Source organism: Neospora caninum, chromosome XII, assembly GCF_000208865.1.
Source record: "Neospora caninum Liverpool complete genome, chromosome XII".
In the NCBI taxonomy this organism is placed as follows: domain Eukaryota; phylum Apicomplexa; class Conoidasida; order Eucoccidiorida; family Sarcocystidae; genus Neospora; species Neospora caninum.
In genome coordinates this window covers 2,068,866-2,190,761 of record NC_018398.1, presented here as the reverse complement: position 1 = coordinate 2,190,761, position 121,896 = coordinate 2,068,866, and the positions used below count along the sequence as shown (strand labels likewise).

The 121,896-nt window shown below is 56.0% G+C and overlaps 15 protein-coding genes and 1 non-coding gene across 16 annotated transcripts; 9 read left to right on the top strand and 7 right to left on the bottom strand.

Annotated features, from left to right (window-relative positions):
- Nucleotides 1-614: 614 nt before the first annotated feature.
- Nucleotides 615-15,242, bottom strand: NCLIV_062970 (putative helicase conserved C-terminal domain-containing protein; the record flags this gene model as incomplete). The annotated part of the gene is made up of 14 exons (XM_003885848.1): nt 615-808; nt 1,214-1,580; nt 2,003-2,158; nt 2,507-2,674; nt 3,094-5,532; nt 5,769-5,915; nt 6,344-6,553; nt 7,067-7,338; nt 8,097-8,212; nt 8,654-9,285; nt 9,647-10,441; nt 11,194-11,412; nt 11,928-12,151; nt 12,548-15,242. 14 exons carry the CDS (start codon nt 15,240-15,242, stop codon nt 615-617), a joined length of 8,634 nt encoding a protein of 2,877 aa, XP_003885897.1.
- Nucleotides 15,243-21,733: 6,491 nt separating this feature from the next.
- Nucleotides 21,734-25,850, top strand: NCLIV_062960 (putative MORN repeat protein; the record flags this gene model as incomplete). The annotated part of the gene is made up of 8 exons (XM_003885847.1): nt 21,734-21,799; nt 22,699-22,797; nt 23,205-23,310; nt 23,746-23,827; nt 24,337-24,466; nt 24,942-25,127; nt 25,505-25,589; nt 25,780-25,850. The coding sequence occupies 8 exons, from the start codon at nt 21,734-21,736 to the stop codon at nt 25,848-25,850; spliced, it is 825 nt and encodes a 274-aa protein (XP_003885896.1).
- A 1,721-nt stretch (nt 25,851-27,571) lies between these two features.
- On the top strand, nt 27,572-27,644 carry NCLIV_t140007. The gene has a single exon. It is a non-coding gene; the product is annotated as a tRNA-Lys (tRNA).
- Nucleotides 27,645-28,885: 1,241 nt separating this feature from the next.
- Nucleotides 28,886-29,359, bottom strand: NCLIV_062950 (50S ribosomal protein L21e, related; the record flags this gene model as incomplete). Its single annotated transcript, XM_003885846.1, has 1 exon — nt 28,886-29,359. The coding sequence occupies one exon, from the start codon at nt 29,357-29,359 to the stop codon at nt 28,886-28,888; it is 474 nt and encodes a 157-aa protein (XP_003885895.1).
- Nucleotides 29,360-31,581: 2,222 nt separating this feature from the next.
- On the bottom strand, nt 31,582-34,952 carry NCLIV_062940 (putative pyruvate dehydrogenase; the record flags this gene model as incomplete). Its single annotated transcript, XM_003885845.1, has 5 exons — nt 31,582-31,839; nt 32,115-32,262; nt 32,754-32,948; nt 33,457-33,572; nt 33,990-34,952. The coding sequence occupies 5 exons, from the start codon at nt 34,950-34,952 to the stop codon at nt 31,582-31,584; spliced, it is 1,680 nt and encodes a 559-aa protein (XP_003885894.1).
- A 2,136-nt stretch (nt 34,953-37,088) lies between these two features.
- On the top strand, nt 37,089-40,519 carry NCLIV_062930 (hypothetical protein; the record flags this gene model as incomplete). Its single annotated transcript, XM_003885844.1, has 3 exons — nt 37,089-38,172; nt 38,338-38,415; nt 39,432-40,519. The coding sequence occupies 3 exons, from the start codon at nt 37,089-37,091 to the stop codon at nt 40,517-40,519; spliced, it is 2,250 nt and encodes a 749-aa protein (XP_003885893.1).
- A 4,582-nt stretch (nt 40,520-45,101) lies between these two features.
- Nucleotides 45,102-45,605, top strand: NCLIV_062920 (conserved hypothetical protein; the record flags this gene model as incomplete). Its single annotated transcript, XM_003885843.1, has 1 exon — nt 45,102-45,605. The coding sequence occupies one exon, from the start codon at nt 45,102-45,104 to the stop codon at nt 45,603-45,605; it is 504 nt and encodes a 167-aa protein (XP_003885892.1).
- Nucleotides 45,606-49,776: 4,171 nt separating this feature from the next.
- On the top strand, nt 49,777-52,400 carry NCLIV_062910 (conserved hypothetical protein; the record flags this gene model as incomplete). Its single annotated transcript, XM_003885842.1, has 5 exons — nt 49,777-50,562; nt 50,790-50,934; nt 51,367-51,577; nt 51,875-51,950; nt 52,356-52,400. The coding sequence occupies 5 exons, from the start codon at nt 49,777-49,779 to the stop codon at nt 52,398-52,400; spliced, it is 1,263 nt and encodes a 420-aa protein (XP_003885891.1).
- Nucleotides 52,401-53,570: 1,170 nt separating this feature from the next.
- NCLIV_062900 (conserved hypothetical protein) lies at nt 53,571-55,285 on the bottom strand (the record flags this gene model as incomplete). Its single annotated transcript, XM_003885841.1, has 4 exons — nt 53,571-53,604; nt 54,116-54,205; nt 54,522-54,594; nt 55,261-55,285. 4 exons carry the CDS (start codon nt 55,283-55,285, stop codon nt 53,571-53,573), a joined length of 222 nt encoding a protein of 73 aa, XP_003885890.1.
- Nucleotides 55,286-56,766: 1,481 nt separating this feature from the next.
- On the top strand, nt 56,767-58,837 carry NCLIV_062890 (hypothetical protein; the record flags this gene model as incomplete). Its single annotated transcript, XM_003885840.1, has 3 exons — nt 56,767-56,869; nt 57,746-57,831; nt 58,562-58,837. The coding sequence occupies 3 exons, from the start codon at nt 56,767-56,769 to the stop codon at nt 58,835-58,837; spliced, it is 465 nt and encodes a 154-aa protein (XP_003885889.1).
- A 3,817-nt stretch (nt 58,838-62,654) lies between these two features.
- NCLIV_062880 (conserved hypothetical protein) lies at nt 62,655-70,123 on the bottom strand (the record flags this gene model as incomplete). The annotated part of the gene is made up of 12 exons (XM_003885839.1): nt 62,655-62,749; nt 63,151-63,246; nt 63,926-64,151; nt 64,604-64,680; nt 64,964-65,014; nt 65,214-65,259; nt 65,557-65,591; nt 65,928-66,246; nt 66,824-66,877; nt 67,368-67,451; nt 68,095-68,222; nt 68,917-70,123. The coding sequence occupies 12 exons, from the start codon at nt 70,121-70,123 to the stop codon at nt 62,655-62,657; spliced, it is 2,418 nt and encodes an 805-aa protein (XP_003885888.1).
- Nucleotides 70,124-72,954: 2,831 nt separating this feature from the next.
- NCLIV_062870 (conserved hypothetical protein) lies at nt 72,955-74,187 on the top strand (the record flags this gene model as incomplete). Its single annotated transcript, XM_003885838.1, has 1 exon — nt 72,955-74,187. One exon carries the CDS (start codon nt 72,955-72,957, stop codon nt 74,185-74,187), a length of 1,233 nt encoding a protein of 410 aa, XP_003885887.1.
- A 2,671-nt stretch (nt 74,188-76,858) lies between these two features.
- Nucleotides 76,859-80,470, top strand: NCLIV_062860 (hypothetical protein; the record flags this gene model as incomplete). Its single annotated transcript, XM_003885837.1, has 6 exons — nt 76,859-77,357; nt 77,706-77,960; nt 78,605-78,863; nt 79,420-79,436; nt 80,061-80,107; nt 80,360-80,470. The coding sequence occupies 6 exons, from the start codon at nt 76,859-76,861 to the stop codon at nt 80,468-80,470; spliced, it is 1,188 nt and encodes a 395-aa protein (XP_003885886.1).
- Nucleotides 80,471-82,395: 1,925 nt separating this feature from the next.
- NCLIV_062850 (conserved hypothetical protein) lies at nt 82,396-95,458 on the bottom strand (the record flags this gene model as incomplete). The annotated part of the gene is made up of 13 exons (XM_003885836.1): nt 82,396-84,096; nt 84,594-84,755; nt 85,400-85,535; nt 86,125-86,513; nt 87,085-87,121; nt 87,624-87,717; nt 88,426-88,989; nt 89,365-90,253; nt 90,450-91,002; nt 91,380-91,424; nt 91,842-92,722; nt 93,239-93,862; nt 94,274-95,458. The coding sequence occupies 13 exons, from the start codon at nt 95,456-95,458 to the stop codon at nt 82,396-82,398; spliced, it is 7,260 nt and encodes a 2,419-aa protein (XP_003885885.1).
- A 2,052-nt stretch (nt 95,459-97,510) lies between these two features.
- NCLIV_062840 (putative origin recognition complex subunit 2) lies at nt 97,511-104,269 on the top strand (the record flags this gene model as incomplete). The annotated part of the gene is made up of 11 exons (XM_003885835.1): nt 97,511-98,520; nt 99,029-99,202; nt 99,508-99,815; nt 99,964-100,061; nt 100,661-100,776; nt 101,561-101,702; nt 101,974-102,096; nt 102,356-102,468; nt 102,890-103,105; nt 103,534-103,704; nt 104,221-104,269. The coding sequence occupies 11 exons, from the start codon at nt 97,511-97,513 to the stop codon at nt 104,267-104,269; spliced, it is 2,520 nt and encodes an 839-aa protein (XP_003885884.1).
- A 4,878-nt stretch (nt 104,270-109,147) lies between these two features.
- On the bottom strand, nt 109,148-118,790 carry NCLIV_062830 (conserved hypothetical protein; the record flags this gene model as incomplete). Its single annotated transcript, XM_003885834.1, has 9 exons — nt 109,148-109,198; nt 109,543-109,874; nt 110,309-110,727; nt 111,225-111,564; nt 111,831-111,929; nt 112,618-112,987; nt 113,211-113,735; nt 114,274-114,316; nt 114,787-118,790. The coding sequence occupies 9 exons, from the start codon at nt 118,788-118,790 to the stop codon at nt 109,148-109,150; spliced, it is 6,183 nt and encodes a 2,060-aa protein (XP_003885883.1).
- Nucleotides 118,791-121,896: the final 3,106 nt, after the last annotated feature.

Here is a 121,896-nt window from a genome sequence, read left to right as displayed (position 1 = left end):
GGCGAAAGCGCTGCTACTCACAGAAGCTTCATTTCCCCACGGAGCATCTGAATCGCCGTTTATGCTGTGGCGACCGATCAGAAGCTGTGTTGTGTTGGACTTCACCGGAAGGCTGTCCTACCACATTTTGGAAACCCAATCTTTTGAGATAGTCGTATAAAGGGTTTTGACATCGCGATCAATAATCTTTCACGGCTGCTGATCATCAGAAACCAAATGCTTTCGGAGTCCGCACCTCCGAACTGTTGACCCGAGGCCATTACTTCCCAGTGGTCCCCGAAGGAGTGGTGTCATCTAGTCTTACGAGAGCATGCGCCTTTTCCCACACGCCGGCACGCGTGGCATGGCTAATTTCTATGAACGTACTAAGGACGCTGCGGTGGAGTTTGCTCCTTCAAACCTCGAGTCCCCCTCACTGTTTCCCTGCGCATGCAAATGAAACCGCTGGTACCCAGGACACTCTCGCTTGGAATCGTTGCATGATCATGTGTATACGACTTCCCGATAAACCTACGCGGCGCATTTAAACCTGTTAGTTGACAGTGTCTCTGGGCATTGCAGTGGGAACCCCTACTGTACGTTGTTCTCGCTGCCTTCACTTAGATCACTTCACTTTACTCAGAGAATGCTGGTCTCCGAATTGTGCGGAGCGTTCTGAGCAAGTACTCTGTCTGTTTTTGAAGGCCCTCGCCCAAGCCGACAGCCTCATCGTGCATTTCCCGCCAGTTCGGCTGAGAGCCCATCGGGCCACTACCCTTGCGGCAGGCGACGCGTTCTGTCCACGAAGGGGGAGAGGGCGACTGAGATCCTGGAGCCAGAGGCACACCAACAGCGAACGAAGAACAACGATAGAAAGTCGCGCACTTCCAAACCGATGTTAAGAGCCAATGCGGCATCTCATGTCTGCATACATCAATACACCTATCTATCCCTCTCTATATTATTTATATATATACATATATACATATTGCTAGATTTCGGTCAGATGCTGCCCGCAGTGAACTCTGTGTGCCGCTATTCTCACTCCACGCCGCTAGCCTGTGGGAAAGACCCCATTTCCGTCCCAACATGGGTGCGCGCCCCTGCGCAGCTGTGGACATCTCTCTATAGGCTCATCTCGATATTCACCTACCCTGGTGCACGAGAGAAGAGTAAGAGCGGGTAATACACGCCGTGTGGACAGAGAAACAATTCGAAACTCCCTGCTACTTACCATTCCTGCTCGTGTCGAAAAAAAGAGGTTCGTCCGCGGAGGCAGGCGCGTCGTCTTGACACGCTCCCTCTCCACGCCTGTCGGAAGTATCAGCGCCTCCTTGGGCACTGGCTTTCTGCCCTCGTTTCCGCAAGTGCGTGTGCGTGCCCTCGGGCCCACATGTCGGCGCGGCCTTGCCCGTCTTTCCACCGAGGCGCCTCCTCGAGCTCGACGTTCTCTCCCCATTGAGCGCAGTCACCGGCGGAGACACATCGCCCTCAGTGTCCCCTTGCGCTGCGAACCCTTGTCGCTCCCGCATCAGCAACTCCCGAGGATCTCGCGTGCCAAACACAAACGGCTGTTTGCTTGCAGAAACCCCACACGTTCCCTGTAGAGACAATAGGCAAGAACAACACGCAGTCAAAATGACACAATGCTTCAATCAGACTGAGTCTTTGCAGGGCCACCCCAATGCGCACCCTCAACCGCAATATATACATATATATATATATATATATATATAACTATAACCACGCATATGTATGTATATGCACATTTATTGTTAAATCCATATACGACAACCTGGCTGGGCAGGTACACGACTGAACCTTTGTGACTAAGGCGGGTTTGTTCTGTGAAAGCTGAATACCCTACAGAATCATGTGGGGCTGTCCCCTATTTGGGTTTATGCATATGTCTTTATAGTGCAGGCGTAGCGTCCAACGGTCAAGACACGCAGGGCCATGTGACTCGGTAGGGTTCTGGAGACGTGGGGGCACGCGTGCTCGGGAAAGGAAAGGCATGTTGTACCTTGGTGGTCATTCCGCCTTGGTCTCCCTCCGCAGACGCTGATGCCGTCCACACACCACGAAGCTGAAGAATCGTTTCTTCGACAGTATCCTTGAGAATGAAGATTTCCACATGAACGTCGCGCAATGCTCCCATACGATGCGCCCGAGATATCACCTACGAGCAGAAGTAAAGCAGCGGGTGGGCCTCACAAAACTTTCAATTTCTCGTTTTCGCGCGACCATTTGTCACTTCTCCGCTCTCGCAGCTAAATGAAACCTGGGTGTGTTTTCGCGCCAGCCGAAGGGCGGTCTCGTTCCTGCAGCTCATCCCGAAAGCGGAACGATGTGAATGCACGAACATGGGTTCACTCTGTCTGTGTGTGCTTGAGCATGCACATGAGCAAAGAAACGCATGCACATGAGCACGGTCTCGAATCACTCCGTACGCGATCACGGAAGGACAAGAGACCCGGAGTCGCAGTGAGAAGCGACAAGGACTGGACAAAAACAGCTTTTTGTTCACCTGTTGTTCCACATTCGGGTCGGTGGGAGGATCCGGCAGGAGCACGTGGGATGCGCAGCTGAGGTCAAGGCCGTGGGCACCCAGCTGTGTGGAGAGCAGCAGGACCATCGTCTCGGTGTCTTGCTGGAAGCTCTTCAGCGCATCTACTCGGTTTCTCTTGTCCTGCATCTGGAGGAAACACAGAGGCAAACGAGAGGGAAATGAAGTGGAGGCACTGACCCAAGAGAACGTTCTTTTTCGAGGGGAAACACAAAAGAGCGAGACGCAAATCCAAGCAGAAAAACGTCCTGCGTTTTACGCGGCGCACTGCTGAAGTGTCCTTCAGCGGTTCGTCCGGGTTCCCCTCCGTTGGGTTCGAATCCGAGGAGGGGCAAAGCACACAGGACGCCTCGAAAGCCGAGAGACCACAGCCAAGCTGAGAGTGCGGGGGAGAAGACCAGGGAGAAGGAGAGGACAAGGCAGCGGAGGCAGAAAGAAAGCATCGGTACGCAGGCGGCAGGCTGCTCTCGCACATGCGGCTTCTCCCCAAGACGAGCGAGGCGGAAAACACCAGGAATCGACGCAGAGGTAAGAGAAACCTGATTCACCTTCTCGTAAAAGTGGCAACATTTCACGCGGTGTTTCTCCAGGAAACAGCCTAGGAGGAAGAGGTTTTCCCATAGGGAAGACGCCACAATGATTTTTGGGCAGCGCTTGATCAACCGCTCTGTGCATGGAGTCGCCGCGAATGTGCCGTCTCTCTCCCGCTTCTTCAGGATGCTTTTGCGACCGACGGAAGCGCCAGGCCTCTCTCCCGCTTCACCTGGCTTCCCCAGGGCAGACCCAAACGAAACAGCACGAGAAGAGCCACACATTCTCTTCGCGGGGCCCGAAGAGAAGGGATCCTGCAGCGTCTCGCCACTTCCAGGCTGTATTGCCTCAGCTGCGGTAGGTTGCTCAGCCTCAACCTTTTCCCTCTGGAGTTTCTCTTCCCCTTCCCCCGGCATCGAACCCCCCGTCTCTTCCACTCCGTGCTCTTCTTTCCCGTCTCGCACACTCAGGTGAATGCCGGAAGGCGAGAGAGGAGGCAACGAAGCCGAGGAGGGACGCGAGCTCGAGGGAGACAGCGACGATGAGAAACAGACCGCTGTCCTCGGCGTCGAGAGCGGGAAGGCGCCGCTGGTGTCGCATCTGTCGTCGTCTGCGAACCGCGGTTTCTTGCCTAGATTTTTCTCCCGGCTCGCCTCTTCAAGAGACCAGAATCCCGGAAAGGCACACGACGAAGGGAAAGACGCATCGATTTGGGGTCTTTGGCGAGGCTCCAAGAGGCTCTCCGGGATGTTGTTCTGCGCGAACTCTCCGGAGTAGATGATGTGCAGGATGCGCCTCACCACGAGGACGTTCTTGCTGGAGCTAAAGAATATGGCGTCTTCTTCGTCAATCTCCGCGTCGTCAAACTCCTCGAGAATCTCGCGAGTTGACATGCCACCCGAAAGAAGCAGGCTGAGCAACGTAGCCTCTCGGCGAGCGGCCACAGTCGCTCCCCGCAGGGTGCATGCAGCGCGACAGTCACTCTCGCTCCGAGCCGACGAGACAGCCGACGCGAGGGCCGAACCACCAGTCCAGGGCGCCCGAGCCGACGGGCTGTTGGCCGCCCGCGACGGATCCGACAGGGCGATATGGCCAGGGGAGAAAGCAGAGGAATAGGGGAGAGACAGGTTAGCGGCCCGCAAGCTGACTTTCCTCGAAGACGTCAGGAGCGCCCGCGAGCCCGAAGGCGAAGACGCGAGCCGGCGACTCGTGAACGGCGACTGCACTTTCTTCAGTTCTCCCCCATCGTCCTTTGCCTCACTGAAATCGTACGCAAAGGCATCTTCGACGTCGATGTACCGAGGATAGATGCTGCCTTTTTCGGTGTCTCTCTCGCGTTTCCCAGGCGCATCACTTCCTCCCCCCTCGACGCTCCCTGCCAGGTCGTCCAATCCAAACCTCGCAGACGCTCCGAGCGTCGAGTCCGCGCGGTCATTGGCGATGCGTCTGGAATCCCGCAGAGGCGTTACTACCGACGAGAAGGTGCCTGCGCCCTGCGAGCCTGCGGACGGCCAAGACACAGGAGGCGCTGTTGGGGTCGAGGCAGAGGCGGACGAGGCCGGAAAAGGTCCCATGAGCGAGTCTCTCGCCTGTTCCGGCTGGGTGTCTCCACCTGCCTCCGGAGTCGGCTTGCCGCGAAGAGCCTCCCGCGCAGTGGCGAGGTGACTGCCTCTGGTGGCCGACGAGACAGGAAAGCCGTCTGTCCGGAGAAACGCAAACGCGTCGTCTCTCGAGTGTGCACGCTCGCCATCGGCGAACCATTGCCTGACGATGCGCATTGTCTCTGCTGACGCGCGAAACGACCTTTTCTCTTTCACTCTTTCCACCAGGTGCGGAGCAGACGTCACGGAGGCAGCCGGAAGCAAACTTCGAAGCGCTGTCTCTGCGCCTTCGCCGCCTGTTCCCCTCTGTGCGCGCGTCGATTCACCGATCGGCCGCTCCTCTTCCATCGCCCTCCGCGTGCCTTCCACGCCGCTCCGCGGTCTCTCGCCGGCTCTGTCTCCGACGCGGTCGAGCCCCAGCCCCGAGGCAGGGGAAGCAAGAGGCGCGGCGGCCCCGCGGGAAGACAATGGCGATCGGGACACCGCCCCAGAAGGCCGAAAGACGTCCACTTCCATCACCAGGGTTTCGCCGTCATCGCCCCCAGTTGGGTCGAGAGCCCCCGTTGGAGTGCACGCGGAAAACAGCCCCGCCGACCCGGCCGCTCGGCTAGCCGCGCTTTCGGCCACGTCTCGGCTGCCTTCCTGCCGACCTCGCCGAGCTGACTGCTGGTTCCGGAAAATGAGGGACCGCCTGTCTAACTCCGCATTTGCTCGTGCGCCGCGAGTGAACTTGAACGGCCAGTCGAAGGTCGTGTTGTGTTCCACTGGAGGCTGCAGGCGGTCGAAGAAGTCTGCATTGATCGGTGCATGCGGCCAACACAGCGGGCAGTGGCGCAGCGGCGGGCGCCGGCAAAGCTGTGGCAGAAACGCACCACAAACGCAGGCGCGAACGCGAATCCAGAGACGGGGATCGCGGCGCCTGGCAGAAAAGTGAGCAAAGGCGAGCACAAGAGAGAAAGGCTGGGGTGTCGACGCGCGCCGGCTTGGACAGCACATACGCAGCCCATAGGGGGGGACCGGAGGAACCAGGTGGACGCGGCACCGAGCTGTGCAGAGGGCCAAGAGCGAAACCTTTCGGTGGAAGCACTTACGTTTTCGGAGAAGATTTGCGGGAAGAGACACTCCGTGCACAGCAAGTGCAGAGCCGGACAAGGAACAAGAAGAGGAAAACGTATCGCCTGGCGACACATGTCGCACGTGGCGTACGTTCTTTCCACTTTGTTCAGACGGAGGTACACCTGTCATCGCACCACACAGACAAGCAAAGGTGTGAGGCTACAAACGTGCACATGTAAAGAGGCACACGCCCCCACGCCCGAGGCCTTGTGTATGTGTGTGTGTTTGACGCGCGTCATTGGGCGCAGTGAAAACGGTGCGGTGGATACGCCTCTCCGGGCCTCGGTGCGGCGCCGGGATAGCACTTGTTCTGGCGTTTTCTGTTCACAATTATTTCCATGTTCGCAATTGTACCTGCTCCGAGCGTACAGCCTGCCCCATCAGTAGCAGTTCAACTAGAAAAGAGTCCAGTGTCAGCCATACCAGGCGTACAAAGCGTGCATCCAGCGGGCGAGTCCGAACCGGAAGAGGAAGAGGGGAGCCGCGCACCCTAATGTGGCAGCATTTCGCGAAGCACCGACGCAAACATGAACAAAGGAACAGGCCATACCTCCACGACGTAGGCGATCCTCTCAAACTGGAAGTTGTATGGAAACTCGTTGTGGTAGATCGCATGTTTGTTCGCGAGCATTTCCACTGCCTCGCCCACCCACTTAGTGAGAACCTGGAGATGCGACTCGGACTGAATCGTGCAGCTGAAACGCAGGTTCCAGAGAGATGTCGACGCTTGCGCCCGCTGACTCGGATGAAGAAGCGAATCCTAGGCAGACAAGAACAGCAAAACGAGCCAGGGACAACGGATTCTCGAGAGATGTGCAGACACATTTGCCGGCACGCACATGCTGAGATGACTCCAACATGCAGGCGAACTGTTTACGTAAATCCCGTCGCCCACCAGGGTGACGCCCGGGTGAAGCGCGAAGCTCACAAAGCACCATCCCTCCACGCCTTCAGACCTGAGGGCGCGACAGAGACAACTCGACAAAAATCGCGATATTTGCACATGCGTCGGTCCACAAATCAATTTGCAGCTCCAAAGAAACGCTTAGTGGCAGCAGTGCACCTAGTTCCGTAGAGCGAAAGACGCCGATAGATATAGACATACATATAAACACAGACGAATAAATATACATATATATACATATATACAGAGAGAGAGTTAGCGCGGTCAGCACTTGTTTACGGGTTTCACGAGGCGAGACGAGCCAACGTGATGCACACAGCCTGGACCTGCATGCACGGCAACGGTCCCCTCTCAGTGAGTCTTCGCTACCTTGTTCTTCCTCGAGTAATAGGTGCAGAAAAGGTTTCTTTGCATCAGCTGGACGAGGTCGTTGTACGTCGTCCGCTCTTTCGCAGACGGTTCAATTCGATAGATGGTTGGGCCCCGCAGAGCGGGCAGACGCTGGCACTGCTCCTTGCTGTGTCGGACGAGGCACGTGTTGAGGAGCAGAGAGAGCTTGAACAGAGCGGCCGCTTCGCCGCGTTCGACGAGGGGTCGGCATATTGCTGCCTTCAGCGGAGTTGTTTTATTCGATGAAACGCCTGCAGTCACACGCAAAACCGCACACGCAAGCAACCAGCACAACCCAACACACAAGCATATACATATATATATATATATATAATTATACATATATATATACATATATATGTACATATATAGGTTATGAACACACACGTCGATAGGAATCCCTCCGAAACGTGAGCGACATGCACACAGCGGCCTCTCTAGTGAACGTTGAGAGATCTGCCGAGTCGTACGGAGACGGACGGCCGCAGAGACGAAGAAACGAGCACACCAAATAAATGTAAGGAGACAGCGTACAGCTCGGCACGACGGGACATCGCGATCCCCGGCGATCTGACAAACGGAGAGACGCATGGACGGATATGCCAAGAGGCGCAGAACCATGCGCCTGACGCGAATCGACTCCACAGGGCGTGAAGCGACGCAAGGTCAGCAAAGACAACCTCAGAAGATGAACTCCGTTGCGGTGTGCAAACATTTGCGGCAGCCAGCATTCAAACACACTCTTCCAGGCGGACGAAGCTCCGGAGGTGTTTCGGAACAGGAAGCGCCTAGACCCTTTGCATAGGTACGCCTGTATGGACCTATCTGTTTGAAAATGAAACGTTGAACCAGGCATGGTGGGGTGGCGTGTGGAGTCAGGCTCGAATGCGTCGTATGCCCCGAGCCCCAGCTTCGCATGCCAGCGGCTCTGTCCCTTTTTTCCTTTTGTGTACGGCGAAAGGACAGGGCCGAGGACACAAGCCCTCTGTCGACTGGGGCGTGGGCGTACCGCAGTGTCGATACGGCAGAGCAAACGGGTGACGCAAAAATTCGAGGAGAGCCGTCAAGCCTGTCAAGCTGTGGCGGAGCGACTGGCGACTCGTCGGCGTGCCTGTGAGCACCCATCTGGAGAAAACCGGACAACGCGAGAGAAAAGGGAGAGCGAAGAGCTACGTACAAGGTCACCCTGAGATGTCGAAAAAGAGATGACAAACGCACGACCCGCTACAGACAAAAGGACGCCACATATATATATATATATATACATTTCTATAGATATACAGATGTACATTTCTAAAACCATATTATATATATAAACATATACATATATATATAGCTATAAACATCTAGATAAGCATTTGAATGTGGTGTCTGTGTAGCTGATGTTTGTTTTGCTACAGGGTCACTCGTTTGCAAGAGGCGAGAGGTAGGGAGGCTGTGGAAACCTGGAAAGGTTTGGGCCTGGGTATTACGAGCACGTGTCGCAAGGCGTCAGGAGACGAAGGCCTTCATTCGCCGCGGGGAGCGCGCGCCCCGGGAAGTTGTCTGCCCCGGTCGAGCTCTCACCGTTTCTCGGCGACGATCATCCGGCACAGCTGGACGTACTGGGACGTGCACCTTGAGAGCGTATGGCCTTCGTCGACGACCAATCGCTGCCAGTGAATCGACAGCAGCGGGCTTTTGGATCTGCAGAAGCTCTCGCCGACTTGGCCTTTGTACAGTCCTGGCCCCGCGAGAGACGCGTAGGCTCCGCCGGAGTCTCCTTGCAAGAGACGCGCGAGGAACCCCCTAGCGTCTTCTTCGTCGCCTCCCGACACTGTGTCCGTCCCGGCGGGCCTTTCCTCTTGGCGAGGTCGTTTTCGACATCCCGAAAGAAACGCCGGACGCGCTGCAGAGTGCAGACTGTGCTCGTCCTGTCCCTTCCCGCCCCACATCGCTTGCTCCACTTCCTGCGGTGACACGCATCGCCTGGGGTGTCGGGGGGATGGGCGGCGACCCTCGTTGGATGCCCGCTGGTTAGAGCCGAGCGGAGCGAAAGGTGCCGGACCACGGCCTTGTTCCCAGACATAAGTCAAACAGCGCTGAAACTCAGCTGTCAGAAACTGATGCGAGCAAATCACGAGGTGACAGGACGCCAGCTCGGCGCGCGTCGGCAGGGGCATCGCGTGAGCTCGATCGCGACGTTCCAAGACAAGCACCTGAAGCAGCAGCACCATTTCGAGGAGACAGGGGGTAACGGCCTTGACGGAGCCCGGTTTCCTCCACGTCGGCATGAACGCGCAAACCCCCCAGTGTCGACTGCAGCGCCTGCGAGAGGCCCAAAGGAGACGCCAAGGCGACCAGCGGCGAGACACGAAGCGACGGCGGAGACAAACGCCCCCCCCCCCCCCCCCCGCGGAGGGCGAGAAAGCGAGGTACGCCTTGACCAAGGGAACTGCTACACCCACACAAGGAACACCTGGCAACCGCAGGCAACAGCGAGACAAAAGACGGCGATTCCGCAGATGTCCAGCGAAGCTGGCGGTTGAGGCGGGTGTCCATAGGCCTCGTGTTTCGTACCTTCAGTTTGTCCGCGTCGTTGCAGTGCGACCAGGAGAACCATTTCTTCACTTCCGAGCTCCAGTGGTTGACGAGGGGCGTAGGACAGACCAACAGCGTCCCGTGAGAAAGCAGAAAGTCGGGCGGCTTCTGGGACGGGAGATCTCGGGGCCTCGTGAACGGGAGAAGCGCGTACAGCTCGGTGTCTTGCTGGGCGAAGAAATCCTTCGGCCCCCCACCCGCTTCGTCGTCTGTGTCCTCGTCTGTGCCCTCGTCTGTGTCCTCGTTCTGTTCTTCTTCCTGGTCCTCTTCCTTCCGTCTCCTGCCGTCTTGCGAGGCCTTGCAGCGCCTTTGTTTCTCGTCGCCGTTCTTCTCCTCTCTCCCGTCCCTCTTCTCCTCTCGCCCGTCCCTATCTTCTGCAGACGTGCGGGACGGGAGAGGCGCAGACGCGCGGGACGGGAGAGGCGCAGACGCGTCCGTTGACGCTTTCGACAGCTCCGAGTCCTGGCTGTCAAGGCTGACGCCCTCTGGCCGTCCTGTCGCTCCTGTAAGGCTCGCGGAGTCCGGCCCGACGCTCCCCTTCCCGCTCAGCGAGGCACCTTTGCGGTCGGAGCCGCTCGAAGGCCCCGCGCCCCGTACCCTGTCGCTGCTTTCCGTTGGAGACAACGTCTCGCCGTCCTTCTCAACCGCGTTTCGGGAACCTAGAGTTGCATGCAGGCGCCTGGCGCGCTCGTCTATCGCGATCTGTTCACTGAGCTCCCGGTTCACGAGGAACGTGAGAAGCGCGTTTGGGTCTCCGTGCTTGCTGGACAAAGTCTAGACGGGGCGGAATTGCGGCCAGGGAGGCAGCAACGCCCAGGAGGCCGAGCAGACAGAGAGGAAGAATCGTGGCGAGAGAAAGACGGGGGTGAGCAGCAGCAGCAACAGCCGAGGGAGAAGATGGAGAATCAGGAGACGCGAGGACGACCGGGATATGCATGCACACAGGACAGAGAACGCGAGAGACATGTATATGTGCGGCAGTGATCCAGCGCCTCTGGTAGGAGCATGTGCGTTGGAAACACCTTCATGGACAAATGCACAACGCTTACGAATTCCGACTGGAAGGGGCCAGGGGTGTAGAGGCGGTGTTGAGTGACTGGTGACGGGGCAGTGTCGTCCGCGCCCCACAAAAAAACCTGCTACGTCTCCAAAGAAAGTGTTCTACTCAGAGCATCAAGGGACGTCTACGAACACGCACGGATACCGACGGTCACATATATAGTATATGCACGGCACTGAATGGAATAGGAGTCGCGTTCTACACACCTTAGAATATGTAATCTCAGCTTACCTACCGATATTTATGTATACAACTATTTGTATAGATGGGAGCATATATATATATATATATATATATATTTGTATAGATGGGAGTATGCGAATGCACTCAGGAATGTGTGCCCGGAGGCGTACGTCCTTATAGGAGGTATGTCGCCTTCTTTTGTACATGTACACCGCGAACCATAAACATGCGTTACCGCGATTTTCGTTGCCGCTTTCCCTTCGGTCTGTCTCTGAGACCTTACACTCGATAACTGGCGGTAGATCCTCTTCATCTTCTGCATCATCTTCTCCGACGCCTGCTGTGTGGAGTCTTGAAGATCTGCTTCGGAGATGAGTTGTCGAGAGGCCAGTTGCTCCGCGACATCCCGGATACATGCAGACTGCCGAAACGCCTCTGCGCCGGAATGGGCTGTATCCAGAGCTAACGCGTGAAGCTCGAGGGGAAGCGCAGCAGCAGTAGGCTGAGAAAACAAACACCACGTGGCTCGTTATTCTTCCTACACGCATAATCCGTCCTCTGCCTCGACACAGACACCGCAAGATTCTATACAGATATGTTTGTAGGCAGATCCAGATACACGCTGCCCCACTCGCTGGCATCCGCCCCTGGACTGTGTGGCAACAACCAAGGCAGATGAGGAAAACGGCAGGCACACGAAGCGTAGACACACGCAGTCCCTTTCCCTTCCAGGCCTAGTGCCTACGCAGTCCGAAGCGAAAAGAAACACGGACATCCCTCGAAGAACCAAAGACAAAAGGTGGCAAAACGAGACGCGTTGCGGACGTCTCTAGAAGCGTCAGCCGATGTGCATCTCCACCTGAAGGCGAACGATGCACGTGGAAAACGCACGCCAAAAACGTCGCATTGTTCTGCCAGTTTCTCGCCCTCATGTCAGCCGCTTTTGCGGCCAACTTCCCGCAGGCCTCCATGTTTAAAATTTGTGGGGTGTCTCACGCCCGCCCCTCTCAGGCGCACCATTGAATAGCCGATGAAGAACTTGGTACGCCCAAAGAGGCCGCCGCGCTGCGCCGCCTCGTCCGGAAAGCGAGGAGAATGAGGCGGCGTAAAGGACGGCGACGAAGTTCCCTCTTTTGGAAGGTCGAGCAAATTCAGGGAGACTGCGCCTGGAGACGCTGCAGCGTCACCCGCCTCGGGAAGAAGCGGGTTGAGCTGTGGGTACGAAAACGCACTTCGGACACCTGGGAAGCCGGCATTCAAGAAAGGCAAAACCGCATGCGCATCTGCACACACCTCTTCTCTTCTCGTGGCTGTCGCCTCCACAGCCAACAATGAAACAATCGCGAAAACGGACTATACGCAGAAATCTATATATTCATATTGATATACACATAGTTTTGTGTTGCCACACGCTGGCCCCTCTCAACGGACACCGGGTGAAAGCTGTGAAGCGTCGCGGGGTGAGCCTATCTTGACAATTCGTATGGCTTGGCTTTCGCTGTGTGTGCTGTCTTCCTCGATCCCCTCCGTGCATCTTCACCTCTTCCGGCCTCGCCTTTTTCTCTCCTCGTTCGGCGTGGTGCACTTTTTAGGTTCTCCTGAAAGCTAACGGCATCCCGGCTGAGTCTCCGTCTTACCCTGCTCTATGAAATACTGCTCGATTTCGTCTGCCGCGAACTTCCAAACATATCGAACACCTTCTCCATCCTCGAGCCACTGCCGCCGCGCTCCCCTCTGTCCTCGCCCTCCTTTCTGTGTTGGATGGCCCACTGCTTCTCCCTCTTTTTCGCCTTCCACAGCGTCGTCTTCTTCTGTGCCGTCTTTCGCTCTTTTGCCGGCCCTTGCGGACGGGTCGGACTCGCCGTTGGCCGCATGCAGTCGACCCAGATACCCAGCTAGCCAGGCCTTGACGAGGCGCGGGAACGCCGGTAAGCGTCCCATGCTCTTGACCACCACAGACAGCATCGCCAGCGTTTTCCCGAGGCCAGGATCGTCGCAGAATAAGCCGCCGCCGCCTCGGGTCCCTTGCGTCCACCCTCGGAGAGAAAGGGACTGATGGTCGCCCACTAGACAAGGCGACGAAACGGAAGGGAATACAGAAGCAAGAGAAGACGGCGGACAGCGGGCCGGAGAGGAAACTGTCTGAGTTGCTCTGTGCGTCGGTGTGCACATTCTGGGCTTTCGGCTGAAGCCGATTGCACAGAGGCGCGTGTCAGAGTTGAAATAGAGAGAAAAGGCGCCCACGTTTGTTTGGGGAATCTGAAAGCGCGGTTTCAGAACGTACATGCCTTCAGATTTGCGATCTGTTTCTCCACTTCCGCCCTCGCTGTCCCGGCGAGGAGACGCAGAGCAATGAAGTCTCGGTGACGAAGCGCGCCGCAAGGCTCCGCCCGACTGCGGAGCCGCGGAAGCAACAGCCGGCTGTGGCGACGAGGCGAAGGTCACAGGGGCCCGAGGAAAGTGAGGAGGCAGAGATGGAAAGACAATCGGATGCGGAGCGGCTAAGCACGCCAGAGACGCTGTCTCACTCACGAGGAGACGATACAGGTCGCCTGCCGGAACGCTCGTCATCTCTGTAGTCGGCTTTTCTTCTCTTGGAGGCTCGACGGATTCAACCGTCTCCGTGTGCTGTGTTTCGTCGGCGACCACATGTTCCTGTTCAGATTCTTCGTCCTTCTTGTCCACGGGCTTTGTCAGCTCATCGGCTCTTCCTGTGCTCAGACTGCGGTTCTGGAGATGCTCCTCCCCTGCCGCGTTCTCGCTCCGCGTTCCTCCACGTCCTCCGCTGGCCCGCGTTCTCGCTGCACTCGCTGACGCTGCCGCTCTTTCAGATTCGCCTGGTTCTTCCGCGCCTTCCACTCCTCCAGGACGGCCTCCTCTACAGCCTGGCAAACCGCTGCTGTCCTTCGCGGTCGCTGCATGCGCTCCCGGAGTCCCCTCGCCGCACCCGACCGGTCGCCGTGCGTCCGCCGCACCTGCGAGCCACTCCTGGTGCGGCAACTGAAGCTCCGTCCATTTGGCGAGGAATTTGAGGGCATCATCAGCAAACCTGCACTCACCCGAGAGTGCGTCTGGATCGACTCCGCCAGGCTCGTTGGGTGCGTCCTCGCCCGCGTCGAGCGCGCCTGCTGGGTCTACGTCTCCATGGATTCGGGGTTCGCTTCGGTCTCGCGCGCCGGTCAAGCACGCGGAAGACGGCGCAGCGAGGGAGACAGGCCCATGCGGTTGCTGCGGTTTTTGTCGATCTTCCACGGACGCGAACCAGAACGGAGGCGCCTGGGCGGCGGCCCGCCGCTCCCGGTGCCGCAGCCAGAGCAGGCCGTGGGTCTGGTGGGCGAACAGTCCCCCGAGAAAGACATGCTTTCTTCTATGTTCTCCAGAGTCCCTCGCCTCTGGGTCTCCGGCGTTCGCGAACGCGAAGTCGAGCAAAGGCGGCAGCGGAGACGCCGCCGAACGCGCGGGAGCCGGGCGCCGGTCGTGAGGATGCAGAAAGCAATCTCCCACCATGAGCTGAAGCCCAGGGACCACCGGCTCTGCCAGCAGAAAGTGACTCCAATTTGTTGTCCCAAACGAGGCGAGAGACGCGGGATCCAAAAAAGCCAGCAGCATGTGCAGCGCCTCGTGCGTAAGCCTGCAAATCTCACACTTACATAGAAACACAGAAGAAGAAGAAGAAGAAGAAGAAGAAGAAGAAGAAGAAGAAGAAGAAGCGAGTGCAGAACTCGGAGCAGACGGGAGCGCAGGGAGGGAAGAAGCAGTGCGTTGTGTGGTTTTCCGAGTTCGTTTTTCTCGGTGTCGCCGGCATCCTGAGTCCGCGAAAGGCGCGGCTGCGTTCTTAGCGAGGGCGGAAGCGAGAAACTGGAACAGCGAGTGAGGCGGCGGTTGGTCGACCTTCAGTTGCCAGGCGTTTTCAGAGACAAAGTCGTATGTGGACTGGAGCGACAGAGAGCCTGGAGGACTGTGGAAGTGGCCGGTGCACATCAGGCTGCCGCACCAGGCGAGGAGACGCGCCCGCTTCTCTCCGCCCACAGGTTGCTCGTGCGTACCCGCAAAGAGGCAACGAACAAACCCAGCATACACTTCCCATTCGTCTTCGCGGGTTGTTCGCAGAACGGTGCAGAGGGAAGGCCGCGGAGACGGTGACGGACGCGCAGGAAGAGAAGAAAGGGGAGACGAGGTAGATGGACAAGAGTAAGAAAAGACCGGTGTGAGAGGCAGGCGAAGGCGGCTCAAGGCGTGGAGAGGAAGAACGTGTTGAAGAAGGAAGATCTCGGCGCCCGAGACGAGGAATTCGTTCGGAGCGAGCTCGGACGCCACGTTCGTTCTCTTCATGAGAAATGGGCTGTGCGAAGCGACAGACACCAATGGCAGACGAAACAGAGACTAGATACCCGCGGGATTCGCGAAAGGACTTTTAAACCTTGAGACGCCATCCCGGCGCGTCCCGCTGAACAGTGGTATGTCCACGAGAACCCACGCACCACGACGAAACGGTGCAACCTCCTCGCCACGGCGAGATGACGCACACTGGCCCCGAGCCTCTCTTCTGCTCTTCGTTTGGCGAAAACCCAGTTAGGGATGATAGTTCACCGTCAGCAACACACGCGCGACCCTCCTCGTGTCCGCGCAACTAGTTCAAATCGTCTCCGTGCGACTTCCCGGGAAAGCGAACAGAACAAAGGAGGCGTCGCGCCTCGTCAACGCGACAGCACGCAAGTCGTATGTTTGCGAGTGCAGGCTAGATCTAACGTAAATGAATAACCGGTAAAGGACAAACCCACTTTTCAGCTGTGGCACACTGAAACGAACGCCCCTGCGTATGTCACAGGAAACTTCCCACAGATGCACAGTCTTCCATGTGAATATGTGTGTATGAGTGTGTGTACCTGGAATGTGAAATGAAGAGATTTATGCCAGGGAACACACAAAAGAGACAGTACACCCGCCGTCGCGCCCTCCCCGTGGTGTGGAGTCGCATCTTACACCCCACGCGTGGCTCTCACGCATATGCGCACGCAGAAGCATAGAGATAGAAATAAACAGAAATAGACAGAAATAGATAGATAGATAGATAGATAGATAGATAGATAGATAGATAGATAGATAGATAGATAGATAGATAGATAGAGTTGGAGGGAGACAGAGGGAGTTAGAGGGAGACAGGGAGAGACACCTAGACATGTCTGCAAGCGGCGTGATGACCTGAATTGCGTGAGTTTTGAGGGTTTCCTGTTTGTATAGGGAACACACCTGATATTCATCCAAACGGTGAAAACAACTTGAATCGTCTCCGTGGATTTCGCTGTCGTCTGCGAGGCTGTTTCTGTCAGCCGATCTCTGTTTTCTTCGGGCCTGACACAGTATTCTTCCCCGTCTCCCCACCACGCCTGTTCCAGTCTCGCTTCCCAAGCTGCGTTCGCTGCTCCACAGAGCAACAGGAGAACGTCGAAGCACGTCTGTTCCCCACTAGGTTCGTCTTCGTCACTTGTCTCTCTCACTGGAGAAGAAGCACGTGGAAAGGAACAAGGGGAAGGAGACGTAGAACGCCAGCGCCCAGAATGGGCGGCTTCGGCGTGAGCGCGCGTGGAGGGGATCTGTTCTGCCTCGCGTCTTCTCCGAGCCCCGAGCCACAGGGGACTTTCTGCACGGTTTCCAGACGAAGCCACATCAGCGAAGTCGATGTTCGCGGCTTTCAACTGGCTGCGCGACACCGAGAGCGGCAGACAGCCCAGCGGAATCCAGAGACTGGCAGGGAGACGCCACATGCGACGAGCGGAAGCGGCCGAGTGTTCATCCGGGTGTACAGACACCCGAGCGCGTCTGCGGAGACGCTCCGATCCGCGCAGCATCTTCAAGAGTCGAAAGGCTCAGACACGCGGAGACCCACAGGACCGAGACGTCGCAGAAAACAAAAAGAGGACACAAAAAGGAGGATTTACAGGCGTTTATACTTTTCGCCTTCGATAGGGTGGGGGAGGTCGCCTAGGCGCTTCGCCCCTCTACACATTTTCCCTTGAAGGCTTCGCAATCCGCAGGAGAACGCAAGGTGGTACGCGCGGCATGATTTAGGTTCCGTTTTGCCGCTGCACGTAATGGGAATGGCCGTAGATGTACACGCATGTAACGCATCAAAGAAGGAAGGTGAGGATGTCGCTGTTGCTGGGGAGGGAGGAAGAGGAAGAAAGAACTCGGGGAAGAGGAAAAGATCTTGGCCATGTGCGCTTGGGAAAACGCCGAGAGACTGTTTGCGGCGGGTGAAGGTAGCGGACGACACGACCTTGACGCTCCTTCACAAAAACAACTTTCGACGAAGTTCTGGAGACCTAAGGGAAGGGGTCAGTAGGGAATAGTTGCATTTCTTCGACTGCATTTGCGTCAGTTAGAAAACAAAAAAGGACTGCTGCCCAGGAGGTCTGGTGACATGGAGAGCGCGACGCTGTCTAGAAAGAGAAATCCTCCAGGGATGTGGACTGCGCCTTTCGCGGGGAATTTCGCAGCTCAAACGGCTTCCCGGTTGCCCGTACCGGAGGACAGTCAGAGGAAAAAAGCGAACGAACGCAGTGACGTGAGCGGCCAAACACCAGGAGTGGACACGTAGAGGAGCACATGATCGCGGTCGCCTCCAGCAGCCTGCGTGTACATCGCGAGAGAAAAACCCGCCAGTTTTGCGGCAGGAGGGAGCGGACACCTGGCGAGAGAGAGACCACTCGGCGTGTGAAAGAAAAGACGGAAAATGGATTTCTTCTGCCGGGCGAAAATGGGGGGAACAACCCACAAAACGGAAGGGAAGGGACGGAGAGACACACGAACCGCGACTCATTTGAGAGGCTCGGGTCGCGCCGCATGGCTGAGCGATGTCTCGTCCAGAAAAAAGGAGACAAGTTCGGCAGTTCACCGGCTTTCTTCATGAAAAGGAGAGAGAACGGCTTCTCCAAGAAAAACACACCGAAGGGAAGACAACGGAGTTTGCCGCGTAGAGCGACTTTCGCTGTTTGGAAGAATAGATTCGCCGGCGCACTGACCGCTTTGCTCATGGACCGGCGACAGCTGCAGAAGGCAACAGCTCGTACGTTTTGATGACTGCCGGTGAACAAGAAACTCGACTTCCAAAAGACAGAATTACGCAGAAGCATGCAGTGGAGGTAGGCGCTCAGAGAGGGAAACAGGTGGGGAAAAGCTATACACACACAAGTCGGAAAACTTGTACGCTTTTCCTCCCCGTGGATTTATCCGCTGCCGCCGCGAGTGCGCCGGCTCGAAGAGGGGCGATGCTTGAGAGACCTGTGACGCCCTCGGCGGGCAAAACAATTGAGAGGGTTTGCTCTCGAGTTCCCATGAAAATCGAAGGCCGGAGAGTGAAAGGGAGGCAGGGAAGCGAGAGAGTCGGAGGACAAACAAAGAAACGAAGACGAGGGGGAATTCCGTTTAGTGGAGATCTCGATCGGAAAAAAATTCAAGAGAAGTGTGTCTCTCCCCGCGGGCACGGGTCTCTCTCTGGCCTTGCAAAATGCAGCCGCACCCACTGCGACTAGTCAATATATGACGCCACACGCAAAGGCGTAAACAGGCCGATGGGTCATTCTGCTTCCAATAGATATGCGGGAATTGAGCGAAGACGGTCAGTCCAACGGTTTGCTTCTAACCGGGTCGGCACAGGATCGCTGGACGGTTGGCGCCTGTGCCTCAACCGTCTGCTTCTCTTCTTTGTGACAAGCATCCAAAATCCGGGATTTCATGCCCCGTAAAAGTTGGTGAGACGAAACCGACTTGAGTACGAACAGGAAACTGAGACGAGAAATCCCAGACCGTGATGTCAGCCATGGATACAAGCGCTGGCCTGCGGCAACACCTACCGGCTCCATTTTGGTGAACCAGGACGCTGTGCGCTGCGAGCCTGGGAACCCCTGGAAACGTTTACACTGACTGCTGCTGCTACACAACGGCAGTTGCCTGTACCGTTGTTTTTCTCAGCAGGGTAGCAGGTGGGTTCAATGCACTTGAAAGTGTTTGCGTGCTTTCCCTTGATGTGCTACGGAACTCGCTGGAGAAGGGGGAGCGGCGGTCAGTGTAGCAGTGTCATTTCAATCGCTCCGAGCTCATTTCTGAGCCGTGAGAGACAAGGGAACTGTCTGAGTTCATGATTCGCGCCGAGAAGAAGACAACCGCGAAACTGCACACTTAAACGAGACCGGTAGAGTCCTTCTGTCATGCAGCCGTAGCCTCCACGAGTCCAAACCGAGACCGACCTTCACCCGCGGACTCTGTGGACCGGATGCGCGCGCAGAAACCGTCTCTTGGAGTCCAAGGCCACAGAGCACAGCTGGAAAGTGCTTCGTGACGTTACAGGGAAGATGCTGCATGCAGGCCTTGTGCAAGCAGCTTGGCGGCTTCGGTGCGATGTCATGGGTAGATGACGATACACGTGAAACAGCTGTCCGTAGACAGAACATGCTCACTCTTAGCGTCAGTCGCATCCAGCACAACTGCTTGATAGACGCTCACACGCGTAGGTAGTGGTCTTTCCCCCATGGGGTCTCAGAGTCAGAAGGCTGGTCTGTCTCTCGTGCTGGAAGGCATTCGCAAAAACGGAACGTGAAACCGCAAACAGCACGGCCCTCCAACCAAGCACACTTGTTAAACGGCGGCCAAGACCGCACCGATCTCGTTTGTTTCCCTCCTGCAGATCATTTGTTTGTCCGCGGAGAAACTGACCTAGCAGCCTTGCACAGCGAAGAGCCAGCAGGCGGGCGTCAAAGAAGGATTGATCCGAAGAGTGCAGCTCTGCATTCCTAGCTTGAGTTTTCTATCGGCGCGAACGTTCCGTGCTGATCCACAGAAGCCCGCACATCCAGCAACGTAGCAACGCGCGCGTTTGTGTCTGTAAATTCTAGACCTACTTGCCCACGAACACGCCAGCACGATGTAACTACGTCGATGCATACATGTATATAACCTTTTGTGTGTAGACGTGCCTTTTCCGCGCATCCAAGTGCTTGTTGCGTCACTAGAGTACGTTCAACTGTGAGCCGAAGTACGCGGATCCGTAACCAAATACCTTGGCCTGCGATTGAGAACTCTTGCGTTCGCGCACTGTTATGCAGCGAGAAACACAAGTGCTCTGTGTTGCCTCAGACTTCTAGACCCCCCACCCCCCCTGGAAAAAGCAAAGACGTGTCGTGTGTCCACTCCAAGTATTAGCCACAGAGGTTGCGTCGTGTTTCAAATCTGCGAAACAGTGTTGCATGTGTTTTCAATTGACCTGCTTCTGACGCGTGCTGAGTGGCAGCTGGATCAGTCTGATCGGCATAGGTAGGCATGGAAGGCAAACGCGAAGGGAAAAAACGCTTAGTGTCACGCTTCTCATTTGTGTTTCTGGAGCATACTCCTCTATACCAGCGCTCTCAGCCCAAGAAAAGCCTTTGCGACTGGGCAGTACACTGGACACATCCCTCATTTCCCCGGTCCAAAAGAGACGGGCAACTTCTCTCTCGCCCGCCGCCTCGCCCCCGGTTTTCGCCTTTTCTCCTGTCAACTCTTCTCCTGTCCCCTCTCGTGTTAACTCACGAGCACCTACGTAAACGGATATATAAACGTGCGTGTATCTGGTATTCGTGTTGAGAGCCGAATGTAAAAAGCGGCGATGCGGCGGCCTTGTGTGCATCTTTCCACAGCCTCCGTTTCTGTTTTCCCTGAGTGCACCCACTGACATGGGCTTCTCCCGATTTTGACGGCCGGCGAGCACGCGTAACCTTGCTTTTACGTCAGGATGCGCGTTTAATTTCGGCCTTCAAGAACTGGACGGTTTTAGTCGAGGCGGCTCAGAACCTTCTTCGAGTTGTGTTTTCCGCGGATCGCGTTTTCGAAACGTTGAGGGTTTTTGCCTCAACCCCCGCTCTGCCCAGAGTTCCCGGCGGGGGCATGGAAACGCCGACCAAAAATCCGAAAAAAAACGCCGAATAGGATTTCCGTTCATCCGTACGCCTTCTTGCAGGCAGAGGAACGAAATTGCTTGCCGATTGACATCCCTTTCTTCCTCCAGTCTTCCACCGCAGTGCGGCTGCGTATGGCGTGTTTCGAGCATGTCACTCCGTCGCTTGTCTCCTCCTCCTTTGCACCGCCAATCGCTCCATGAGAAGATTCAAAATTAAGATTGCTTCTCGGTAGGTCCAGTCTGGAGGGTTCTTTCGCGGAAACCGACTCCTTCTGTACACGGCCCAGGATCCGGGAGTGAGACCGGCCTCGCGTGCCTCCGACGAGTCTCCGCGGACTTGGCTTCGCACCAGAAACAGCGCGGTCCAGATCTTCCTCTTCTCTGTCGAAGAACCTCCCCACTTTTCTCTGGTCGTCAGTGAAATTGTGAACCGCAGTTCTGGGGTCTTCATCCTCTTTCGCCCCTCACATGCATCGCTTGGAGCACCCGCCGCGCCTCACCCCTCGACCTGGGTCTCCGTGTCGGCGTCCAGTCCGCCTCGTCTCTTTCACTCTCTTTCTCTCTATTTTCCCCTTTGTCGCAGTCTTTCTTTGACTGGGACCCAGGACTTTGTCCTCTCTCTCTTCTTGTGTCTTCGTAAACCAGAGCCGGTCGACGCTCCGCCCTTCGCAGCAACTCTGCCTTTCCGGTCTCCTCAGGAGCACGAGCTGTCTCTGCAGCTTAACAGGGTGCCGACGACGTCGACTGACTGAGCGTCCGGGCGCCTTCTGTGCCGGTGTCTCGTGTCTTCCGTCTCGCCTTCTCCCCGTCTCTCCCTGACGATAAAACACGGAGGCAAGAACTTACGCTGACAGCTATCTTTCTCGGGTCGGCGACCTGGAACAGCAGCACGATGGGAAACTGCGCGTGCCCCAGGAGCCTTACAGGCGACACCAGCGACGAAGTCATCTTTGGTCAGGTGCGCGAGAGCTCCCGTTCACGTCAGTAGAGAAACCTGTGTTTCCATAGAGCGCTGTGTGTTTGTCCATGCTGAAAGACACGCATTCTCAGAGTATAGGCCGAACAGGCTCAGAGAAAGATGCTTCTACAGGTTGCCCTTTGTTCCAAGTCGAGAGAACGTCGAAGTCGGGCGCATGCAAGGACCGCAATGGTCCGTGTGTCTCCCGAGCAACTCCGGGGGCCTAGGCACTCCGACTCCCTCTTGTGTTCCGAGGGCAGAACGGCCTTTTCGTACTGGTCACGTGTTCCGGAAGAACTTTGCGATATCGATGAGAGAGCAGCACTCTTCCCATCCTGGACTCTCGCACCTCGGTCTGTTCCCGGCAAGGATCCCCATCACTCAGGAAGGCGGCATACACACATATATAGAAGGGTGTATCGTTTGTGAATAGGTGTAGCTTTTCACAAATATATGAATGTATATGTGGATAGTGGTGCATGGGGAACAGGGTGTCTTTGTCATTTCCGTGGAAGTGAGTCCGTGCACACAGACCTGCTCATCTGTGCGAGGAAAAGCATGCATGCAATTCCACGGATAAGGTTTTAATGACGCGTATATATGTAAGCATGAGGATCGGCTACGTCGGCGCATCCGCGTTTGGTGAAACTCTACACTGGTCATGCAAATAGGCACGTATGTGTACCTCTGCATACACATGCAGATCCATCTATGTAGGTTCATCCGTGAATGCATAAATAGAGATGTACGTACACCTGGCTTGCATTCCTGTGCGCGCGCGCACTCGCAGTTAACACGGAGGTTCTCCGCCCTTGGTAGTGGAAATAAGATATTGTCGCGCTTGGGCACATGGAGAAAAGACTTCCAGTCTCTGCGAGTGGTGTTCTCTTCCTCTGAAGGACGGCAAAGGTCAGGGCTTCGTGGGCAAGGATCTTGAAGCCCGCCAGAAACGCGAGGTGACTTTCGAGAACGGAGCTGTCTACAACGGAGAGTGGACGGTAGGTTGGCAGCCCCCGCTTCCAGTTTCTCGTCTCGCGTCCAAGCAGGGGAACGAGCTCGTGTCTTCTCTACTGGTGGCAGTGTAAACGCGCATGACGCCTATATCACCTGAAACCACCAGCGTCAAGAACAAAACACGTCAACACAACTTGTGCATATTTCAATGTATACGTGTATGTTTGAAGAGATGCATATGTGTGTAGAAGATGCTGTGTGTGTGTGGGGTTTCTGTGACTGGTGATACGTCACATGCTGTTGAGGCGAGCGGTGAGTTTCGACTCGGGTCCTTCAGAGGAGTGACGCCACCGTTGACTCGTGGAGGGGTGCCGACGAAGCGAGGTTTCTGGTCTTGTCAGATCTTGTCAGCTCTTGTCTTTGCTCCGCTCGGGCTGTTGTTGCTTCTCAGGGAGATGTTCGAGATGGATACGGTGTACAGATTTGGGACGACGGTGCCCGGTACGAGGGCCAGTGGGTGAATGACAAGGCCCAAGGAAAGGGGAAGTTTATCCACGGTACGTGCTTGCATCAAGCCTACGCGCAGATATATGTACGTTTGCATGCACCGAGACAAAAGCGGTGCACACACAGAGAAGATCGGCGCAGAGTTTCAGGTAGAGGTGTATTTATCTCCATCTGCTACTCTGGATATGCATGGGCAGCCGTTTTGGGATAAACACGGTCGTTGGGTGGATACAGGGCGCAGGCATACAAACATGTATTGCTCAATCTCAACGGGCGTGTGCTTCGTGATGTATGTGTATCGAGCGAGACATACAATTTGAAGTGCGTTGTATCGGTGGCGGTAACCGCCAGCGCCCGCGCGGACTTTGTCGGTCTCTGCCTCTGCGACTGTGGCATCTAACCGGACTCTACGACGTAGGGTCTACGTTCCCTTTCCAATTCCTGTCGCTCTCACTACGAGGGCTTCCCCGTGTATCTGTATGCAGTGGATGGCGACGTATACTTTGGTGACTGGTTCGAGGACAAGGCCCACGGCTACGGGGTGTACAACCACGCAGATGGTTCCAAGTAAGCTCGCTCTTCTGCTTTTACGAGAAAGGAAACTGAATCCCAAAAGTATCCTGGAACACGTGACCGTGCGCCATTCCACGTAAGAAAAAGTCTCTCCACTGCTCATCTGTGCTCGTCGCTCTGTTTCGGACAAGAGGGTTCGCAGGCACCTGCTGGCTCGCCTGTACAGACCATCGAAAACACAGCTCCGGATCTCTGGGGGGAAACGTGTGCAACGCGGTTCCTTCGTCTCGGTGTTTTCCCCGCTTTCGCTGTCACCTAGCGTCTTGTGGAGTGTCGGTACGTGACAGTTTTTGGCAGGGAAGACGTCGATTGCGACAGCCCACTGGCTTCCGAGACTCGCGTGCACCTCGTAGAACTGTGCAAAACGTTTTGAACAAAGACTTGAAGGGTGGACGAGGAGGTAGTGGAGGCGGCTCCGAAAGTAGCGAGTTGGGCGTGTTTTTTCGGCGTTTCACTCTGGATGCACCCGCGTCTCTCCATGTTTTTTGCCTGCGCTGTCCCAGGTACGAGGGTCAGTGGTACGAAGACAAGCAGCACGGCAAGGGAACCGAGCAGTGGCCCGATGGGGCCAAGTACGAGGGCCAGTACAGCAACGGAAAGAAGCATGGGAAGGGCACATTCTCCTGGGCAGACGTAAGTTTCTTTCCGGTCAGGCTGCCTCTGTGTAATTCAGACACATGTTCTGCATTACAACACGCACACACGTCAGGTGGTGCACGAACAGGAGGGGAAACGGACGACGAGGTCGTCTTCTCGGGGATAGGCCAGAGAGAACGTCGTTCAAACCCAGCCCCTCCTGGGCCTTCCTATTTTTAGTTCGCTTTCTCCTGACCACTCTGCCGGAGCTTTGCGGGATGCATTCTTCTCCAAAATCCGTGTTCTTGAGCCCGCGGGAGCCGACTTTTGATTCTTGGAAAAGTGCTCAGAGGAAAATGCGTTCTGAAGAACTGCGATAGACCCAGCCAGGTCGGGAGCGAGTGCCCGCGGTGGAATACAGGAATGCCACCAGGGAAAGTGCACCCGAAAGTAGCTGCGTTTTCCGTTTCTGCACATTGAGGCGTCTCTTCCGCACTCCCGCGACGCCTGAGCCGTCTGGCTTCTGTTTCAGGGCAGCGTGTACGAAGGCGACTTTGTGAACAACGACATCCATGGCTACGGAGTCTATCGCTGGGCCGACGGCCGGCGGTACGAGGGGGAATGGGAGAAGAACCGCATGCATGGCCAAGGAAAATTCCAGTGGGCTGACGGCCGCATCTACCAGGGCGACTACCGACACGATCAGAAAGACGGGAAGGTAGGCCTGCGTGTATTGAGCGTTGCTGCGATCAACATGAAGAGGTCACAGGTCTTTACGTTGCTCAGGTCCAGTTCCTTCACTGAGCGATAGGTGCCGGCCTCGGCGGAGTGTTTCGAACAGCCAAGGTGTCGAGGCACTTGAAAGGAAAGGCCGCACATGTACAAATGAGGGTTTTGCCGGGAAGGTCGCCATTGTGTTTGGGACACAAAAACGCGTATAGAGAGGAACATGTCCAAGCGGAGAGGGCGAGAAATCCGAGGTTGAAGAGAAAAATGCTGGAGCTTCCGTTTTCAATGTTGTGTGCGTCGCGGTCGAGTGCACCTTTCCGCAAGTTAAAACGAACCCCTTCTTCAATTCCAACTGTCCATCTTCAGGGCACGTTCTCTTGGCCAGACGGACGGAAATATATTGGCAGCTGGCGAAACGGGAAACAGCACGGTCGCGGGACTTACATCACCTGTAAGTCCTTTCGGGAATAGCTGCTCACCGTGTCGCACATGCACCGTATGATTTGCGTCAAATGCAGCGAACACTTCCACAAAAAACTGCATGCGATAGAGACGGACATGCGTGTATGCATGCACACATATTTGCAGATGGAATGAATGTGTTGCGTATCGGACTATGTGTATGTGTTCAATTTTTCCAGCAAAGAATGAACAACGGAATGGCGAATGGGAAGACGGTCGGCGTATCAAGTGGATCAAAGACGACGAGTAGCAGACGAACCGGCCCCTTCCCTTTCTCAGCGGTTTCCAGGAGAGAGGACGTGCCTGGGGTTGCGGATTGATGCTCCGCAAGTCTCGCACTGCAGTGACAGTGAAGGGTTCCTTGAAGCAGCCCCGCGAAAAACTGCATGCGTGGCTGCGGTGCGGGTCACGTGGCATAGTGAATCGGCTGTAGTGAAGCAAAGGGCTGTAACACAGTGAACCAGAACGTGCAACGGGGACGTTGAATGCAAAGATTTATGCATCTGCGTTTACCAGCGTTTATGTGTATATGCATGAACTGTGAAGGCAGAGTGTCTGCCGTTTTGGGTAGCGCTTCGCGGCTCTGGAGGCGCTGAAGATTGAACATCCGTGAGGGCGGCGCTGGTGCCAGGGAATGCTGGAATCTGTACAGCTATTGTGGTGGGAACGGCGCGTAAATTTTCCGTACAAAATGAGTCGGTTTTGTGGCGCCGGGAGAGAGGTGCATTCGCGTCGATTTGAAACATTTTAGCGGGGGAAACCGAGCTTTTTCAGACTGGCACTGCCATTTTGTGGCATGTTCACCGGCCTTCTGGTCGATATTAGTAGTTAGTAGTCTGTTTGGCTTTTTTCCGATTGAACCGCTGACCAGGATGACGCATGCGCTTCGCTCCGCTCCCATCTTTTTTCCGGTGTGCTTACTCGTCGACAACTCGTTTCCCACAAAACCAGTCACCCCTACCTTGTTCAGACGTATCCGTGCTGCGCAGTCAGAGGGGGCGATTGCAGTGATCTTCCGTTTCCCCCGTGTTCACTCGAACCGCATTACCTTTACTCCGCCTGAATCCCCCATCGCCCCTCCTGCATCGAAAAAGTTCCAGAGTGGCGGGACGCATGCGAACAGAAGGCCGTGGAAACAACAGAACTGCGCGTGAGTCTGCGGTTTTGTCAGGACTCTCACTTGTGAATTCGCTCCCCTCGTCCAAAAAGTCGACAGAGCAGATTCACGGAAGCAATGGAGTACCGATCACGAGCTGATCTGGCACTAGAAGAAAAGTTTCAAGTGTACGTACACTGTCAACAGTGGTGTAGACGAGCTCATGGCGCAGCAGGTTCCGCAGAAAGCTGACACACCGATACAAAAAACAGGTGTGTCGCAGCGACACGCCCACTTTAAAAGCCAAACGTGTTCCAGAAGAACCACCACAGACACACGCGGCGGCCTGTGTCAGGCAGCAGGCACATGGGTGAATTCGGACATGCGTACACACACACACACTTACGGCAACTACAGAGATGTCAGACGGACGTCGGTCGAGCAAATCGCTCAAGATGACGGCAGATTCACTGCATGTGTTTCCGCCTCCCAGGTGAGGGCGGGCGTGTAGGTGTCGCGTGACGGGTTTTGTCACGCGCAGTGATCTTTTCCCATTCCACTTCATTGCTGGTCAGGTTGTTCAAGTGAAAACTGATGCGTAGCCTGATCCGCAGAGGAACGCTGTTCGAGGCTGAAAACATGAACCGCGGAAAGCCACTGTTGGGAGATCGATTCGGCAGACGCGTTGGCCAGATTGCGGTAGGGGCAGTCCTTGAACATGCGCGCCGACAGACCGTTTTATTCGCTTGAGCTCCAAACCTAAACCATGGCAGGTTGATTATTGAATCAAAAAGACGAGATGCCATTAAATAGGGAACGTGAAGATGTAAAACAAAATGGTACGGACGACGTGGGGAGACGCCAGAGCTATACGTGCCGATGTAGCTCAGTCGGTAGAGCGCGAGGCTCTTAACCTCGTGGTCGCGGGTTCGAGCCCCGTCGTCGGCTGCTTTTTACTGTCACCTGGAATTGCTATGAACTGTGGCTAATGAAACTGCAAAACAAAGCCGATCTTTCTAAAGTTACCGATTAATGCCAACAATGTTGGTTTCTGTTCCAAGGGTGTAAGCTCATCTTAGGGACTGCTGTGGTATTCAGTCGGCGAGGACGAGCCATCAGCGCAACGTGCTGCAGTACGTGTACTGAGAGTTGACCGCTCCAGTGCGAAAAACTACGCGAAAGTCGTTCAAATGTGGCGCCTGCATTCTGGTACATTTTCGGAAGCCAGCCGCTGGAAGAGTTGGAGGGTTTTTGTTTAGATTCTAGCATGTCCGTTGTCTCCCACTTTGCGAGACACATGTTCTTCATAACTCAGCAACGTTGCTTCCTTTGTTTCGCAGCCCTAGCAAACGTGTACTTCCCAGGTACATCGGAAGAAGAAAACCAGGCAGACCAGCCGCCGGTTCACGTTCGCGCGTGAATGCAGCTTTGAGAATTCGTACGTGGAAGAGTGTCGGAACCTACGTGAAGGGCACTGGCGGAGACAACAGAGTATCTAGGAGCACGAACAGGAAGTATAACCGCTAAAAGGTTCGACGAGGATGTGATGCACGTCTTCAGGATCACTGCCATATATTCGGAGAATAGAGCAATTGTCAGTGAGTCCACAATTTGGGTAGTGACTGAGCTCGTTTTTGAATACGTACAAAATTCCAATTACAAGGAACCTAGCACGACGTGGAGTCGCGCCACGATGTCGGTCAGCAGGGTTCAACCGATCTAAGACTGAGACACCGTTAGGGTAAGCCGATCATCACCCCGCACAGACGCGGAGGGCATCAACTGGACTTTCTGTGAACAGTTTTGTAACAACGCGGCTCACCGCCAGGCTCCTGAGAATCGCAGCACCTCGAGTCCTCCACAATTAGACATTCATCGGCCAGTCCCATCCTGAGAGACGACTGCCAACACGACCTTGACTCTCCACGATTTCGCTGGCACGGAGTGACACCTGAAACCCTTCTCCCCGTCAAAGAAAAAGACCAGCAGTTCGCACCCTCCCTCCAGGCATATACACCAGCAGATCAAAACACGTAGAGAAACATGTTTGAGGTTCCTGATGTATTTCCACGGGGAGCAAAAAGGTACGCGGCGGCGCTTCTTCGTTCTCAAGTGGGGAGCGAATTGAAAACGGACATCGGTTGGAAACGTGGGAAAGACCACGAAGACCGAAATTCGACTTTTTCCGTTTAGTAGGACTCAACGAAGGGCGCAGGCTCGAGGACCTCCATAGGGCCGGAGACGAAGCAGCCAGGCTTGGGTCCCTCGACTTGTCGCTTTGTCTTAATGCTCTCTCCCTTCAAGTGAGCTTCGTGATGGGCGGCGTCGTTCTCCTTCACACGTCTAAGGAACTGTTCGTTGCATCTGGACTTTCTCACATGCTCCAGGCGAACATGGATACGCTTCTTGATGACTCGGTTGCCAACAACCTTGTTGACTTCCACACCGACTGCCCGCTGGGTGACGTTGAAGACAATTCCCGTTCGTCCGTGGTAGTAGGAATACGGCATACCCTTCTGAATCGAGGGATCGCACACGATATCGACGTAGTCGCCTTTCTTGTGAATGACCAGCAAACGAGACACGGCTGGCATTCCATGACGACGGAAAGCCTTGGAGAACTTTTGGCGCGTACGCGCGCGCTTTCCGAATGACGTCGGCATTGTGCAAAGAAAAGAAAGGAAGAAAGAAACACGCAAATGGGCACGCACTGCCGAACGCCGGAAATATCACGCGGTCGCAAAGTCCACGGATTCCACGATGAAAGTGGCGACGAGGCCCCCACTCCGCACGAAATGTCCTCGGTGACAAAAAAGGGAATTTCACAAAGCAGGCCCATGCATCGACGAGATTTCGCAAAAAGAGCCTCTGCCCCCACGCACCGTCATGCCTCCTCGTTCCTTACAGCTTGTGGGGCTGATCTTCGGTTATTAGCCGAGGCTCATTCCGGATGCAACGCATGCGGCCTTTCGCATGCAGATGCTAGTTGCAAGCTCGGAAGTTGGCCACTTGACGAGCAGGTTTGTCCTGGAAATTCCGTGTACTTCACGTTCGAGGCCGCTACGAACGGAGCCTGGCGAGGTGGCCGCGCAGACTGCGGAGGAAAACTTTTACCGAAAAATTGCTCTCTCGAGCGTAGGCGGTTTTTCGCCTCCTGCGAGGACACGCGATTGTGGAAAGAAGAGCTACCTTCATTACTGCTACTAGTGACGGGGCACTACATGCAAGTTTTGGATAATAGACAGCGCACTGCCTGGTACTGGATGTGTGTCCTTTCTTGCGACATCTGGCAGCGCTTCATTTTCTTCATCTGCCTGGCTCTTTTTTGGTGTCGCCTGAAACAAAGCTCAGCGCGTCTTGCTTTAAGCGTGCGTTCAGACGTTGATCAGACGATCCCAATTTTGTCTAGATCTCAAGTCTGCCTGAAGCCACACAGACACCGAGCTGGGCTCTCCCCTCGCGACCGGCGGACGCTAACGAGCGTAAAGCGTCTCCATCGCGACACTGATCGGGCAGCCGACATATTTAAACTGACTTTCTGTTACCACACAGTGCGATTGATAGAAGATGCACTAGAAAATGCTCCTCATCGAGGTTTTGTACAATTCGTATGGGCCAATGCTCCGAGCAGCGTGTAGCAAGGGTGTCAGCGGACCACATATACACATCTCAGCAGTCGTCGTTGTCCGGTGAAGTGAGGCCGTACAGGCGTATTCGGTGCCGCTCTTCTGAATCATCACTTCTCATAATACTTTATTTGGGCCATTGCCTACTTGTAGGATATCCGATGTCTTCTGTCACATTAAAACGAGTGTTTATATTAAATTGGTACTGCCGTTTATTATAGGCTGGATGATGGCGTTACGTATCTTCTTACACATGCCTCTCCCTGCTCGCCAGACCCATGCATCGGTGCATCGACCTCGCGGGAGGATGAACACGCCATTTTCACAGATCTCCGAGTCCATGTTTTTGCTGAGCTTGAGGTATAACATGCGCCTTCTTTCTAGTCTCTGTATGCTGGCGAAAGGTCAGGCGAAAGCGTGTATGGACAGAGCGTACCGATGTGTTTCCACGTGACGGGGAAATGCCGCGGGGGCAAAGTGGGTAGCTTCTTGAATCAGGACGAGATGGTGCAGCGCAGGACTCCTTACGAGTCAATGCACTGCATACTTAGGGCTGTACAATCAGGAATCCGGTGGGAACCACACACGACACTGTTCAACGTGTATTCTCAATCCGCAGCTTGGGGGGGCGGAAAACGGGGCAAAAGCCCTATTATCATGGCCGGGCTATCAGCTGCGGCACTCTCTCACGAAGCTAGGGTGTCCTCGCACGAAACTGGACAGAATCTGCGAGAGTTGCCAGGTCAGCGACTAGCCCGTGCCTGTCTTGCCTGTGCTCAAGGTGAGGCACGGACTGTGGAATGGAGAAACAATGCATGTATCCTGTCAAATCACGGGGGCTCAAGCAAGCGCAGTTTACTGGTTCAGATCATTGTTGGCTGCTCTCTTCTTACATGAGCGAAAGCAGCGACTCGACGAGGGCTTTGAAAGAGCCTCTCGTTCCGTTTCCTTAAAGTACCTTGGATTGCGCGGGACCCGTGGAGGCCGCCTGCAGATTTTACTGTTCCGGTAGGATTTCCCCACCACGCTTCACGTCGCAAAAGATATTCGAGTTCAAGTTCATCCCGTAATCGTCAGATTCAGCGTTTACTCCTGGGCATCCCATGTGTTCCACTGTGAGTACTTAAACTCCGTTGCTTTCAGATGCGTCACTTGGTTCCGCCCCCCACGCGGGTGTCCTTGAGAGGTGCCCATATCTGAAAAATATGTCGTCCCAAGAAGTGTAACTACCCTCTGGAGTACAAGGAAGAACGGGTTTCTCAATCAATCACAATCGGCGGGTTATCACTCTGTAGCACAGAAGGCTGGGGTGTTTTATCCCCGGCTTTCACACGTGCTTTTGCGTCGAGTTCCTGCTTGAGTGCTACAGCATACTCATGAAGCTGCTCTTTCGTTAACGGCTCAGGCTTCCCCGCGTCCGCATAGGGTGGAGCAAAGATAAATTGACCGCATTCTTGTACATCTGGATCTGGACTCGTTTCTGCAAACTTCACGGCGTCGTCCACCAGAGCCTTGACCTGAGAAAAACGACCGACGCACACGCATCCCGGAGGTACGGCGCAGGCGACGGAAAAAAAACCCCGCTCCGTTCGCGCCAGTTGACGCATGCATGCTGGACGGTAGAAGCCGTACCGACCATCTGCGAAGTCCCCCTCACACTGGGAAACCTCCCGCGTTTCCTCAGTTGAAACTTCCCAATATCGTGCCCCCGGGCTGTCTCACGGCGCCCGATCCTAAAGAAAGCCACACTGAACACCAGGCTCTGTCACACGCGCGCAGTCAGTCTTCTTACTTTGGTCCGCGTCGCTGCAATAGTCTCGTCGTTTGCGTAACCGAGGCGTTTGAGCTCCTCTTCGAACGACTTGATGGGATCCCGAACAACCCAGGCTTCCTTCTGCTTGACTGCCCTCATTTCATCTGGATCTGCCACGGAGTGTCCTCTGACCACAACAAAGCGCACAAAAAGGCGAAAAGAATATGGAGAAAGGAGTCGCTCTTAGGGAGAACTGCCTGCAGTGTCTAGTCCTCCACTGCGTTTGCAGCGATCGAGGTACGATGACGTGAGGACACAGTTGGCCGCAGAAGGGAACTTCTAGGTCTGGAGAAGCGTGCGTACGCTTGGTGGCCTTCGCCGTAGGTCTCCGAGGAAAGCGGCGAATATAGTGCGCAGCCATCAAACTGATAGGATCAAATTATCAAGCGCGGCCGATATGATGTCTCTATCCATGTGGGGGGTGTTCGTGCCTCCCGTCCTTCTCTCCCCGACTGTTACCACGTCGGCAATCTGGGCGTTGCACACTGTCTTCAGAGGTGCGTGGGTTCTTGGTGGTAGAGCGGCACACAGACTTGGGTTGCTGAATCTCAGACCTACACTCGGATGTGCGTCTTCATCTCTCTGTCTCTTCCCTGGCTCTGCGAAGACGTTCCTCACCTAAACCGGTATGTGAGAGCCTCAATGAGAGTCGGGCCTTCTCCGCGCCGCGCCCGATCAATTGCGCGGCGAGCTGCGCCACGCACAGCCAAGACATCCATGCCGTCCACCTCGACGCCCGCAACGCCGAAGGATTCTGCGCGCTGCCAAACCGCGGGAATGGCCGTGCTTCTCTGCGCCGCCATTCCAATAGCCCTAAGCGATCACAGTGAGTAGACCGGAAACAACGAAGACGCACAGGACGCGCAAGCATGAGATTTGGAAAGGAGGCGAGGCCGCCCAGCTGGCGCACACACCGCAACAAGGTACGCTGAACATCAACAGAGGGAAGTGCACACGGCTCTCGCCGACGCGCGTTCGATCGGTGAACGCCTCCAGAGGAATCCCTGGGTGTACGCGAAATAAAAAGGCTGGTGTATGTCCTGTTTTGCGCCCCATGTTTCGAGTTGCAGGAAAGCCGACAGTTCCGATATCTCTTCTCGACATCGAGACTTTGTCGTGGGACGGTCCCAGCCAACCTTTTTTGCCAAGAGTGCGTCCACGGTTCGTGTTCATCCGCGGAGGACAACCGAGAACCGAACTGTCTCCGGACCATTTCGGCCTCCATTTAGCCGGCTGCCTGTCTTTTGTCCAGCTTCGTTGTGGAGTTGGCGGGCCTTCCAGTCTTGTGTAGATTCACGCGGGCGCTGTGTGGCGAGCCTACCAGTTGTTATTCTCGACAACAAAGATGATGGGGAGTTTGGACAGAGCAGCGATATTCAGCGCCTCGTACAACTGGCCCATGTTCGTCGTGCCGTCTCCCAGGAAACACACAGCAACCTGCGGAGAGGGAGAGTCGAGGCAGCCCGGAAAGTGCGCAATATCGGATCGCGCCTAAAGAGAGCACGCGTCAGACTGGTCATTAGGACACAGAAGGTCACAAAAAAGCGGGTACACTCCCCTCCCCAGAGAGGAATGAAAAGGTTCGTCCTGGGTCTTTGAGATCCCGCTAGCACGAACGCAGGCGTCTGCAGAGAGGCCGACGAGGCCCCGCAGTTGCCCTTGTTTGGACATCCGCTCCGCTTTCCACGGTAAACCTCGGTAGGAGCGCAACCCTCGAGAGAACCACGGGAGAAACGCTAGAGCGAAAGACGAAGCAGGTGGCTAGCGGGCGCATAAGCGCGATGACCCAGAACTCCTGCCGAGTCCACGTGTTGAAGCTGAATGGATGTGTACGACGTGTGCTGTTTTTCGCACCTGGTCTGCCTTAGGGTCGCTCTTGTCGCCCATGGCGAATCTCCGATAGGCTGCGCTGAAGGCGTATCCAAGCGCGACTGGAATTTGCTCGCCAATGAAGGCGAAGCCGCCGATCATGTTGTGCTCTTTCGAGAACATATGCATGCTGCCGCCGCGTCCTTTGCTGCAGCCAGTAGCCTTTCCAAACAGTTCGGCCATGACCTCTCGGACAGGCACGCCCTTGCTCGTTGCATGCACGTGATCGCGGTACGTCGAGACGACGGCGTCGTCGGGGCGCAAAAGTTTAATCACTCCCGAGCTCACTGCTTCCTGGCCGGTGTACAGGTGCACGAACCCGGCAGTTTTGCCCATGTAGTAGAGCCGCGCGCATGCGTCCTCTACCATTCTCCCTGTCAGCATGTCTTCCAGAAGCATCTGCCCGACGTAGGGCGAAACCAGTTCCCGGTGCTGCTGCTGCGGAGAGAGACAGTCGCGCTCTGTCGGACTGAAACTCCCCGTTTCCCCCGCCCCTTTTCCTGCCGCCACAGCCGTGGAAGTTGCCACTCTGTCAGAGGCGAAGCGGGAAGCCCCGGTCGCGTCGCCCGAAGAGAACGCGGCAGAGAAATCCGACAGGTCGCCGGCTTGTGGAGCCTGCGGAAGATGCACGGCCGCGAGGCGGGCCGTGGAGGGAGCCGGTGTCGGAGACGCCGGCGCACTCGGTGAAGCACTTTGTTCGGGGCGAGACGAGGGGCTGGAGGCAGGGTGCGCCAAACTCGCAGGACTTCCGGACGCAACAAAGGCAGAAGAAAGGCGTTCCGAAGACTGAGAGGATATGGTCTGGGGTGTGAGCCGACGAGACGACCGGACGCGCGGGGCACGCGCGCCTCGCGGGGACGGAGGCAGAGAGTTTGCAGACGAAAAGGCCGTGGGAATGGAGGAGGGAGTTGAGAAAGGATTCAGTGCGGAGGCTGGACTGGGGTTCATAAAACGCGGAAAGGTAGACGCTGCAAGGGTCAGAAAGAGAAGGAAGAACCTGGGACGGCGCACGGACGGAAGCGAGGCAGTGGCTGAAGCAACATGGCAGGAAGCGCGGCGCTCACTCTCGAGGGAAAGATTTGCCTCCCTCGAGAAGGGGCGGGAGACGCCAGAAACCACCATTTTGTCGGCGGGGAAAAAGTTGGATTGCCGAGGTGGGATCACCGAGACGCCTGGGGAGTTGAGAGGCGCCAACGGAACAGAGGATACAGCACTCGAGAGACGAGGAAAAAGGCACACTGGGCCTCCGTTTCTGCGACAGCGCCTTCCCTTGGTCGAGGACACCAAAGATGCCAGGGACAACACGCGAGGAAGGTCAGCACTCCAAAACGTGCAGTGCGACGTGCGGATCACGTGTTGGACGCAGTCAGGAGAGGATCAGTTGTTAGGTTTCCCGTGACCATCGAGTGAAGGCACTTGCGTATGCGTGAAGCGATGGAGGACAGTGGATAGGTTCGGCTGGCTTCGGCAGAAGGGTGACCCGTCGGACACGCTCCGCGCGGGTCGTGGAATGCGAGAACGGGACGGTGAAGGAGCAAGACGGCAAATGTGCGCGCGAGACACTCGGCGGCAGAAGAACAGAGTCGCTTCTGTTAAGAATGCCTGGAGACGGGGAACGGCGCAGTCACATAGGCAGGTAATTTACACACACTGCGCCGAGGAGACGTGAAGGGAGACAGGACTCGGAAGACACCCGGAGAGACAGAGCGGGGTCTGCCACCCTTCTCAGGGGCCGAGAAATCGGATAAGAAGCCGGGGCGGTGTAACGGCCCCGGGAACAAGGCGACGAACGTCGGAGAGGACCGCCTATCGAGAATGGGCGATATGGAAGGAAGGCGCAGACAACTTCCACAAAAAGACAGTAAAACGCGCGTTTCGCGAGTACCGCAAGTGCGTAGGTGTGCGCATGCACACGGTTCTTAGAGTGGCAGGCTGACGGCCATGAAGACACTGAAAGAGACACGGACCCAGAAAGACGCCGAGTTGAGCACCTGAGCAGCCCCTTGTCGAGGGAGACGGATTTCCTGAACGCTTGGAAAGGCGAAGAAAGAAATTTACAGAGACAACACTGAAAAGCGTCGTGCTTGTGTAAAGAACTCCGCCATCACACTTGGAACGAGACAGACGAGACGCTGGGTTCCTCGCAACCTTGTCTCGATGAAAACTCTCGGGCAGGCAACGCGGCTCTTCCGGCTTTCTTCTTCGATTTGAACAGCTCTCGAGGAATCCTTTTCGGAAAACACCGCTAACGTCAAATGAAGGGTTTCTGTGTCATCTAGCCAGAACTTTCGTGTGCTTGGTTCCCCTTCTGTTTTGCGCACGAAGTTAAGCTCGTCTCTGCCCGTATAAAAAGAGGGCAGTCTCTGGCTGCTGACGATGTCGGAATATAAGCCGCCTGTAAAGTGCAACTCCCAGTCGTTGTTCCATAGTTTATGCTGCGTTTTTTATCTTCCCGCACAACGCTTTTTAAGGTATTATTTTGGTCGTAGAGGAGGTGGTACGTCTCGTTCTTCGAGAGAAGAATGACCTCGTCCCGTTGCATCACAAGAAAATCCGACCGTCGCCATCCTACGGTGAATTCTCTTCCGAGAAACAGACGAGCGAGGATGCTTTGTCGGGCGGGTGAATCCTTTTTTCGAGTGGCGAGGCCTCTCGATGCCGCTGCTGGATCCTCTGTGATAGGTTTTTTGCGTTCGTCCGGCTGTTCGTAGTTCCCCTTTACAGGCTTCCTTGTGTGTCCTGGAGGAACGCGTATGTGCCGTCGATGGCTTGCTCCCGTCCACGGGGTACGTGTGGACGGCTTTTTAAAAGAAGACTCGCTGTGTCCAGTCACAGTGAAGTTGTTCTACTTGCCGTCTTCCCGGTGGGATTTTTTGTCTTGGGAAAGGGGGCGGGGAATATGGGGTTTTGCTGAGCCAAGCTTTTTTTGGTGTCGTTACACTGCTGCGGAGGCCAGAGCAACCGCGGACCCTGTTTCCTTGGCTTGCCACTCCCGCAATCTTGTCAACAGAAGCGGTTCTCTTGCCGTCGCGCAGCGTCGTCGTGTTTTCCTTCCGAAAGCTAGGCTCACACAAACGACGTCCCATGGCGTCTGCTGCCTTTTCCTCGTCTCCGCGCTCCGTCCAGTGGCGGTTCAAAGGGAGCAGCACGCCGTACTCGCCGGTGTCTCTCCCTCTCCCCGTGTTTTGCGGCGAGATTCGCGCCTACCTGAAGGCACAGACGGGACTGGAAGCAACGCCGCAGTTGGATGCTCTTCTCTTCCTCGAGTCCGACCCGTCGACTCCGCTCTCCGACCTCCTCCCGTTACGGCAGCCGTGTTCACTTCTCCTCCAGCGCACGAGCGCTGCCGAGGCGAAGGCAGCCCTCGAGGTCGCCGACCGTGCCTTTCACCAGCAAAAAAGGGCGGATCCCGGGGCACGTGAGAGCGCGGCTTCTGCTGGAGCTTCGCGGAATGATGTCTCTGCGGAGCGGGGATCAAGACAAACGCCTCCTCTCGCTGAGAGATCCGCCGCCGGTGCCGGCCGAAGCGAGAGAGTGCCCGCAGCGTACGACCTAGGAGGGGATCCTCTCTCCACTTCTGGCGAGCTTTCGGCGCCAACAGGCAGACTGCCTTCCTCTGCCGCGGACCCTTCTGTCGAGCGGCGAAACGCGGATTCAGCAAACAACGATGAGGAAGATGAGGCCGCGCTCCTGCACGCCGTCATTGAACAGCATGCAGAACACCGCGGCCCGCAGGCGAGCTCCAGTCAGGCGACAAGCAGTGCATTCGGCTCTTCGGACGGGTCTCGCTTCTCCGCTGGGTTCTACTCAGGCGCGGCAGGGCTCGGGCGAGGACGGGGCTGGGGATTCGGCGCAGGCCGGGGTTTCCAGGCGCCTTCTCTGGGACACGGATCAGCTGCTGGTCCAGGCGCTCCGGCGCCTGGCTACGCTGTTGGACGAGGCAGTGTAGGTGCCGGCCTGCCAGGGGGCGGCGGCTACGTCCCCGTCGGCGAAGACTACATTTGCCACATGTGTGGCGAGCGCGGACACCACATCCGCAATTGCACGCGGTCAAACGACCCCCGTCACCAGAAGAAAATCCGTCCCGCGACGGGCATCCCGAGCAGCTTTCTTCGGGACATCAGCGTCGAGGAGATTCCACGCTATGCGGAGGTCTACATCAGAAAAGGTAAGAAGATGGAACGGCTTCTCCTAGCTGAACTCGCCGCGCGGTTTGGGAGAAACGGGGAGGACGTGCACACCCCCGTGCCCGAGAGCTCTCGAGCCTTAGCAGCGTTTCGCGCCTGCCCGTTTCGTGTGACAAGTTCCGTGTGTATGTCTCCGCTGCTCCCAGCCTCTCCGGCGCACGGCGGGCAGAGGGGGGGATCGCGGACGCTTCCAGACGCCAACCGCAGCAGCGCAGTCGACGGTGGTGCGTTTTGGAGTTCGCCTCCGGTGACGGCGGTGCGCGTCTGTTTCGTTCCAACAGGCGGGAAACAACCAAAGACTCGTCTGTCCTCGTTGGCCCGAGAGGGACGAACGGGACAGTTTGCTTCCGTGAACTGGGGCGGCAACTCACGGGCAATCCGGGCCGGAGAGCCATGACTCTCCGAAAGCGCCGGCTCGAAGAAGATGCGGAAAGGTCTTAGGAACGTGCACCCAAAAGCAAAAGTGCGGGTTCTCCGGACTCTTGTCTGCGGTCACTTTTGGATGTTTTCTTGGCGGTCGCCTCTGCGTCAGTTCACTGTTTGCATGGCCGTTCTCATTTTTGGCCAGTAGGAGGACGGAGCGCGGCGGTCGCCCTTTGCTCATGCCGTGTTTGTTACTGGGCCCTCGCTCACTCACCTGTCGCTCCGGTCACAGTCCATTTTACCTAGAGTAGATTTGCGGAAGGTGTTTTGGAATTGCCTGTTTACGGGTGGAGGCTGCCGGCGGGGGAGTGGAGGCTGCCGGCGGGGGAGTGGAGGGGCGGCTGCTTCGTATGTGTGACAAGCTGGCGTGGCAAGTGCCGTCTGCGTTGCACTTGGCGTGCGTGACCAGTGAAGAGGATGACAAGTGTAGGGTCGTCGCGAAACTGAAGCAGAGCCTCACGCGGGCCTTGGAGAATGATGCTCCGTCTTTTTCTTTCTCGATTTCAAAGGGCATCAGAGCGCGTCGGCGAGCCGAGAGGTGGCCTGTCTGTATGCATGCAACGTACTGCTTCAAAACTGTTGCAAAGAATCTAAACGTAGTCAGAGTGGCGATCTTGAGGCGGATATCAACGCGCCTGGTCGCTTCAAGAGCAGTGTATGTGCGTGGGTCTGAAGAAAACGCATTTTAGACGTAGGATCCTTGTTCCACGCGGATTTTGACCGCCGTGCACGGCGTAAATGTATCGCACGGTGACGGAAGTCGTGCATTGGGGCATTGGTGTCTGCTGTGACTGTGGGCGCTGACGCGTGTTTGCAGATGGATCTTTTGCAGTGATGAAGAACGCGAAGCAACTTTCCTCTCTGTCGTATTTCTCCTCGGACTTGGACACAAAGATTGAGCGTCACGTCGGCAGTAGTGACGTCGCGGCGCATCTGAAGTGTCCTCTCTGTGGGCTGCTCTTCTCCCAGCCTGTGGCGACTCCGTGCTGTGGAGAGACTTTTTGTCGGGGGTGTCTGCTGCGGGCCTTGCACCCAAGCCGCGGAACGGCTGGCCTTTTTGCAGGCAGCTCGGGTTTGCCTGGGGACAGCGGACTGCCGAAGAAATTAGGGGGCGGCTGTCCATCGTGCGGTCAGGCGATTGATCTGCGCGACGTTCTGTGCAACACAGCTCTTCAAAAGAGCGTAGATGCCATTGTGCGTTCAACGTCTTCTTTCAAGGAACCAGGAGACACAGAGTCAACCCGTCCCGCGTTCCCTGCTGCCGTGTCGACTGTGCCTGGTGTCTCCGGGCGGGGCGTCGCTGCGTCGAGTGGTGGGAGTGTACAACGAACAGCTGGCGTGAGTACGGGCGATGTGTCTAGCGGTGTCAGAAGTGGCGATGTTGCTGAGAAAGGGGAAAAGAAGGACCCGGCGACTTGTGAATTCCTCACGGACCGGGGGGATGGGCAGCGGCTCACTCCGTCTGCGCTGACAAAAACTGGTGCGAGCGTGGAAACAAAGGAGGAAAACAAGGAAAACGGCTCCAGTGACGTGAAAGGAGACGGATCAGGAGGGGCGTGTTGCCCCTCGGGGGAAGCATGCAGTGTTAAGACAGAGCTCGTAGAGAGAGAGGTTTGTCCTCGCGATGGTGTCGCTCTGAAGGATACTGTGGGGACGCAGGCGGCGTCTGGTGAGCCCGATCCGTTGAAAAATACTGCCCTGGGAGCGACTCTGCTACAGATTGCAGCCGCTTCCACGACACCGGCCGACGACTCCATGAACCGCGAGAACGTGCCTGGGGACCACGGCAACGGAACACAGGGTCAAGGCAGCGTGGGTTGTAGCGAGGTGACCACAGGGGGACCAGCTACAGAGGCACTGACGGGACTGCCGCCTGGCGTAGACTTGCAGGAACTGGAAGAGTGAGCACCACACACGGTAGAGATGCCGCCTGCAGTACTTTCCTGTAGAGACACTCCGCGGATGCTTGCTACTGAGCGAACACCGCAAACGGCACGTGAGAGAACTTTGTAAGTGGTGGCGATGGTGAACCTGTTCATGCCAGGGTAGCGATTACGGTTAGCCTGGTGACGCCGGCGGTACCAGCTGTCTGTGTGAAGGCGTCGGGAGAGCGCAGCGACGGGGCACTTGGTGGACATCGAGGACTGCCCCTGGTTTGGTGTGAAGCTACGCCGTCTGGGTACTGGTGAATAGGGAAGGCAGCCAGGAGTGTGAGACACGGAAAAACGCTTGTTGGGACGCTAGTAGAGTTTTCGTTGTTCTGTAAAAGTCTAGTGATCGCGTGAAAATAGGTGCTTGAGCTGTTAGTGAGGTAAAGCACCTACTGTAGAGAGCTTCATAGGCATGTTGTGTAGGCGTGCAGAGAATCGCGTATTTTCGCGCAGCCCATGTAAGGTCAAGGTGTTGTACGAGACAGTATTTTAATGTTTTCCCATGGCGTGTAATTGTGCGATACTATATAGAATTCAGCGGCGGTTATTTGTATTCCGCAAAAAAGTATAGACCGGCCGCAAAAGCAGGCGGTGTGGAGTCATGTGTGTCTTGTGAAAAAGGCTATAGTCCGGGACAAAAGAGCGAGAGAAGCCTGTTGATATATGTGCCGGGAACAAATGTGTGCAGTGTCGCGCAAAGGCAGGCAGTGGAGATTCCTTCTTATTTTGTAGGCGAATAGTCTCACGCTCGAGAAGCCTGTCATGGAGTTTTCATGGAATAAGACGTATTGTGATAAGAACAGGCAGTGAAGTCTTCTTCGTATCCCGAGTATCGTGTCGACATGTCGCTACCTGGTCTTGCCTTATGCACCGAATGTATCATCTTCGAATAGGGAGAGTTTCTCCCGTGAGAGCCTAGTGTCATAGGAAACACGCAATCGGATCTTGCTTGTGGCGTGAAAATGCACTGTGTCTTGTGAAGGGCGAATCTTGGAGCTTTTTCATACGTATTTTCCGAATGCGACAGCAGGTTGTCGCGTATCTCTATCTCAAGAATACAGTATACTATGCACCATGCAGTGGATTTCTTCTGTGTTTCTCGCGTCTCGCCGCTTGTAGAAGTGTCTTCTTGTGTCAGTTTACCGGTTTTGTGTCCCGTCGTGTTGAAAAGGATACATGCTGGTGGAAAGGTGCTGGAAGCTAGTTAATACTGGCGTTTCACCTGTCGGGTGCACGCTTGGAATCCACGAACTGTAGCCGAGGGCGAATTCCTTTCTCTCACACAGTCGCGTTGTCGTTCGGCACTGAAACCTGGGGCGGTGGTGTTTTTTGCTGCCGATGTAACGCAGATTTATTTTCTTTTTATGGGTGTTCTGCCAAGATGGTGTTGGCTCAGTTTTTGGAGTTCAATAATTTTCGTTGCCAATCTCGGGGGATGAATTGGTGGCTGACTGGCTACACGCTGGGCGCTGACAGTGAAGGCTGCCGTATCACAGTAACCGATTGCATGTCAGAGACAGTGTAATCCATTTTCGTCAACCAATTCATGAGGCAGCTTACCTATTCTGTGAGTATGTGTATGCTCAAATGACGTGGTTGGGTTCATGCGTAGAATAAAAATCTTGAGCGGTGATCAACCCACACAGTGCACCCTACTGAAGTGTCATCCTGAGATCCGCATCCATCGGCTTCCCATCTACTTTGGGAATCATGCTACGAGAATCGAAGAGCCGGTACAAGCTCACATATTTGAGCAAATGAATTCAGATGTGCACTGTGTGTGTGTCCTCTTGTTCTCGTTTCGCAGGCAACAGATATTTGCGGCTGCGTATATCGCCCAGTATCTGCATCGGAGACGGGAAGAGAGAAAACGGCGGCGGATGCTCAAAAACTCTTGTGACGGCCGCCCGGGGAAAAAGAAGAAAGCAAAACAAAGAGGATAGCACATAAAACTGCGTATCAACGTAGATACACAGATGGATTTCTGTAGACCCAACTCTGTCAACTCTTCCGTGCGGATTCGCTTCCTTCTTTCCCTGTTTGCCTTGGTTTCCTCCTGACGCTACCATGCCGTTATTCGTCTTGTGCTCGTTTTTCGCGTGCTTGACAGTCCTTTTCATATACTAGAGGGCCCTGACCATCGACGTGTTGCAGGGACTCACGTTGATGGCTTTGCAGGACTTGAAGAACTTCTATGGAAAAGAAATACTTTTCAACTTGCTAGAAATATCTCTTTGGAATGCTGCGGGCAGACTAGGGAGTTTTCTATTGCCATCGTTGCGGAAGGCGATTCCGGTCCCACAGCCCACGTCATCAAATCGACACCATGAAGCGCTGCTGGATATGCACGTGTAAAATAGGCTTTTGTGGTCTACACGGGGCACTTGCACCGCCTTGCACTCAAAGAACTTTAACAACACTCGCTTGCACAAATGCTCTTGTTTTAACAAGCAGATGCTTTGTGGCCACGGTTTTGTTGTATGAGAATACGTATTTCCTGTGCTCCGTTCAGGCGTTTATGGGAGCGAAGAACAGCAAAAACTAGCATATGTCATAGGCAAAGTAGAGTAATTGGCACGGGCATGTCGTATCTCCTTTGTGAACACCACATTGCTGATTGAAGGGCCGCACGAGTTGCACACAGACTGTTTGTTCCAGAATTCTTTGTCTCACTGGCACACATCTCCTCGTGAGTGAGGGGTTACTCTCTTCCACGACTACAATGCCACTATACAGCGGATTGGCCGACTGAGAAAGATACGACACTATCTTGATGAGGTCACACTGAAAGTCGACTAACTACAGTTTTCACAACACGTCGACCCGGCGATGGGGGTGGCTTCGCTGTAACTCCGGCCTAGTGCACTGTGGAGTCCATAAAAGAGGGAAGTATTCTTTGTTTGCTTTGCTGGATTCACAACCGGTGCCTTCATGGTAGGTTTTCACCGTCTCTAACGAGGTCTCCTATTGGACCTTACCAAATGCGAAAAAGAGAGTCAGTCAGCCCTACAGTGTGTCCCAGGTCAGCTCATATGAAAGATGTATCCTCACCAGACTTTAGTTCTTGACGACCCGGGAACTTCTGAAGACAAAGTCCTTGTTCCATGCGTTAAGTGTACCTTCGTAGAAGTCGAAGCCAATCCGGAAATTCTTCAGAAATCTGGGCCGCACAGTAATCTAACGAGACCGACCACAACACGAACAAATGCCTGTATCTAACGAACAATGTGTGGTTGAATAACAGCTTTCTGTGGTACTCTTCTCCACCCTTTCGGTCCGAAGCTAAAGCAAACTTAAGTCTCCATTTTTCAATAACAGCACGGCCACCTTCGTGCCGGCCTACATCGTCGTACATACCGGTTCCCAGATGATAACGTACGCACTTGTGTTCGGCATCATGCTGAATTTCCAGTTGCGTCCTTGGCGGATTCTGTGTGTGGTGAGCAGTTTTGGGGTCCTCCCCCAAAATGCATGTTTGAACGTTTCTATCTACCATTTAAAATCGTGTAAATAGCGCCTCGTCGATGGCACATTCCGCACGTGATCGGCTGTCTGTGAACACCGTCGAAACTTGGAATGCTGTGCTCAGCAGAGTGCCCACCTAAAACGCGATCACCCTGGCACGGCGAACGGCGGCGTGCCTCTCTGTCAAAAAGAGGTTTATGTGGCAAGAAGACTGTAGTGGTGTGGCTCGACGGGCCCTCCCGGTGAAATCTCTTGCCCTGGGGCCTGGAGACAGCGCTCCGCAGGAAAAGGTGACCTTGGAGACAAAAAGCTGTCCACCCTGAGAAACATCCAGAGCTTCCTTCTCCAAGGAAGGTCTGGATGTTTGGCACACGTTTTGGCGAGGCATGGCGGCACTGTGGAAATCGATTTTCCGTTTCTTTGGCGTTGATAATTTGCGTTGTGTCGCGGGCGTCGTGGCGTTGCATGCAGGGACTCGTCGACTTCACACGCTCGCGGCCTGCAGAAGAGACTCCCGGTTTGTTTTCTGTTTTTTACGAATCGATTTTCCCGGATTTATCGGTGGCCGCACATATGCGGAGGCGCGCTGCATAGCGGTGAGTGTACGGGTCCAGGTTACAGTCCAATGTGAATCGCAGCGTCACGCGGTATATACGGTCTAGCTTCGTGCAGAAGACTCCAGGCACACCTTTCGGAGTCCTGCGGCTCAAACGTGGGCTCGGTAAAGGATTCTCGTTGAGATCGCCAAAGCTTCTTTTCACGAAGCTCTGCAAGAGTCAATTGCTGATTTCGTACTTCGTGCGAAACTGCTCCGCTGCCGTCCAGGTGTGTCATCCGCGGATATATTTCTATGCCTGTGACGCGCGACGCGTTTTTCCCAGAAATCGTTTTCACTCCACACAGGGGGTTGTTTGACGCAGTCGAGCGAGAAGCTTTGTGTGCTCCTGGAATCCGTGTCCGAAAGCCAAAGCCGCCAGGCTCTGTCGCTCCCAACTCTCCTCGTCGAATTTGGAGCTGTCGCCCCGACGGCTTCTGCGGCGGCATTCGCTTCGATTCGCGGGTTTGTCTCTCTGCGCTCCGTAGCGCTCAGCATGAGTCCAGCTCGAGAAGCTGCCACGCCACCGGCGGAACCTGCTCAACCTCCTCCTGTCTCTCTGGGAATCCACGGGCACAGCGAGGGAGGCGCAGAGGCGCGAGAGGCCGTCCAACGCGCCGGCGGGCATCCCGGTCGTGTCACAGACTGTCACGAAGCGAGGCGCGAAACGTCTCGACGGAATACCCAGTCACCGGAGGGAAGCGCCCTCGAGGCACGCAGCACACTCCAAACAGAGACAATGGGCGGCCTGCAAAAGTTCTCTCCGGACACCGACGGCGTGATAGGGAAGTTGAGTTTGGCGACGCGGTGCGGACCGTTCTCTGTTTACCGTCTTCGGTGCACGTACATGCGCACGCTTGTCCTCCGATTCCTGTTTATTCTCATGAACAACGCAATGTGGATTTGGGTCGGTGACCAAAAAGAAGTTCTCGAAGACCTGGAGGCAGCCTTTCCCAGCAATCTCAAGGTGAGTGCTCCGGCGTCACGGAAGGGCCGTTAACTAGGAGAAAACGACGGAGCGATGCGATCATGGAGAGCGATCATAGAGAGGCGAAGTTCTGAAAAGTAGTACTTTTGTACTTTCGCTGTGCCCACCGACCTGCGTTGAAATCCCACAGATTCGGCAAAGCGCGACTGCCATCACCGTCTGAACGGCCGCGTTAGCCTTTTTTTGCTCACACCGCGTGCACTGGCATGTGGTTTCGTAGAGCTGTCGGCTGAACCACTGACGACTTCGAACTCGACACGATACTGCGAAGAAAAACCCGCGACTGGCGAATCCGCGTGGTCTTTGTGTTCGGTGGGAACAGTCCGCGTAGGGGCAAATCTGGTGTCCGGTGCTTCGAGTATTTTGTGTCACGCAGGGAGAATGCGGGAACACGGCGGTTAGTACATGTCTCTTCTCCTCGGACGTGGACGGGTCAAGCTGTAGCCTCGCGTCAAAACTGAGTAAGGAGAATCCTCACCGTCCCACGCAAGAGAGCCCCGACGGCCTCTCCGCAGCAGCCATGCCTCTTTTTGAGTGCATGCTTCGTTTCGCTTAAAGTCAGCCGTGTAGCTACGCAAGCGACGCATAGTTTTTCCTTAAGACTTGCAAGCGTTCACGCGGTACCTGGTAGAGTTCACGCGGTACCTGGTAGAGTTCACGCGGTACCTTTGCAGATTTCTCTCAAACTCTGTGCTAACCTCAGGTGCCTGTCTCCCTGTGTCAATCGACCTCTTGGAAAATCGTATTTTTTTTTCCGGTGTAGGCGCCGCCCTCGCAGCACACACCAGAGACCGAGGGCCTTGAGGAACCACACCGACGCTCCAGAGAAGACATGTATATACAAAGAGAGAACACGTTCGAGAGTCAGCATGCGTGGATTCCAAAACTCATGGGGCCTCTAGACCCTCTAGCATTTCCACCTGCACCTGCGGGGCTGTGTTTGTTGGCAATGGTCGGTCATGTTGACATTCCGGTACTCTGTTGTTCATTGACTCCACCGTTTTCGACATCTTGCTATGCACATAGTGAAGTTGGGCACTGCTTTGTGTTGTGTTTGCTCGCAGCGGCTCGATTTAAAAGGCCCGTTTTCCTTTCCATTAATGTCGCAAAGGCTGACGGCAAACTTGTCATGTTTATCCAGCACGTTTTACAGACACAAACGGAACTGCTGCTCGCTTCAGATTCAGAACACAAAGAGTCAGAGGCGTAGGACGCATGCGTGGCAGCATGGCACTGGCCTGCGTAACATCAGGGGTTTACAGAAAAAATCTCGGTGTCTTATTCATCAGTGAGTGTATGATGACTCGGTCAGGTTCCCGCATCTTCGTCAGGCAACCATTTTGCCGGGGACTACCTTCCGTTACCAGTTGCTGACTGCTGACGAGCGGAGGGTTCAGTGTTCGACGGCGAACCAGATCAACGGCGTGGAGTGTAGATCTGCTTTCCTCGTTTTCCTACAGATACCTGCACGTGAAGTCGACAGTGGGGGGATGTTACCGCACTGAGGGTGACGACGGTGCACACATTTTCCTTGTAGTAAAAACAAACTGATGGTAGTACCCGTCATGGCAACATACCCGGAAGGTGTGACTTAATCTTCCCAAGCACGTCTGACTGCGAATGAACCTCAGATGTTTTCTGGTGCCGCTGCAGCACGTATCCGTCGCATTGAATGAATTGCTCAGTTTGGCGCAAGGGGCTTTCCCCACTTTGGTCAACGGCTACGCCCAGAACGAGGAGCAGCTCCGACTGTTGCACTCGCACTCACAGGGAACTTTGCGGGGAAGTTAAGTGACGGAGATTGGGATTCATTGTGATGCCTAGCTTCGGATAAAGCATCAGCTAGAGAAAAGGCATTACATCATTGGGCTATGTTATTGGACTATGCTCAGAGAGCGCGGGACCGGTTTAACGGCGCCGCTGTTTCAGGTGTGTTGACAAGCAGCCTAGCTGACTCACGTGCCTCGTGTACTGGCATGCAGGGAACAGTTTCAGCCAGGACTCTCGATGGATTCGAAGAAACATAAACCATACGTAACCCAAGATACATGCCTTACGTGTCCTGCGGAGAATAAAAGCATTCCTTGCAGCTATCCTCACATCCATGCTGCCTCGATCTCTCTGTAAAATCGAAATATCCGATACCCTTTCCCCTGTTTGGTGTCAGCTGCTGGGATCTTTAGACACACGTGCAGGCGCAATTGCAGCACCACGTGGTAGAGCCGTTCTGAGTGGATTTCAGTATATACATGAGGCAGAAGAAGCAGGCTGTAAGGGGATGGGAGTCCACTTGCCGAAAGCCTCTCTCAACTGCTCTTCATCCCACGACGTCTCCTTTTGGCTAGTCATCAGTCTGTTTTTTACGGTCCCCCTCTGGCGGTTGTTCGTGATGAGCCTGTACTCAAAGGCCTGCTACGATTCAGAGAGAAGATACAGTACGCGCAATGGACGCGGATGTCACAAGCAACAGTACGTTGAGTCGAGGACGGCTCTCGAACGGGATCTTCCTAACAGCCCACAACGAACGGCCTCGCAATTGAACACGCTTTTTTCTGTCTGCGTACGAATCATCATTTGGACGTTGACGAGGCTGTCACTCTCCATGCAACTTCAGTAAACCGACACACTACAGCAATTTGCACACAGCGGACCGCGTTTATGTTGAGTGGAGCCGCGCCACACGAGCGTCTTTCCGCGTGCCTGGAACCAGTAGCCAAGAGCACCCTAAACGCTCTTTTTCCTGCTTTGGGGGCACTTTCGGTGTCGCGCTAGTAAATATGCGGCTCCACAGTAATAGAACTTGTTCGCATGCGTTGATGGAGCGCATCTTCTGCCGCGAACTCGACGTTACCGGCATACGGGGTACGTGCTGCTCTGGCCCATAGAACCATTGACGACCAGTGTGGTATAGAGCCAGGGGCTAATCTTGAGTCCGTCTGTGCTGAACGAAAGGCGACAGAACCTCGCCCCAATCCTTCCCGACTAGCAAGCGCTACTCTGTGCAGTCAAATCGGACTCGCCTTCTCTCTCCACTGGTATCGCGGAGAACCATCTGGAACACGGAGAAAGCCAGCGGGAACTTGCAGTCGCCAGCAACGGGCTGTTGCCACTCTCAGAGCCACTCCCGGGTTCGGCAAGCGAGGAGCAGACCACGTAGAGTGAATGAATTTTTCGAAAAGAACTCTTCCCACTTGTCTGTGCAGCAGGTTGGAGAAAAGTTTCTACTTTTTTCTACTTGCCTTTCCAACCTGCCAGGCTGCATTTGTCTCTACTAGCATCTTCCGTTTTGGCTGCGCAACACCGCTGTCCCAGCGTCGACCTTGCAAGCTAACGCTCGTCGAGCGGGTTGTGTCTTCACGATGAGAGGCTTCAATGGGCGGTACAGTGGTGTCTTATGCTAGGGATTTGCAGCGATATTTCTTGAGAGAAGCGGTCCTGCTGACAGCCCTACCCAGCATTTCTTTGCGAAGGAGATACTTCTCCAAGGAACCGTTTATGCGGAAGGATCCGGGACAGTTTGTTTCGCCGTCGTTCCAGGGGTAGGCTGGCGGTCTTGGCAGAACGCCCGTGACATACCACCTGGCGAGTCGCTTAAAACCGCGGAAAGGATCGCATCTGGGATTGGAAGTTTCTCCATCTTTCTTTTTCTGGAGAGTTGTTTCCTTCCAGCGCTTTTGCCAGGGCGACGGTCTGAGAGGGAGTACGTGCATGTTCCCTTTTTCAAGCGGGACTGGTGACAGAGTCTCTGTTGAGTTTCTTTTGCAACCAGCCCGTGAACGTACCTTAGAGCTGGATCCGCCAGGATTAAAAAAAACCTTCCCCCGGCGGCCGATATACTAGTCTCGGAGATCTAGTTCACGCACTTACTCGTTCGTCAGCTTTGTTAGCGCTCAGCGGTTGCTGAGAGCCTAAAACCCTACGTGGGCGGCCGTACTTGTGTTCCTGGCAAGTCCCGCGAGTCTCAGCCTGTCGGGCACACCACCAGGAAATACCTTCAGTCCCGGAGATCAAGGTGATTTTTAACAAGGCAAGTCTCCGAGGCTTCAGACTTTCAGCTGGTCGCCGATTCCCGTGGACTCGGGGGTGAATATTGCAGTATTGTGACAGCCCAGTTCTGCAATCGGACCGCTTCGTTTGGAGAGCTGCGCCGAAGGAAGTCCTGTTCGTTCTCAGGGTGTCCACCATGAATCACAGCTCCTCCTTTGCCTCTTCTGCCACTGCGCAGACTGCTCCCGCAGTTTCGCGGACCCCTACCCGACTCGCGGTGGGCGATATTCTTGGAAAACAGCCGGAAATCCGTCCAGGGCTCTCTGTTGCTGGCTTGGGGGAAAGTAAAGTTGCGTCCAGCTTTGCTCAGCAGCCTCTTGGACGGGCTGCGACAATGTCGAGACGGAAAGTTAATGATGCGGTAGGAACGTCTCTGCCGAAGGAGTCAGACCGGGAGACACCGTCTTCTCCGAGAGCGAAGGACGAACGACTTAGTGCTGGCGATAAGATGGGAGGCGTCTACGTCTCGAAAACAACTCTCTCCCTCGGGGAGGGGGGACTGAAACAAGCAGCAGGTCTACTGAAGTCGAAATCGGGGCTCGCGCCATCCGAGTCCGCGTCGGTGGGCGCGCCCGCTCATCAGTCGAGGAAAGACGACACGGGGACGAAGGCCTGGATAGAGAAACTGCGGAGTGAAACGGCAGTTCTATCCCGGCAACAACCGATTGAGCGACAGAAAACGGCACGCCTTGCAGAATCAGCGTCTACAAAGAAACTCGACACGGCCTGGTCGGAGCCGCCCCAGGAGGTTCTGGAGCCCGAACTGGATGTTGGTGATGGAGACGAGCTGGGCGATGAACCAGGGGACTATCGGGTTCCCGTAATGGACGGAAAATCTTTCAAACCAAGCGATCCCCGCGTGTGGAACGGCGAGTGGCTTCATCGAAGGATAGTTAACCCCGTCCATAGCCGCTCGAATCAGGTACGTCTCTCCACCGAGGGGTTCGCAGGGCTCGCTGTTCCGCGCTGACCGCTCAGTTGCCGTGTTTAGATACGGTGTATGCAGCAAGAGCATCTCGCGTCAGGCGCCATTCTTAAAAGCTAGGCACAGATGCCTCGTCGCTGGTTCGTTTTTCCACGCTCCGCAGCTGGAGCCGCCGCCTCACCGCTTCTGATCCTTGCATGTTTGTTGCTTTTGCGACGTTCCAGGAGCGATGCGCTTTCACACAATCCAATGATTGGCTCATCTTCGCGCTCCATCACCAATACGTTAGGCCTTTGCGGTCATCAGACTGGCTGCCAGGTGAAGCGTGCGTCAGCCAACGGGACTCTTTTCAGCTGCCGCCTGGATCAGGTAAGGCCGTTTCTTTCCATTTCTTGGACGCGAACGTTCACTGTGACAAGAGTCAACCCGGAAAAGAAAGTTAGGCTTCGGTGACTGACCACTCTGTCCTTTGCGTCCTCCCTTGTCTGAATACAATTATGAGCTCCGTCGTGGAAGGCCGTCTCACAGGTGTGCGAACATCTCCCCTGTCAGCCGTTCTGTTGCTGTCGTACCCCAACGATATACTGAACCGACTTAATACTGGTTTTAAAAGTGACACCATATGCGGAAGTTGGAAGGGTGCACCACCGGTGGGGAGGCGTATTTTAATACAAGCAAGCGTTTCCGAAAGAGGCAGGGGCCAACTGACGTCGTGAGGGAGTCCCCTTGCTTCTCGCGCAGCAATGCTACTCGCGATGGTTCCATTCAAAGCGGAAGAAACTGCGTTATCCCTTGCTGCAGCCAAATATTCGTCGAGCTCGCTGGGGATCCCTCAAACTGCATGGGAACCCTTTATCTTCCCCAACCCTCCTCGTCCATTTCTGCTCCGGAACAAGGCGTTCAACTCCTCGGCTAAGACTTGGATTCCGTCAAGAAAGGTGAAGGCAGGGCTGGTAGGAGGCGCCGAGGAAGCCTGCAACCTCACACAGAGCGAATGGCTGGATCTTGAAAGGTAAGCTTTGCTACGAGAGCCACGGTCCTGGCGGCTCGAGACTTTCACGGCGCTTTTACTGACATTGCCGCTTGTTTTTGCTCCAGAGAATTAAACTCGAACCAACTATATATATATATATATGCGCGTGGCTGTTTCCATTCCAGCGGCGCGGCATGAGGAATGTTGAGAACGGTTCTCTGGTGCACATCTGCTGAACTTTAGCCGTGCGCATCCCCAAGGAAACCTTCACGAAAGACCATGGTCTCTGTGTATATAGTCGCGGAATATGCCTTCTCTTCTGCTGTGCGCACACAGAATGCTCTGGTTCGATCCGGAGCCTCGTTTGGAAAAGCCCTATCGTCTGTATGCCGATTCGAAAACGTGTATCAAGGTAAGTTGCGTAGAAGCGTCGTGAAAAGGCCTCGGCTCATGTGTTTCCTTTCGAGGCATGAGCATGACCGAGCGGCCATTCCAATCATTCACAGCTACGCCACCCTTCAGCTAGCATCGCCAGCGTGGTACAAACAGTGTTTGGTTTCTGACGGCGTTGCAGAAAACGCATTTTGTGCAACAGCGACGGCACCCCACCAGATATCATTAGCAAGCGGTTACATGCAAGTGTGCCCGCGTGGAATCTACGTGCCCTACGCCACAACCAGTCAGGCATTCGTAGCAATGTTCACGTGCGGATGCTTAACGAATGCACATGCTGAGCCCCGTCGGGTGTCGCTACAGTGATGGTTGTCCATTCGAAGGCCCAACGGCAGCGTCATGACTGCACATTGTGTTTTTTCAGGGATCAGTATTGGACATTGGCCACATGATGCGGATCGGCTGGTGACGTCGGAAACTGTCCAAGAACAAAGTTTCTCCAATCGATTTTTTGCCATGTGTCCGTCTACCTGCGTTTTACCTGAGTGGATTGCTAGACCCTGTTTCGCATACGACAGGATGAGCTTCGGGCAGCGAAGGATTGCCTTAGTGTCCCCGAAAATCCCAAACCGTCAATCGTTTTCTCCTATGTCGTTAATAGCCGTTTCCACTTTTGCTACGCACTCATTTTGTCCCGGATGTTCCACCCCGCGTGATTTTTCCATGCAGCATGAAGACATTCGGGCGCGCTTTGTCGTTCTTCCTCGTTTTCTTGGGTTTTTCATCGGAACTCCTTTTCAAACTGCAAAACGTTCACCAGGAACTACGTGGCGCGGAAGTAGGGGCGTGTGGCCATTCGCCTGAATATTTAGTTTTAAGTACGTAACATACATACGGGTGTACAAAGTGCCAAAACACCGTTCATTGCTTAGACCTCTAACGAGGCTGTCAAAAATTCTTCGACACCACCAGCGATGGAGCTGTCGCCAACGAAGAGGCAGCTGAAGTCCAGGATGGCTAAGGGCAACTAGTTGCTGTCGAGCAATGTGCGTCAGAAGCACGCGATTCTCATCCGCGCGAAAAATGCTGCCCATGTCATTTCGCACACACTGGGTTTTCCTTCGCCTGGGGCCCTCGCCCTTCAGGCAAAATCTCCCACCACTCTCCCCTACGCATTTCGAAGAAAAGTTAACCAAAACCACAGCGCTTGAGCGAAGCGACACCGCCCTCCCCCTTCGCCAAAATAAGACCGGAGCAATCCGTGTTGGGGCGACTTCTCAACCCTCCGCGTCAGCATGGGAGATCTAGGTGTTGCAGCCTCGAGGCGAGACACATTTTGCCTTGCTCCACGTCCCGGTTTTTTCGCTACATCTCGAGTCAACAAAGAAAGCCACATCCAGAACGGCCTATCCGAACCAGCCTACCAGTTGTTCGGTATCCCCGAGCTGCATGCGGTACATCCTGACGGGCGACTTCAGTCACACACTGGAGGCGCTCGAGGTACACCTCAGCCGTGGAACTCGGCGTAGATGGAAGCTTCCATCTGGGTAATAGGGGAGAAAGACCGCGCAACTCGCGAGGCTCGTCAAGTCTCCGGACTCAACTCTCCCGTTTGCGACTCGGCTCCTCGCTCCGCACCTCAGTACTGCGGAGAAGTCTTCTCGAGCCAGTTGCTGCGCACACGTCAAGGAAAGAGCACACAGGCAACAGTCACGATGTGACTCAAAGCAGATACAGCCTCATTCCCTCACGCACCTGCCTCTAAAACAGCACACGTCTTGCGCTTCCAGAGGCGAATGCGCCAAACAGACGAGCGCCCCTAGGCGAGTCCGTCGAGCGCGCAAGAAGGGGAAGCGAGGAATCGCGCCGTTCTGGGGATCACATCCGGATGCAATGGACTGCCACGATCAGACACCTTCACGTCTCGGCAACATTTGCCGCACGCAAAGAAAGGTTCCGCCGGCCCTCTGGTTTCACGGAAAGCGTTAGCGAATCCACAGACTTCCCGTTTTCCTCGACTCAAAAGGTGGCTCGTAGAGCGAAGAAGGTCATCCTGTCCGCGCGCTCAAATGGCCAAAACAAAGCTGAACACACGCCGCTCTGTTCAGTCTGTTTCGAGAATTCCAAAGTACAAAACACACAGGGGCGACCGCCCCCAACGCAAGCAGCCGCCGGCACGCTTACCTGTAAAAGGGATCGTAGAGGAAGTCGCCTTCGTTGAAGAAAACACAGTCCGTGAAGATGACGACTCCGAAGATGATGGACAAGAACATCCTGGAACACAAACATCACACAGGCTCGACGCCCATGTATCTCTACATAGCGCTTCTTCTCACGTTGCTAGTGTTCCCCTGTTCGCGTTTCACCACGCCTCCACAAGGCGGATAGCGTCTCGAGTTGTGGCGTCTTGTTTTGTGAGCAAAACCTGTCGGCACCGGGGCTCCGCAGCACGACATCACGTGCCAACCTTTTGCCTTGGGACCACAACTCCGCCGAACGCGCACCCGTCACAAACCACGCCCTCACGCAATCATCGGCATGCAGCCACACACGCCAGATAACTGCACGGACGCGCGTCCTGAGAACTTACCACATGTACCGGTAGGCGTCCAGCGTGACGAAGGCGCCCAAGAAGACGAAAAGGAAAATAGCGACAAAGAGGCCTAATGCGCAGCAGAAACAGAAAAGAATCAGCAATGCGTGGTGCCTCCTTAGAGATGTGCAGTAGAGACGCATACGCAGCTATAACCTTTGATACGGATGTGGCATCCCAGAGCAGCGTCACTGTCTTTTCTCTGGAACAGCGTAGCAGAGCCCACACAGAAGAGCCTTCCTGGGTGGGTGCGCATGCCGAGTCGCAACGACACATGTAGCTGCAGGCGCGAAGTCGTCGGAGACTCCGCAGGCACAGCGGCTTTGGATAGAAAACCCGAGGCTGCACTCGCCGTTCCGTTTACGGTTTGATACCGACTCCACTCCAGCAAAACTGTCACATACATATCTGCTAGACTCACGCATATTCATACATAGATGAACGAATGTGTATGCGTCTCCACATGTGTAGAGGGACACGGAAATACAGCGACGTAGACCGGTCTGGGGCGCCATACGAACTACCGGGGACTATTGCTTTGTTTCCTCGGCTCTGTGACATGCGCTTGATTTCGGACGCGCTCGACAGATGCCACATGTCCGCTGTTATAAAAAGTATGTCTACGGCGTTTCCGCCGAATTTTGCGCGGCTGCGCTCGTGTGAACATCGAAAGCACCGAGGTCCAGGCTAACTTCGAGATCTCGCCGTTCTCCCTTGCCCACCAGCAGGAACTTACCCCGGCGAAGCGTCGTGTCGTGCATTTTTGCGACAAGTTAGACAGACGCAAAGGGACCGAGGGGAAAAGAGGTCGGAAGCAAGAAGCGAGGTGACTACGGCCAAAAAGAGGCAGCTGTGCGGCGCCGCGGCCCACCAGGAGAAAACGTAACTGTGTGCAGACACCCGGCTGGCAGCGGAGGAAACGGATTTTTCAAAACGAGTAAGAGTACACAACAGGCAGAGCACGCTAATGGACAGTGTTGTTCGCGCTCGACGAATGCGACTCAGAGGCGAGAGACTAGGCGAAGAATCAGCAGTGAAACGAGTCAGGAAACAGATATGAGTCGCGAGCTCGAGGAGAGATTTACAGGAAACGCGACATTTGTCAGGGTTCTCCGATTACTGTGACAACGGAACGGGAAAAACTGGAAAAGGGGACTACAAACAGCAGAGAAATCGCGGGGTTGTAGGCAGAACTGCAGGTCGTCGGCGGCTCGGAATAGCTTCAAGAGCCGATCGTGAAAAGGAAGTTTCTCTCAGCCCCGCCTGTGCGATATAGAGTCCGACTAACGCGGTTTCGAAATACTCATTTACAAACAAGAATATTATGAGATGTAGATGCCAGGATTTTGGGGGTTAGGCGGAAGAAGGGGAAAGGGACCGAGGCTGTATAGACACATACGCGTTCTCTACCGTGCATGGCAACGAGAGTGAAGGAAGGCGGCACACACAGATGTATCGTTTTAGACCAGGTAAAAACAACAAAAGGGACAAGGGTTTGAAATCTTGGGAGAAAAAGCGTGGTTTTTACGTGAAGGAGAAGGAATCCGAATAACGCAGCACGGCGTGAAATGAGGAACGCGACTTTTGAGAGGAACGGCAACACTAGACCACAATCTTTTGGCTCTTTTAGCTCTCAAGGCAGCGAAGAAAGACAAACAATGCGTCTCGCTATTACAACACAAAGATATCGGGGCGGAGTTGTGAAAAGCGCTAGTCCATGAGCGTTTGCGATAGTTTCGGAAAGCAGGGGAAAGGGGTCGAGTCCAAACAAACAGGAAGCCTCGTTTGTTCTACACACACGGAAAGTTTACACATTAATGCGCAACGACATGCATGTGGCATGTTTTTCGGTTTTTTTTTCGTTTCCTCTCCTATCGCCCGCCTCCATTCGCCTGTGAACGCCGGAGTGTATCTCTTTCGCTGGCTTGAACAGCAAGGCGCCGCGTGACCAGAGGGGGAGAAAAGGTCGCGCTTATATATGAGGAGCGTTTTTCACGCGGTGCCTAGAACTCTTGCGAGAGCTTTGCGGCGGGAAAGTGTGTTCGGCATCACAGAGGCGGCTAATATCGCGAAACGTGGCGAAACGTGGCGCGGCTGCTGTGCGAATTTCAGTAGGACCGTCCTCTCTCGTGGAGTTCTGGTGCCGGTGTATTTGTGGGGCAGCGCCTCGCCGTGCATGTTTTGCTGTGCTTTCTTTCTTTCTCACTTTTTTCTCCAAAAAGTCTGAAAAAGAAAGATAAAAATGCAAATCTTTGTCCTCTCTGTCGGCGGCGACACCCTCGCCCTCGAGGTCGCTCCGACCTCGACTATCCGTGATGTGAAGGAGCAACTCCAGGCGCGCCAAGGTACGGGACGGAAAGGTCGAGTCGGGGATTCCTGTCCGCTTTCTTTTCACCTTTCCTGCTCCTTCGTGGTCTCCCGTCTCTTCTCTGCCAACGAAACAGCGCCACTGCGGCTACGAGTGTGCACAAATCCATGCGTTTTCTCTCCCTTTTTTCCTCTCCTCTCCAAGACACACAACCGCGGCCTCGCGTAGGCGCCGCCGCCCCCACAAACCTCGTCGAACTGAGGATACCACGCGGCTTCCGGGGACCTTTCTGTCTCAACAAAGTGGTGTCGCGGAGCTCTGGAGAGAGTGAAACTCGCTTTTGTGGTTCTTCTGCAATAAGCGGCTTCTTTCCCGCCCGCGGGGACCGGCCAGAGCGTGTGGGCGTGGCAGAGTCGCGAGGCTGGGGGGATGGCATGCACTCAGCCCGGTTGGATGCTCGAGCACACGAGCGAGAGAGGACTGTTTAAAGATCCGCGTTTATTCGTATACAGAAGCGCAAATGTCAACCTTTACCTTGTCACGAATCTACGGAGTTTCTGCCTATACCTGTACAGTGTCTTCACCCGCGGGGGCGGGGAGAAGCGCCGATGCGTCACAGAGGCGCCACACTTTCTGTAGAGGCGAGGGAAACGAGAAATGAACATCTGCATGTTCTCTTGTTCTCGCCCGTGGGCGTGGCGTAGGCTTCGCGAGAGCGTCGGAAATTGAGTGTGCTGGCCTCGAGTAGAGGGGGACTACTGTGCGGCCGTAAACCCCTGCCGCACACGTCGGCTCCCCGACCGAACCAGCTGCAGAAATGAACGCATCCACGTAATGTGTGTAAGAGCATACCCCGTGGATGTTCTTTCTTGCATCGGGGTGCGTTGCGCGTGGCTCTCGTGTCTCTACACAGGCATCGAGGCGGATGACCAGCGACTGTGCTACGGTCTTCATGCTCTGGAGGACGACGAGACTCTTGGCGAGCTCGGTGTTGAGGAGGTGAGTCGGCGCAGACGGGGTGATGACTTTTTTAATCAAGGCAAACAGCCCCTGGCACTCTGAGCGATCGATTCTTTGGCCTTCATCGCGTGTGGATCGACATACCTATCTAGATACATATATGTGTGCCGTCAGATGTTTGTATGTTTGAACGTGGACATTGCTTAATTTCAGATGAGAGTATGAATTTGCGTACGCAGCGCTTTTCGTGTTTCCGCGTGCACCCAACAGGGTCGGTGGCTGGTGTATGGGGCGGATGAAAGAGAAAGGAGTGCTCTGTGATGACAGCAGATAGGGACATCCGACTGCTTGTGAGGAGCATATCATCTTTTTCGCTAAATTCAATTCTGATTCGCCTCCTTTCACCCTCATTCAACCTGGCACGTTTTGCTCGCCTTGCTTCGTTCGTTGCGAGTGCGGCCTAGCCGTCCGGGCCCGGTTGTCCACCGTTTTTTGCCGCAGTGTATGAAAAGAGTATCGTTTTTGTGGGCTAGCTATCTCGTGTGTGGCTGTGTCGAGTTTTCTGACTACTTTCTCGTTTGCGTGCGCGGAGGAGAAAAACGGCTTCTGAAATGGGTGGCGCGTGTTGTGTGCTGTCGCAGTTTTTTTCCGTGTTCCATTGTCGCTCGGTGCCCGGTGTGCGTGCGTTTGCGTCGCGTTTCAGGGGTTTTCTTGTTTTGTGTCTTTATTTTTCCGTTGTTTCGACTGTGTGACCGAATGGCGTCTGCAGGAGTCCACCCTGTATCAGTCGCTCGAACTGCTGGGTGCAGGCAAGAAGCGTAAGAAGAAGACGTACACAAAGCCGAAGAAGCAAAAGCACAAGAAGAAGAAGGTTAAGCTTGCGGTGTTGAAGTTCTACAAAGTTGACGGAAATGACAAGGTGACTCGTCTGCGCAAGGAGTGTCCGCGCGAGACTTGCGGCGCTGGCGTCTTCATGGCTGCGCACAAGAACCGTACCTACTGCGGTCGATGTGGGCTCACCTACATTCTCAATGCTGAGGAGTAAAGGGGGAGCGAACGGACGTGAGGGTTTTTAACGGCAAACGCAATGGAGAGAGGACATGTCGGAGTGCGCGGTGTCTGTTTATTTCCACCACAGGACAAGACGAGAAGGCAGGAGTAACAAGCCTTCTCCGAGTCTCGTCGTGCATGCAGTTGGGATTCGTGGTTCCTGAAGCGAAGCGGAGAACAAGCGTCTCTGTGCAGTGAACCCCTTGAATTCACGAGCGCGCAGAGGTGTAGGAGGAATAGATAGATACAGAAGGAAAGCTGAACGGGTAGCCTGCAAAAGAGAATGCTCGAAAGGTTTGCCTTCTGAGACCTCTCTGGAGGTTTGGCTGTCGTTAAAAACAAACCCTTTGAGGGTGTGAGGAAAAAGAGGTTGCCGGTGTTTGTTCCGTACGTCTTTCTCCCGTTTTCCTCGCTCCTCGCCTTCAAATTGGCTGACCATGGACTCGTGAAAAGGACTCGAAAAGCCTTCAGTCTCAATCGTTAGAAAAAACACGGGAACAATCGCCCGTCACACAGCTCGGTTGGACCGGTATTCGCCCACCGACAAAATAGAAAGAAGCGCTGCTGGATACACCACCAGACACTCGACCCCCCAAAACCCAAGACAACTACGCGGCAAAGTGCATCTTTTTTCTGTGTGGCGCACTTCTTTGGAAAATGGAATGTAGGGGCATCCGCCGAGGAAAGCGCACCGCTTTTGTCGTTTTCGGCAAGCAGAGATCGGCAAGTCTCTGATCAGCGCATGGCGTGCGCAGCCATGCTTCTTCTCGTGTGGCACACATGACGGCAGCGTGTAATCCCGTTGAACTGGTTAGATCCGTTTCACCGCTAAACATCAAACACAAGCGAGCACGCCTGGTGAGCTCGAGTTGTAGGCAGACATCTTATTGCCTCGAATGCTGCCTTCAAACAAGGGAGCATTTGGCATTCTAGGTTTCCGGCCTGAGGCGCTTGGTTCCCTTCTTTCGACTTCGAAACAGACTTGAAGAAAATTAGTGGTGAGTGAGGTGAGACACTGGCTAGAAGCAGGCACAAGCGACGCACTAGGTTGACACTGTAGGGCACCGCGGTCATTTTAGTTGCCTGAACTCTGATTTATCTTAGCCCTCGGCCACGGGTTCCTCAGAAATGACGATGTGAGAAAGAAATACGCACTGAAAAACGGTGATTCATCTGATTTTTATTCCGTACCCGCTTCCATGCGCGCGGTGGCGATTTCAGAGGAGCGTACGAAATATAGTACTGCAGTCTCTAGTACTGTCAAAGCATGGGACACGTAGAATCCCGCTCAATTTCAAACAGATCACTGCCGTGGTGGGGGCGCCTCCGTGCGAGAAACGGTTGCCGTCTAGCTCTTCGCTTTTCAGTCTCCACGCTGTTAGCGGGAAGGCAGATTGCGCCGCACCAGAGAAGGGCTTTTTGCTAACTCGAGGAAGGCAGCTGTGTCCTGCAGAAAAAAAGCGTAGTGATTTCTATTGCTGTGTATATAGGCCAGCTTCAAGGCATCCCGCCCCCCCCCCCCCCCATTTGCATCAAAATGAACCAAGCTTGTTACAACGTACTGCTGTGGTCTCAGCTCCAGAAAGAACACTTTCGTATCCAATCGTTAGTCGCGTCTGATGGGGAAAATCTTGCCTCAGCGATATTGGTCTTTGAGTGAGAAGACAAGTCCTCCGCCGAAAAATTGAAGGCTGCCTCGCATATGGGAGGACTGAGGAACCCGTGCACGCCGACAGGAACGTCCTCATCAATTCTCCCGCTATCACGCTCCTCCGTGTCCCTGACCGCACCCTCTCTTGCAAGCGAAGGGGAGAAACGAGCGTTTTCCACGTATGCTCCGCAACATTATTTTCGAGAAAGCTCTCCGCGGCACCGCCATTCCTGACGAAGCCCTCGTAAGACGGCTTTTCGTTGAGAGCGAACTCCGCAGTCTCTCGTGTTGGGGTAGAGTCTCCTCGATTCTGGTTGTCACCTACAGAGAATTGCATGCGGTATATCCTGTGCCACCGTATAATGGTTTCAACAGCAGTCGAGCAAACCACCCATAATCGTATCTCCTGGCGCACACCATAGAACCGCATTGTTGACACCCATACAAGAGCGGCTGAAGGTATTGAAGTTGATCAACAACATCAGTGAAACTTTGTCTTCAATGAAGAAGCCACCGTATCTCAATGATGCCATCGATACAACTCAACAATACACTTGAGCCTCTAAAAAGAGGCACGAGTAGTTTCTCCGCTGTGTTCATTATTCAGGATGACATTGAGTATTCAACACTCATGACACCCCAATCATACTGCTCTTAGGCGGCTTCAGTGAGACCGAAGCAACGACCCTAAAAAGCAGAAAATTGTGATTTCAAAGACACTGAAACAGACGTACCAAGGAAAATATCCCCACGGTGCCATTTGCGTTCAGAAATCTGATGATTCACTGAATTCTGCAATTCACATTGCGTTTCGCAGTTCGCTGCGTCTTTCATCGTTGCGCGAGCCAAGACATCCATTGCTGAAAATTTAGAAAAACATGGTAGTTTTTAGTAAGTAATCTGAAAGCGAATAGAGAGAAATACAGAAAGAGACCACTAGAACTGAGCTTACAATCCTGGAGCGGCTGCGAGAGACTCCTGCCTAAAAGGTAGCAACTCGAATAGGGAAGATCGCTCTCACATCGGACTCTCATCAACTTCTTCTTTTCGATGCAGCCGACAGAGTTGTGAGGAAAACGGCACAGTGAGCGTGAGCATTCGACAACACCACCGGTGATCACGATTGGTCGTTTCGTCGACGTATGTGCTGCCGCGTTTCTTTCGAGATTCAGTGACTTGGCGAGTTGCGTCTTCAACGTTTAAACGACCACGAACGGTGCGAATCTGTCTGCGACGCACGGGCCCACGCCTCTTCCGACTGGACTGCGTGTGACGTTTTCTGGATTGTCTGCCGATCTTGTGACATGGCCAAAGTGGCTGTTTGAGCCAATCTCGTGAGGGAATCGCCATCCCAGTAAGAGACGGGAGTTAACAGTGAAGGACCGCAATTTGGCACGTCGGCACAAGTGTAGAAATTAACAAGGACTAGGTGTTCACCGAGATGGAAATTCGAATGGCGAAGTTCCGAGACGGCTGCAGGCCAGTATTTCGTTTTTACACCGCAGGAAATGGTAAAACACAACCGAGCATACCAACGCATGCAATGCAAGCAAGGTAACCAAGAGTGGTGTTGCTCTTAAGAAAAACACCGCCCATAGAGAGGCTGCTTGGAGCCACCGCGTGTCAGCACGGGGCATCGCATTTACATGTACCTTTATATACATACTTACATACATACGGTCTCTCTCTCTCGAGAGATTCTTAAAAACATATTGATTACCTCTTCCCAGCAATTCAGACATGGTCGTTGACTATCGCTCCCTGTGACACACTTGCCACCCAGAGAGGACCACCGCCAGGGCTCCTTCCTGGCACTGAAAGCAAGTCGCAAGAGCTCCAGCGACGGCCTTTACTTTTTTGAAAACACGCATTCAAGCCCTGACCTGCTGTGCTCCCCAAAGCATTCGCGAAGACAGAAGGCTGGCGCAAAATCACGCCTCTTTCTCCGCTCACTGTATTCCACCACGGAGTCCCGAAAGCTACCGGACAGGTCAGCCAACTCTCTACAAATCCAAGGAAATATTTTAGTGAAAACCCAACACTTGAAATATTGTTATCTGACGCCATCTCTTTTGTCCACCAAGAACGGGGCTCTCGGTTCGCCAAAAATGGACAAAATGAAAAACGTCTCCACTTCTTCTAAGCAACGGAACACTCAGAGTCAGTATTTGAAGTTGGGCGGTAAGGCGAACGCATGCACCCGCTGGTCCGTTGCCATGCACCGAGGATCTTGCCAGGCCTTCACCTTGTCGGCAACTGAAAAACAACAAAACACAAAACACAGAACGAAATGCAGAACTGGCCACTGCTCTCAACTCAAACGTGTGGACACACAGACGACGAGTCTATGCACGCATCGCTTACATGTCATTTCCGATAAACAAACTCACGCCCACAAGGATATATATATATATATATATACACATAGGCGCCACGAAGAACTCGGAGCACCGCTCAACGGACTCTTACATTTTGACGTTGTTTCGGAGGCAGTCAGCGTTGCGTAAGGTTTATGAAACTCAGTTTCGATATGTACATGCATGATGTTGTTGCAGAGTTCCTGGTGCCGACTGAAGGCCGCAAAGCCGGCGGAAGCAAAGGCATCGCACTCCGCACCCGTGCTCTTACAAATTGCTGCTCCTTCTGGTTTGACTTACCCGTCACAAGCAATCTGCCAGCGAAGGCAATTCCTTCAATGTTACAGTAGATGATATTGCACTGTTCATCTCGAGGAAAATTCAGTACCTTGCCACCTGAAAAAGATACACAAAGTGGGGGCGAAGTCTTGCACCGGTTCGTGCCGTTCCTCTCAGAAACACGGGCACCGCCTGGCGACAAATGCCCCCGGATTTACAGCGTCCTGCTCTCGCTTTTAGGCTCCGTCCCACCACGATAAACCACTCTCGCCCCGCGTGTGAAGCGACACCGTTGTCTACGCACGTGTGCGAATAGGCATGCACAGACCTGCCTAAATGAACGAGAGAGAGCGGTGTTTCGCAGTATCAGCGGTACTCCACATTTCCGTACAGAAGCTCGGGCGCCCACGCTCCACGATCCGGATGAACTTTGGTTTCGGTCCCCCTTTGTAAGGCCGCCTTCTTTTTTCTCTCTTAGGCACGACTTTGAAAACTCGGCCCAGTCGCTCCCTTTCGAGCCATGCCCTCCCCGGTGTGTGTGTGTGTGTGTGCGACTCTGTAGGTGGGCTACACATTCACTGACGCGCGCGCTTTCGAGTCTGTCCCATGGACGCGAAGCACCGAAGATTGGCAGGACGTCCATACATATCTGGATATGGCGTGTTCAACGTCGCCGCATCCGTAAAGAGTCACGTAAACATGAAAAAACAAAAGCTATATGAATATCCACGGAAGGCGCGGTAACCGTGCAGTGCATGCATCGCTAGATTCGGCAAGAGGCGTCAGCAGGTCGTACCTGAGGCGACCTCAAGAGCCATCGGGTCTGTGAAGAGCATCGTAGGCGTGTCGATGTTTGCCTCCGAAGCTGCGCCTCCATCTGAATGTTCGGGCTTATCTTCTGGCATGTTGAATTTCCCGACCCAGACGACTGCGTCTTCTTGAGAGGTGATGGCCACATGATTGCCCCGAATTGCAATGGACGAGTAGTCAGTGAAGGCGATTTCTCGGGGAAGATGAAGAATCTGAGAGAAGCGATTTAAGAACAGCCAAGGAACGCACTGGCCCAATGCCACAGCAAGCTTCTCGGTCCCTCCTCTGTCGCCGAGCGGCCGCATGCGGCTCCCATCGCGAGTTGACCCACCAGACTGTGTGTGTGTTTTGATCCAATTATCCCTTCTTCTTGCCTACACATGCACACCTCCTAATACCAAGGTAGAAACGATCGCGAGACTCCGACAGACGAGAACATCACTGAAAACGCCTTCTTCGATCCCCGGAGTTGTACCTATTTCCGACTCGGTCACTAGGCCTGCACATGGTCGAAGCGGCAAACCCGAACACTTTAAAAGACGAGACATCCATGGCCACTATGACACAGAGAGAAGGCGGACCGGGAGAAAACACACAGACAGACCATCCGCCACCCGAAGGCAAAACAGGTGCGTGACAAAAAACGGGAACAAGAGAGACTTACTTTGACCGTTTTCCACAGGCAATGCTCTCCCGGCTCCGCGCCTTCGACCTTCTCCATCAGCACCAGCCGCCCATTGCCTGCTCAGGTCAAAACACCGCACGAACAAGGCTCAGGAGACAACGCACCGCGCATTAACCTGTCGGGCTTCCTCCCCGTTCGGGAAGATGCCTAAGAAGAGCCGGTGGCGTGTGTCTCGAAAACCAGAGGGGCGCGAGCAGCCACGTCTCTGGCGACTCCAAAGTGCGCACGCGTGCGTTCCCTACACTGCAACGCCCTGTGCAGCGCAGTTGGTCTCCCGAGACACAATCCACACGCAAATATACCGATACATCTGCATTTTCGTGTCCATTCTTAGCTCACCCCGCTTTCGGCCCTTGGCGCCTCCCTTGCAGTAGTTGCCTTCACACAAGCCTGAGAAAAGATAGCAGACGTGATTCGACGCACTGAAGGCTTATATGCTTTAAATGCCGAAATGCTCTCTTTGCGTGAGTCGAGAAAACTCCACTACCCCACAGCCGCGCGTAGGCGCAGGCGTGTTGACGAAAGTTTCCCGTTTTTTCACGGACGTTTGTGGAAAAACACACAGGCGCTAGCCAGGCCGATGCCTTACCGAGAAGGTAGAAGGTGCCGTTGGTATTGCGGAGGCTGACTACTCCCTGTCGAGAAGCACAGAGTCATGCACGCGCAAACACCCAAAACGTGTGCCCCGGTGGCCTTTTTCCGGCGGCTGCGCCGGACGACCGTACGGCGCGACGGAAAGCGAAGGAGACACTAGCCGCGCACGTCTTCCTCCCGGTCCGCCAGCCGTTTTGGGGAGATTTCCTCTGTCGAACTGTGGTCTGAGGACACGGTGGCGCGGAACCCAGAAACCGAGGCGAATCTCTGCATTGTGACACTGTAACAACCTACACCGCTCCACCTTCCGGTGATTCATGTGCGAACTCGCAACGTACCTCGAAGCCTTTGTTTTCCGACGAGAAGCTGAATTCTGAAGGCAGACTCGCAAAGCCAACTCAGAGAGAAGCTCGAAAGGGGCTGGGTGTACACTGGAGGCATTCGCCACGCATGCAACGGTGAGAACCGGTTCAGGCGGTTTATCGGTTGAGACCAGCAAGGCACCCACCTACGCGGGAAAGAGTCTGCGGGGCACACTGCCCCCGAAGGCCACTACAGACGGGAAAACTAGACAGGAGTCGCGCTCACTGTCCTTTGGCTGCTGGCTCCTCTCCCAAGAGCGGTCCTCCAAGCCAAGTGTCTTTTCCGCTTTCCTGCTCTGCGCCTGTCTCGCTGCCGGCTCGTCCGGTCCCAGTTCATCTCGTCTTACCCGTCCGACAGGCTTGAACGACAGTGTAGTTTTTCCCCTTGACCTCGATTTCCTCGATTACCGCATGGTAGTGTCCTGGTTTTGCGGCTGTCGCTTTCTCTTCCCTGGTGTCTGGCTGTTCGCCTTGCTCGTGTCCTGCGTCTTCCTTCTGCTTCTTTGCTTTCTTCGAGCCCTTGCGTTTGCCGCCTTTGCTGTCCTGAGCCGCCGCTTCGGGAGTTTCCTTCGCTGCCTCTGAGGGCGAGGCGTCGGCGCCCTTCGGTTTCCACGGCGCATGTGCGTCCACAACAATCGCTTCGCGAACAACAAAAAAGTGCTTCGTCTGAAAACACGTCAGGCAACAAAGTGAGAAACGGATACCGGCGCGCCGGAACAGATGCTGGGGCGCAACGTACCCCGGAAAAACGACGCACATCCACTGCAAAACGCACCATGTGTATCGCCGCAAGCCCTGAGAGAAAATACATCCAGTGTAGTGAATAAACGAGGCAGCTTATCTACAGAACGATACAGCGCTGGATGCCTGACGACCTTACAGGGGCAATGGGGACAGGCTGATCTATGGACCTGGGGGTGGTCCCAAGTATATGTTGTGAATCCACGAACGCACAGATGACCATAGCCACAACTTGGGACACAAACCGATAATTACCATCCCATGGGCAGGACATCCGTGATGACAACTGGGGATGGCCCAAACTGGAGCACACGCGCCTCCACGTATCCGTCCCTAATGACCCACGCACCCTAGTCCCTGCGCATGCTGGAATGCACAGAGTCAATATATGTACATATATATATATATATATATAAATTTACTGACAAGGTTGTAACTTTCTTCTCGGGGAAAAAGATGGCAGAGAGCAGTACGGTGGCCCCACGAGAATTTCGACTCTTACCACCTCGTCGTAGGTGATACCCTCCCACTGAGAATCGTCATCTCCTGTGCGCTTCTGCGGTAAAGGAAAAGCCCAAAAGTAGAAACCAAGGTATGAGCGTTTCTCCTCAGCCCTCACCAGATACAACAGACATCTTACTTATCGCCAAGTCTCTCATGACTTTCCAGATACACACACACACACGAAATGCCCTCCCTTTCACCCGCCATTTATGCCTTAATAGATGTACATATATATATATATGTACGCATATCTGTTCGTATAGTGTATATACACATGAATGTACTTGCATATTCTCCAGCGATCAATGGACACGATGGGGGGCGGCGGGAATTGGGGATTACAACTGGTTTGCTGCCGCCTTGCCACGGCACAAACAGATAGCGCCACCACCACGGCCAAGACTCGTTCAGATAGATTCACACGAGTGAGGTTAAATGGTGTTCTACAGCTGCGCATGCCTCGAAATGCAGATCACGTTTTGCCCAGGGCTCCGCGTAAAGCGAAGCGCAGCCACAGCCTTGGCCTCGAATCAGAGACTCACTGGACTGCCGATGAGGTAGTTCTCTTCATCGAAGGGGTGGAGCGTATATTTCGTGTGGCCAATCGCATACGAAGAATCGAAAACCTGCAGAAGGACGGGAAACGAAGAATCGCCTCGTCTGTAAGCTCTGCACGGTATATATGAGCTTGTGTCCCCGCTGCACGACGGGTATAACCAGCCTGGAAGTCCTTTCGCTGCGCACCGACTTTAAAAACGAATGTGAAATCCCTACACATACTAGCCGGGGTTTGCACCGAGCTCTACGTGCACGTATGGATTTCCGTAGAATACGCGAGTCAGACTGTGCCTCTGTACGGAGCACTTCCACTAGCCTGACCGTGACACGGCACGATGGGATCCCTCGCTTCCTAGCAGTGGCAATATGGTAGATGAGGAACGCCCTGTTGCATGACAAACGAGAGTTTTAAGAACACGTCGAAGAGCTCTCCATTTGGCATGCGCATGGATTTTCTCTCCCTTTCTTTCTCCGTTCCTTTCCTCTCTCCTGTCGACTCTTCAGTAAGGCCGCAAGGTGCGTTGTCTTTGTGGATCGTAGAAATACGCATATACCAGAAACACTGATAGACACATAAGCATATATATATATATATATGCACAATGCAGTCGCACGCCACGCTGCATGCATTCGCTTCTTTCTTGTGGGCCGTACACGCAAGAGATCTGAGCGTCTGCAAGAAGAGAAAAACGCCGTCCAGAAAGGGCTTACTGTGTACAAGCTGCCGTTTACGCCAACCACGTCACTCGCTTCGTATTTAGACATGCCGTGGGTGTTGGAGAAAAGCGAGAAGAAGGACTGTTCGTGAGCAAGGCGGAGCGTGTGAGAGATGTAGTCACCTGGAGAGAGGAGACACCACAGAGGGAGGCTGCGATTAAAGTGCGACAGGCGTTTGTCTTCGCAGAGGAAGACCTGAAAGACCGGAAGCACAGGATGGATACACATAGGCACGTGCTTGCGCCCGGCGAGATGTAGAGGTGCATATATATATATATATATATATACATATATATATATATATGCATGCATGGCGTAGAGTGCGCGTCTACGAATGTGCGTGATAATATGGATGCTTCCCAGTCAACGAATAACGAAACGGAGCGCCTGGAAAGGCATTTAGAGGAAAAACCAGTGCAGAGAGAGGTCGACGGGGGGAGTGCGGCAAATCTCAAAGACAGAGACACCCGGTTAATAACGGCACTCTCTATGTGCTCCTCCATGTCGATGGCAGCTGCGTATACCCATCGGCGCGGCGCGACTGGAACTAGCTCGTACGAAACCCACAAACGCTCGCAAAAGCTGCGAAACTTGGGCCGATCTGTTGGGTCTCGATCTTGGACATTTTTTTCACTGCTTAGGCTCTGCCTCCTCGTACACAGTCCCTCCACGTAAAAGCGTCTGCGCTTAACAGGCGTGTTGCAGTTGCCTCCCGTTCCTCGTCCGCTACACACGAAAGAGGCGTGCGCACTCCGTGTCTTGCAAAGCTAGAAAATGTCGGAGTCGCCCAAACCGAATGGGTGCCTCCGGACTTACTTCCCCGGCATGCGTCCTTTCCTCGCACACCGACACCGGGGTGCACGAGCCTCGTTGAAGCCCCCGCCAGCAGCAAATTCTCTTCTCCGTCTGTCTCGTCTCCGTCTGTTTCCTCTGCGCCTGGGAGGAAATTTGTGTCGGAGTCTGAGCCTCCGAACGGTTGTGCATCTCTCTGAGACAGGAGGTGGGGGACACTGGAAGTGTCCCAGATGGAGCGTTCCTCCACGCTGAGTCCAGGGTGAACCGTTCGGTGCGCTTTGCTCCGCTCTCCGCTGCGGTGTGCCGTGTGCATGCGGACGACGAACAGGAGGACACCCAGAGCCACGGCTGCCGCGAGTCCAATCCGGAGAAACACCGACGCGCTGGAAGCGTGGCAGCGTCTGGGCCCCGCCGAGGACCCCAGAACCCGGCTACAAGCGGAGACAGACCTTCGGACGCGGTCGAGCAAGAAGAGCAGGAGAGACGCCACCCGCGACCAGGCCGTCGCCGCGCCGCCCGACTGGCCAGCGTGCGCGGAGCAGTAGCAGCCCATGAAGGTCGACGACGAATCCTCGCCGCCAAGGAAGGAAGACGAAGTTCCAGGCCGCCCGCAGCAGAGGGGACACGAAGACGTGAGCGGCTCATGCACGCCGGGACGGACGCGATCTCGCTTGCCCGGCCCGCCGATGCTGAAGGGCGAGAACGGGAGTGACGGCGCAGTCACGTGGTAGGGCGACGAGGTCGGAGTCCACAAACCGTTCTTCGCTCCTGCACGCTCTGCACCGTTCTGGTCACCTGCCTGTTCGCCCGTCTGCAGGCCGAGGGCAGTCATCGAGACTTCCCCGGGAGACGGAAGAGACGGGGGCGCCGGATGGAGACCGAGAAGCGGCGGAGGGAAGACCGTGCCTTGATCAGACAGGATGGGAGGCCTGTACATGCTGTTGAGGTACGCGCTCGAGTAGGTGGAAGGCGGCTGTCGACCGGCTTCCACGGCGAAGGACGCAGGGCCGGCCAGGAGGGGCTCTGGGCCGTCGTCAGCGTTTCTCGACGGGAGAAACGGCTGGGGATTTCGCATCCAAAACATTTCCGAGGGATGCTGTGGAGACCCGCCATAGACAGCTACTTGTGAGGAAGAAGCCGGCGGAGCAGGGGAAGGCTGCTGGGGCCGGTGAGGCTGCGGGGCGTGCTCCCGAGTCAAGTCCCGGTAGTACGGAGCGGTCTCGGCCATTCTGAGGCGCCGTAAAAGATGGAAGAAACAAGGACGGAGCCGCCGTGCGACGCAGTCGGAGAGCGCAGAAGGACTGGAGAGGAGCGCCGTTTCGCGGGGGAGCTCGCAGGCATCAAAGCGCCAACATGAAAAGGCCGGTCGGAAAGCTGGAGAGCGTGGCAGACCGCAGACAGCTGTTGTACGGACTAGGGTACATGGAAGCAGAGGAAAAGAGGAAATATTCCCTCGACCAAGCTGCGGTGGGTTGTAGTTCTAGTGTGTAGGAAGCACGACGGAACGCAGCCTGGATGATCGCCCGGGCTGTCCCTCGAGCGCTCGTACGCCGCCGAGAACCAGAGACGAGCCTTTCTCGAGAACCCAGCGGGAGAAAAAAGGGGGGAGGGAGAAGCAAAGGGATCTCTATTTGACACGAACCCGACGGCTGGTCGGTCCAAGCCAACGCCCCGGCAGAGACGGTCTAAACCCTCGTGAGAAACCTCAAAGAGGAGGAAAGTGTACAGACCTTCCAGTCCCGAGAGCCCTCGCAATCACAGCTGCTGTCTCCGCTTCAGGGATATATAGCCTGCTGAGAAGACTAACGACGGGAAGGCACCAGGCGGGCGCGTTCGCAAAATGGGTGTCGAAACGGAGTCGCGTGCTTCCGCAAAAGCGGCATGCATCGACAGAAACTGTGGCGTAACACTTGCTGGAGTCCCTCTCTGTGGACTCACTGGGAGAGTGACGCTGGAAGAAAACACGGAAAGAAACGAGAAAACGCTCCGTTACAGCGATGGACAGTGATGCACAAGAACAGCCGCAGTACGAACCTGCCAGGCGACATCGACGGAGTGTGGGTGTGCGGAGTCATCCGCTCGAGACTGGTCCAGCACGTGCGCCTGGCTGCACGTGGCCCGAGGTACGAACTCCCTTAGAACAAGCCTTGCTTACAATGGTAACAGACCTTGCGTTTTCTTTCAAAATATTCTGTGTCTTCGACACTGGTTTGAGTGCTCCTAGTTCTAATTTTTCCTCAGGTGCCCATGAGCGGACGCTACCGGGCGACTGGCAGCCGCGGCCGCCTCAGAAACTGCGCGAAAGCGCACAGGTGACGAAAGTCGAGGGGAGCGGGGAAGTCCCTGTCTCTCCAACTCGCCAACAGCAAGCGCGACTTCCCGAAGATTGATGTTTTCTTTCTTCCTCACGAGGAATTTGCTTTCTTCCTGACTCCGTACTCGGATAGTGTGTCAACGCGTGACTGCTGAAGCGCAAATCCCTTTCCGCACGGTCCATCAAACGTGTTGACATGAACAGCAAAGCTAACGTTTCGTGTAGAATCCCGCGGCTAAACGTACCTAAAGGCCAGGCACGCAGTATCCCTCAATATCCCTCAGCTCTGGGTTGTCACCACACTTGGAAGCTAGTGTAACGCTGTTCGCCTTGATGTTAGCACTCTTGGCGGGCCAGTGAGCAACAGCGAAAAGGCAGCACCTTTTTGTCCTACACAGAAGTCCTGCGTCTCTGGAACACGCTGAGGATGTTGACGATAGCTCTTTGCCAGTATAGTGTTGGAATAGCGTGACATCCCTGATAGCTGGGAGATAGCGTGGCCAAATCCAGAGGGATGGGCGTGTGTGACAACCACAGGACGCACTCGCAACGCGGGGTCTCCCTCTGCAGAATCATGTACTGAGCGGCCAATCGTGACTGTTCCTTGAGCCACCGAAGCAGGCGAATGGAAAAACTGTCTCAACTGCCGCCAAGTCACTCTGGAACCGTGCGAGGAGATGCTCTGTGCGACAGTGAACCCCGCCGTCACCATTTGAATTCTTGTCTAGAGAAGATACTTTGTGACTACAGAGATTCATACACTTTTACCGGCTATTAGAGCCTTCCAGGAACGACTTCGGAGGGGCAGTGAGAAGAAACAGACTCTCAGCACGCGCCGAATGCGGGCGAAGGTTTTTAGCCAGGTACACGAACCCCCTCACGCTAGTCCAAGGAGTTGCAGCCGACGCTCGACTATCCCACGTTCAAGAGGTGGAAAGTTGGCCCTTTCCGATGCGGGTAGAATCATGCCACAGAGGGGCTTTCCGCAGGATCGTACGTTGCCGCGCCCACCTACGGCCTCCCAACTGACACCAGACACCCCAGTGGGACAAAATTGGGGCCCTGTGTAGGGTTCTCTGAACTCTTTCTAGAGACACCGAGACAAGAAGACAAATCTACACGGTATGGTGAGAATGCAGACGAGGGAAACAAATGGAATTGCGGGTCCAGAAGTTAATCGCCGAGTGATGGTTCTGGAGAGGACGGGCAAACCGCTACGACTTTTTTCGGCTTTCAAGAGCTATACAGACGATGAAAAGCGCGAACGACACCAACTGGCAGCCGCGGGTATCTACTTCGTGGATCTTCTGTCAACCACCCCATTGAACTGTGGATGTCAGTAACCGGGAAACGGTGGTTTTTACACCCCACCAACTTGGCTCCGGTCTAAATGAGATTTAGGGGTCCGCAAGGTCTTTGCTCGCTCCGCCCAGGCACTTTTCTAGATAAATGGCAAGCGTCCTGGCCGGAGCCGAATAAACACACTTCTGTTTCATCAGTTGATTGACACTGACACAGGAAACGGGAACTAACTTCGCTATCGTTTGTCAAGTTTCCGCAAAGCTGTTGTGTGTATGGGCGCGCGGTCGCCGTTCTTTTTATGTAAACGAAGTTCTATATTGTTATTTTCAATCTGTTGTCGCGCGGGTGCCAAAACGGTTTTGTCCTAGCGTTGCGACAGGATCCAACAGAGAAAACAGTGCTAGACAAACGCTGACAACTTCGTACAACTACATCTCTCCAGTATGAAGCTCCTCGCTACAATAGGCTTGCTTGCGGTCCTTGTACCTGGAGCGGTTTTCGCTGCATCTGAGGTTGCCGCTCTACAAAGGCAAAATGCTGCGGCCGAGGCAGAAGGAATTGACATCTCTTCTGAGGCGGAGGTTAGCGATGCTTTCTCAGAGGACGCCACGGACGAATCGCCCAGCGCAGCTGCGAAATACGTGCAGTCGAAGGGTGAGAAGAACCTGGAATCTTCGGCGTCAATGCGACAGGCTGGACGGTCCAGAAAAAGAGGGTATAACTACGTCGTAACGCCACCTTCTTATTATACGACGTCCAGGTCGTCGTACTCAAAAATGGACTCCTACTCGGTGCCATGGTCGACTCCCACGACGTACTCGAAATCTGACTACGAGCTGTCGCCTAATACATATTACTATCCATCGACGAAAACCCAGTACACATCGGACAGCTACACTGCTCCTTTATCTACCAAGAGCGACAGCATCTCTGGCTTCAGCTACAGAACCACATATCGTCCAGCGGTTGCCTACTACAACCGGCCGATCACCACGTACATCTCCAGGAGCACCGATTACGGACCGTACTCGAAGAGCGCCAGCGACTTCTCGACACGGGAGTACTACTACCGACCCCGGACTGCTGTTTATCGTCCAGTGTCCTATTATGCGCCAAGCAAGACAGAGACTACATACTCCAAGGATTCAGACTTCGATAGTTATTCTCTCGATTCCGAACTCACAAAGGGTTACTATAGCCGCACATCGTATCGTCCGACAACATGGACTACGTATGAATATAGACCTTCGAGTTATTCTCTCGCGGACTCAAAGGGATACGAACTAGAAGAATACGGTCCGTCGACATATTACACAAACACATATTACAGCCGGCCCGCCTACTACACACAGCGTGCGAAACCTGCGGTGTATCGAACCACGTACGGTCGTCCGACAACCACATACACATACCCTCTGGTCACGAGGACGACTCGGTTGCTTCGCAACCGCCAACCCGCGCTGAAGGAGGATCAGGGCGGGACAAAAGCCCCCACAGCAGCAGACACAGCGGCCGAGGAAGCAAGTCGTTCCCGAGAAGAAGAGGCGCGCGTTCAGGTCGAATCTCCCGATAAACCTGTTGCCAGTAAAACAAGCAGCGCTGACGAATCGAAAGATCCCGCTGTCCAGATGGCTACAGAGCCATCTCTCCCTGGGGTGGAAGAACTTGCCCAGTAGCTTGGCACGCAAACGGAGGTATCGAACCTCAGTGATGAGGCGAGCGATTCACTCGAGAAGGCTCACAATGTCCTTTGTCTTTTCTATAGGCGTCCTCAGTGTACGAGCCCTGAGCGGATGCATGCTCGGCCGTTTGTTCAACGTTGGCGACTTGGCGGAACCATGTCCCTTTGCCATCAGAAAAACAAAACTTCTTGGTTTTTATCCCCTTTTCTGTTGTAACTCATGCTTGCTATATATCAGCAAGCATGTTTCCCCTTCGCCGCGGACCGTTTTGACACAAGGACGTGGCATGCATGCCTGCAGCGCGGAGGCGCCGCCTCACACCAGTTCCTCCAGCCTCGATCGTAAGGTCTCTGGTAGTGCATTTTAGTAACTAGCCGACTTCTCAGCTTGGCTGCTGGTAAGGATTCGTAGCCGAAAACCAGAGTCACTTCACTGAAGTGTTAGACGGCACCACTGCGTGCAAGAACGATCCTCTCGGTACTGCTAGTGCTTCACTGCTCGGGGCCGCCAGGGCCGTACCTGTTGTTTTGCAGAGGAATGAAATAGGGGCCGTGAGCTGAAGTACATAAGGCACACGATCCGGGTACGCGCACGAAAAAAAATAGCCTCTTCTTTCTGTTATGGGTTGTACGGGAGTGCAACAGTACGCTTAATTCCCAACTGGGGGATGAGGGGAACCGATATGGTAGAGGGTGACTCCTTTGTAGGAGAGTCAACCAGCTTGCCAAGTCTGCGGGCAACAATCAACCTGACTACGCTATTTGTATTAGGCAGACTTCACGCAAGCACTAGCTTCGTGATAGGCAGCAGCCACAGACCGCGCAGCAATGCCTGGCAACATGTTACCCCTGGGTAATTACTTTTCAGCACCTTGAGACTGCCGTTGACGATCCACTGGTACGCCAGAGTTCATAGCGCCTTTCGACGATGCGCCCCACCTTGTTTGCTTTCGCCGTCGACACCCAACGACAGTGGTTTGCGAGGATCTCAATTCAGCACTTTTGTGTCTTGCAAATGTGTTCACTGCCTCGAAAAAATCACAGCTGTCAACCGAAGTCTGTGCCTTGAGGTGAGAAACCCGAACGGCAGATACTCTCTATGGACCTCGATTTTCCCGGGGACCCTCCATCTTCTGCCTTTCGTGATGAGGTTCCACGTAGAGGAGGAGACCGTTTGGCCTACGGAACTGGTGCGTCGCGTCTTCTGTGGCTGTGCTTTCTAGAGTGTGCAGAAGAACGCCGCCCGAACAACTGCGCATGCGCTGACCCGCACACTAGCTGTTTGCATGTAGCACAACATCCAGTACGCCAGCGCAAATCGATTCGGTTTTGGCAAAAAGCCAGATGTACGAGAGCGCATTATTGAACGATAAAGACTGGAAATCTACCCGTTTTTGATGGACCTCTTTTCTAGCTGAAAGATACGAAGTTAAGCTGACTCGTCGTTGTGCTGCCGTTTCAGGCGCCTCTCCTTAGTGTCTGCATAAAAACCCTATTTTAGCGATCCGTTTACATTTCCGCCGAGATTTTTCGGCGCTGTTTCGCCAGCCACGACCCTTCCCAAGCGTGCCATGAGCCCCCGCGATTCTCTGTCTCCTTCATCTCACACAGAATCCGGAGCCTGTTCACGTGGCTATTCGTCTTCCTCGCTTCTTTCCTCCACACTTTTCACTGCAGTTCAGATCCCTCTGCGTCTCGATCCTGTCCTTCCTTACCCTCAGTAGGCGTCTCTCAGCAAGCCCTGAAGAGCTGCTAGCACATCAGATGATCTTGCATCGAAGCCCACGAAAAAAACTGTGAGGCATTCCCGTAGCAGAGTTTTGTTTCGTCCCTTCCGTCTTGCAGGACATCGAGCTGGCCTGCGTCCTCGTCTGTGCCCTACATCGGTCTTGGCGACGCGCCTCCACGTGCGGTCGGTCAGCCTGCAGAAAAAAATTGGTCCGGCGCTTTCCGCTTACGCAAAACATCTTTACCGCTATAGAATGGCCCTCCGAGACGTCTAGAGCCATGAGACTGGTGTGCAGTTACGCGACAACAGGGGCCGTTTCCCGACCAGCGGATTTCCGTTCTGCTGCCACGTTTCTTCTTCCATAGGCATGAGGAAGTCGATTGGACTTTTTCTCGCGTCGCATCGGCCCCGTGTGGGCGAGCCGCTTTTCTCAGACAAAGACCGAGCCTTTTCCCGTCTGCTGAGCAGCTGCCTGTACACCGTAGCCAGAAGCCGTCAGGTCTTCGACTCGGGAGTTTCGGTCAGTCCGCTGCCTTTGCATTCGACGTTCTCCCAACATGCATGTCTCTCGGGCTTTTCAATCTCCCGCCCTTCCTTCCGATTTCTCTGCAGACAAGATGGACGCGCTGCCTCGCTTTTTTTCTCACCATCTCAGCAACACCGCGCGCCGCGGTGCGCGCTGTGCTCCCGTTCACCCCCGGGAGTGCAGCTTCACCATCGTTTGAAAGCGCGCGATTTCCCGTGTTTCTCTCTCGCCGCTTCTGCCCCAGGTCTGCATTTCGAAGCCACTTCGCAGGGGAAAGGCTGTTTTTCTGTAAATGGTGCCGGTGCACTGGCCCCAAGGGCCAGGCGTGAGCGTGTGGAGCATCGGGAGACACCGGCAATCCCGTACGACTCTCCTCCAACGCTGTCTCCTTCTACCGTGTCCACTTTTCAGATGTGCTCTCCTTATGCTCCTACTGCGTTCTCTCCGGGCACTCCGTCCTCTGGCCTTGCCTCGGCGTCTTCATTCTCTTCGGCCGCGTCTTGTCCCTCGGGTGGATCTCCTTCGCCTGCCTTGTGTTCCACGCTCCTGTTTCGGTCCTTTCCTCGTTTTTCCGGCCGTTTCTCGAGGAGCCGACTTGGTAGCGAGCAGAAGAAGCGAAAAACCGAGGAGCACGACGGCGCGACCGATTTTGACAGTGGCCCACTCTCAAGCGGATCTATCTTTACGGTCATTGTTGGCTCGCTGCTCCTCTTTGATATCCTGAGGAGTGATCTGTACGAACACCGGAAGCTTCTCGGGGCGTTTTTGCTGACTAACGCGGCTGTCTTCACAGGCTGGCGTGCCGCCACCGCCGCAGGGAGCGAACTTTGGCAGACTTTCTTCATGCGCAATTTCGTTCTCTGCCGTGAAACCCTCACCGGCGCGCGCCTGCACACTTTCCTCACTTCATGTAGGCTCCAGATGCGAGGAGAATGCAGACGAAAAGACAGTCAAGGGAACGAAGGAACTGAAAAAAAGCGGAGAGCGGGTGCAACTGGACAAGACACAAACAATCTTTTTCGTGACGGAAGAGAACGTCTGATTCCTCGCCGTTCAGCTGGACCTCCGACACGATGCGTCTGCTTCAAGGATGTGGTCCCCTCCCTAACCGCCAGTTTTTCTCTCCTTGTCTCACCTCGTTTGTCTCTGCCCACCCGTGCGATGCCACCGTGTGGCGACGAGTTGTGGCCAGCTTCGCGATCGGTGCGTTTCTCCTTCTGTCCATCTGAGCGTTTGTTTTCTCCCGTTTGTGTCCCAGGTTTAAGCCACAAGAACACAAGTCACTTGATTTTCAATCTGTTCGTGATCAACCAGCTCTTTCGCCTCCTTTCCGTCGACCTGTCGGACGGTGACTTCCTCTCTCTCTTTGGACTCGCCGCCCTATGTGGAGGCTTCGGCCACCTTCTCGTGTCGAGCCGGCCAGTTCTCGGCGCCTCTGCTTTCGCCTACGCCCTTCTTTGGACTGAGGCAACTCTCCACTCACGAGAGATGTTCCGAATTCTTCCGATTCCGTGTACGTCCACAAACAGACACGATGTCAGTAGAGGAGAGGCTCTTTGGTTCCTGCACACGTCCGCGAGTGCATGTACACACGCAGCGGACAACTGTATAGCTAAAGTGGTATTCATCGCTGTACACACTCCGCCTGAGAATGCATCCGAATAAACGGACACATGTATACGCATTGATAGAGACAAATGCTTGCCTCACTTGACAAACAAATATATATATATATATATATATATATATATATATATTTATCTGTACTTGTACGCACAGCTGACTCTGTATATATGGTAAATCCGCGTTTCTGTTTTTCGCTTGATTTCTGGCGTTTCGCCCGTCTCCCTTTGTGTCACTGTCGCAGCTCGTTTCCCACCGTCTGTGCTTGTTGGTGGCCTTTTCCTCGTCTGATACGATGGCTGCTGTGGCCCCTGGGGGTATGGGGAAAATGTGAAACATCGCTTCGCTCGTGTTCTGGCCACGCGTTGCTCTATGTGGTTTCCTGTTCCCTTCTTATGACTCCTGTTCCTGGTCCTCACTTAGGCATTTTTTCTTCTCTGGCAGTTTCTCGAGCTGCGTCCTCCCCCAGATCACCGGCTCCTGGAAAGCCGCTCCTTTTCGGACTCTTTGCGCCTTTCTCGTGTCTCTGTTCAGTTTTCCCAGTCACCGCACTGCAGCTTGTGCAAGTCGCGATGTGCATCGAGGCGGGGATGGCGTTCCTCGCCCGACGGGTGATGCTGGCGCGTTTCCCCTCTTCCCCGCTTCTTCGCTTCGCTCAAGGCATCTCGTGGTCGGGGCACCTTGGCGGCCTGGCTGCCGGCTGTCTGTACAGCTGGTATAAACGGCGAGTCGAAGGCGACCGGTCGTGGCAGGGGTTCTGGGGACTCTGTAGGACGTACGGAAAGTCGGACTGGTGAGTTGCTGTCTAGGAATCATCGCCTGACACACGGCAGCTACAGACGTCGTTCGCGTCTATCCCTTCCGCTCCTTTTTTGTTACCGTGCTCCAAACGACCCGCCTGTCATGTGCGCCTTTCCGCGCACTACGTTTGCTTGGCGAGAAAACGCAGATACACTTTCCGTAGTCCCGGATAAAAGCCGTCTCTACTCTGTATAGTTGATGCTGTACCTTTCGCTGTGTGTTACGCCTGTCGTGTTTCCGCCAATCGCTCGCTTCTGGCCAGAACGCGACTCGAGTCGCCGGAAGCAGCGTGCGGCTGCGTACACTCCCCAGAACTCCCAATACTATCTGACCTGTTATCACCGGCGGACCTTACGACCGTTATATAATTTAGAGATAGAAGGTAACGTGGAGCCTTATCCACACTGCTTCGACAAAAAGTAGATATAAACTTGTACATGGTTCCGAGAATATCTTACATAATGTACCTTTTTGGTTCTTTCCCTCGCGCCTCCCTCATGTTCTTCCCGCTCTGCGTGCGTTGCGTTTCTTGCGCCTTTGCCTTCCAGGCGTTTCACGTGGCAAGGTACGACACTGCTCACGACTGCCTCAGGGTGTCGCTTTGTGAGGCCGTGCGTCTGTCGCGGGCCGAGGCGCACGTCTGCCTGCTAAGAGCTCGAGTCCTCGGAATTGTTCCCGAAGCTTTTTGCCGGTTTGTATCAGCACCTGAAGCCCCGAAAAAGAGGACACTGCGTCTGTTCACCGGAGAGCTCGGGGCGCGCCGAGGAAGGGCCGGCAGCGCATGCGGCAGCGTTTCTGTCAAGGCTGAAAAAGTCGGTTTTTTCAGAGAGGCGCCGGGAGTTGATGGCGCCCCTCGCCTGTGCATGAGGCCGCGACTGTGGCTGTCGATGAGAGGATGCGCCGCCAGTTTTGCCTCGAGACCTAAGAGTCTCGGTTAACGGCCGTTTGGGAAAAACGGCGTGGCATGCATGGCGCGATGCCCCCGAGCGAAAACGGACTTGGCAAGATGCTGGAGAGACGAAGGCGGACAGAAGGATGATGGGTCAATGCAAACGCCTGCAGCGTGTTCTCGAAGTCTGCAGGTATCCGTGTTATTTATAGACCTAATTGTGGTTTCGCTGGATCCACTGACCTCCCTGCAGTCGAATGGGATGACTCGGGTGATTGTTGAAAAATGCTTGTCTTTCAGATCTGAAGACGTCCACAACGATCTTTCTCCTCGAGTGTAAAATCTTGGTAAGGCAGTCGCTTAAGCAGAAAGCAGGGACCCAGGCCATTTGAGAAGAGGCAAGAGAAGGAAACGGCCGTTCAGTGCCACGCTTTTGGGCGACCGGGTCTCGCCTCAGTCGACGGTGACACCGAAAATCGGGACCGGCATTTTCAGGTCGGCCGTTTTCCGGCTTCAGCGGGATTAAATGTGAAGCCGGCCGTGCTGGCTGTCGCACTTTCGGCTCAGTTGGGGCTCTGCGTTTCCTGTTTTGTGACCAGTTGGCGACGTCGGACATGGAACGCACCGTCATCATCCGACACCTCGACAAGTTGCGGCTGCAGAAGGAGCTACGGCGTCAGGCGATCGCGCGCGGCGGGATTTGCCCATGAGGCGCTCCCACGATGAGACGAATCTCGCGCAAGAGGCGAGACAAAGCAACTGCCTGTATTTCCCAGGCTTCGCAGAGAGATCCAGATACGCGCCCCACACGCTTGATATGCTCGAGGCCTCTTTCGCGCTCGCGGCCCTCGCCGAGGACACGACTTGCAGCCCCACAGCGCTTTCTCGCCCAAGGGAAAGAAGGGCGATGCCGAGGGTTTCGTACCGATATGCTCGTGTTACCGTGTATATGTATCGAGACTCTATGTCTAGACTGATCTGTACGCCACTGTATATCGATGTATATATATATATATATATATATATATATATATAATATGCGTGCATGTGCCATGCTGGAGTTCCCCGTGGACTGGAGGTTTTCAGAAAAGGTGAAGAAAGAAAGAGAGGAAAGGGAGAGGACGAGGAACATGAGAGCATGAAGCACCAAGGGAAGAAGGGAAAGACCCTGAACGACGAGACGCGCGATGAGGATGCGGACAAAAGGCCGGAGAGATGCACACGAACAGAGAAGTTGGGAGAGAAGAGAAATGAAAACAAGGAGAGAGTAGAGAGGGAATTGTGGGAGCGGTGAGAGAAGAGAAAATACGCGATGAAGAACAGCAGGTAGAGAGAGAAGAACGGAAACGAAGGAGGCACTGAGAACCGGAGGCCTGAGGATGCAAGGCAAACACGCAGTGCATAAGGCATCGTTTGACAGTCCCACGGGAATGCTTTTTCGTGGTCACCTTTGACGGTGGTCTCTCAGTCTCCCGCACAGACGCGAAGGAACGTACCAAATATATATATATATATATATATATATGCATATATATACCGATATATATATGGATATATATATATATATATATATATATATCACTCCTATTAGGTGACCTGACGGTTCTCTGAACTGCCCATGTGCTGGAGCGGAAACATTTCTTGGCGTTTCGCATTCCTCGCAGCGGCCGCGCTCTAAGGCTTTTAAGATGCACGATGATAGATGCGGCCGCAGGCCTTCTTTTTGGAAGTTATCGCCGTGGTTTTCCACGCGCGAGACATGCAGTCCTGAAGCCGACTGCCAGTAGTGGTGTGTTGCCTTTCCGGAGCTTTGGGGCGCCGTGCCTGACTTCACTGGCGGAGAAGTGCGGCGAATCGCGGCAAACCGCCGCGTCTGCTCCCGAGAATTAAGCACCATTTTGGAACGCAGAACTCGCCCGACGCGGCTTGGGCTGTCCAGGGTACATATCCACACAATCGACACGACCGAAACACCAATTGAGTGTCCCTGGTCGCCTGTGAGGCAACCAACTGCGTTGGACGCTGTCGACAGGCTTGGGCGCGTGGACCCGAAGGCGGTTGATAGTTCCGAACCGTGGAGCGCCGGCCTTCCTCGAAACCTGGACACGCGTCGGAGCACGGTTTCCCTCAGGCACCCGCATCCGCCGCACAGAGCGAGCGGGTCTGCCGTTGCTGGCAAAGTTCAGAGAGACGAGCGACATCTGGGCCGTTCGGTGGAGTCGAAGTTGGTTTCGGTCGCCCAGACCCCGGCCACGCCGGGCGCGCGCACGCCACAACTCTCACACTGTCACGGCCCCCCAAAGGGCGTCCGTTACCTGCCGTACACCTCCCTGCCGTAGTGACGGTTCCCTCCTAGAAACGGTTCCCCTGTGGGGACAATCACAGTCTCTCCTGTTTCGGTTGAAGCGACTGCCGAACCGTTTTCGCCGCGGGAGCCCTCCACCACGACGCGCCTTCACGACCCCGTTACACACCTTCCTCGCGTTGCTCGCGCCCCCCCCCCGGCGGAGTCACAGACGAAACGCAAACGGGAAAACATGACCAGACGCCGCCCCTCGTGCTACACACGCCCACGGCTGCACGCACTCGATGCGCTTCCAAGTGGCGCGGCGGCAGTCGCTCGCGGCCGCCGCGCTCACTCTTCCTCTTCAGCTTCTACGTCATCCTCTTCGTCATCCTCTTCATCCTCCTCTTCGTCATCCTCTTCATCGTCATCGTCTTGGGGGCTCTCGTGCCACGCGTCGTCGTCGTCGCTGGGCAGCCCGATCAAGAGCGGATCATTGCCGCCGTAGAACGCAACGCCGTCTTCTCGGCCGTCGCGTTGTCTGCCGATCAGTTCTGGGACCATTCGTTCGACGTCTCCAAAGAGGGCTTCGGAGCAGGCAAGCAGGCGCGTCTTGCCGCCTTGTTCGCGCTGGCTGCGCGACAGGAGCGCGTCGACGTGTTCGTCGCTTCGCGGCTTCTTCCGTTGCGTGGCCGGCGACGCGCTCCCCTCGGACACCCTTTTCCTCGAGCGGGAAACCCCGCAGGAGCCCGCCCGCGCTCTGTCGAGGCTGTGCGCCGCGCCTGCGTCGCCCAGCGCCGCCTTCGCGGGGGCGTCTCTGGAGCGTCTGCTCCCCGACAGCGACGCGCGCTGCCGCCGGCGAAGCGACGCCGGCGACGCGTCTGCATGTTTGCTCGGCGAGGCACGGCCCGACGAGACTTGCGACCGCGCACTTGTGCGCCGACGCCCGCACGCCTCGCCGAGTTCCGCCCGTCGCTGCGTCTCGTGCCTTCGCGCGCTGCGCGTGCTTCGCGGCGTGGTCACGGGAGACAGCGACGGCGACGCACCCCGTCTCTGCGAGGCACAAGCACTGCCTCCGCCGCGTTCGCGTCGGCTTCCGCCTCGGCTGAGTCGCCCGCTCCGCTCGCCCTCGTCTCCTCTCGACCTTCGGCCTTTGACGCGCGCGGCCGGGGCGCCAGAGAGATGCCAGGGGAGTTCCCCGTCGCTCGCGGTTTCCGGGAGTCTTTCTAGAGAGGTGTCTTCGGGCTTCGCGTCTTCTCTGCCTCGCCCTCTCCACGCGTCGCCTTCGTGTCCCGGGAACCCGCGCCGCGCGCGACCGTCTTCACTCAGCTGCGTCTTCGCCGGCTCGTCTGCCTCCGCCTTGCGCTCCGAATCGGGCCTTCGCCTGAGAGTCGCGCCCCTCGGCGAGAAGCAAAACGAAGACGAAGACGCCGAACTCCCTCCCAGGCCTCTTCCCCAGCCGTCGCGAAGGGGCGAGGCGCCCGCGCGTCTCCGACGTGCAGAAGCTACCGGGGACGCATCGGAGTTGCTGCACTCTGCGCGTCGGCGGTCGCTCGATCGACGCGCACCGCTCGCACGCTTTCCCCTGCTGCCGGCCTCGCCGCACGCCTCTCGGGGGCCGGACGCGTCTTCGCGTCGCCGCGCTGGCCTCTCCCTGGCGCGCGGCGTGTGCGAGGCGTCGCAGGCGCTCTGAGCACCAGTGCCTGCAGACTCGGCGTCACTCGCCCCCGATGTCGCGCGCTCGTGTTTGGAGTCTTCGTCGAAGCTTCCGCCGCAGTCGAGTTCGCAGACCCCACTGGGATCTCTGGACCTGTCGCGGGGCTGTCTCCTGTCTCTTCGCTCTTCTCCCCACACCGACGCCTCGCTCTCGCCGCCCCCCCCGATGCCCGCCAGAGACGACGCAAGGGACGAGTCTGCAGTCTCCGGTTCCTTGCTCGACTGTTCGAGGGCTCCTCCCGAGTCGCCGAGGCCAAACAGGAAAGGATGGCGGAGCAAGTCGCTGACGAGAGGCCGCCGGCGCGGGTCCGGAGTCAGGCACCACGCGAGAAAGCGCTGAAAGAAGAAATCACCAGAAAGACACCAGCGTAGTTTCCCAACGCAAGGGACTTCACCGAGAAGAAACTCAAACACAGAAACGTGCACGCTGTAGAGCGCAGCACTCGAGACCCACCAGGCATACCTTTACATACACTTGCAGATCCCCTTTTGAGTATGTATCTATATCTATATCTATCTATATCCACCTATATTTATATATATGTATATCGATGTATATCTATTCCTATATCTATACCTATATCTATACCTATATCTATGTTTTTTTCGATATGTCATTTGTCCCGCTTCCATATCTCTTCATGTATGTATATATATGTAGATAGATAGAGAGCAAATGATACGGAAACAAATCCATACAAATGGATTTTCACATATCCGTAAACAGTATATTTATATATTGATGCATACACGTGGTACACATGGAGTGGGAGCGCTGCCGTGGCCGTATATAGCGAGCGGTCGGACTGAGGAGCGAAAGCGAGACAGCTCACCCTCGCGCATTCGTCGCTGCATGCAGAAAGGTCGAATGGGCCCGTCCCGGAGGACGCACGCAAAGAAGAGACGCTCGATCGAGAGGCGCAGCAGGAAGAGACAGCCTGATCCTCCCCACACAAGATGCGATAGAGCAAGACGCCCAGCATCCACGTGTGCGCCTGAAGGAGAGCGGGAGAAGAAGACGCACAGGGCGAGATACAACCCTGCCTACCAGTCCACTCTGAGGTGATTTCGTTAAAAAATATAACCTTAGAATCTACGGAAGAAGGAAAGAATTGAACTCTCAAAATTGTATTTCAATTGTATTAGATTCTAAATCTAGTGCGTCTACCAATTGCTTGTAAAAACTTTAATACAGAAACCCTTAATATTTGTGGTTTAGTAAAAAATCACAAAATTGGTTTGTTTCTTCGTCCTCTTGCGTCTCTGCTTGAGCTTCGAAAGGATCCGCGGAAAATGGTTCTGATCCTTGTGGCACACGAGCAGTACGTTCCTCTCGCTGTTGACACGAGTGAAAACAGTAATTGATACGTCACGCCGAGAACATAACGAAGTGGAACGACCTTAATGGGCCGTAGGGTTCGGAGTCCTGCAGTTCCATATCCTACGAAACGAAGGCTATTCTCCATCGGCTGCGTTCTGGACTTACTATACATGGAAACTGTCTGCGGCTATTGTATACATGTATATACATATATATATATATATACATACATACATACGTACATACATACATACATACATACATACATACATACATATATGCATGCGTTTGGTGATAGGAATAGATTGGGGGACGTACTTTAGAGACATCGATGGGCCGTGTGGGGTAGAGAGGTAGAGAAGAGGGGAGTTGGCCCTTGCTGTCTACCGGCGTGCGCGCAGTCGAAGGCAGGAGCCGGAGTCGGTCGCAGGGGAAGCACTCTGGCGGCAGGCTTCTGAGGAACAAAACATCGAGAGAGACATGCATGCGCGAAGTGGCATCGGAACAGGCCGGCACACCGAGGAGGGGGAAAGACGTTTTTGCATGCAGTACGCCTGCATACTGAGCCGGAGCGACTCGTGCCCTGGGCAGAAGCGTGTATCGACCTGGGAAAAGAAAGCCGCCCCTCTCGGCCTCGCCAACGCGCCGCGCGCTACACGCGAGGACAGAGAAAGACTCTAACACCCTTCCGCTCTAACAATCCACCGAAGAGAGAGCGACGCCGCGCGCAAATCGGTGGGGCTCGGAAACAGGACTCCAGACCGGAACCAGAGGCTGTACAGGAGGCACAAGAGGCGACAGGCATTCAGAAAACGAGAAAGAGAGAAAGAAACGGGAAGGGAGAGATTCACATGGAGGGAGAGAGCGAGAGAGGGAGACGCACGAGGTGGAAGGGAACAGAACGCGTTTTGGAGAACAGAAGCCGAGGAGACCACTGGGAATTCGCACAGAAAGGCGGCCAGACCCGCGTAGAGACCCTAGAACAGAAGACGCCTGGTGCGGAGCTAAAACCCGTTGCAGTTTCTGTTTCGTCGATTCCGCACCTCTCGAGAGGCTCCACCCAGCCGAGGACTGACGCCACAGTGGGCTGCCGCATAGCGTCGAGGACGGAGACTCCGAAGTCACGCGAGAGGACGTATCCGAGTTCTTCGCGTTTCGCGTCTCCCAGACGATCGAAAATCTTCCATTCTGGACCTCGTGCCGTCGCCACGCTCGCGGCGGGCGCATGCGCTTCCTGCTTGACTTCCGGGTTCGTCGCGTGCGCGGTGCCCGCCTCAGGTTTCGCATTCTTCGACCGCGGCGGGGGGGACGAAGACGCGATTGAGTGGTGGCGGACCAAGAGCGAGAAAGGAATGCACGCAGCAGAGGCGGGCACTCCGATATACAGAACGAGGCGACGCTGGCGGAGATACACTCGGGAGGTCTTCACGGGCTGGACACGCGTGCACACAGCACAAGGGAGAGGAGAGCTGGAAAACAGTTCAGGCGAGAGGAAGGAAGTGAAAAAGAGAAGACAAGGGGAGGCGGTCCCCGCAGGCCGAAGCCGAGAAATGGCGACGAGACACACACAGAGACAAGCAACGTGCAGGAGTGCGGAGGGACGTAAGAGGCAGCGAGAAGGGAGATAGAAAGGAAAACTGTCAGAGACGAGAATGACAAAAGTAAGAAAAAGGAGAACACGAGGAGCACTGGCGAACCAAAGAGACAAGGCGCAGAATGAAGCAACAGGATGAGCAAAAGAGACAACGGAGCTTGCCATGACTCCCTCGCTTGTGCGTCCAAACAATACACCCCAAGATACATCGCCGAGACGGCGTGTGTCAACGGCCGGCATCTGCATTGTCCCGTTTTTTTATTCCTTTTCAATCAGCGTTCAACCCGACAGGCTTCTCGACACAACGGCCGTGTGGCCTTTGTCCAATTCGGCGTCCCCGCGGCTTCGCGCTGTTAGGCTGACGAGAAGCTTGAAAAAACCCCTTCTTGTGTAGTCGCCAGACGCGTACCAGAAGCACGGAGCGATCGGGGGCATTCTCAAGAAGCCTGGGAGAAGGAAGCGAAGAGACAAGACGAGCGCATGCGGAAACGAAACTGCGGTCGCAAGCGCATGCAGAAGGAGAACGCACGGAATCCTCCAGTCCCGGTGTCAAGGCAGAAAAACGGCGACGACATCCAGAAACGGGCCGAGAGAACACACACGCCTGTGCATCCTCGAGACACAAACCGCCTGAGCTACCGCCCGTTACACGTGCACGACCCGAAGAGATAGAAACATGTGGATAAAGCTTCATCCACGGAAACATGTGTATATGCACGCATATATATAGACATATATGTATTTGTGTCATTGCATGAACACGGCACCGTGTCCCACAAACACTGCGGCACATTTCCACGGCAGCGTTCGATTTCTTTCAGGCATTTCAGTCGTCGCGATCGGGCCTGCCAAGATGCGTTGTCCCACCCCACTCGTTTGTCTCTTGGCCGGGCTATGGAGAGAGCGAAAGACCGGAAGAAGCGTGAGAGACGGACGCGAGGTAAATACCTGATGAGGAGAAAGATAATTTGCCGAACGCGCTGCACATCCCGCTCTCCTTTGTAAACGCCATGCTTCTCCAGGTGCTCCGCCAGAGAGATATCTGATAGAAAACGGGCACAGTGAGGGGAGAGAAAAGCGGCTCGTGAGGGAGTGGCTAGAGCAAGGCCCTGTGTCGAAAAGAAAGGATGCAGAGGCGCTTCCCGTACCTCTCTTCTTTGCCCCGCTGAGGCGTCACACTTCCGCATGACCTGCGATTACTCGCAGACGCTCTCGCGCGCCCAAGCGGCAACTTATATAATTTTGGCCTCTGTCAATCTATCTATCTGTCTATCTATCTATTTCTATCTATCTATTTCTATCTATCTATTTCTATCTATCTATTTCTATCTATCTATTTCTGTCTATCTATTTTTATCTATCTATTTCTATCTATCTATCTCTATGCACGTCAACGTGTGTATACATGTCCGCGGGTACACAGGGAAAAAGAGAAATATGGATATGTCCGGCGTGGGAAATTCGAGCGTTCACACGTGAAGATACACGCACGCTCGAGGTCGGACGCCGGACTGCCGCCAGCGTCATCGAGGTTCCCTGTGAAGGAGCGCCTGCGTGAGTCACCCATCATCTCCACGCAGCACAGCCGTCGGTGTGGTCAAAACAACAAACTCCACCGAATTCACACTGGATGTTCGTGTATAACGTATTTATATGTAGACACGTGCTTGCCTTAGTCTTCCAGAGATGCATCTGTTGCGGGGAGACACACTGGTTCTGTCGCACGTCGATCACGCTTCGCTCGTCTTACCTTCTAGGTGAGGAGCGATCTCAACGAAAGAGTCACCCGCCAGGTATGCATCTTTGGCGGCGACGAGGCTTCCGTGTCTTCGCACGGCTGGCGGGTCGTCTTCGCCTTCTCTTTCGTCGTCTTTTCCCAGAGCTTGCTGTCTTTGTCGGCTCTCGTCGTCACCTGCCAAGCGCCGCGCCGTCGCGAGAGCGCGTCCCAGAACCTCGGAGACAAGGTGTCTCTCCTTCTCCCCGAGAGAACCTTTGCAGCGCGGTCCCGTCGCCGGGCTGTCTGCTCTGTCCCCTTTTCCTCTGCCCTCTCCCGCTTCGCCCTCCAGCGCGGCAGGGACAGCAGCACACGAGTAAGGACAGACAGAGGGTGAGGACGAGAGGGAGGAAGAGCGAGGGAAAAGACAGGCGTTCTGCGTGTGGACGGTGTGCAGCATCGCGTGGAGGTCCGGATGGGACCGGAGCCGAGAGGCTCGCATGACCAAGAGAGAGGCGGAGGCGTCGTGGAAAAGCAGCCAGAGAACGGCGGACTGGGTTAGGTTTACGCATCGCCAGACTTGGCAGCCTCTCGGGATTTCTGCAGACCAAAACAACGGCGTTCCGCATTAAAGACTCGGAGGAAGCCTCTGGCGGACGACAGTCTCAACTTGAAAGCAAACGGGGATCTCAAGCAAAGCAAAGCCGGCATGCTTAAGAGAGAGAAAGGCCCATCTCGCCGCACTGTCCAGACTCTCACGCGCATTGCGCTGTCTCGTTTCTCCTTCTCCTCGTCCCTCCTCGTCTCTTCCTGGTTGGCCACCGCTTCCTTCCGCTCTTCCTTCGTCGCTCTCTGCGTTCCTTCGCTCTCCTCTCTCCTCTCCTTCCCCCTCTCCCCTCCCGCTTTCTTCTCTCCGTTTCCTCTAAGGGGCATCCCTTGTCTCCGCGCTCCTCTCGCTTTCGCGCCCTGACTCACCTTCTGGAGCAGGCGGGAAGAGGCCGAACTCCGCGATCGCCTGCAGGCGGTCGCGCTGTCTCTGGGCGGCGCCGTGCATGTCGACGAAGCGTCTCTCGAGAGCGTCGACGGCTCGCTGGTAATAAAACGCCTTTCCGATGTTTGTGCTTCCGACCCGACACCCGCCATGACGCAGCGCTGCAGACCGTTCCAGGCTCTGGCCGCTTCCCCCGCTCGCGACGGCCTCGCGGTTGCCAGGCTCTAGCACAAGGACACCCTCTCTGTCCGCTCCCAGTTCTCTCGACAAAGACGGAAAGGACGAAACAAGATCCCGAAGAAGGCCTTCCCGATCTGCAAAGTACTCGGCGGCTACCAAGCCCCGTTGCCTGAGAATGCGCGTGCCGCACCGCGAAGCTCGCCCGTCACTTGCTGCCGGCGGGTCGTTCTCGCCGCCTGTTTCCTTGGCCTCGAGGCAACCGGCGGAGTCGACGAAGAGAGGACACGTAGAGACAGACCGCGCGCGCGACGCCGACAGAGGCAAGGACGCATTGGCGCGAGGAAACGCATTCGCTCCGTTCTCCTTCAAAGCCTCCGAAGGAAAGGAAGAGAAGGAAGAAGGAAGCGAAGAAGAAACAGACAAAGACCCGCGAGTTTTGCCGGGCGTCACGTTGTGTTCTAGACCCGCGACGCCAGAGAGAGCCGCGACTGGCGGTGAGGCAGAGACAAGAGACGAGGAAGACAGAAGAGAGATCAGCGACGAGAAAGGGAGCGGGGGAGGTTCCGAAGGCTGCCAGGAGACGAGGTTCAGGAGCCGGCCGTGAGAAAGAGCGCTCTGGGAAATCGTGAAAAACATGCCAGCGCGAATGGTGCGCAGCTGGCGAGGCAGCAAAGTTGCAAAGTTCCGTCGCATCTGCAAACAGAATCAGAAATACGCAGAGCACCCCTCGCCGTGCACGCGAGAAGACTCCAAGGCAGACACCCCGCGCCGTCTACGTGTCCCCTGCGAGATTCTACGTTTTTCCTCGCCTGCTGGACTGCCTCTCGACCGTTTTTCCGCCTGGTGGACTGCCTCTCGCCCGTTTTTCCGCCTGCTGGACAAGACTGACCGTGGAGCAGAGTTTGTTGTAGATGGCGAACTGTCTCTGGAGGTGTCTCTGCTTCTTCAGTGCGCGCTTGCGTTTCTCGTCAAAGTCGACGTAGCCGTCGAGGACGGTGCCCAAGTCTGCGACGTTCGCTTCGGACCAGTTGTACAGCTGCTGCCAAACACCCGCAGTTGAAACCGACGACGCAAAGACGGCAGAGGACGGAAAGGACGGGGCGGAAGAAGCGACTGGGGAGGCGCAGCACGAGGCTGAGAGAGAAGGCGAGGAAAAAGACAGAGAAGCCGAAGCCGAAGAGCGTCTTCGCGAGGACGAGCGCCTGCCTCGCGGCAGCTGCGGCGAAGGACGAGACGCCGCGACAGACGACAGGGACGAAGAGAGGGAAGTTGCGGTCGGGGACGGAAGAGAAAGCCGCGGGTGCCTCCAGCGTGACTGCTGGCCGCGAGGCGGACTGCCAAGCTTCGCTTCGATGGAGGCAGAGGCGCCCGCCTGCTCCGCCCGTGGCGACCCTGCAGTCGCCATGGGGCCTGGCGCGTCGAGGCCGTCACCGGACAAAATCCTGCGCATAGATCGCAGCAGAGGTCCAGGCAGCAGTCGCCGAAAGCGAACTTGGACGGACGCCGGAACGTGGGAGAGCACGCGACGGAAAAGGCAGAAGCACAAGGAGACCGCGGATGGAGACAACGGCCCGAGGCGGGGACACGGCGAAGCGGGCGATGAATATCGGCGACACAGATGCAGGAGAGGAAGAACGACATATGCGAGAGCAGGCAGACAGTCCAGCGAGACGGCCGAGCGCGACGCGTGTTTCAGAGAGCCAGGGAACCCCGCGCGCCCTCGACGTCGAGCGGCAGGGAAACGCGAAACCCAAGAAGTCGCCTTCGACCAAAGAGGCAGCTGCGCCTGTTCACGCGGCCACGCCTTCCTGTCGCTTACCGAAGATACTCCCGGACGTTCATCCCTAGTGGGCGCTGGCACCAGCTGGAGAGACAGGAGACAAAACCGAGACACGCGAAGAAGTCAACGCTGGAACTGGAGTCTCAACTGCGCGAGGCGAGAGCGCTGCAAACGAACCGGAAAGCGCGGAAAGCAGATCGCGGAACGCAGCCGAAAAACGCAAGAGCGTGGGACGGAGAGCCCCGACTGGGCGGGCGGTGGGTGTCGAGACAGCTACCGGAGCCCCGCGACATTCACGAAGCGCAGGCACCAAACAGAGAAGAGCGCGCGGGGAGAGACAGACGCTCAGGTCCTCTCATGCGCAATCAACGGTAGGGAAGAGCTCGCCTAACGAGGGGTGAAACCGAACCAGGAAGGAGGAGGGCAAATCAAGGAGGCGCGTCGGCGGAACGTTTAGACCCCGAAACAAAGAGAGAGAAGCACCAGGAGTCGCAGCCTTACACGACAAACTCTTCAAGCGGCATGTCTGGGGGCTTCACAGGAAGCACGGCGCGCCAGAAAGAGGATCTTTCTTCCTCGTTGGGGCGAGAGGAAAACACCGAATCCAAAGACGAAGCAAGGAGCGGCGAGAAGGCACTCTGTCCGTGCACCTTTCGTGAAGCGCTCGGATGTGCCTTGCCCTTCTCCCAGTACTCGCCCTCCAGCAGACGCGCGGAGTCTGTCTCCCTTGCCTTCTCGCCTCCTCCTCGTTTGTCTCTTTGACGGCCTCGCTGCGCCAGCGTCGACGCCGAGCCTCCTTCTCTCCCTTCGTCAGGGAAGAGGGTGCGATGGCAGAGAGTGGCAGCTGCCGCCCACTGCGAGATCGCCTGTTCCAGACTACACAGGAAAACCAAGAGTTGCCTCTCCTTGGCCTCTTCGTCTTCCTTCTCCGCCTCAAGCGCCGCCTCGCCTCCTGCCGCCTCGGCGATCTCGTGGAGAAGCAGATGTCTCTCGCCCTCGCGTGCCGGACCTGGAGACGGCGCCGCCTCGCCCGCCGCCGAAGAGGGAAGAGCCCCGTGCCGCACCTTCTCCGGAATGTCTTCTTTCGGAAACGAGGGAACAGACGAAGAAGGGGCAGACGCCGAAGCGAGAGCAGAAGAAGTGCGGGAAGAAGACAAGGACAGACGTTCTGGTTCTTTCTCAGGAAACGGTCCGGAGACGGGACGAGAGGACGAAGTCGCAGCCGAGAGCGAGGCCGATGCGTCGTCTGCGTCGGCAGCAACCGGGGTCGCTGCTGCGGCCGGCGACGAGGCGAGGCCTTTGGGGCTCTCGGGGGAGGTTGTGTGCAGCGCAGGGAGGAAACGCAGGCACACAGGAGCTTCGCCTCGACGAACAGCGTCGTGCTAAGAAGAAACAGGCACAGCGGGGGAACGGCAGATGAGGCAGGGAAGCGGAAAACGGTCGCCGCAGGGGAAAAAGCATCAATCGTTTCTACTGTTCTCTTCGCATAATGATGAATACCGGTGCTAAAGCAAATTGAAATCAAATCGGAAGGTAATGGGGCCAGACGAAGCAGGATCGGGAAGGGCAAAGGGGGCAACAGGCCGCCACCCGGGAGTGTCAGACGCCGGTGTTCCTCAGAAGGAAAGGGAGCGAAAGCAACTCAGAATGGAACCATGACGCTACACAGAGGAACGTGCTTCGCGCGACGAACCTCAGGCACAGCGGACGAGCCGCGGACTGCATCAAGCGCGCTCCAAAACCGGCGAACGCAGCGCTCAAACGAAACCCGTCCCCGTGGACAGGGCTGCCTGTCCGTCTCTCTCTGGTGTGTCTCCGTTCTGCGACTTTCTGGGGTTTCGAGGGAAGTGGACGGAAAGAGCACCCGCCTTTGGCAGGACCCGAGCCCTCGGACTTACACTCTTGAATGCGCCTCTCGGAATGGTCACCCGCCGAGGTCGTCCGGGCGCCGCTTCGGCTCGGCTGTCTGCGCTCGCAGCTTTCGTCTGGGCGCGGCTTTCTCGGCCTTCGATATCTCCCCAACCTCCAGCGTCCTTTGCGCCTCGCAGCCCCGCTGCAGCGGCCGTCTCGGGTGTCTCTGTCTTGGCGTGGAGAAGTCCGGCGTCGCCCGAGCGCCACGGCGCCTGCACCGGCGCGGTCGCGCCTCCAGGTTCCGCGGCAGAGACCGGAGCCTGGCCAGGGGCTCGGGCGTCCGCGGGTTTTTCCAGCGAAGACACCAGCGACGCTGGGAGAGGCGTGAGGCGCCGAACGGTTGAGGAGACGGGGAGCGGCAGCTTCTTCTTCGTCAGTTCCTCAGCCAATGCAGGCATCGGCGCGCCCCACACGGGGCTGGGTGCGATGAAGAAGGTCTGCCTCGCGCGTCCCAACGGAGACAAGGCCGAGGCGCCGGAGCCGCCCGACTGCGAAGGCTCCACCCATTGTTTGAGCCAGCGGCGTTTGCCCTCGTCCGCAAAGAGGCGCTCGTGCTGTTCTTCTGCGAGACGCACCAGACTCGCCTCCTCTTCCGGCGAGAGTTGGAAGACCTGCGCAAAGGGAATGCAATCGAAATCCCAGGAGACGCACAGGCCAGGAACAGGGGAAATGAAGATGGAAACGCACAGACACCGCCCGAGTGACCAGACCAATGCGGCAACTCGGGAACCACGCGCTCAACCTACGACGAGGGCGGAAAGAGCAAAAAAGGAGCCTGAGACAAAAGATCTGAAAAACATCCAAACTGAGCAGCTCTGCACTCGACAAATACCCCACTACACTACCTCTCTTGAGGCCTCAGAGTGCCACCACATCTCCGCAACGCGACTGCACCCAACAGCAAACAGCCGATTTCTTGCTCAGGGTTCGCCTCTTCTCTGGGGATCGAGAATTTGCCTCTTCTCAAGTTCCTTCCTCAGCTCTTTCCCGTCCGGGCAACCGCCGCGCCTCTCCTTTCTCACCTTGTTGGTTTTGTCAAAGGTCCGGAGCCGGGAAAAGCCAACACGCCGGCCGGAAGCTCCGGCGCCGCTCTCGTCTCGGTCCTTCCGGCCCCCGTCCCTTCCTTCGTTCCGGAGGAGGGCCATCCCGCCGTCCATTTCTTCGCCTAGCTCTTGCACCAGGAGCCCGTCCGCCTCCTCGCCTGCGCGCCGCTGCTCGGCGGCGCCGAGGGCTTCTCCGAGCTCGCGGAACGCGCCTGTCTCTGGAGGCGTGGTGCCCGCGCCCGCACCAGCCGGTTGGGCTCCCTGGGGCAATAGGGGGCGCAGGAGACGCGGTCGGAGGTAGATTGGGGCGCGGGAGCCCACGGACCTCGCGAGGGTCGAGGGCCGCTGCGACGCAGTCTCCTGCAAACTCTGCCCCGAGTCGAGGGGCGGGAAGTTTCCCCGCTCTTCATTCTGGAAAGCGCCGAAGAACGCCGCCGGCTCAAACCCCACACTGGAGACACCTCCGTCGACGGGGAGCTGCAGACTGGGCGCCTTCAGCGGCGCGTCGACCGTCGGGTGGGCCGAGCTCCGGAGGTCGTGGCGCTTTCTCGGGAGCAGCGACGAAGAGAAGGAAGAGGAAAACGGAGGCGACGTCGGACTGGCGCAGCGCGACGGAGACGAGACGGGCGTCTCCAGGCGCCCCACACAGGTCCCTTCTCGGAAGCCTCTCTCAGGCTCCCCGAAGGCCTCGTGAGGCGCCGGAGGGCGCTGGACTGTGGAGCCGGGGCGCGGTTCTGGAGAGGCCCGAGCGAGAGCGGCTCCAGCGGAAGACGCCGAGGACGCGAGAGGAGACGCGGCCAAAGACTCAGCTTCCCGCTGCGTTCCTTGCGGAGCGGCTGAGGGAGGGGAACAGGCACGTGAAGACGGACGTGGAGACAGTTTTCCTTTCCGTTCTGCAGGTTTCCGCTTCTTCGACGCGCCAGTACTCAGAAGAGCTGTTTGAGCGTTTGCCGTCTCCCCTGAGGTCGCGCTGCAACTTGCGGTTGGCCCCGCCTCTCCCTGGCGCTCTCCGGGAGTTGTCTTTCCCTTGCCTTTCTCCAGCTTTCGGGAGGAGCGGGTCGGGGAGGCAGCGCCCACAGAAGACGCGGCCCGAGGAGAAGGCGTCCTTCCAGACTCGGGCCGTCTTCTTCCCCTCGCAGCCCGCCGGTCTCGCGCGTCTCCCATGTGTCCCAAGGGGGGCTTTATGAAACAGAGACAGGAACCGAAAGTGCCCAGAGGCCAGTCTCCTCGGCCCCCCTCTGACACGTCCCGCCGCTCGCCGTGAGCTGCAGCGACTCCGCTCGCGGAATCTTCTCCCTTCCTACTCGCTGTGCTCTTCGCTGGAAGCCCTCGTGGAGAGCAGAGGGGCGACAACTGCAAGCGCCTTCATGCGCGCATGCGTCATTAGCCGTTCCCGAGCTTCCGCTGCGCAGGCTGCAGCAGCGCTGCTGCGCGGTCCCTGTGCCTCGTCGCACCCCGCGAGCGGCGACGAGGCACAGGCGAGCGGCGGGGAAAGAGACGCGTTACAGAAGAGGACAGGAGCAAGGGAAGGGGCTGGGGGGGAGCACACAGTCGGGCGGCGGAACGTCTGTGTGAAGAAAAGAGCAGAGGGAGGGCGAAGAGTGGCGATAGACGCGGGGAACACAAGACACGGAAAGAGAGCAAGGAATCACGGAGACGGCGGTGAAGACAGAGGTTTTGGGCGTGGCGCGTAGGAAGAGAAAGGGAAGAAAGAGGCGCAGAGGAGAGGAAGACAGAGAAAAAGTGCACACCGGAGCTGCGAGAGGAGCTCCGACGTCAGAACGGGGCGGGGAAAAGGGAGAATTCGGTCGGCGAGGAGAACGGCGATTGAGAGACAGACCACGACACGGAAAGACACACTGCTGCACGTTCCAACTCTCACTTTTCGCTCGTTTCCTTCTCCTCTTTGACGTCTCGGCCTGCGTGACCCAGCGGCGTTTCCTCTCCCAGATGCACTCGCTAGCGACCGTTGCGAGCGTCCTCCGGTTTTAGTCGGCGGCCCGCGGTCACCAGCTTGACCGCTGTGGCCGTGAGAGGAATTTCCTCTCTTTCACAAAGAACCGCGAATCGTGCAAACGAAGAAAGACAAAGTTGGCAATGCGCGGCTCTACACATCGATCCTTCTAAGTCTTCTCCCAGACGACCTTCCCGCGGGCTTCCCGCCGTATTTTGCGACTCCTCGTTCTCCCCTCTCCCTGTCCGCGTCTCGTCTCCGGGGCGATCCCCCTTCGTGACAGGTCCGAGCTTTCCGTCGGTTTGTAGAGCGGAAAAAGGCGAATCAGTTTGACACTCAGGGGCCTCTTTGCTAGCGATCTCCTTGCCGAAAGGCACGCATGCCCGGCCCTGCTGGGCTCTGCGAAAAGTGCGCAGGCCGCTGCGCATGCCAAAGGTGTCCTGGGAGAAAAGGGACACAAGACCGTGGTGTACGTACACACCACTGGCATTGCTCGCTGGTGGGTTGGGGGGAGGTATGCTTGGCGAACTTTTCCAGCGCAAAATTGCAAGAAACGGGAGGCCGCGTGCGACCTCGCGGCAGCTCTTCCTTTTCAGCTGGTTCTTCTCTTTCTTCTCACGAAAAGCAAGGGAAAGCGAACGGCAGACGGGGGAGAGAGGCGGCGACAGCGCGCTCCTGCGACTGCCACACACACCGCTCGCGATCTGCTCGCATTCTCAAGCCTCTCTGTTCAGGAGAGCGTTTCGCCTTCCGCACCAGCTGTCTCCAAGCGCTCGGAAGAGAGCGAGGACATTCTGTCCATTCCGAAAGTTCGCTCTGCGTCGTCTGCCATCTGAATTAAAGCTCTCCGCTCTCTCCGCTACCGTCTCCAGCCGCATTCGTTGACATCGCTCGCTCCCGGTGTCTCTCTAAACGCTTTGTACGTCTGCACAGCGGACGTTTCTATAGACGCACACACACGGACGTATAAAAACATATTATATATATGCTTTGATTGTGGTGTATATCTTCAACTGTGCATTTCGTCGTGTTCCCTGTACTGGGCTCTCCCCTGGTTCTCTGTCGAGGTTACTGGAGAATAAACCCTCGTACGTGTGAAGAAAGGACCGCTCTTTCCTCTGTGCGTTCGAAAGCAAGTTGGGAGTTCTTTCTTACCATCCCAAGCCGATCAGGATCTCTCCCTTCGTTCTCTCCTTCTCGTTATTGCTCTTGTCCCTCTGCCCTGTTGTCCATCTTGTGGATCACACACATTCCCCGGGAAAATGGCTGCGTTGCCAGGCGTCGGCCTCCGTGAGCGGCCTGGCGCTTCGGCAGGCCGCGCCTCGAGTGTGGGCGGTCAGTCCGTCAGTTCGTTTCCTCCACCTGTTTCGTACCCGTCTGGACGGCGGCGCTCGAGTGCCGTGACGGGAGTTGTGGGTCGGCGGCCCTCGCAGCCTGCGCTTTCCTCGTCCTTCGCACCTTCTCTCCTTTCTTCTGCCTCCTGGGAGTCGCTGCTGGAGAGGCGCCAGCAGGAAGAGCAGCAGGCGGCGCACGACCGAGAACTGATCATCGCACAGGACGCGGTCAAGGCAGAAGTGGACAGGAACGTGCAAGAACTGAGAGAGGCGGGGGACCAGGGAGAAGACGGCTTGAGTGAGGAGGAAGAAGAATGGCTCTGCTCGCAGTTCAGTGGATTCGAACGCGTCCTTCTCCGGCAAACTGTGCGCTCTTACCCCACCGCCCTTCCTGCTTCTTCGCTCCGGTCTTCTCAGAGTTCCTCCCCGAGGCAGCGGAGAGGCGACGGAGAGTCCCATGAAGAAGGGAAGGCTGCGACATCAAGGCAGACGGACGCGAACACGAGGATCGGTCTTCGTGCGCGTGCGTCGACTCCTGCGGCTTCGTCTCTCTCGACTGCGGCCGCGTCTCAGGTCCCAGGGCCGACAGCCGAGTCCCGCGGGTCTCCGGCGCCTGGCGCCGTGTGGAGTCTCCTTCTTCCCTTCTCGCACTGGCTGGGTGTCTCTTGGGCGGCCGCGCCGTCGCCTGCGACCGCGGCAGGAAGCCCCAGCTCGCGTCTCGTCCCGCAACTGCCCCGCAAAAAGGCAGGCGCGCGTGTCTCTCCGTCTCTCGCGCCGTCTCTCTCCGTTCCGTTCTCCTTCTCCTTCACCGCCGCCGCGCGGCTCTTCGACAGGCGCCGGCGCGTCCGGCAACGCGAGAAGGCCTTTCTCCTCGAGCAAGAGAAACGCGACGAAGAAATGCGAGTGAAAATGTTTGAGCGCGCGAGGAAACGAAAACGGTGCGCCAGAAAAAGAAAGACGAAAAGCACAGCGAAGGACAGCAAACAAAACGAACCACTCGGACCCAGAGAACGAACAGATGTAGAGAACAGATCTCAGGCGACGTACCCAAAAATACCTCTATGTCTTGCATATGTATGTATGTATGTATATATATATATATATATGCATGTGGGTGCCGGCCTAAACTCCGCCTCCTGTTCTTTGGTGCAACACACTCATTCTTCTCTCCCTTGACTTAACTAACAGAAAGTTGTCTCGAGTGTCTCACGCGTGTCTTTCTTGAGGCGCGCCACGGGCCGTGCTCTCTCTCTCTCTATATATATATATATATATATGTAGACACTCGTGTAGCTGTACACGTACGGCTCTATGTGAAGAGGTACGAAATCCTCTATGTACCACGACATTCTCATTGCCCGCACCGACCTCGCAGTACAGGTATACATGTGACGCCTCTGGAAGAGGAAAAAAACCAAAGTGGGAAGAGTGTGCTTCCGGTCTCAGGTCTACTTCGGCGAAGAACGCTAGCCGCGCCCGCAGGCGAGGCTGCGACGCCGTCGCTCTTTCCGGAGAGGAAGATTGCAGCTACAGCGAGGAGGACGAAGAACTGGGCGACGGCGAGAAGACTGGAGGACACGAAAGAGACGAAGGCAAGACCTACAGCGCCCTCGCAGACTCGTGAGCTCTCCTGAGGCCAAGGTGCCCTACGTTTCTGCCCCTCCGCAGAAATATCCATTTCTACCAATACGTATATATGTATATATACATGCTTATTGGTATCTGGAGGAACGTCTATATGTATGTATGTATGTATGTATGTATATATATATATATATGCATGTGTATATGCTTCCATATATGTGTATATGGGTCCGTGCATGTGAGACTATTTAACTGTCAGTAGCTGGGCACATGCCTGGGTAATTTTTCGATCGCTGTACGTGTTTGACGACGCGCTGTGTCCCTTTTCGCGACGTGGTCAGGTCGGATGCCGGCCGGGCTCTGCACCCGGACCCGGCGACAGCGCAGAAGGCGGATTGCACGCGTTTGATGGTTTTCGACTTTCTGTCGTGCCCGACGGTCTCGCCGCTGTCGGACGAGAAGCTGCCGCGCGCGCTGCTGCGTTTTCTGCGTCGCCGAGACCAGACGAACGGAAAGGAAGTACGGCCGGAGATAGAAGAAACCTGCGGTCGAAGCAGTGGAAGTCCCTCTGAGGGCACTCGGGGCAGGCGGCTTGGAGGTGGAGAGAAGAAGATCGAAGACCTCACAGAGGAGCTGGAAGATGAAACAGGTGAGGCCTTCGCTTCTGTGCCTGTTTTTTCCTTCTGCTCTGATTGCCGTGTGTTTCTCGGCCAACGCTTCGTCCTTCGCGGCATCGTCTATCCCTCGCCTATCACTTTCGCGTTACCCTGTTTCTTTCTACGCTACTCGCTTCGTAGCTGCTGCAGTCCCCCTCTTGGCGCGACGAGTCCACCAGCGGGTGTCGGAGTTGCCGCACTCGAACGCGAAGGCGAAACACAATTTGCTTCACTATCTGGTGAGGAGCGACCGAACGCGAAGCCGACAGCGGGAGGGGGGCCATGGAAGAACGAAATGCCGACACAGGAGGCAAGAGCCACGATTTCGGAAGAGGAAGCGTATGTGGGTCATACGCGAAGGACGTGCCTGTCTTCTCGCCCTCTCGACGGATGCTCGGATGCGGCATACCATCTAGAAATAATGACGCCATTGCCTCAACGTCTCTCTCGTTGTCTGTTGTAGGCCTTCCGTGGCGGTGACCACGTCCTACGTTGCACGCAGTTCCAGCGTATACCGATACAAGTGGTGCTGCGCCACGATCCATACATCGCTATGTATGTGCGTGCATGCGTCTACGCGTATGTAATCCCCCTTTTTCCTCGCTATGGTTTCGGCCTAACTCCCTGTTCTGCGGTCTTCGCATCCCTACGGTGGCGTCTTCCCTATCTCTGCCGGCCTGGCATTTCCTCCGTCCTTTTTTTGTCACAAGCGTTCACATCGAAGTGTACATGGGTTTGCATGTGCGTGCGCGTTACTCCACCTTTCCAGAGAGCCGTGCGCAGCTGTAGACAGCAACTTGTTTTCTCGTATAAGCCGATGCGTGCTTGTGCTCTTCAGTTGGCGGCCCACAGTCTGGAGTGGAAGGCGGCGCTTTTGTCGGGGTACTCGATTCTCGTTGAGGGCTTCGGCAGCAAAAAGCTTCTCCTCGACCTCTTTGCGCACCAAGCCCTCAGGTGCGTCGAAACGTTCGCGGGGCAGATCCAGAGGACGCGTCAGTCCGGGCAGAAAAAGTCTGTTTCCTCAAAAGAACCAAGACCTGGGACGCAAACCGCAGAAATCCAGAGGACGGAACACGGGGGCAACGGGGCGGCAATTTGCCTTTCTTGTGTCCAGCAGCAAGAAAGAGGTGGAATGACAGGAAAGCAGACCGGCAAATCAGGAGAGCGCGAGAACGCGACGATCGTTAAGATGAGAAGGGGGTCAACACACACACACACACCGATATCTGTTCTGCCCGTTTTTTCCAGATAGAGGTTTCGAGTTGCATCTGGCCGCCTCTATGTCTTTCCTGTCTCGTATCGCCGCCGCTCTTTCTCTCTCTCTCCTCTCGCTGTCTCTCCTCTTGCTGTCTGTGCTCCTACGCCTCCTCGCGTTTCCCCACCCAGTCCACCTTCGCCCGCGTGTTCCACACTCGTCGCGATTCTCGCTCTGCTCGCCATCCTGTGGCCTCTGTGTCCCGGCTGGCGTCTTCCCACGTCCTCACAACGCTCGTTCCCCCTGCTTACGCTTCCACTCCGGCTTGTCCTGACGCGCTTTCCCTTCTCTGTTTCTCCGGTCGAGCATGCGTCTTGGTGGTGCCCGGCCGCTGTGTATCTGCTGCCTCATCCCTGTGCGGATCTGGCCTTTTCGCCTTTCACTGGGCCTTCTCAGAGACGGCGTCTGCTGCATCGTCGAGGGGTACCGACGAGAGGTGCGTTTGCAACACTGTCTCTCGGATCTCCTTTCCTTCCTCTCTAGAGCGTCCTCGAAGACGCTAGCCTCCCCCCAAACGCGCCAGCAAGCCCAGCCGCTTACGCCCGCCTCCGGTGCCGGAAAGGGAGACGGAGAGGGTCAAGGCAAAGCAGTCAGTCCCGCACTGTCTTTAGAGAAGCTCGTGAAGGTGAGACACAATTTTCAGCCCTGGTCGCAACCCACCCTTGAATGCGTTTCCTCATACTATATATACATCTGCGCATTTGGGTTGTACGTATTTATATGTGTATATATATGTATATGTATGGATAGTTCTACGCGGATATTCCGGTGTTGATCGTCGACAGAGCGTGTGCACATTTATTCGCTGTAGCTCCACAAGCTTTGTGTGTGGATACGCGCCGGCCGCCCCGCTTCATGCGTTGCTAGGCGCTTCCCTGTTTCGGATTCCCTCGCAGGAAGTGCGCCGCGCCGCAAAGCAGCTGACGGTTCCCCTCTACTTTGTGGTGCACAACGTGGATGCCCCGGCCCTTCGAGGCGAGGCTCGTCGGGCCTTCGCGTCCCTGGCTGCCTGCAGCAACGTAAGCAGAGACCCAATCGCGTTTCGGGGAGAGTCGGAAGCTGCCCGAGACGTTCCCCGCGTTTCTTTCTTGAAAGGTTAGACGTGCCCTCTTCGTCCCGAAAAGAAAAGACAGAGCAGCCCCTCAACCCGTCCCTTCTTGGCTCCCTCCCGTCCGTGGGCTGCCTCTTCAACTGTCGCCCGGTCCGTCTCGGCTGTCTCGCACTCCCCCGCCTCTGACCCGCGTTTCCGTGTCCTCGCTTCTTCCTTCGTCGTTTCAGATCTACTTGATTTGCAGTGCAGACCACCACATGCACGGCCTGCTGTTTGACGGCGCGGAGTTGAGGAGTCTCAGCTGCATGTACTACCGCTGCCACACCTACGTGGACTACAGGTCTGGCTTCCACCCGCGCGAGGGCCTGGGCGACTCTCGAATGCCCTAGCCAGAGCCTGTGCTCGCATCGGTGCCTCTCCACAGCTGCCACGCTGAGCAGCTGCTCTCTCTGTTCTTACACGACACAGTCGCCCTCTCGGCTAGGCCGTTCGCTCCCCCTTCCTGCGCTGCCTCCACTCCCGCAGCGCGTTGCGGCTCACACGGCCGCGCTCGTGCTTCGGCACTGTCGGCCATCGGCCTCCAGTGTCTCCGAGTTCGGCCCTGAGTGTCTCCCACCTCCTCGTGAGTGTCTCCGAGCTACGTGGGAGTGTCTCCGAGCTACGTGGGAGTGTCGCCGAGCAGCCTGAGGAGGCGCTCGCATGCATTTCCGGTCTTCCGCACACGCCGGACGCTGCCTGTGTCCGATGCGTTTCGTCACCAGGGAAGAAGTTCTCGGCTACTGGGGCTCCACGTGTCTCTTCATGCCGCTCTGGCTGCGCAGCTGCGCGGGCTCCGGCGGATTGGCCTCGAACGAGGGGGGCGCGGGCGGCGTGTGGGGAAGCGGCGTGAACTTTGCCGCGGTCGTGGCAGCTCTCACCACCAACCACAAACGCCTGCTGAAGTGCGTCGCGGAACGCCAGTTGGAGCAGCTCAAGCGGTAAGTCTGAGACGTTCAGAGACGAGAGCATGAGAGGCGGCAGGACTTGGTGGACCCAACAAGAGAGGGGAAGGGCGCGATAGACGCAGCGAGGGCCCGGAGGCTGTTCAGAGACAGGTAGAGAGACGCGAGGGCAAGCGACAGAGTGGATACGCAGACCTCCAGCCGGACACTGAAAGACACACGTGCCACAAGAGGGGACTCCTAGACCAGGCCTGAAGACTCGCGGACGGGCTCCGGACCGGCTCTGCGACGCTGAAGGGAAATCGTCAAAACGCTCGTTGGGATGTCGCGCGTGGATGCTTGAGTGCCCGTGCTTGTTTATCCGGTGTGAACGCGTGGCCGGTCCTTGCGAGGTGTACCCGGCCTCGCCCGTGCGTGCCACAGCGCTCCCCTGTCTTCTCTGGCGGCGCGCCTTTCCCCCGCAGCGGCGAAGGACGCGCAGTGTCGCTCGAGGCCCTCAGCGATCCTCTTTTTGCGATGGCGGGGAATCTCGACAGGACGAAGATTCTGCAGCTGCTCGTCGAGCTCACCAGCCACGGCGCCGCCGTCAAGACGGCAGTCGGCGGGCAAGAGGCCCTCTCCATTCGCGCCACGCCGTAAGCTATAGTGGGAAGCGTCGGGAGCGAAGGAAGAGACGCAGGCAGGGAAGGCGGGGAAGCGGAAAAGAGGCCTGAGACCACGGGCAAAGGGAGCAAACCTCGGAGGTGCTGAAAAGGAAGACAGAGAGGGCCGGTGTATGCGGGGCCGAGAGGAGACAGACCGCCGCAGCGTGGGAGGCGCCAGAAGCGACGGGGAGGCCCATGACGTGGACCGCCTTCTGTTTAACCTTGGCCGCATATTATTCCCTGGAAGAAAGAGGGACGGCGCGCAGGAGACACACATGCGAAGGCCGCTCTGTGCACAGACTGTGTGATCCCGTCGATCGGACGCTTCGCCCGAAGAGACGGACGACATCTACGGAAGCCATGTAACGAGACGCGAGAGTTGAGACTTCGTGGTCATTGAAACAGAACCAAAACTTGCAAATTCCGCCTCGTTTGGCTTTCCTGCTCTTTGTGTCTGACCGGTCCACCGTTGGCTCTGTTTCGTGCGCATGCATGTATGCTTGGCAGGGCGCAACTCGAGCAACTCCTCGCCATTCTCGAGCAGTACGGCATCTGAAGGAACCAAAGAGCCACAGTAGATCATATATATATATATATATATATATATGTATATATATATATATATATATAGAGAGAGAGAGAGAGAGACAGAGAGAGGAAGAGACGTATACGTGTGTTTATTCACTTGCGTGCTAGTCTATACATGTGGTTTTCCTCCCTTCCCTAGGATTCAGTGGCTTACGTCTATGCATCAAACAGTCTTCTTTCTTCACTCTAGGTAATGCTATCCTCCACCCGGAGCCTGCGCTCTCCTTTTTCTCCTCTTGTACAAAGACAAGTCTCTTCGTCTTGTCTAGGAACGTCTTTGCATCCTCGCTGTGGAGGCGTCTCAATCCTGATTCATAATCCACTAACATCCCCGTTTGTTTCTCTTTGTATTTCTGCATTATCTCTGCATATATTTGTATAAAGATGTATACATATCTATACATAGAAACGGATACATGTGGATAGCTTTGTACTTGTATATACATGGTTCACTGTACCGCTGAGAGCTGCGGCGTTTGGCTGTTGAGTGAATTTGTGCGTGAGTGGAATGCCTTGAGAGTGATCTCTCGATCGGTCGTTTTAGTTTTTGATACCTCACTATCTGCCGCTAACATTCTCTCAGAAATCAATTCGTGTTTTCCGGTAAACCCACACGACTCTTCCGTAGCATCGCACTCTGTTTCGAAAAACGCACTGGCAGCTTCCAATCTACGGTCGTATGTGACCACATGCAAATGGATGCATATCACCATTTACATATATGTATATATATATATATATATGTGAATAGTTTCACCACTCCTTTCGTAGCTTGAAGAGAGAGCTATAGGCCGATGGTGCTGCAAGTGCCTGTCGCTGTTTGCCGCCTTCGCAATAAGAGACGTTATAAACCGCGACATAGTGCCAAAAAACGGTAAGGGGTCACAGCAAGAAATGCGATTCCAGATGAAAATCTGGAGCCTTTAACACGTCCTTTCGTTTCGCTGTAGACCAGAGGGCGTGGAGTGCGCCAGGGAACCCCGCTTGCTTTAATTGCGCTATATATATATATATATATATATATATCCAGATAAATAAAGATACACACGCGTGCTTGCTGTTCCACACGAGAAAGGATTTTGGCCCTCAGCTGTGCTCAGTTGGCAGTACCCCGCCTGCAAGATACACCAGTCAGGCATAAGATATTTGCGTAAAGATTTGTGTATCCATACGTATACCTATAGGTATAGATATAGATATATATGTTGGGTGTTACATGTGCCAATAGGTAGTCGTTGAAATGTGGGTAGTGACGGGAAGGGTAAGGGATACGCGTGTCTTTGGGAGGCACTCAACTTTGCTCGGTTTGAGCATCTCCGCGATCTCTTATTCTCCAGTTCTCTCCAGTGTTGTCCACGGTTTGCAAAAACTTGGAACTGGGATGGCAGAAATCACCGGAAACGCGCGCGCGCGCCTAATGCCTCTTTCGCGGTCGCACACGTCAGCACAAGTCGACTCCCCGCCCGCGGAGTGCTTCACAACGAGGGAAGACAACCTGTGTTTTTTCTCGGCGCGTTACTAGACAGGCGCGAACTCGCGAAAACCTCCACCGCCCGTGTTTTTCGGCATGCATTTGCCCGGTTTTGAACGTGCCTCCTTTTTTTCGTCTACAACTGTGTGTTGTCTCAGTTTCTGTCTCTCCCTGAAAGTATGTCTATATATCTTTTTCTCTCCGCTTGCCAGTCGGTCTCCACATGTGTGCATAGCCGCACACACATTCATTTTTGTTAACTCCCTCTCCGAGAAGGAAAGCTGCCCTCTCTTTCCCAGCTCTTTGGTCCGGAGGCGCCATTCCAAGGTTTTTAACAGCAGACTTGATTTGGCGCGTGACCAGTCTGCGACTTTTTCACTTCTTCGTGCCTCCCCCCCCCCCCAACCCCCCCTGGCTGCCGACGGCTCGGCGCAAAGAACCTTCAAATCTGTCGCTGCAGAGAACTCGGAAGAAACTGAGAGTGATCCGAGCCGCCGGCTGCCAAGCAGCGAACAAACGAGACCAGCGGACGAAACCACGGGAACCACCGAAAAAAGAGGCACCAATGTTTCCCACATCGTTCAACTTCTCTCTCCTCCCTTGCTGTCTTCGTCTCTCTCCGTCTCCATCACTCCCTCCTCATCGCTGTGTCTCACTGGTGGGCATGCGTTTTGTCGCCGTTTTCTCTCTTCTACGCTGCCGTTTCTTCTAGGCCACTTCCTTTCTTTCCCCGGATGCGAGACACTGCGGCCGATGCATTTGCTTCGTTCGCAGAGCCCGTAACAAAACAGCCTCGTGCACGAGTTATCCCTGGCCGGCACACACAGAACAGAAGAAACTTCTCCCCCCCCCCTTCCCCCCCCCGCGCTACAAGGAGCTGGAATATATATATATATATATATATATATATATATCGGGAGGAGGCGAGAGGGACGTGGTGCTGCAAACATGAGACAACGTTTTCCGATGAGAAAGCACTGAACACGAACAAATCGTTCCCCCGTATGTACCAAACGAATGCGCCTGATGAGGCTGGCGCACGAACAAGGTGCTATAGGAGCCGAGCAACGGCGCAGCTCTCCTTTTCACCGCTTTCTTCCCGCTGTAGTTTTCACACTTTGTCGTCGGTCTTCACGCGAGCAGCCCCCTCAAGCAAGACGAAAAGGGAAGAGAGGATGCCCCACATGCACTTTCCTCTCTTCGTCATTCTTGTAGGCAGAGCCCCAGAAAGACCTTCCACAGCGGCCTTTTTGCGAGGCGGGTGCGTCTGTTTGCTTCTTCCATCTCGTCGGAGGACGCTTGTCTTTCCTGCCTTTCAAACACTTTTCCCCGCTCACGGCGTCCTCTCTGCATTGCCAAAGGCTGGACCTTTTGTCCCCATATAGACACATCTACATAAACACATACACATGTAAACATAAAAACACATAACTGGGTGTGCATGTGTATTGTCCCGGTATATATGCAGTGCTACGGATATTTGGTAGCACGTGCGTGAGTTCCAGTCTATGCATATCCATAAAGAGATTTGTATTTCACACACAGCAACCGGCTGCGACAGCCACGCAGAAGCGCTGCGTCCCCTGGAAGATTCCAACTCCTCAGGCTTTGTTTTCCGAGCATGCAGCGGCAAACAACGCCCCAGCGACCGGTCTTCTTTCAGTCTGGAACCCTCTGAGATTCCAAATAAACAGTCCCGCAACAGAGATACTATACATCTAGATATATTCTCTATGTGTGGGTATCGAAGCACATCTACGAGTATCTGGATGTATAGATGCATCTACACGAATGTCTACATGGAAGCGAATGTACAGGTCTACGGAGAGACATGTTCACGGGTGACGCATGAGCAACCCACTGGGCATGGCCCTTGCGCGACTCCCACGAGAAACGCTGGACGATCAGATGGAGACTCCACAGGGGTAGGGACTGTGGCGCGGGAAGTGGCGTGGCGCTCCACGCGACCTCGGCACTGCATCCTTGGCATCTGGATCTGCACACGTGGTTACACGGACTTTGCACCACTGTTTTCCTTTTTCGGTTGAGAAGAAAAATACCAGGATTTGCATGCCCCAGAGCCCCGGCGCGTGTGCCGTCCGCGTCTCCCTCCGAGCTCTGCTCACTGCCTCACCTACCCCTTCTCCCCGCCTTGCCACGGCTCTCTTGCCTCTGGGCATCGCGGGACCCGGCCCTTCTCGCCTTTCCTTCGCTCTTCGCGCCTTTAACCCATGCAACAAAAAGGGAGGAGAGGGTGAGAAAGGCGCCGCGCACGCGAGGAAGGCGCGAGGACAGAAGCGGGCCGATACCTCGCTGACTTCCTGCAGACAGGGCGGGGCTTCTGAGTGACGCTGCGGCGCCCCACAGCCAGAAGGCGAACCACCACGTGCCACAGAACCAGTCAACAACGAAGCGAAAGAGATACATATACGTAAACAGATGAACCTATGCATGCAATCCCCTGCATGCACGAGTCACCATCGACGAATAGATCGGAGTGTAAGCATCGAGATCGTTGCGGTACACAGGACAACGAGACGCGAGCAGTGAACGGAATCGCACTCGTCTAGCGGCGAAGCACTGCGGCAACGGAAGCGAAACGGTTGCCGTTCTTTATCAGGTCGTGTTTCCCCGGAGCCGCGGTTTCGCGGCGCTGCGATCGAAAGCGAACTTTTCAAAAAATTCAGAAAAAGGCCTGAGGCACTCTCCGACAAGACGGAATAAAACGCGTGCCCCTACCAGGAGACGGCACACCTCTTCACCCCTTTCTTTGTTCCCTTTCCCAGACTCCGGCATTCTCGGCCCGGTTTCCCGTCCCCGTCACACTTCGCGATCCTTGCGAGTCACCAGCTCCTCTCTTGCTCTACCCCATGTTCTTCCTCTTGACCTTGCTTTTTCCGCGATGCTCTCTCGCACGATGCGGAAACGAAGAGAGAAACCTCCGTTTCTTTTGCACCTTTCGCGTTCCCCCAGAGACCGCATGCGTTCCACCAGTGGACCGAAATCTAGGATAAAAGAAGAACGCCTATATGCGCGGCTTTTGCTCATCCTCAACATCTAGTCTAAGGAAACAGACACAAAGATGTCCATATGCACACTGGATACGCTAGCCAGGTCTATCGCCTTCCTCCACTGTTTCCGCTCAGCTTCCCCATACAACTTCGGAAGCGTGCAGACCTGGGCCCGTCTTCTTCCATCCTCCAAATGGACGAACGTGTGCCTCTGCATCGAACCGCGCTCACTCCCCTCCCCCCTGTAGTCGCTCCACTCTCGTGCATATACACATTGACAAACATCACGGGACTCTCCTCTCCTTCACATATCCACATATATAGAGAGAGAGCAGAGGAACGCATTGAAGAACCTCCGGAGTCCTTAGGCACCTGGTTCTTTCTGCATGCTATTCTGAATGACGGCCCGCAGCGCCTGTACGCACACAAGAAAAAGCCCCAAACCCCTGCACGCCACCCTGGGAAGAAATGCCGTCACGGAGAGCGGGCCTCTCCGATCTTGCTTCGTCCTCCGGAACCCTTCTCGTGAACCCCAGAATCGATCGGATTCACTCTCATGCGTCTCTCTACACCTCCAGGAGCATATATATATATATATATATATATATATATATATGTATTTATTTGTGTGAGCCGTTATGGACATGAAGAGACACCGACACAACCGCGTTTGATGAGATAGACCTCCCGGATGTAGACAGGATTTGAGGATTTGACGAACAAGGGTAACGCGAAGAAACGTTTTTCGAGTTTCCTTACCGTGATGAGAGCCGCCTGGGGCGTTGTGTCCGCTTGCGGGGTGCGCGCGCGCACGGCACTGTCGCTTCCTTCTCGTTCTTCGCGTTTCCTCCCGCCGCCTGACAGCTCCTTTGTGGCTGTCGTCGCAAGAAGCGCCAGAGCTGCAGCGATTTGAGGCGAGGACATTGCTTCTGACTGCCGGCAGAAGGGCGAGAACGGACCCACCTCGTCTCGTGTTTCCCTGATTCGCTCCGACTCGCTCAGTCTCCCGCGCTCTCTCGCTTCGTCTCTCGGCCCGTCTCTCTCCATACCGCGAGACGCCGCCGGCTCTGGAGGTTCTCGCTTGATGGCAGCTACAAAGAGGGATTGAAGAGAAGGAAAGGAGAGGAAGCGGAGGCAGGAAGCTGAGGAATCCGGTCGATGACGAAGATATGAGAACGCAAAAAGCCGTCGAGTCCACATGCACAAGCGCGAAATAGGACGGCGGCCAGGATCCAAAGTTGACGTGGAACACGCAGAGTGAGGAGCACAGGGAAAAGGGTAAACTGCGCAACACAGACAACGCTGTAGCAGGATTCGCAAGCGACGGGAGGGGGGGGGGGAGACGAAGACCGAGAGGAAACAAAAGTGAGTGCAGGACGCGAACAAAGACACACGTGTCACAGATTTCTCTCTGGTTTTCTCTAACTACCTGTTTCGCCTGCCTGGTCTCTCTCAGTGCGACCGCCTTGAGGTCTGACTCTATCTCTCCGCCTTTTCTGTGTCCCTCTCCATCTGTCTTTCTCACCTTCGAACGCGGCCGGCCTCGCAGCCGCAGGGTCTACCCATCGGGCGAGCGCTGCGGCGGCTTCCTCTCTGGCTGTCAATGCGAGAGCGCCGCGGGAAGCAGAGTGAGGCGAGGAGGCAAGAGCCTCATGAGGGAAAACGGGCGTCTGACCCGGAGGGAAGGCCCGCGACCCCGCCGAAGCTCCGCCCTCCATCAGGGGCTTCAATGCCGAGCTGAACGACTGCCTCTGGGCGATACCGGCAGAGGACGAAGGTGAGAAAAACGCCCCCGGGTGCGAACCTGCAGGCGGCGGTCGATGCCCCACATGAGGCGAGTACGCAGACGCAAGTCCAGGAAGCGAACCAGAAGCTGCTCTCGTGAAAAGAGGAGCTGACGTCGCTTGGGCCGTTGCCGCATGCGCCGGGGTGGGAGCATTCGGTCTATAGCCGGAGCAAAGCAATCACACGACAGTCAGACGCCTGGTGGCCACAGAAGGAAAAGAGCGGGCTAACCGGAGGCGTCAGCGGCTTCCCCGAAAAAGGACGCATGCTTTGAGAAGCCGTTACGCTTCGCTTAAATGCGGTTTGAAATGCGCGTTGAGGATCAACAAAAGGACCGGGTGAAAGAGCGAGCGGTAAGGACGAGAAAAAGAGGGCGCACAGGGGAGGCGAGGGAAAGAGTCAAAGTTACCAGAAGACTCCGTTCTTCTCAGAAGCTGAGAAAAGACCCCCCCGCGGGAAGGGGGGAACAGGCGACACCGCCGAAGCCGTTATACACCCAGGAAGAAACAGTCAGCCTCGAAGAAAGTGCGCCTCTCACGAGGCAATCACGCAACAACCTTCCTTCTTTTGCTGCTTTGTGTTCTCTTCTCACTCCCCATCGGCCCTTAATCGGTTTTTCTCCTTTTCGGTTCCTCACGACGCATCTTGCCTCTCACCTTGGACCAGCGTAAGCGGCCACGCCGGCGACTCGCCCCCACTGCGCAAGCTGTCCAGGCTTTTCTTTGCCGGACAGCTCTGCCGGGGTCGCCTCTCTCGGGGCCGATGCATGCAGCCTCTGCGTCTGTTGCGCCTCGACTGCGGCCAAGAGACTTCTGAACGACAGAGCGGCTGCCGCTGGAAACGCCGGAGGCGCAACCCGCTGTGGAGCCGGCGCGACAGCTCGAGAGCCCGAAGGCATCGGAGCTTCCAGGGAAGGCGCCGAAGGGAGGGAAGGCGCCTTCACGCCGAGAAGAGCCATCAGTTTCCGGCCCGCGGCGCGCCCGGCAGCTTCATCCACTGTCGGAGGCGTAAACCACACGCAAACACCATTCCAATAGGGAGCCGTCATCTTCCCCTTTTCTGTCTGCGAAGGTTTAAAGCCTACCTTGGTAAAGACACGTACATTTATATATATAAATATATGGATGTTTGTGTTGTGGTTGGGGGAGGCTCTGCGTCTCCACTGCTTCGTTACTCTGTTTTCCCCACGGGAGCTGTACGAGGTTCTACTTGAGCAAAGCCATCGCCGCACGGCCAAGGCATATCTGCCAGGAAAAACGTACAGGGCGCTTTCTGGGGCGGGAGCTGCAGCCTGTCAGCTGAGGCTCCGAACGGCGCGGCGTGCGGGGCGAGAACCTCGTGAGCCTCGGACGCAGGGTAGCCTGAAGAAGCGACAGGAAACGGCGGCATACCGCTGTCCTTCAAAAACGAGGACGCCAGGCGCCCGCGCCGCTTTGTGTGCACATGACCGATTCCTGCCTCCGATCCCTAAAAAAGGATTGGCTGCGTTTCCCCTCACTGCCAACTTCAGTCAGACGTTCTCATTCGAGCTATCCATGCGAACCATGCGCCGGCGGGGCACTTTCAGCTGACTGGTGGATGCGAAGAAGACGAAACCGGAATGCATGTGGAGACCCCAAGACGGCGCGCGTGCCGTCGCATGTAAGCGACGATGCGGACGGAGGAAGACACGCATACATGCACACACCGACAGCTCCGCGTATGGAGACACCTACGCATGCAAGAAAAAAATCGACAGTTCGTCCCGGATCGAGCCAGAGTTCGCCAGGGGAAGCTTTTTGTATCAGCACACAGTCGACACTGGAGAACGCAGTGAGGAACCAGCAGGCAGACACATCTGCGGCAACTCCCGTCCTCCTGTCGCCCCTTGGCCCGGAGAGGACGGCAGGACTGAAAAGAAGACGCATGCACAGACGGGTTGCCAAAAAAAGACAAACTCGGCCGCAGGGATCGGGACAGTCAGGCTCCATGCAATTCAGCCACTGTAGCCGCGACAGGTCGAATGCCGCTCGCCCGAACCGGGCGCATGCAGGTGTTGCCTCGCCCTACTTTTCGGGCTTGTGCGGGGTGGCGCCGCAGGCGTGGGGATGTCGGCGGGGGCTGAGACGCCTGGCCACGCACCCGCGCTCGTGTCCAGTCTCTGGTGATGCTCAGAGGCTCCGCATCCCGTCGAGGCGTGGCTGAACGAGCCCCGGAAGGAGTCCGAGGAAGGGACGGTGCGGGCGAGGCTCTTCCCCCTAAGGTCGTGCGCGCCTGGCGCGGGAAACGCGGGCCTCGCGACCGAGCCGACTTCCTCGCGGGCCTTCTCGCCCTGGGGAGACAGATTGGCACGAGGGGCCGTCGCGCGAGGCGACGCGGACGCACGGAACCCAGAGGCGAGAAAGCTGTGACCAGACGGCTGCGGGGTCAGAACTACCGCCTGGAAAAGAAACGCAAGCAGAAAGTGAGAACAAAACAGTTATAGCACCCCACGCACCACGCATCTATACTTCATCGTCCCAACATACCTACATGTATGTTTCCGGAGGGGCAAGTTCATCCTGCCAGGTATGTGTGTATAAATGCATATATATATATATATATAATCATTCGCGCCACAGGACCACACTTGGGCATTTTCAGGATGTGTGGCGCGAGCTTACATTCGGGTCATCACATTCAAAGACGGAGAACTCTTCTTCGACGTCTTGCTGCAGTGCAATGCCGCCGAGACCGACTGCGATGCTCGATCGTTCGTGTCTTGCGTTTGTTCCCTTTTCTCCCTCAGGTTTTGCCGCTTCCTTCGCCTCCGCCTGGTCCTTCCCGTCTGCCGCCCGGTCTGTCTTCTTTATCCGGCTTGTCGCGATCGCCTCTGTGACCCCCTTCGGCGCTTTCTCTCTTCCGCCCCTCCCGAGAGACTCCCGCCTTCGCTCTTCCTCTCTGCGCGACTTCTCCACGAACTGCTTCAGCGACATGCGGCCGCCCTCGATCTCGCGCTCCGCCTGGCGGATGTCTCCCAAAGTGAAGAAGAACGGGCCTCCCCCCCCTGCAGCCTCGCCACTCTCCGCCTTGCCCGGCGGCAGATCCCACACGTCTCCTCTTTCTCTCCGTCCCCCTCGCGGATGCGCCGCGGCGTACTGGAGCCCCGGAAGTAGCGCAGGCCGCGACACACTCAGAGGCGGAGCAGTCTGCGAGGAGGCACGCAGCGAAGGCAGAAAGAGCGAGGCTGAAGCTTGTACCCGGGCATGCACCGACGCGTGTCGCGGCGAGAATCGCGCGTTCCTGAGAACAGGCGCCGCCGACGCCGCACCGACATCCCCAAGGTTCTTCTCTTGGCATGCGAACAACAAACGCAAACGGCTCGAAAACAAAACGCAAAAGCGCAAGTCGGGTGCCGCGCTTCTTGGTCCGCTTCATACCACAGGCAGAGAGCACACCAGCCAGCACAGCAGTCAGGGAGACGGAAACCCGAATTCCCCAGCGAGGCGCGCGTCTCTCGCGTTCCTGCGAGCTAAATCGACCGCAGGTGGACGAAGCGACGGCAAGGCCAGCCAACGAAAAGGGCGAAAGAGCCGGTTACTGGACAAGTCTCATCTTGGTTTTCTCGTCGTGGTTCCCTCGCGGCTTGTTTCCGAGGTTTCTGTGGCACGGACAAGGTCGAATGATGAAACCCAGAAAAGGCAGGGACGGTGAAGAAGATCCTCGCGGTGTCGCGCGTGCGCTTACCTCGCGGCATCCGACGTTCGGGCCCGCTGCCGCACTGCCGGACCTGCGCCGCCAGATTCGCCAGACAAAACGAAACAGCGAGCATGTGAAAACAGAGTCGCCGAAAGGCAGGCTCTGTGAGAGACACCGCCACAGACAGACAGCCGGGGCCGCCTGTATGTATACACCCATACTGTGTATCTGCGTAAAAAAATCCCAGCAGAGATGGCGTCGTTCACCCGGACATAAACATGGAGACACATGGGTGCAAAGATCGAGCAGTCAGCTCTGGAACTGTGAAGAGTCAAGTGGAGGCGGAAGCGACGGGAAACGCCCCAAGGGCCCTCCGATATGTCCTATCCGTCCTCGCGTTCCCGGCGCGCGCTTCACTCTTCACTGTCCCAGGCGAGGGGTGCGGACGTGATTCTCCAGAACTACAGCGGCGGAGGGATACTCTCAGACAAGCGTATTTTCAAAGGTCTGTCTGCGGTTCCGCTCTAGAGGCCACGCGACTCGCACAAAGCGCCAACTCACCGTCGCGAGTCCCCCTCGGCTGTCGCTTCACCCTGCACACGGCGATCGCAGCCGCCGTTCTCTGTGCGGCTCCTGGAGTTCGAACCATGATTTCCGGCCTGACCTCCTGTCTGCTCGTCGCAGCGTGTAAGGGGCTTCGCTTCGCCCTTCGTCGCCGCGCATTTCGCCGTTCCTCTCCGGGACATCCCGCTTCCCAACACGTTCAAAGAGTCAGGTTTCCCCAGTTCGGACGCGACGGACACCTGTTTGCTTGCCTGGGCAGCAGACGCGAGAGACGAGGCCTTCTTTTTCCCTTCCTTTTTTCCGTCCTTCCCGCCGCTAGTGCTGCCTCGTCTCTCTTCATTCGCACTCTGGCGGGCCGCCGTTCCCTCATTTGCTCCGGCCTTTGCAGAGTTCTTCTTCTTCTCACCGGGAGTCGCCTCCTTTCCCGCGGCACGCGAAGGCCCCGCGACAGAGACGTCTTCAAGCCTCAGCTCTTCGCCGCTGCCGTCGGATGAACCGGCGGGGAGCGTCGAAGAAGCGCGGGTTCGTCCTTTCTTCTCTCGCTGCTCCTTCCCCTTCTTGCAGGGCCCTTCGTCTCCAGCTCTCCCGTCTTTCTGTCTCTCCTCCGCCGCGCCGCCCCTCGCCCCCCCCTGCGAGCGCCGCTCGCGTTCTCCCCTTCGAGACTTTGCTTCGTCTTCTTCCTTCAAAGGCCCACCCGTCCTTCCCGCGGCAGCCTTCCAGCAGCCTTCTCCTGTCGCTTCGTCCTCTCCCTGAATTCCCAATGTCCCCGACTGCTGACCCGTTGCCTGCGCTTCCTCTCTCCGCGTACTCAACTGCCACGCGTCAGAGAGAAGAGGCCGTGCCTCTTCTCTCTGACGCGTCCACCCCTCTCGGCCTCCAGTGCTATGCATGCGGTCCTTCGCGTCCCGCCCCCTGCGCTCCCCCCCGTCGCCGGCGCTGACCCCGCGGTACTCGGCCGCGCACCTTCCGGCACGCACACCCAGACTTCCTCGCCGACTCCCTCTGCCGTCTCCAAACTCTTTTCGCGCACTCGCCTCCGCCACGCCGCTTCTGGTCGAGTCTCCAGGACTCAGGAGCGGCGCGTTTATTTGTGTGCCCAAAGTTTGCTTCTTCTGCGAGACGAGGGGAAGCAACGACGGGACCAGCGACAAGCCGGGAGGCGCGAGAGACGCTGCGCGCCCGAGAGCCTGCTCCTGGGGCGGAGGAGACGCAAAGCTCTTGCTCCTCCTCCTGGTCTTTCCGGGTCGCGGGCCTCTCCCCGGGACGGCTCCGAGGAGGCTGGCGCTCCTCGCCCCTGGGGCTCCGCCTGCGCAGCCCGCAGGTGCGTCTCCGGTCCCGTGCGGCTCAGCTAGCGACGCCCCGACCGCGCCAGCTGCTCCCCGACTGCTCGCCCCGCTCCCGCACTTCCTTCCGGAGAGAAGCCCCGGCGACGAAGACAGCAAGGCCTCCCCGCGCTGACTGTCGCCTCCCGCGGCGATGCTCGAGTGCGCCGCCGAGACGTTCTCAGCACTCTGCGAACTGCTTCGCGAGGACGCCAGGCGCTCTGTCTGGCGCGGCCTCGCCCCGGAAAGCAGGCTCTCCTCCTGAAGGCCGTCGTGAGGCGCCACCTCTCCACTCGCCCGCGGACTCGCGCGCCGGCTTCTGCATGTGCTGCTCCTTCTCTGCGCCTGCGCTCCCCTCCCAACGCCTCTCTCCTCGCGAGACAGAGACGCCCTCGCGTCGCAGCTCGCCCGGCTGCGGTCTTCCACTGCCGCACTGGCCTTCGCGCCTTCACTGCGGCCGAACTTCCCACCCTTGTCCACGCCCAGTCCCCCGTGGAGCGGTTCGTGCGCATTGGCGGAGAGAGGCAGAAGGTAGGCGGGAGAGCGCGCGGAAGGCCCAGAGGCATGAGGCCGAGGGCTGTATGTCTGGTGGCCGCGGTTGCTTCCGTCTCCACGGAAGGCGTTCACGTTCGTCCTTCTGGAGTCGTGAGAGGCGCCGCCTGCGCCCGGCAGTCCGTGCCACTGCGGCGCCGCGCCGCTCGCCCCAGGCGCGATTCCTCCGCCGAACGTGTCTCGGCCTTCGAACGCCCTCGAGCCGCCCCCCTGCCGGTAGCTGCTCGGGTGTAGATGGTGGGATTGCCCGGAGAATGCGCCCCGGCAAGCGCCGCGAGGAACAGTCAGAAAATGCAAGGCAGAGCTGTCGACACCGGCGTCGAACCCAGTCGAAGATGGTGCCCAGCATGCGGGGCCGTCTGCAGGCGCTGCCATCGACGGCGCTTCGAGGTTTTGACCGCCATCCACGGGGTCAGAAGATGAAGGACTGCCTTGTTCGGCGGCAGGCGACGCGACCAGTTCCTTGAGGGGATAAGAGCCACCCCCAGGCGAAGAACGCGAGACTCCGGAAAGGCAACCGGTTTGCTGAGGAAAAGATTGTGTGCTTCTCCGCTGGCGACACAAGCGTGTGGACTCGCCTCGAAAACCGAGGAGAGCTAAGACAGAATACACTCGCCCATCTGCAGCAAGCAGTCCTTGTTCCGGTGACGTAGCGTTTGTCTCGTTTTCGCCTCGAACCCCCTCCTTGAACGGCATGTTGGACTCCTCTTTCTCAGCGCCTTCGCCTTCCGCCCCGTGCTCCTCCTCCACCTGTTGCTGCGCATCTCCGGTCTCCCTTTCATCTTCGGCGCAAGCTTCGCCCCGCCCCGTCGTCTCGTCGCCTGCGGACCGCGCCTTCTTCTCCGTCTCTCCACTGGAGTCCAAGGAATCGTCCTCGGTTCTCAGGCAGCATTCCCTGGCAGGGACCGTTTCTGCTTTGTGCCTACCTGAACCATCCGCGCCTGGTTCGCTTGTCGCTTTTCGCCCTTCCTCGTCGTTGTCTCCGATTTTCTCTTCCCTGGAAGCAGAGACGTCCTGACGCGCGTGTGCGTCGTGGCTGTCTCGCGCCATGCCTTCTGCGCAGTCGGATGTTTCCGAGGAAACGGGCACGGGCGACAAGACAACGTTTTCCTTCCCCTCGCGTTCGTGACTCGGCTTTCCAGAATTCTCAGACAGCTTCTGCTCCTCGTCCCTCTCGCGGGCGGCTGTGCCTTGTTGAGTGCTTCTTTCCTTCTCGCGGTCTTCTTCCCTCTCTACGTCTACCTTAGTGGAAGCCGTGTCCCCTTCAATGGGGGATGGACCGTCCGTGTAGTCTTCTCTCGCGTCGCCATCTCCCCCCTTTTGGTGTGCCGTCGAGAATCTCTGTGGCGGTTCCCACCGGGAAGGTTCTACCTTTTTTCCAACTTCCCCATCTTCCTTGCATGCTTCGTCCTCCTGCTTGTTTTTCCGCGCCTTCAGATCCGACTCCATCCTCGCCTCTTCTGTCTCTTCTTGCCCCTTCGTCCCCTCTGTTCCGGCCGAGACAGGCAAAGTCTCCCACGCCGTTAGAACCGACTCTTCCTTCTCTCCTTCCCCCTCCCGGTCTCCGCTCTCGTCCTCGCTCCTCTCTCCGCTCTTCTTCTCTTCCTCGTTCCTCTCACCGGCTGTTCTGGCCGCGTCCTGTACAGAGTTCCTTCTTTCTCTCTCACCACACCAGTCTCCGCCTGCGCGTCTCGCGTCTCCCTGGCTGTTCAGCTGTTCACGAGACACTGGAAGAGGTGCGTTTCCCTTCTCTCCGATCACCTCGAGCTTCTCCGTCTCGGCCGACACCCGCGACGCCGGCATCGCTGGAGAACCACCTTTCGCCGCGCCCCGCCCGGAGGCCCCGGTATCTAGGGCTCCTCGTTCCTCTGGAGGAGGAAAGGCGGAGCTGGCGTCTAAACCGGAAGCTGAGGAGCGCGCAGGAGCGGAGAACGCCGTCCGCGTCTTCTTTGCTTCTTCCGCGGTCCGGGACCGATCCGTGCTGGCCCCCAAATTGCCCCTCAAGCACGTGTCAGGCTCGTCGCGGCCGATGGAGAGACGAGGCAGGAAGGAAGAATCCGGCGAGGTACACGAGGGAGGAGACGCCTCAACTGCCGCCAGACACACTGAATCTGACGCCACAGGCATGGTGGAAGCGTCGCACAGCGCGGGCGCAAACGGAGAAGCGTGAAGAAACCCGGAGAGACGCGACGAAGAAGGCACGAAAACGTGGAGAGAGACGAAATGGCCACGGGAAAGGAAACACGTCGCACGGAGAAAAACAAAACGGCAACGAAGGCAGGGATAAACGGCGGATCAGGACGGCCAGAAGACGGAGGAGGGCGTCGAATCGAAGAGAAAAAAGAACGATAGGGTCTCTGTTTCTAGAAACGAGATCTGCGGAGACGCCTCGATGAATATCGCCGCTCGCCCGTCCACCCGCCAGGCTCGCGCGCTACTGCTCTGCGCGCTAGTCTCGCGTCCCCTCTCTCCTCAGAGAGAAAAAAGAATAAACCGGCTCCTTTGTGGTTCTTTTAGGTCCAGACAGGCGGTCCTGCCTCTCTCCCCAGATGAGCAGCGGCCTCTGTTCAGCTGCGACGTCCCGCGGAAACGGCAGACGCAAACGGGATTCGACTCCGAGGCTTACCCAACAGCGGCCCCAGAAACACGAAGACTCCTTCGCCTCGGCTTCTCTCTTTCAACGCGTCGCGGGCTTCTGCCGGGGCGCGACGCATTACCGCTGCAAAGACGAAGACGAGAAGGGTGGCCCCTCGTACAGGTGCGCCTGTTTTCTTGGATGCCGCAGCTTTGTTGCGAAGGCGCAACTCTGTCTTCTCGCGCCGGCTTCGTCTGTTCGTCTCACGCCCTTTCGCTCGCCTTCTTCGCGTGTCGGACGGACGATTCGGCGGTTTCCTCCCACGGCCGAGGAGAAGAGGACGCGCGCCTTCCTTCTCGAATCCTCCCAGAAAGCGTGGAGAACTGGAAACCCTATGGGAAGATGCCTCCGCCTCTCTGGAAGACGGGCGTCGCGATATCCTTCAAAGGCTGCACAGAAACAACAGCGAGTTGCTGGCGCTCGAGAACTACGGGAAACTCAAAAACTCAGACCCACCCCCGATACGAGACACTCCCGGCAGCTGCCCTTTGAAAACGCGGGGGAGAACGAAAGGCTTCATCTCGTGCACATGCATTCCCTCCCAGAAACCCCAGCACTCATACGCATTTGTGGAGGGCGGCACAAACTTATCGAGGCAGAGAGAGAAGAGAGATCGAGTGAAAGGCAAATCATACAGCTCTGTCCACACTTGTCTCTGGGCCAGTTTACGGCGGGTGGTTTGGCCTTACGAATTTTCTCTCGACTGCCCCGTTATTAGGGCGCGTCGGTTTCGGGTCCTCGGTGTCACTACCTCCGCTGGGTGTTACAACGCGTTCTTTCGCCGTCCTGTTCTTGCTTCACATCAGACTTCTGTCCCGGCGTGCGACCCTCTCTTGTTCTCCGTCCTCGCCTCGGGCCTCTCCGTCCTTGTGTCCTCTTTCCTGGCCTTCTACCATATAGAGAAGACAACTGAAGAAAAGACTGGATTCCTCGTCAGTCAGTTTCTGGGTTGCCGACCTCCTTGTCTCCCCCGTGCGCGAATCCCGTAGTGCACCACGGAGTGTATTTCTTGATAACGGTAGACGTGCGTCTGTGTAGATGCAACTGCATGTATATATACTGTTTTAAAGACATGTGGTGTGAGGCAGGTTCGGCATCCTCTTCGTTCGTCTCGTTCGTTGAATTACGCATGTGTAGCCGCGTTGCTACACAGAGGACACACCGCGTGGAGAGGGAAGAGAGGCGCGGAAAATAAGAGAGCACAGGAAGTATCGCCTGCGTTCACGTGAGCCGTGTGTGCCGCGGCGAGAGCATGCATTCCTCTCAAGCACACTCTTTGAAAACAACGAAAACTTTCAGGCTCCTCCGCCTTGTGACGAGCATATCTCCCTCACACGTCAGCCAATAGGAACTCGGAAGAAGGTACATACCTCTCTGTAAGCATGTCTATAGGTAGACACACGGTGTGTGTACTACCGTAAAAGCGGATATACGTGTAAAAAATTTAAATTGCAGATTTCCCTGTAGAAACACCATCTGTACACGTCGAGGGTTTGTACCAAAGGACGTCGACAGACAGAGGGCTCCGGTACGTGGCGACGGAAAAAGGAAATGACTCTCTGAAGCTTTGAGGCGACGAAGGTGCCAGGCTGGACAAAGCTGAGGTGTCTCCACGCGTGGCAATGATGAACTTTTCACCCCCCAAAGAGAAGCATAAAGCATCGCCGGGCTCCTCTTTATCTCACTGAGAAAATGGCCAATGTGACTGTCTGCCTGTCCGGGACTTTTTTCCCCGTCTTGCCGCCAGCACGCGTCGTCGACAAGACGAACGGTCGCTGTTGGTGCATGGACACATAAAGACCGTAAGTCCCGCGCGACGGAAAAAATGTGAGAAACCCGCCGAATTATCCGGTTTTCGATCCTACGACCAAAAGGGAAGGAAACCGGCTCGAAAAGCGATAAGAGAGCGCTCACTCCGGCCACAGGCCCCAACTGTGACTCTGTCACCGGACACATATATGCCGCTGGATGTTCGTGTTGATGAACACGGAACAGGTAAGTATTCATCCAGCGAGGCGGACCGGGAAGGCTGTGACAGGCGCAACCGAGAGCACCTGCGCGTTTCGCAACAAAAAAGGAGGAAGAAGAGGAAAATCAGAAGGCAAGAAAGGGACGCCTGAGGCTGGCGTCGGGGTGCACACAGACAGGAAAAAGAAAACACGAGAAAACGTCCGTGCCAGGGAGGAAAAAGCGGTCAGGAAGCTGTTTTCCTGGGGTTTTCGCGCAGCCTGCAGAGCGAAGCGCGACACTCAGGCTCTCTCCTCGAGGGTTTTCGGCGGCACAACAGGCGGGCGCGCACGCGCTTGCCCCGCCTCCAGTTTGCCTGCACAAGGGAGAAGAAGCAGAAATTCCCAAGACCAAGCGATGCGAATGCGGCGACAAGGGGAGGAAGACAGTAATACAGAAGGGGGGGAAAGCTGGGAAAAAGGCCTTCAGGAAAAGGACGATGCCGAGCACATGGCTTATCTGCTGGCCCTCTTCTACACCCGATGGCGAGACCCCACGCTGATCTAGTGCAGCCGATAGAAGACCTCGTTGAATCTGTCTCATTTTCGGGTCTACAACACTGCTGTGCCAGCAGTTATGGGGTCCGTTCTT